Here is a 144,179-nt window from a genome sequence, read left to right on the forward strand (position 1 = left end):
GAGCAATGGCACATAACAGTTTGAAGGTCAGCTCCCTTCCTGTGCTTTTGCCATATGCTTTTGCACCGGTGTTGGCTATGCACAACCTACGTTATGTTCTTGCTCTCTCTACCCATCGATGCTCTGTCTGTATGCATGAGCTAGGTAAAGTACTTTTCTTCAACTTGCAGCCCCCAAAACTGTGGTTAAATGTTTCAACTTATTGACCCCAAGTATCTCTTTTAACTGGTTTTGACCTGTCATGTGGTAACCAGAGCAAGCATGCAAAATCTTATTATACATTTTTTTTATATTTTTTTATAAATTTTATTGCAATCCATACAAAGCAAACAAGTTTTTACAAAAAGAAAAACTGAGTTAAGAACAGATCAATCCCCACCCCTGAGAGAGAGAGCAAGTCAAACGGCGTAAAATTTAAGGCTTGTAAACATACCTAAATTAATAAATTCTCTGTGCTTTATGAACTTATTATAAAATATTACTGATTTGATCCTGCCATGTCTTATTATAAATTGCCAAGGTACAGTATCAGTAAGCTAATTAATATGAAAACTAAATGATGGTTTAATGGTTTTAAAGTTTCCCTCAAAGTCCAAAAGTCTATCTACATCACATGTGGAGAAACTGAAATTTCTACACACATTTGTTCATGTATGTGAAATGAAGCAGTGGAGTAGTGTGATGGATATCAGTAATTTGAATAGTTCAGAACTTGTAGATGATATTTTGCAAACGTTACGTGAGTAATTTTGTTGAGCTATGTTGGTCTGAATGTCATGGTCCTCATCTCACACAAGCAGACAAAGAACAAAACAAGAGCAAAAAACAAGCACAAACACACAATATGCCCTACTGAGCCTATGACAGAGTGACCAGAGTGTTTTAGCTCTTTTTCTTTCTCATTGAATTTGGCTTTAATTTTCTCCCTGAATACATTTTTCCTCCAAGTTAGGGCTTCCTCATGTTCGTGTCGAATTCCCTCTTTTATTTGCTTCCATTCCACCTCCCATTCTTTCCAAAAAGTCTCAGACGTGCCGCTATTTACCTCTTCAGACGATTGGTGCAGTTGTTGAAGGTCATTTTCCCATTCCTCATTTTTCTGCTTGTCTGCTAGTGTTTTTTGTTCTGTGTTGCTTATACTCATTTTCTCTTTTTGTTTGTGCTTTGTGTTTCTATTTCTGAGTGGTTCAGTTTTGCTTTCTTCATTTTCCAAAAATTGTTTCCTGTTTTTTCTTGACTCTGCACTGTGTTCAATTGGTTCATAAGTTTGTGTAAGTTCCTTGTCTGTTTCAATTAATTTTTTTCCCCATGTTTCCTCCAGCTCTACAATCATTCCTGTTTCTATTTGTTGAAACTCATCCTTCATTTTCTCTCTTTTTTCTTGATATTTCTTTTCATAATCATTTTTCATCTGTTCTTCTTTTCCAATAAATTCTTCTAGTAATGTTTGCTCCATTTTCTCTTCTTCTAACTCCTGCTTTCTCTTCCATTCTTCAGTTTTCAGCATTAGTTGTGAATTGTATTCAGTTTGCATTCGCCTTGCTATTTTATCTAATATTTGTGTTAAATCAAGATGAATCTCTTCTGCTCTTATTGATAGCACATCATCCCTGTAACAGTTTTCCCAATTCCCACCTATCATTTCCTCTATTTTTTTGATGAGTTCCACAACCCGACTGTCATTGTTGACGTCTTCAGTGTTAAGAAGGTGTTGTCTCTTCTCACATCTGTCCACAAGTTGTTGAATGTCTCTTGTTGTTTCTTCCAAATCCTCTTGAGACATCTTGCTCATAAGAGTGTGCTTTGTAAAGAGCACCAGAGAATGCTCAAACACTCTGTTTCCAAATATCTCCTCAATGAGTGTGATTGCTTTTTTATCTTGGTCTTCAAATTTGTTCTCTCTCAATACTATCAGAAAAGCATGGGGTCCAGGGAAGCACAGACTAATGCTTTTTTTCAGTTCCATGCAAAGGTCTACTTTGGATATGTTGGGGTCATCCAAGTCTGGTGTGTTAACTACAGTGATCCATTTATCTTCCACTATAGCAAATCTGCTGTATGACTTCTTTGTTTTTGCTGCTGAACTAATCTCCATGTTAGATTCTGTCTTGCCAAGTATTAAGTCTTCCACTTGACTCTTCTTGGCCATCGCCATCCCAAGCAAGACGATCCTTAAATAAATAGTCTGTGTATCATTGTTGGAGCCCATCTCAATGCCATCTTCATCAATATTCGTTTTTGTACCTGTTGAAGAACACAGTTTTTCTTATTGAGAAGCAAATCTATAATAAACAGTGATTTATACTGAATAGCTAACGCATATTAAGGACTCATAGATATTGATTTATTAATTATACATAGTTTAATAAATATAAAGGCTTTACAAACATTTAAGTCCTGTCATATTTTCCTGTGGCAAACTTTTCAGAAATAAAGATAATCCCTGCAGCCTAGTCTAATATTAACAGCATAATGTATTAAAAGTTTTAATTCACAATATGTAATATTCAAAACATTCATCAGTTCCTGTTCACTTTTACTGTTTAAAATGTTTCTGATGTTTGAAGTTCTCCAAGGTAATACTTTCAACTTTGCTTCTTGATTAACTCTTGCTACAGTATGTATCTACAATAATGGTACAAGATTCATTTTTAGGCATGTTAGTGGAATTGGCTTTAAATGATAATGCGCCAACTTACTGTTTCAGTCCATGGTACTCGCGCTTCATGTCTCCCCGAGGCAGTTTACTCCATCTCCTTATGCTCTCATTGTAAAAATATGGCAACAATTGCACTATGCACATTTACTTTCCCAGGAGTTATTCAAAACAAATATCTTTTATAAAAGTAAAAATTATACATTTTGTTTCCTTCCCAAGAAAAACGTAAATATAATAATTTTGTGATTAATATGCGCCCCTTTTCTTCAATGGGTATTTCTTGTTATGCAAAAAGAACAACTAGAATTGCATACATTTTATAACAGATGTCAGCTTTTCAAGCATCAGCAGCACATTCCATTATTAACTTCACAGGTTATTTTTAAACCAGTAAATGCGCACTGCACAATAACGTGCAGTGAATACACTTGACGTGATCATTCCTGGTTTTCATTCTCTTTCTCTGTATGTTTAGCATTCATTTGCTCAGAGGTTGATGTGCTTGCTGCTTCCTGAGCAGCTCTACTTTTCTCCACCCGCTTCTTCTCTTTTTTCGTCGGTATCTTTTTGTATTAAAATTCATTAAGTCAATGTTTGTGTTGCAATTACTTAAGCTGTCACTGAAGACTTTAATCTGCCTCAAGAATGATTTAAGATATGAAGAGGTAGGGGAAGTGATGGCGAAGGTGGTCGGTAATGAGAACGGCGCCCATACGCATGAGTTGATTCTGCAATAAAATAAAAATAAAAAGAGGAATAATCCTGGAGGTCAATCATCACCTCGAATGCAAATAGTAGACGTCACATAGTATATGTATACAGAATTTCAGGTCAATAGTTCAAACAGTTTGCGAGCTTCAAGTGATTTAAAATCCTGGATAGACAAACAGACAGCCACGGTAGCGTATTATATAAGACTAGTTGTGTAAGCCCGTGCTGTAAAAGCCCGGGGTCCTAGAAACTATTGAAATCGTCAGGAAAAAAAACAAAAATGTAGAGATGTCAGGTAATTGAAAGGAACTATTCTAGACATCTCTCTCCTAGGAGGATTCATTTTGTTGACATGCTCGCTTCGCTTGTGCATTAGCGGTGGGAGGCAAAGTAAAAGGGATACCATTTTGCCAATGTTAGAGGCTAAGCGACTTTGTCTTTCTTCTGAGGTTTTGTTTTGCTGAAGTGCTGGCCCTGCTTATGTTGTTAGCGGCTAAGCAAGTTTTCTGTTTCCTTGGAGGTGGAGTCGAGGTAAGAGCCCTTACCCCAACTCCACCCCTCACTTCTGGGCCAGACAGACACACACACTTCCATGCATAGATGTTTATATATAAGAAGATTTTGTTATTTGTTCTTGAGAATTCAGGCAAGGTGGCGGCAAAGTTGTTGGTGCTGCATTGCTTCAGGATACTGAAATTGAATTCCATTCTAGTGACTGAAGTCACATGTTGTTTTTCTGTGCACTTGTTTTTCCTCACTCACCGATTCATTGGCCTCCATCAGTTGATAGGGGCCTATGAGTAAGTTTGCCATGTGTTGGAATTGCATTCCAACAAGACATTCTTACAGCCTTTCAACAAATCTTTTAGATTAAGCTCAGGCCCCCTGAATGCTACTAGTAACTTTATTGACTTGGTTGTATTATGTAGATGGATGGAAGAAGTGTTGAAAATTTTTCTCAGTCTGTTTTCTAAGTATGTATGTGTGGAACAAATTAAAAAATTAAAAGATGTTGGCTAATGCTTAGACATTGGAAGTCTATCTGCTTTGCATTTGTGAATGAGTAAAATTTCTGCATGCATCAGCACTGAGCCAGCTGCCATTACATGAAATTGAAAAAAATACCAGTAAAGCATACATGTAATACTATGGCAAAACAAGATGTGCATTAAATTTAAAAATATTTTTAAAAAACTGACTGAACGTCCTTACATGACTGAATATTAGCAGTTTTGGGTTTCTTTCTAATGTTATGACATGCCAAGATTGTAAAACTTAGGATATTACTTTTTGTAAAATGTATTTCAATCAAAGCAGTAGAGAAACAATCTTCACTGTTTGGTTTGCAGACACATTGAAAGCCTGTGACAGGGTTGAGCAGTTTCTCCAAACAAAATGAATGCATATTTAGTAGTTTCCATATTTTTCAACCTGAGGTATTCCCAAGGCAAACCAAACAACTGAGTTGTGTCTCTGAGATGTGTATGTGTAGTTTTTCCACAGGGTCTGAAAAAAAACCAAACTATCCTATTGAGTAGATGCCAACATAGGAAACAGCAGTATCCAAAATTTTCTTTAGCCCTTTGTCTTTACAGTATCTTCAGCTCTTTGCTGATATTCCTTTTTGCCATTCAGCCATCACACACTTGATCTATTATAACTGACAACATACTGTATTCTTTGTCATGATTTAAACCAACATGTGCCATGTCACGACTCAACAGCTAACAGGTTACATTAACCAACTCAGTTAATGGAACATACCTTTTTACAAGAGTGCCTCCTGCTTTTTATTACTTTATCTTGGACAAGAGATGGTACCCTTATTAGATCAAACTTTAGTGAATTTACTGTATGCATTCAATTTATTACATCCTTTTGCATGACATTAATGGTGACATCACTTACAGAAATTCTCAGATGAATCTGAACATATGGGGTGTATTGATAAAGGGGATGAGACAGATTAGAGATGTCAGGTGAAGAATTTTGTTTCATGGTGCAGAAAGAATTGTCTGCATCTTAACATCAGCAAAATCGAAGAACTGATTACTGACTTTTGGTGCACCAAGGAGCCTGTTTTGCTCGGTGACAATTCCAGAAGTAGATGTGGAAGTGGTACACTGCTACAAGTATTTGGGAGTCTATATCATTGTACAACAGAGGAACTAAATTAGGAAGGGCAGAACAAACACTTTTTTTTTCTGGTGACTGTGTGAAGGTGACATCCTTCACATCTTCTAAAACTCTGTGATGGCCAGAGTGATCTTTTATGCTGTGGTGTGCTGGATTGGTAACATCACCTCAAGAGAGGCCCACTGAATGAACAAGCCAATTAAAACGGTAAGCTCAGTTATAGACACTCTGTGTACTCCCTGGATGTCATAGCTAAGGAAAGAATTAAAACAAAACTGAGTGCCATTATGAATAATGCGTCGCATCCTCTCTGTGACACACTAACACTGTGGACATTCAGAAGAAATATGTCAAGAAACACTACGGGCGCTCTTTTACAGAAATAGTAGTATGTCTATAATAATATTAATAATAATAATAATAATAATAATGCTTCACTTTGACTGTAACTGCCAAGTCAGGAGTTTTCTTTGTTTTTAGTTTCTTTCTTTCTTTTTTAGTTATTTCGGTGTATATCTATTTATTTTATGAGCTTATGAATCAATCAGTCTATCTGTTTTTGAATACACTAAATCCAAATTAGACTCATGGCTGCTCAATGTACTGTGTACTTTACATAAACTGTGCAAGGATATGAACCAAAACATTTAAATAAACACATTTTTAAAGGGTTTGAAATAAGTAGTTGTTCTATTCAGAACTTCATTTCTTTTGCGGAATTCACATATAATTTCATTCATTTTTGTAGTGTATTGTGTGATTTGTCTTGACATATTTTGTGTCATTCACTGTCAAGAAATAGTTTGTTCAAGTTGCACTGTAAAATATACAATAAATTGATATATGTAAAGATTTTCTGTCTTCTGAGTCTTACTTAGGTTACTACATACACACACATATATATATATATGATTGATACGGGAGGCACGGGTAAAATAAAACAAGCTGTTTATTTTTCTTCAGCTGGAGGGCACGTCTTCCCTGTAGTCCCTCCACCCACAACACAGTCCCAAGCACAGTACCACAATAACACCAAGCACTTTCTCTCTCTTCCACCATCACTCTTCCTCAGCAAGGTTTGTTCTCCTCTCACCTGACTCTGGCCACTGAGTGGTGGTCGCTGGTTTCTTTATACTGGGTACACCGGGTAAGGCAAAACCAGTGTCCAAAAGGGGCCAGCAGCTCCTGCTGCAGCACCCCCTGCTGGCGCCTGCGGAACCCCACAGAGCAGCACAGAATTCCAACCCCCATGAAGCCCTGGGTGATTCCAAGGCACCGCTGCAACCCAGGGAGGCTGCCATCTAGCATCCAGGGGGAGATACTGGGCTTCCCACTCTTGTCCCCCTGGCAGATGTGGTGAAGGGGCATCCCGGCCAGGCATGGACCCCGGCCATCCGTCACAATATATATAATTTTTTCAGTGATCCTTCCTGACTCACGTAACATAGGGCAGTATTGTCCATACAGATGTCTCCGTGAATACATTTAATACTGTTTTTTTTAACTCTTTGTTGTGGTAAGACATATTGGCAATCAACAATGGAAATGTTGCTGCCGGAATCAAACAAGGCATCAAGTTTGTAACCATTAATGACTACGGGCCCCGTATTCGATAACGTCAGGGGGTGTTCAGTTCAAATAGCTTTAGCCATAAGGCCACCTGCTCCCAGAGGGTCATAGCCTGCCCCTGGATTGATCTCTCCGAATCAAATTCCCATTTTTTTATTATTCTTGTCTGCTGGGCTGGGGATAGCCCATATTTTACTGGGACCTCAGTCCCAATGGGCGGCTCAGCTCTCTCCTCCGAGAGAGCATAATAAGCCCTTTTTGTTTCATCCCCAGAAACCAGCCTACATCTGTGTGTCCCTTTCACACTCTCCACTTGATAAGTCATAAGCCAGCATTTGTATTTTGGGAGCGGAGCCTGCACTGAGTCCTTCCTGACCCCCAAATTCACTCCCCCCCAGAAACTCAGCCCCGGTACTTTCCTACCTGGTTGGTTTCATGTTCGTAATCCGGTTTCTTCTGGGACTTCATCCTGCCGGCTACGCCACTGATAATTAAGCAACACAGACATCATAAACATTTGGGGCAGCCACCCATATATTGTTTTCCCAGTTGCAAAAGTCAAGTTTTTTGACATGTGCATAGAACAGAGTCCAAAACAGAACTGATTATAAAAGACAAAGATGGAAGCTTTAAAGTCCCGTAACAGAAGTGACGTCATCAAAGAGGCCGGAATCGGAAGTGATGTCTTCTGGGCCGGATGTGACGTCAGCAAAGGGGCCAACACCGGAAGTGATGTCTTCTGAGGCGCCGGAACCTTGTAGGATTTCTTGGGAAAGGTCTGTAGGAAACTGAGAAAGACAGTCAGCACAATCCACTTCTCCCTGGTTGGATGTTTTATTCCAATTACTCAGGCCCTTTAGCTGCCTCCTACTCGCACGTATGTGACAATATATTTATACAGTATATATATATATATATATATATATATATACAGTATATGGATAATATAAACACTGTACCACTCTATCTTAAAATAACATAATACTCACAAACCTGCTCAATCCAATACTAGTTTGAGGGGACCTGAGCCAGTATTCTCAGGGTCTACTGACACACACAAACACACAATGACCTTCATATTCAAACAGAGCACATCACTAGGATGTAAGAGAAAAACACAGACATGGAGAAAGTGTAAACTGAACACAGACAACAGTGCAAGGATTACAAACTGGGGTACTGTGTCCATGAAGCAGTTGTATTTTTAATTTTAGAGGATTTTTTTTGCTATCATGTAACAGTTAAATGAATTCTAAATAATTAAGTTTATGTCTTTTGCTTCTCTTTTCAGAAGACAAATTCAGATCTGATTTTTGAGTTTTGATATCTAATCCTTTTGGAAAGTTCAGATGAATTTCTTGTTTTCATACCAGAGCCCCTCAAATAATGAAAGGATTTATTATATTTTGTACTATTGGTGTTAGTATAAACAATAAAAAAACAGGCATATAAGCAATAAAAAAACAAACACTGAAGAATGTTTACTACATTTATTACTGAAAAAGAAAATAACAGTTGATTATTAATCATTTTTATACAGGTGAAATTAATTGTACACCATACTTTTATAATCACTTAGTTTGAAATACATGTACTGTATGGTCTGAAATAAAATAGTATATAAAATATATTATACTGTTAACTAAAACGATATTACAGTATATCCAACACCAGGTAAATGGAAAACTCGGGCGAGTTACTGTAGTAAAATATTAGCAGAATAATGGGCAAAATCAATAGTAAAAGAATTACAGTATATAAAATACATTATAAATTCAACATTACAAGAACAAAATGTAATATTAGAATTTGTGATCTGTATTGTTCAACTTGTCATCTTAACCATTGTTTTTATTGTTCCAGTGGTAAATGTATTCTCATATAATCTTTACACCCAAACTCATAGGGTGACCAGATGCTCTGTGGTACAATAGGTGATGAAATGGAGTGGGCTAGCCGGCATTGGGATTTGGTGCTTGTTTGGGTGTGGGTGGAGTTGACTCATAGCATGTAATGATGATAATAATAATAATAATAATAATAATAATAATTTTGTATTTTCAAATTCTCTGTGATTATTAGAATTCAAGCCTATATCTTTGAACTTTTTTAACACTTTTTTCACATTTAATTCCATAACAAGATAAGAAGGATCTACACAGCCACACAAATCATATAGGCTATGTTATTATAGTACTACATAAACTATGTGAGATCAGCAAAACAGCTATGAAATAAACAAATAAATACATAGGAGCCAAATTGAAAACTCAAAATGAAACCAGTCAGCAGTGTTCCAAATAGCGTTACTGACAATTATTCAAAATTTTTCAAAAGCTAAGTTTTAGCTATGCTTGTTGTTTTCTGCCTGAAGACTGTATTTTTCATTCGAGGCAATCTTTTGCAGGGTCCACAAAAACAGCAAATAAATCTTCTAAAGTGGTATGCAAAATGTACTTCACAAGATTTCTTAAAATAAGCTTAAATACAATTTGTTGAGCCAATTCAATATAACTTACTTGAAGAAAAAGAAGATTTAATGGCCTGATATAAAAAACCTCTCACTTGCTTAGATTTCATTTTTGCAGGGTGCAGGCACCACTATGGTAAAGTACTGTGTTTTGCTAGCATTCATGTTGACATAAACATGGACTTCCTAATCACATGACATCTGATTGGCCAGATTTTGTCTGTTTTGAACAAAACTGGTGAGATCAGTGGTTAAACGTTGTACACCAACAACCAACCAGCAACAACATACTCGTACATAGGACATTGTTTGCGTAAGCTACTGGAAAGAGAAATTAGTCCCAAATCTTGAAGAAATGTAGATTTTTTAAGAATAAATCAGAATATGAATATTAGGGCTTATAAACTAGATTGTCCAGGAAAATGCAGGATGTCTGTCACCTTAATTATTGTTTGCCCTTTATTTACAACTTAATTCTCTGCTAAACTCCTACCATGTCTTCCTCTTTTCTTCATTCATGGTTAACACGCTATTGAGTGTGAGTAGAGAAAATCAGTTCATAATGTGGAATATAAACTTGTGTAATTAACAGCCAAAGGATAAGGTGACAAGCTTGAAACAAACAAAAGCATGCAAATTGGCAGTGTGGTCAAACAACAATAAAAGGGCTGGTGACAGTGAAGCCAAAAATCATACTAAAGGTTCCTGACAGCAATCCACCAAAATCTAGAGAAAAGTATACAAATAATAAAAGGAAAGGATTCAAAATGTAAGATACTTTAAAGACGAATAAGCGTAAAGCAGTTAATGCAAGTTTACTAATTTTAAGAAGACTGTTTAAAATAGCAAAAGTAATGAATTCATAATAATTTTATGTGGTTGTTGGAACAACAGCAAATTAAAAGCATAGTGATAGTGTGATTGAGAGTAGGACAGGACAATTTTGATTATTTGGTTTATTTGGAATATCATTTTCCTAATAAAATGTATGACTCAAGTGCAACTTTTTTGTCATTAATATACTGCACATTTAGCTAAACCATGATTACTGATTTTCTGGCTCCCCTTCACAGAATGTAATTGAACTCTTTTGGGTAATAAGTTTTTTCTAAAATTCTTTTTCTGTTTTATCCAACCTAACTTCAAATGTCTTGTCTTGTTCTTGTTTATATTTTGCAATCTTCTGCTGTAGAAACTCCTAAATTTCATGCTCTAGGGTTTGCTCCAGTCCATCTTTTATGTTTAGTTGCAACTCATTTACTTTTCTAATTGTTTTGTTTAAAAGATTTTCTTGCAAATGTTTCACCTTCCTCTCCACCTCCTGCTTGAAGTTCTTTTCTAAGTCTTGCTTTATTGATAAGAGCTCCTCATCTTTTTTCTGTTTAATGGTTTCTTCCATTTGATGGAGCCTAGCATCTAGCGCTTGCCGCAGTTCCTGTTCTTTCTTACCCAACTCTCTTTCCATGTTAAGTTTCATATCTTTTTCTAGTTGCTCCAATTGAATTTCATGTGCTTGTTTTAATTCATGACACTTTTCATCAATAGAGTTTCCAAACTGCAACAGAACTTGCGCTTTTTTCTTCAACAATAATTTTAACCCTTTGATTCTGTTTTTCACATCCTCCATCATTGTGTCTTCCGTGTCATAGATTGTAGTTGCATCATCCATAAATGTATCTTGATTTTCTGTTTCATTGCTGTTTGTAGTATTGAATTTTGTAAAAGTTGTGTCACTGTAACTTTGGTGAAATGGATTGAACCTTTCAGACATAGGAAACTGATCAGGCTCTATACCACCGTCCTCTTCGTGAAGCATGTCTTTGGTTTTGTTCTGCTCACAGTTTTCATCATAGAAGGGTTTCAGTAAATATTGATTTGTAGTTCCTTTCTTAACTTCTTGTTCCTCTTTAAAATGGGACTTCATTTCAAATTCACATTCATTCAGATCCTCTTCTTTCTTAATATTTATTGTATTTTGTGACTTTCTTTTCTGAAATTCTGTTTTCTCCTCTTGTTCATTTGTATTCTGCTTTTCTTTGTATACTGAACAGGGCTCTAGTTTGTTTATTCCTGCAGCCAGGTCACTCCAGGTCCCTTGTATGCATTCATTTTCTTTAAGTTCACAGTTTGTTTCTTTTCTTATATTATCATGTTGAAACACTTGCTCTGTCATTGTCGTCTTCCCTTTTTTACTGTGCTTATCCAAGTGCTTTTCATCGATGGTCGCCTCCTTGCTGTTTTGGTCTTTCTTCCATGCCCATTGTACAGCCTGAGTTGTCTTGCGCAGCTCTTCAAGTTCTTCTTTCAGCTTAGCTAACTTTATTTCCTGCTGAGCTTTCATTTTCTTAAATCTTTTCCTCTGTTCCTGTTCAAGCTTCTTTTTCATCTGATTTTTATTCTTGTGTTGTTTTTTTGCCATTTCCTTTCTCAGCACCACTTCGGCCATCTTGATTTCATTATCATACTTCTCTTTCCACTCTTTATCCAACTGCAACTTTTCTTGCTTGTGCTTTTCTTTAATCTGCTCTACTTGTTTTCTCCATTTTTCATTATCTTTCTCTAGTTTCTCCATATTTTTTCTTTCATTATCTCTAAGTTCATGTTTCAGCTTTTCTTCTGTGCTGATTAATTTTTCTTTGAGTTGTCGCATTTCTTCAGCAGTCTGATTCTGCCTCTCTCCAAACTCCAGTTGTAGTTTTTGCGCTTTATCCTGCAGGTCCTGTTTTAACTCCTTCATTTTTATGTGGTACTCTTCTTTGAAATTTCTTTCCAGGTTCTCTTTCCAGAGTTGGTCCTGCTCAAACTTACCTCTGTATTTACTTTTCATTTTCTCAAGTTTTTCTTCAAAAGACTTTGCAAGCTCTGCTTCTTTTTTTTGCCATTCTTTTTTCTCCTCCTCCATGCTCTTAATTAGTTTTTTTTCTCTTTCCTGAAACTCATTTTCCACTTCATCTTGTTTTTTTTTGTTTTCCATCATATACTGAAATTCAAGCAGCTCTTTTTGTCTATTGAATTTTTCTTTATAATATGCTTCAATTTGTTTTTCTTTGCTTTCTTTCAGATACATTGTCTTCTTAAGATTTAGGGTATACTTTTGTGTCATCTGTCCCTGTTTTTCTTTATAGAGCTTGCTTATCTCTATTTCTTTCAGTTGAATTTTTTGTTCTAATGGCAGGTATGTCTCATTCCTGTAGTAGTTCTCCATATCTCCTCTTATCATTTCCTCTATTTTGCTCAAGAGTTCTCTCACTTGACCGCGCTCCTTGAGGTCATTCATTTTTAGAGTGTGGTATCTATTCCCACACATTTCCTTAAGCTTTGCAAGTTCCCTCCCAGACTCTTCTAATGAATCATCAAGATGTTTTCTTTGAGGATTTCGTGTAAAGAGGATCATACTGTGGTCACATACTTTATTACCAAAAATCTGCATAATTTTACCTATTGCATCTCTTTCTTTTTCTTTGTATTGGCCTTCCTGTAGCACAATCAAAAAAACATGAGGCCCTGGGAAACATAAGCTAATACATTTTATAAGTTCTGTATAAAATTCTCCGTAGGTCAAGTGAGGATCCAAGAAACCTGGTGTGTCAACTACAGTGATCTTTATCCCTGCTATTGTAGTTTGTCTATGCTCTGTCTTCTTCATTACATGTGATGTGCTGACTTCATGCATGAATTCCCTTTTACCAAGTATTACATTTCCAGCTGCACTCTTCCCAACCCATGGTGTTCCAAGCAGCACAATCCTGAAATGACTTTCATACATATTGTACATTTGTACAAGGTCATCTTTGTCTTCATCTTTATCTGTGGAAGAAGACAAGTTTATGTTTTCACTAAGAAAGAAATGATGTTCATTCTGCACAGTGGGATCTCCAAAGGTATTTTTGCATTGCAAAGTTTAATATAATAATAGTGGAAACATCTAGAAAGATCCTTTAATATGTTAATCATACACACAAATTTAACAGAGGTTGTTCCCATCTTACAACTGAGGTGAATCTGAAATGGTTTAAGTTGATTAACAATGAATGGATAGATGGATTTACATTATTATTAATAATCTGGACATTTATTCCCAGCATTGGTCATGTTTAAAGCATCAATGGAAATTCATTCATTCAGTTACTAAACCCATCTAAACCTTTGTTAAAACTGCAGTCTATCTTGGCAACGATAGCCACAGAGGAGAAATGAACCCTAGTTGGACACCAGACAAAACCAAGCACACACACACACATTGGGGAAGTTCAAAGTTTCCATTTCAAGCAGCACTGTACTCAGAAATAATATTTTTTAACATGTTACTTACTCCTTGATGTTTGTAGTGGTGGCTGGGAAAAAATGTTGGTAATGTGAAATGATTCATGGACATTTTATATTGTTTGCTCTTATCCAGCATTGGTCACTATAAATGCCTGTTCTATCAGTGACTTTATTATCTCTGTTTTCTATAGAAACATGAGAATAATTTTTTTCTTGTCTATCACCCCAGTACACAGGCTAACTAACATATAAAAAATATGATATTTGGGTGGAGTATTCCTTTAAATTAACAAACATGTATTTAAGGTTTTAGGGGAAAGAGAACACTCAAGAGAAAATAGTAATATGGAGACAGGGAGTTCACGTAAACTACACACAGACAGTAACCAGATTCAGTCTTGTGAAATCAGAAGGCAGCAGTACCGACAGGTAAGTCTCTATGCTGCTCATCAATGAAAACCACAATGAGGTAAAAATAGTAAACTGGTCCAATTTGTAACAGTGACAGAACCCCAGTGCTTAGTCAGTATGGAGAAACAGAACATAGCATAACACTCCATGGAAGAAACAGACTTTAGGTGTACCCACCTATCTTTGTAGAGTAACACTACCAATACTTTTACTTCTGTCACAAATACAACAAAGGCAATTCACTACCAGGTAAAATGACAGGTATATGGAAAAAAACATGCCCTTTACTTAGCAAAAGCATCCACACATTCTGACTGTTAGCTTGTTACTGTTAAGTACTGGCTTGAAGTTATGTATATTTTATATGTTATTGTTGTGTATGCTTATTTTGAATGATTATTTTTCATGTTTTTCTATTATTTGTGTTGATTTCATTACGTGATTTTGTAATTGTGTACTGTTGCTTTAAATGTAGTTGCGTTTCTTGTTCTTTGTGGGTGGAGCCCCAGGAGACGGAGCCATCCTGACACCACAAGTCCTGAATTCTACTATTTAAATTAGCTGAGAAGGCTCAGGGTTTTGAAAGCATTCTTTTACTGTGGGGTATGGTGAGTATTTTTCTGTCTGGATTTACTATTTTCTTATTCTTTTTCTTTTCTGACTTTGGATTATTCTTTTTGGCTTTCATTTTGGGACTTGTTTGCAGAGGATTGCATTTTTAGGAAACTCCTTTGTGCCTCTGCTAAGCTTTTTTCTCTATTTTATATTTTTGCAAATAAATCATTGATTTATAAATATTCCTGGCTGCCTTATGATACATGCTTATGGCCATCCTTCCGATTGTGGGGATGTTTGATAGATTTTTTGTGATATTTAGAATATTTTTGCCATCTCCCCATTTCTGGACCTGACCCAGCTGAAGCTAGCAAGTAGAATTTTGTTCCTAGCTTGGTTAAGGAGAGGGTCTGCTGGACACACCTGGCCTGCTTGTGTACCAGCTTTTGGAGGTGTCACACCATTTTGCCTTTTGTGACGCTCCATATCATAACAGACAGACCTTCACAGACCTGTGTAGAAATTGGCTTACCCCAGGCCCAAGATGATTATCTGGCTATAAAGTCCAAAAGACACCTTTAAAGGTCAGAAAATTGTGAAAGTGTCTTAAGAGGGTGAGGGTGACCATAAAGTTCTGGATAGCTAAAACAACTGAAAACAAAGTATCTTTATAAACTGAGAATCTATTGAATAATACAAAAAGGAATAAAAATAGCCTAAGAGGTAATTCAAGATGAAAAAGTCCCAAAACGCAATCCAAATAGCAGAATCCATTAATAATAATAATAATAATAATAAATTATTATTTTTTAAAATTTATATAGCACCTTTCCCATGCTCAACAAGCAATAATCCACAAATAACATAAATATCAAAATAAAACAATAATAACAGCAGCTTTAAAACAAGCATCAATAATCCACTGCTGGGACCTTCTTGCAAACCTCAATATAAAGGCAGAGTGAAGACCCAGCAGTACTGACATCAGGGTGGCCTAACTTTTAGATTCTAATCACAAAGCAAAAGGAATCCACTGTCATACACTTGTGAACTTTTAATCTTAGTAACTAAACAGAGCAACAACAATCACACAAAAGTTCAAGCTCACAGGTCATAGCAACACTCCAAACATTGGGCTAACTGCCGGTATAGTCACAGACATTAGCTTTGCTAAAAAGCACTCACTGCAACATTCCACCATGCAAAGCAATTGGTCAGTAAACTGAATTTTGAGCAGTTTAATACTTTCATAAAGCAGTAGGTGGTACTAGGTCCTCCCAATAAATAGCATGTAAGTACACATATATTGAAGGGGAATTTAATATATCACAATATGCTTCCTGATACACAAAGTGTACTAAGCCCTTAACAGCGTAGCATTCCACATTCTTAACAAGAAATCACATTAAGGTCAAAGTAAAATTCGGTATGTCTGCCCAGACAACTCCTTGCAAACTTTACTCCAGCCCTGGAAGCAATTGTGTTCTAACTCAGGTCCCCTGACACAAGCAATCTTATTAATCTTTTGACTGTAGAAACATTTTAGGTTACACAAGTGTGTCATTTAAACTACATTGCCAGTCCATGTACAACTACTCAGTTGTATCTGCATATATAGAAATGGAGGTCCTTTAATTATCAATCAAAATTATAATCACAAAAGTCAGTTTAGTCCATTGACTAAATTTTCCTTCATAGTGAATGATAAGTTCATTAAGCAGCTGGTAAGTCACTGCTCTCCTAGTTTGTTTGTCTTTCTTAATAACATTTGCCCAGTCTGTATACCAGTTGTTTTCTCTTTTTTCACAAGTTAGTGTGGTACTCACAAGTTCCACTTTAAAATATATCAAGCAATAATTGCATTCTCTGGTAGTGCCATAGGCTTCCTCACTTTATGTCTGCCTCTTTCCCCTAAAATTGCTTTTTTCTGTTTTGCGCAGCACTGGGCTATGAGTAACACCTGATCTTGCTCTCAGTTTATGATTCCACCAAGGTTTAGGAAAAATAATATTCATCACTACTGGAGCAAGACCGGTCTCTTTTCATGTACCATGCCCTAGCTGTCTTTCTCTCTACGAATAGAGGATCACATGTCTCTTGCTTGTTCTGAATCACTTGTCCTCTAGTGTACTGGGGAACACTGCACAGTTCCTTCTAGGTGTTATGTCAGAGTTAGGGATTCATCCCTGGCTAAAGTGAAGTGCCAGATGGGCCAACCCCCAGGCTCAACACAAAAAGGACAAGGAATATAACAAATATCAATTAAATTGAATACATAGTAAATACACAATTATAAATGCACATAATATAGGGTGGTCCAGATCTAATTATGCAACTTTTAATGGAAAATTGCTGTTCGACTGACAACCGTCTCTCGCGATTTTGGAATGCTGGGCAGGTGCTGTCATCTATTGGCAACAAAAAGAATTGTGAATTCTCTATGTAATAAACTTAATAAGTTATAGCGTAATGAAAATTGCATAATTAGATCTGGACCACCCTCTACTTATTGAAGAATACAAAACAGAAAGGAAAAGATGAAACATAATTTACAAATTAATCCACAAAGAACAATAAAATAAATAAGTTAAAAAAATACACTTGAGCCAGGGATGAAAGCCATAGCATAACAGTAGGTTATAATGCCGCCTGCCTTCTAGACAGTTGCTAATGCCTGTAGTTCAGCATAATGTCAAATAGCAGCTCACACCTTTCCATAATGTCTAGTTGCACTCCAAAAGTTACAATGTTTGGTTCCATTATGTTCAATTTTCTCACAGGCACTAACGGGCCATGCCCCAAACTAGCAGTGTGGCATTGGACATTCCAACATTCCATTTTTCGCTGGTCTGGTTCCTTCAAAGTTTCATTGGTTGCTCCATTTGCCTTCTGCCTCATCTGAGTTCTCTCTGAGTGGCCCAATCCATTTGTCCAATACTTGCAAGGCAATTTCTCTTTAAGCCCCCCCCTACCCTTCCCAGTGCTTTAATGTCACTATATCTATTAATGTGAGTAAAGTGTCCTGATTAAATAATAATAATAATCATAATAATAATAATACCACTTTAATGGTAATAATGAAAATAATACAAAAATACAAAAGTTATTATAAGGTGCTAGCATCAAAAGGAACAGTGGACAAGATAAAAACCAAGCAATAAGGAGTAGTACTACTACATAATTATATCTGCAACTAGATTAAGTCAAAAATCAGCATCCTAAACCCTTTGTCAGTTAATCGCTATCCTGCAGAACAGAAACTAAACAGTTCATAAATATTTCAAGAAAAGGTGTGTTTTAAAAAGATGCATATGTATGAGTTAATTGGGTGCAGTTTAAATAGACGAATGGAGATCACTCCACAACTGGAGAAAGAATGGAGAAGCATTGTCCAGTCTTGGCATATCTGGCAAGACGAGGAGCAGTCATCAGGCAGGCAGAGGCAGAACTGAGACTTCTTGATGGCACATATGGATAGATTAAAGGCAGAAGATTTTGAAGAACCAAACAATTTAGACAAGACTTTTGAACTGTATGGATCCTTGTGGAAACAGGAAGCCAGTGAAGAGACCAAAGGAAAAGTGTAGTACGAATGAAACAAACAGAGAACATTAGTCAAGTTGCAGATTTTGAAGGAGTTGAAGTCGTCGAATGGCATTTAAAGGAAGCCCTGCCAGAAGAGAACTACAATATTTTGGCTGAGAAAGAACCAGACCCTGAACAGTGTTGTGTGGTATAAATTAGTGAGGAAGGGTCTATTGCTCTGAATAGTATAAAGCAAGAAACAACAGTATTGGGTCACTAAATATATTTGAGTTGAAAAACAGGATGTCCAGAGTCATGTCAAGATTCCTGACTGTGACTGATAGTGAAAGGTTGACAAGAGCAATGCTTAGAAGTAAAAAGGGAGAATCAGACAAGGGAGAAGGGAGAAACATGTACAAATTATCTGACTTTGAAAGGTTAAGTTTAAGGTGATGATCATTCATCTATGAAGAAATGGGAGACACAGCTGCACATCCAGGCTGGAACCTTTGGGTTGTATGAGGAAAATGAGAAGAAGATTTGTGCATCATCAGCACAGTGGTGGTAGAAGAAGCCATGAGAAGAATTAACATTGCCCAGGGAATGAATGTAGAAAGAGAAGAGAAGTGGACCCAACAGTGATGCTAAAGGCACACTTGTGGAGTGTTTTCTGTGGAAAAGACAAGAAGTTAGACCAGGAGACAAAAAAGGATCAGTCAGATAGGTAGGACTTGAACCAGACCAACACAGAATCACTGACTCCACCTTATTAAGGGAAGACATATGCAAAGAGTGGTTAATAGCATCTAAAGCTGATGAAGGGTTAAAAAGGATTAAGTACAGAGGAAAAAGAAAAAGCTCAAGTGGATCTGAGAGCATTTTGGTACAGTGACCCTTGGAGTTTTTTTTATATATAAACTATGAGTCCTAGAGTCTTGGGGAGTTTCAAAAATATGACAGAATGGTAATTCTCAGTGGCATGTGAGATGACAGAGAGTTTCTTGAGTATACACAAGTAGGGTATATACCAGAGGTAAGCGGGGCATTAAAAAGAGAAGAAAGGGGTTCAAGGAAGAAAAAAATAGACTGAAGAAGATGTGAAGAAATGGGATCCAGTGTGGTTGCAAAGTACAAAGTGTGGTTACAAAGTAGGTCAGAAATGTCAGAATAATTTACAGGAGCGAATGAGGAAAAAGAAGAGAAACACAAAGGTGAGTCATCAGATATTTCGGATCCTTGAACTGTTTTTGAATGTTAGTGGCTTTGGAAGTGAAAAAGAAAGAAAAATCTTGAGGAAAGATGGATGATGGTTTTGGTGGACCTAAAAGAGATTTTAAGGTAGAGACAAGGTGGTGAGGATTCCTTTTAAGTTTTGAAAGATTTTCTTTAGCAGAGATGCAGAGAAAGAAGACAGGTAGGACCTGTACTTATCCAGAAGGGACAGTTATTTCTTCTTACAATGAATACTTCCATTAGACTGCAGCTCCCTGTGAGCAAAACATAGAGAGGAAGAGAGATGGAGAAGTAGAGGCAGGTTGACAAACAAGAGGACAGTTGGCATGAGAGAAGAGAGTACTTGTTGAAGAGTTCACTGAGAGCTAGAAAAAGTAATTAGTGGCACTAAGTGCAGACAAGATGGAAGCAGAAAAGGTGGTAGGACATAAAGAAGAAAGATTTCATTGCATTGTGATAGTATCATCCTGGCATCTCAAGTGCTCTTGTGGAGATGATGACGTGCAATGACATCAGTTCCATATGACCAAAAATGGCCACCCAAACCACAAACAAAATGGCCACAGTAAAAAAAATGATCTCACCAAAATGGTGTAAAAAAAGTTCAAATATAACAGTAAAGACTGAAAAAGCCAAACAAATACAAACCTCAAAATCAAGAGAGTCTAACATGTTGGTATTTTAAAAAAAGAATACAGCTCAATTAGAGAAATCTAGACAAAATATTTTAATATTTAAACCCTTAAGTCATAGTTCCTAAGTCCTAAGTCTCCCAACAAGCTAAATAGTGTTAAGAGTAGTCACCAAAAATGCTTTAATAGAAGCGTCTATTATCAGAATTATTAATATAAAAATGTCTTAAGACTGCACAATTAACTAAATGTAAATGTATGTAATAAACACTCAGAAGTCCTACAAAAATATTGATGGTTTTAAATGATTTAATTAAATATAAATTAATGCGAACTTAAAGGCATTTGTTTCTTCCTCATATCTCATTCCTAGCTGAACTTTACAAATTATAATTAGACAGAAACTCACCAAAATCTTGGCTCTCGTATGCAACAGCCATGCCTATAAATGACAAAACATAATTTGATGTTAAATTAATTTAACCTCACCTCTGCCTGGCATTTACATTACAATACACACAACTGGGCAACTACATTTTTCAGATGATAATTAGGGTTGGGCGATATTCAGTTTTCAAAATCGACAATTAATCTTTTTACAATTTTGTGAACACGATATTATCGTTTATAATTGGAAAAAGCATCACATTCAAATTAACTGCATTTTATTATTTTTCCACAGGGTGGCGTATATGCACTGGAGTTGGCTGTTTGCATTGTCAGTTGCTGCCACCTGTTAACAAATGCTCCAAAATCGGAAAAATCCAACAATTCATAAAATTAGACTTTTCCATGCTTAATAAATCAAAAAATATTATTTGTAATAAAGTGTGGTCATTCGTTTATAAACATGGAAATTTCATAGAAATCTCACCAGAAAAATGTTGATCAACACATGAAATTTTAATTAAAGTACAATAAGAACACACAAATAAATAGAAGACATTAAGCTACTACCTCAACACGAGTACTCAAATAAGAAACGTAAAAAAGCTTTGACAAGTCTAGCCTTCATACTGTAGCTTTTAAAGCTAGACTAGATAGCTGCATTAGGTAACAACTGTCAGACCAACATTCAGGACGATTCTTTCACCAGGCTATGCATTCTTAGCTAGAAAACAAGCATGTTGATTTCTCAAAAGGGAAAGCTCAGAAGTAACAATTTACCCAGCTGTACTGAAGACCCGTTTAGACGCTGTACGCTACTTGCACAAATGCAGAAGTACTGTTGTGCTAATTTGGCCATCAGGGGAAATCGTTTTTCATTGTTTCGCCACCATATAAGTGGGTCCTCTTCTCTGCAAATTATAGATTATTCTCTGCATAGTTTCTAGTTTCGGCGGCGATCCTTTCCTCCAATGTTAGTGACGACCATGATGAAACGGATTCCTTTACTTTTTCCAGCAGACTGCCAAGACCTTTATTTTTTTTTCGCTGGTTCACGTTTGTCTTCATATCCGACTCTGATCGACACTGTATGCGGTGAGGACAGAGCAGTCAACTCCTGCTGTATTTTATATCCCGAGTCTCTGTAAGTTTGTTGTTGTGGATGTCGCGGTAGCGCGGATCGAAAAACGTGGCAATTCAGCCGTCCCCTCTTTGGCAACAAGAATTTCATTTTTAAGAAGCTTTAGCGTGGGTACTAACGAAGACACTGTTACACAGTCCTCTCCTGATAATACACCTGTCAATTCTACAACAAGCTTTAAGGCAGCATCCATCAACAACAACAACATTTATTTATATAGCACATTTTCATACAAAAAAATGTAACTCAAAGTGCTTTACAAAATGAAGAATAGAAAAATAGAAGACACAATAACAAATAAAAATAAGTCAACATTAATTAACATAGAATAAGTAAGGTCCGATGGCCAGGGTGGACAGAAAAAAAACTCCAGAGGCTGGAGAAAAAAAATAAAATCTGTAAGGATACCAGACCAAGAGACCGCCCAGTCCCCTCTGGGCAAAAATCGACCCTACTACGGCTACATCTTGCCATGTGGGTGCAGGTGCCCGCCTGTCAGTAACTAAAACACGCCTGATGGCTGCAGCCTGCTCCAGCATCTTTTGTTTCGGGCCCCAGCGAGTCGCACAATCCTATGAAGAAGACACAAAGTCTCTACATTAATATTGTAATTTACTTTAAGAGTAGGTCAGGTTACGTAAAAATCATAGTTTTACTCTTTTAAAAATAAACACATTTAGCCATCAGATTGTGTAAATAAATATTTTATCCCATGTGTAAAAGCGAGTCTTATGTAAATATATTGTAGCGACCTCCGTGTCAGGTTCGAAAAGAAGGAAAAAAAACAGACGGACGAAGTAACACTCAGAAAACACTTTACTTGAACAGTAAAGAAGAAAAAGCCCACAGGGTTGTAACAGCAAAAAAACGTCTTTGACTTTGGACTATTTACAATCTCATATAGTACACTTATATGTGTGGTCCTGAGAGACGCCGTTAAAGAAAAGTAAAACAGAAAAAGTAAAACGCCAATTTCGTAACCCTACACCACAAGCCCCTTCTCCAACGAGCCTTCCAACCCTCCTTCCGTCCCATCTATTCCGGATGCCGCCCGCAGTCCATTTCCGCGTCAATCATATCCTCGCTGTCAGTCCTCCGACCTTCCTCAATCCGACACAACTGTCACTCCAAAAGTCCTTCATCCTGGCTGAGATGTTACACTACTGTATGTTTTACAAAAGTAGCAGTAGCTTTAGGATAAGTATCCTCAAAGCTACTTATAAATTAAGTAATATTGTAATGCCTTTTATCGGGCGAGAAATGCAGAACATCACAGACCCTTAACGTTGCAGATTTACGGATGAACTGTAACTTTTTAAAACAACGCTAAAACATTACAGAAGAGCTATTTATGAAGCTCCGATTGTTAAAGTTATGGGAGATGGCTTAACTTTCTTTCCTTGTCATACAACCTTGTCACTGTTACTCCACCAAAACTGAACAACAACTCGACAATTTCCAGCTTGACATTCTTTTCGCTTTATTAATCTTCACCATCCAAAGTGCTCAAAGCAGCTGCCATTTACATACTGTATTCGTGCCAAGTCCGACTCCGAAGGCACATCATTTGTGACAGATGGGTATCAGCAAGAGTGAAAGGGAAGGTCTGCAGGACGGTAGTGAGACCAGCTATGTTATACGGGTTGAAGTAGGTGGCACTGACCAGAAAGCAGGAGACAGAGCTGCAGGTGGCGGAGTAAAAGATGCTGAGATTTGCATTGGGTGTGACGAGGAAGGATAGGATTAGAAATGAGTACATTAGAGGGTCAGCTCAAGTCGGACTGTTGAGAGACAAAGTCAGAGAGGCGAGATTGCGTTGGTTTGAAAATGTGCAGAGGAGAGATGCTGGGTATATTGGGAGAAAGATGCTAAGGATAGAGCTGCCAGGGAAGAGGAAAAGTGGAAGGCCTAAGCGAAGGTTTATGGATGTGGTGAGAGAGGACATGCAGGTGATGGGTGTGACAGAACAAGATGCCGAGGACAGAAAGATATGGAAGATGATCCCCTAATGGGAGCAGCTGAAAGAAGAAGAAGAAGAGTCTTTGTGAAGTACTTACGGCTCGGGATGGATCTTATAGTGACAGTCAAACATGTTAAGTAAGCATTTCCTTGAAAGAGGCTTTCTCCACTCTGCATGAACAAACAATTTATTTTTAAATGTATCTCGTGATTGCGTTTGTGCATTCTTTCCACCTTAAACTCTCACTTTTGTATTTGGTGCTTTTTGCAAACGCTCCGGTAATAGTTGGTTGTACCTGGGTCCTAATTTTGGACTGCTCACATAAAACTTCTGAACCTGAAGGCGCTGAACTAGATGTCGGCTTACATTGCAAATTCAGGTGGGTGATGAACTCTGAGAGGAGAGCACAAATTCGTTGTGTTGCCAGCTTTTGTTGTTAACGTATTTTCAGGAAATGCGACAATTGACTTTTTTTTTACCTTTGCAGGTTCTCTTTTTTCATCAATCAACCATCTTTGAAAAGTTGGCTAGGGATTGGTAGCTCCCAGTTAGCGTGTTCACTTTGCCTAAATCTGGACATTATCTGCACTTTTTCCGAGCACGCGCAAGTAAGCATTTGCAGATCGTCTCAAAACAGGAAATATCGCAACAATAATATTGCCATATCACCCAAGCCTAATGATAATATTTAATTTCTTTCCTCCTGGGTCATGTAAATCCACAATTGGTTTGTCCAATCATTGTTATGAGTTCTAATATCACATTCTATTTTATACATAGACAAATGTTCACAAATTTTAATGCATGTTAATGTAGTATTTTTTTCTTGACTATATATAAATGTTCATCTCAGAGAATCATTCAGTTAGAACATTAGAAAGATTTAGATGAGAACAAGAAATTTAGCCCAACAAAGGTCACCCATTCCTATCAATTCATTTACAGTAATTCCTCCAAAATAGCATCAGGTCGAGCTTTGAATGTCACTAAGTCCTAAAGAGCAGCATTTAGACACTTCTGTGATTCTTTTACCGTCTGATTTTTTTTTTAACAGGCGGTGGGACATTGTAAAAATTGATGAACTGTCTGGATTAACATTTTCTATCTGTTTAGACTAACAGGAAAAGTAAATGTGAAGCAGGGATGAAGTGTTTTGTTTGAGTGGCAGAAAGAAGTAAATGTGATTGAAACAAAATTCTTTCCACCAGCCTCAAAACTATATAAAACATAAGTAAATTGTTTGCTTTCCTTTAAAGTCTTTCCTCCCCGTCTGCCTTTCTTTTCTCTGGGCCTTTGATTTTTTAATTGTGTGGTAACATTTGAGCTCATTCTGCCACAATGCACTGACTCAAACATGGCACTTGAAATCATGACAAAGCCATTCTTATTTTCATTTTTTCTGGCTTCTCATTGTGTTTTTCTTAATATTAAGTCTTCCGGTTTGGTTTTTGAATATTAGACAATTCAAATTTTCTGTCTTTTCTGTCTTTGATGATTATTTATTTATATCAAAATATTTTTTGCTCTGTTTTCTAAGTTTTCACAGGGGCCACCATTTTTAGTTTGTTTTGTTGTTGTGTTGCTTGGTAATGACCTAGTTACGCGCAGGACGTGACATCTTGGCTGCAACAGGATAAAAGTTCAGTGGTGACGTGTTATTATTGTGTGTACAGAATAAAAAGCAGCCAAAGTGCTCTGAGGCCCTAAGGCAGGCCTGAATCCCACTAGGAACGTTCAAGGGCAGCATGTGGCTTGCTTCTAGTATTGCTTCAGCCTTCTCTCTGTCTTCATGGAGTTTTATATACCTTCTTAAGTTCAAAATGCCCAGAAACAATCGGAATGCCATACAAGGGAGGAGACACCATCAATCTTGGTTGGACAAAAAGTGCACACAAGCAATCTTTATATAAGAAATATTTATTTTCAAACTTGAAAGAAAAAAACTGTGAAAAAATACCAAAAATAGCAAAAGGATTTGCCTTAAAGGGGGTCCTAATTACCAAATACACAGATCCAATAAGGAGAATCCATAAACCAGTGCAGAGAAGTACAAAAAAAAAGATAAACAAAACAAAAACAAGCATTTAATATTTGCAGCAAATAACCAGCACCTTCATTTGTGCATTTAATGAATCACGGAGGGACTGCAATTCCCATGAGCCTTTACTGAACCAAACACAGGGGACATTGCGTAACAAGCCTCCACGCATAGAAAACAAATAATAAATAAAAGTGATTCAAAGCTGATTAAAACACATAATTAAACAAATAATAAACATAAATAACATTAACATAAATGATAATAACCAAAAATGAACAAATAGGGTATAAAAGAGCAATTTAAGTGTAAGCCATGTTATGACCCTGGCCTAAATTTAAGAGAGACATCCCAGCCCATTACTAAAAGTTTGTAATACAGTGCATCCATAAAATATTCACAACACATCACTTCTTCCACATTTTGTTATGTTACAGCCTTATTCCAAAATGGATTAAATTCATTTTTTAATCAGAATTCCACACACAATACTCCATAATGACAACGTGAAAAAAGTTTACTTGAGGTTTTTGCAAATTTATTAAAAATAAAAAAACTGAGAAATCACATGTACATAAGTATTCACAGCCTTTGCTCAATAGTTTGTCGATGCACCTTTGCCAGCAATTACATGATGCCACAAGCTTGGCACACCTATCCTTGGCCAGCTTCGCCCATCCCTCTTTTCAGCACCTCTCAAGCTCTATCAGGTTGGATGGGAAGCGTCGGTGCACAGCCATTTTAAGATCTCTCCAGAGATGTTCAATCAGATTCAAGTCTGGGCTCTGGCTGGGCCACTCAAGGACATTCACAGAGTTGTCCTGAAGCCACTCCTTTGATATCTTGGCTGTGTGCCAAGGGTCGTTGTCCTGCTGAAAGATGAACCGTCACCCCAGTCTGAGGTCAAGAGCGCTCTGGAGCTGATTGTCATCCAGGATGTCTCTTTACATTGCTGCAGTCATCTTTCCCTTTATCCTGACTAGTCTCCCAGTTCCTGCTGCTGAAAAACATCCCCACAGCATGATGCTGCCACCACCATACTTCACTGTAGGGGTGGTTTTGGCCTGGTGATGAGCGATGCCTGGTTTCCTCCAAACGTGACGCCTGGAATTCACACCAAAGAGTTCAATCCTTTCTCTCCACAGAGGACCTCTGGAGCTCTGACAGCGTGACCATCGGGTTCTTGGTCACTTCCCTGACTAAGGCCCCTTTCCCCCGATCGCTCAGTTTAGTTGGCCAGCCAGCTCTAGGAAGAGTCCTGGTGGTTTCGAACTTCTTCCAGTTATGGATGATGGAGGCTACTGTGCTCATTGGGACCTTCAAAGCAGCAGACATTTTTCTGTAACTTTCCCCAGATTTGTGCCTCAAGACAATCCTGTCTCGGAGGTCTACAGACAATTCCTTTGACTTCATGCTTGGTTTGTGCTCTGACATGAACTATCAACTGTGGGACCTTATGTAGACAGGTGTGTGCCTTTCCAAATCATGTCCAATCAACTGAATTTACCACAGGTGGACTCCAGTTAAGCTGCAGAAACATCTCAAGGATGATCAGGGGAAACAGGATGCACCTGAGCTCAAGTTTGAGCTTCATGGCAAAGGCTGTGAATACTTATGTACATGTGCTTTCTCCATTTTTTTATTTTTAATAAATTTGCAAAAACCTCAAGTAAACTTTTTTTCATGTTGTCATTATGGGGTGTTGTGAGTAGAATTCTGAGGAAAAAAATGAATTTAATCCATTTTGGAATAAGGCTGTAACATAACAAAATGTGGAAAAAGTGAATACTTTCCGGATGCACTGTATGTAGTGTTTTTCCCCTACAGGGATGACTGAACTGCAGGAAGATATTGGCCCAGTGGGACAGATGAGTGAGAAGATCACCTACTGGTGGAGACGAGGACTGTGCTTGAAGACCACTGGCATGTGTCTTTTTGAAGCTATGCTTATTTTATGCTTTATTATTATTTTTGTTAAATTTGAATATTTTTTCCCTTGTCTTTATGTTATATCTGTTGTTTTTATAACTGAGATGATAATAGTGTTCTGTCTCTTCTAACGTACTGATGTTTCATGTTCTTTGTGGGAGGAACGTATGAAATGGCCAAAGTGGTTTGAGGTTTCGAGAAATGAGCCACAGAGGAGGCCTGAGTCCCACCAGCCTACTCAGAAAAGGTACTTTCAGCAACAGCCTGGTTCTTTATGGGGCTTTAACTTCTTAAGTTTAAAATGTCCAAAAAAAAATCAATATGGCCCGAAAAGGAGAGGGTATCTGTCCACCTCTGACTTGTTTGAAAAGAGCAAACAAAGAATCTGTATAAAAGTGCAATATATTTCCAAACATGAAAGAAAAATAGCAAAAATAAGCAAAAGGATTTGCCTAAAAGTCAAAAAGATTAGCCTAGAAGTAGCAAAATCCCAAATACACAAATCCAATAATGAGAAGACAAAAACCAGTTCAGAGAAGTAAAAAAAAAAAAAAGAGAAATAGAATGAAAACAAGAGGGTAATATGTATAGCTAATGACCAGCATAGAGACACTATAAAAATACCATGAACCTTTATTGAACCAACCACAAGGAACATGGCAGAACGACCATCCAGTCAAACAATAAACACAACTGTTTAAAATATGCACAATTATACAAATAATAACCAAAGGATCAAAAATAAACAAAAAAATTGACATATGAAAGGAATTTAAACGTAAGCCAAAACAGTGACCCTGGCTTAAACATAACACGTGTCATCTCTAACCAAGATTTTAGAAGATCTCTAAAGTTTAACCCTCATTTTAGAAACTCATTCTCGGTTTAGAGCATTAGGCATTGCCTTTGAGTACAATTTTTTGATTATGTTTTGAATTTGATGACTGATTCTCTCCCTGACTTTGTGGTTTAAATCTTCACAATGTTTTCTTGGCTAAGACCCTGCCTCCTGATCATTTTTTCTTTAATTGATAGCAGCCATTGCTTGCCGAATGACCAGGAGCAGATGAGACACAAAGGGAGAAGAATGAGGCAATGGTATGGAATAGGCAAAGATTGAAAAACTGAAAAAAACAAGAGGTATCAATCAGCAAAACCAAAAGTAGGGAGTACAGCAAAAGAAACAAAGCCAAATCTTACCAGTAAATCTTTTTGTAGGCACCTTTTTCTCTAAGACTAAATTAAAAAAGTTAGAGCAATGAAAACAAAAAAGTCCAAAACCAGGATGTTAGAAGCCATCTTTTATCAGTCTGATGATAAAACATGTCACAAGTCTGTCAACAGCCATTGCATCACCAGAAAATATGGCATCAGCCTTACAAGGACTGACACAAAATGACAGTGACCATGCAAAAACAAAATAGCATTGGCAGAATAATGATAAAAATTATCAACATATAGAAAGATATAAGCTAACGGCTGTGCTTTTGTACTAAACCGCCCCTCTTTTTAAGAAACTAAGGACACAGTCATGTTAAAGTGCTTGCTGGACCTAGAGCAGGTTTGCATATCCACGTTACTTACTAGTACATTGCAAACTGGCTTTTTGTTAGTATTGAACAGACTGAAATCAGATTTTGACTTGTGAACTTCTACATGTTTCACATTACTTACTTAACTTTTGTTCAGTGATGATACAGACAAAAATCGGCTGTATAAATGCATTCCAGTTTCACTTATTTCAAACTCTGTATCTCTTTAATTGATTCAAATAAAAATACAGGCAGGCAATCTCACATCTCCAGAGCCTTGGCTTTGAATTCTGGTTCAAGCACTATGTGAGTGAAGTTTGCGTGTCCACCCCATGTCTCCTTTATGTAAAAGTCACCTGTATTAGTTTAATTGTCAAGTCTTTGTTTGGCTGTGTATACATGAGAGTGCCCTGCAATGTACTGGCACCCCGCCCATGTTGGGTCCTACCTTGCACCAGATGCTCTCCCTCTTGTGGCACTGAATTGGATAAACAGGTTAAAGCATGCAAGGATGGATAGCTGACACTGTTCCTGAGATGCCCAGTGATGGACTCACCTGACGAGGTACAAAATAATTGTATGGCAAATACAATAAATTCTATTTAATTGTCTACTTGTCTTATTCTTACCCGATCTTGTCACTAAACAACTTAATTATTCTGCTATCAAGTTAGACACAGCAATTTAACAGCATACCATTTTATATTGAAAAGGAGAAGTAACTAACAAGTACAATTAGCCATTATTTTTCACAGAGATGAATGTACTATCTATATAATTTGACCTGCAGAATATGACCTGTAATACAAAATATGGCATATAATTCAAAACCAAAACAAACCTTAAGATATCCACCTTCTCCTTTACCTCTACAGTACAAAGTAAAGTAAGGCAGAAGACGTCCCGTACACTTAGATCAGGCCTGCAGCAGTACAGCTGGATGAGTGACAAATAAAAGCTAAACGTGACATTACAGGCGTCTCACTCCACCTCCCTGTACACATTTAGGACCTCCTCTTCTCCAATGATTTTTTTTTCCTCTTATCTGGTTTGTTCTAGCTTTGTCTTCGCTGTATGCAGGACATTTTCTTTAAACCTCCTATTAAGCTGACTCATGTCTGTGCAGGGATTTTTTCCAGGTGTTCACATTTTTTCCCACATCCCAAAGACTTGAAGAAAAGGTAATTAGTGTCTGTAAATGAGCCCGTTTAGATGTGTGTCCCATGGCGTATGTTGTCAGCTCCTGCTCCATGGGAATACATAAGGTGGATGTCAGTTCTTAAGTAAGGATACTCGGGTGCAGAAGTTAGAGGATATTTTTTCACTTAGATCATTAATGTTACAAGGATGAAGTTACCAAGTAGTATAATGTAGACCTTCAGGTCTGAACTTGACATTAAGTTTCCCTATGACCCTGAGTTAAAGAAAGCAGATTTAGAAGATGGACGGAAAATTAGTTCTGTGTTTACTTTCAATAATTCGTTCATTTTCTGTTTCTGGTTATCCATAAAAGTGTTACAGCACATGGGCAGCACTACCCAACCCAGGATGGGGCACACACACTTATATAGTGCCAATTACAAAATGACAATTATCCAATTCAGTTAAGAAACAGTGAATTTCACACTTGAAGATATCAGGAGAAATTAAAGTGCACTCAATATGGGTGTGGAAGGAACAAAGTTCACTTTTTGTTTGGCAGGGGAAATTAAGGCATTTTATTAACATTAAAAAGAAGAGTTCTTAGCAAAAAGAAAAGAATACAAAGTTGAGTCCTGATCTGGGTCATTTTAGTACTGCTATTCTATAGGCATAGTAAAAATAATGAAATCAATTGATTCATAGAATATGGCCAGTAATATTATATAAGACTTTTGAAGTAGGGCGGCATGGTGGCGCAGTGGTGGCGCTGCTGCCTTGCAGTAAGGAGCCCTGGGTTCACTTCCTGGGTCCTCCCTGCATGAAGTTTGCATGTTCTCTGTATGGGTTTCCTCCGGGTGCTCCAGTTTCCTCCCACAGTCCAAAGACATGCAGGTTAGGTGCATTGGTGATCCTGTATTATGCTTGTTATGGGTGTGTGTGCCCTGCGGTGGGTTGGCGCCCTGCCCAGGATTTGTTCCTGCCTTGCGCCCTGTGCTGGCTGGGGTTGGCTCCAGCAGACCCCCGTGACCCTGTGTTAGGATATCGCGGGTTGGTTAATGACTGACTGACTTTCTGAAGTATGCAATATAATTTAAAAAACAAACCTGAAGATATCTTTCTTCTCTTTCTCTCTGTGCACAGCGCTGTACATGGTAAATAAACAATGAAGTGTCCCGGACACTCCAATCAGGTCTGCAGCTGCATAACTGCTAAATGACAAATGAAAGGCACACCTGTCACTAAATAAGTTTGCTCCACTAAAGTGAATATTTGTAACCTCCACCCTTCACATGGCTGGCAACTCCTTTTCTGTAAATGTTGGCACTCTTAAGCTGTGTTTTCCTAACTTCTGGTTCCCTTGGGTTTTGTTTTTTAGTAAGAAGGTCATTTTACTTGTGCGTCCAATTAAACTGCCTCTCAAATTATAGGCTTAACATGCCTTCAGTCTTTGATTGGTGATGCAAAATGCTGGGTTAAATATATAAAAAATTCTGACAACAATTGTTTATATTTTTTTCACTTTCTGGAATGTGCATCTCCACTTGTCTGTGTGCTTGTTTTTCTAGGTATTCCGATTTTCCTACTTTATCTTTGATTTGCAGAATGGTTTAATTGTAACTCTAAATTGGCCCCATGTAGTTATGTGTATTGCAGTCGACTGGCGTTCTATCGAGTGTCGGTCCCTGCCTTACACCCAACACTTCTGGGATAACAGCAGCCGCATGAAATTCTTAAGTGAACTTTAATGGCTTCAGAAAATGGATTACTCCCTTCAATAGACAGTTGAAGGAAATACATAAGGTGAATGCTATCTATTAGCTGTGATTATAAATGATGTTTTTTCTCACATTAAAAGATGAAATGAGCATTTCTACTTAAAAATTTAACTCATGCCTATTATGTTTAGCAGATATTCTTTTTTTTTCAATTTGACATTTATCAATAGTATTTAATGCATTTTAACTGTGGGACTGTACATGAAAATCAGATTTTTCAAGCGGTGCACTTTCTATGCTCAGTTTGTTATTTTTTTCTTTTTTCATTTGAGCAGAACAATACAAAAACTTGCCTGTACCAGATTTCTCCACCAGAGGGCGCTTGCTCCCTGGGATTGTGTTCTTTATTGAATGCAGGAGATACTTGTAACTTATATAAAGTATATACAGAATCCCTTCAGTAACCACGGTGGAAATAATCTGACAATAGAAATATGGTATAAAACAATTCTGTCCATTCATTGCAGTCCCTATTAATTTAATTCAATGTCAGGCAGGGATGGAAACAGTCTTGGCAGCATTGGGTGCCAGATTGGGAAAAATCTTTGTTTTGTTTGCAGAGATTCAGTAAAATGTACAGTTTGACCAGAGATGCAACAAACTTTGCTATATAACCATATGCCATTCATTAACCAGTGCTTGTATTTTGTACTTAAAAGGACAGTCAATGTAAAAGATATTATAAAGGTATTTAAATGCCTTCCCACTATAAGCATGTTAGTGACTTTGCCGTCATTATTTCAGCATTTTTGGACGCCTCTTATTCTTGGCTGCAACACTTTTTTGTGTTCTAAGGTTAATTAAGTAAGCCACCCAACAGTAATTAGTTTTCTTCCTGCTTAATTAACAAGGTGTGTAAAGATACTGAAAAAAATTATTTTTTGAATGCCTGCATTACCGGCCTCAGGCCAGAGTGTATCCACAGTGATATGGTGATAAAGCATAAGTGAAGCAGGCAGCAGTCACGAGTCTATACTTCCCTGTTCTACTTTATTCTCATTTACCCCAAAAATATAAATGCTTCAATCTCTGCATAGATCAACATGATGATCAGTTAAACAATGGTGCATGCCAATTTCCCCTGCAGAACAACAGTATAAAAACATTTATTTTGGTTCAACAATAGTAGTGTTGTCTGCTATCAAGAAGTACTTGATTAGAAACCAGAACTTGTTAATTTTCAAAGGAAGCAGGCAGTTCTGTACTACCACATTGCGTGTGGATGAGATGCTAATTAAAACAGTCTGATTATTCAAAGCAGGTGACACTTTTGCAAATTAGGTAACTATTTATGTCCTGTAGATAGCCATCAACAATAACCTATAGAAGAATTTTCCAGAAATTTTGTCTTTACTTTAAAGCACTGGTTTATAGCCCATTACAAAAAGCAACACACAAAAACATCATTTTCATTAAAACACTGAACTCTAGCCCATTACACTCTTCCCTAGTTTTTTTTGACTCTTGACATCTTGCTCCAAAGCTATCGGCCTTTGATTCAGTGCCTAGTGTGTCTCAACCAATGGTCTTAGATAATAATCAAATCCTGGGTATGCTGGATACACTATTGTGTGGCTTGGTAACAGATACGTAGGATTCTGTATAGCTGCATTGACTCCAGGATTCCAAGGCTGGTATGATGGCTGCTCCAGTCTGTGTATATGAATACCTCTCTGGGTCTGACAATGCGAGCCGATCTTTTTAAAGTGTCCACTTCTCTGTCACTGTTGTTCTGTTGCTAGGTCTCCTTGACCATTTCTGAGTTCCAATGGGTCATCAATATTCCCCACCTGGGGTTCTGCAACACTGGTCTCCATTTCCAGTCCTTGTTCCTCTGATGTTCTTTGCAGAGGATTTCTGTCAGGTTCTCATGGTTCAGGGTAGAACTTTCTGGCCTTGGCTCTGAGCTTGGGGTGTGACTCCAAGTATCCGGAGTGTTCTGCTACCAGCTTCTGGCTGTGCCTTGTACACTGGTCTGTCTTTAATTCTCTCCACAATATGACATACCTCTTTTCCCAGTAGTCACGGAGTTTTCCTGAGCCTCCTCTCTCAGATAGGTTTCTGACTAAGACTCTTGTCACCTGGTTGAAGGATAGCACCCCTCATTGTAAGGTTTTATTACGTAAAACAATTAGTTGTATTCAAAATTGGTTGAACAATTCTGACATGTAAAAGTTTAACAGGCAACAAGAAAGGTAATGTAGTACATCTTCCACGGATAACATTAGACACCAAAGGAAATCTTGATATGTCATTTGTATTAAAATGTTTACAGTTTCCCGTTAGAACAGATTTTGCTATAACAATTAACAAATCACAGGAACAAACATTTAAAAAAGTCGGTTTATTTATTAGAGAGAAAAAAATGTATTCATTCATGGGCAGTTATACGTTGGGTTGTCATGATGTAAGTCCAAACACAGAATCAAAATTCAATGCAATATTGATGAAAAGTTAATTCAAAATATTGTTTTTATTGAAGTTTTACAGTAAAAGTGTAAGTTTAAAAAGTATTTGCGTGTTAATTTCAAAGTCAAATGGAATGAAAATGTATAGCGCAATGAATACTTCTAACGCAACATGAAACATAATTTTTAAATTTTTTAATATTTTTAATAGTTAATTACTCGCCGTAATGTAAAATAGTTAGTTCTATTATGCATATGTAACAATTCCCATGAAAATAACAATCTGTTTAAATTGTACATGCGCTTCTCCAAACACAAGCGGCAGATCTGTGAAGTGGCTAGTGCGTAGTGCGCGCCTGGGGGTTGGCAAGTGAAGCGAGCAGGGGGCATTACCCCTTAGTATAGAATAAATACAAAAACACATTGGTATGTTTAGTTTTTCATCACTTGGCAGACTCTCTTCGCCTACCTACCTGTAGTTCAGTAGAGACATTACCAACTCAGGAGTTTTACAAAGTTTGTATTACTTTGTTGTTAAATGATGTTTTTAAAGCAAAAGTGATTGTTCAGTAACAATATGCTGATCTTATATGATGACCTTGACAATCTTTCCTCAGTGTCATTTTATTTTCAAAAATCGGGAGTGGTCTCCCCTTAACTTTCTCGTATACTGAGATACGGGGATGGATATTTGAGGAGTAAACTGCAAGACGATGATTTTTATATTATGTACTAGCTGAAATACCCAGCATTGCCTGGGAGGAAAATAAAGTTTTTTTTAATTGTTTGAGAAAAACATAATAAAAAAAAACACAACTTTAAAAATAAAAATAAATGAATAAACAATAAACCTGGGTTCGCTTCCCAGGTTCTTCCTTTGTGGAGTTTACATGTTCTCCCCGTGTCTGTGTGGGTTTTCTGCAGTGGGTTGGTGCCCTGCCTGGGGTTTGTTTCCCGAGTTGCGCCCTGTGTTGGCTGGGATTGGCTCCAGCAGACCCCCGTGACCCTGTAGTTAGGATATAGCAGGTTGGATAATGGATGGATGGATAAAGACTCACTAATGTGCTTGTCATGCGGTGTTGTATGTATGTTATCATCCAGTTGACGCTCAGAACCGGCCAACTCTATTTAATTTGAAAAGCAACAGGGGCACGGTGGTGCTCAAACATAAAGAATGCTGGCAGTCACCTCCAGTTCGCCGTCGTGTTTTTTTTAATTGTTTGAGAAAAACATAATTAAAAAATACAACGTTAAAAATAAAAATAAATTAACAAACAATAAAGACTCACTAATGTCCTTGTTTTGCGGTCTTGTGTGTATGTTATCATCTAGTTGACGCTCAGAACCGGCCAATTTGATTTCATTTGAAAAGCGACAGGGACGCGGTGCTGCTCAAAAATAAAGAATGCTGGCAGTCGCCTGGTATATACTTACTGTATAAGCCTGTGCTGTTAAAATCATGGGATTCTAGAAAGTATTTAAATCGTTAGAACTACTCTGGGCATCTCTCTGCTAGAAGGATTCATGTTGCTGAAGTGCTTGCATCGTTTGTGCATTAGCAGCTAAGTGACTGTCTTCCTTAGGAGGTTTCCTTTTGTCGGTGTGCTGGCCTCGCTTCCGTATCCTCGTGACTGCAATGCTCACCCTGACTCCACGTCTCACTTTCTGGGCCGGACAGACACACGTACTTCCACGCGTAGAACTCTATTTAATTTCAAAGGCAACAGGGGTGCGGTGGCGCTCAAACATAAAGAATGCTGGCAGTTGACTGATGGTCGTTCTGAGTATCAACTGGATGATAACATGCTTATAAGACTGCAAGATCACCCCCCACCTTACCCAGAAGGGGGTGGGTTACGGCTGATTTCACCCTACAGCATTTTTAGTCGACTAATGAGGAACATGTGTACCAAGTTTCATGAAAATCGTTCCAGCTGTTCAGACGTGATGCTAGAACATACATACACACATTGACTTTTACATATATAGATGAGGGACATTCATAAAGTTTCTGCACTTTTATATTTTCGTTGGAAGCGATGAAGGCAGGAGGAGTAGTAATTGGGCATTAAAAAGTTGGTACGTTGCTGGGAAAATTAAATTGCAAACAAAGGAGACTATATAGAAGAGTGACTTAATTTGTTTTTGAAATTCTTAATAAATGAATTTATTATAAAAGTAAGCTTGAATAAATTGGACTCTGCAGCTGCCTGAATAAAAAAAAAAATAGAGTATTCAGGTGAAGTGTCACTTCTGGTTGAAGGATTTGGCCCAAAAGTTAATACAAATCTACAATTTTGGTGTAACAACTACATGCCAAATATCATCCATCCATCTCATTGCGTTTTTGAGTTATCATGTTTACACACACACACATAGACATAATTCCAAAAAACAGTATTTTTGGACTCAGGGAGGTCTAAAATGTCAAGATTCATCAAAAGCTCATCATTACTATTCTTTCTCCATACTTCCTTCATATACAAGAACGTAAAAACGATTTCTCCTGTGCGAAGTGTCAGGTGAATTACTGTCAACAAAAACCAGGCACGTGAGAAAGAAACTGAAATGTTACTCACTTGTGATTTTTCTGTCTATGCGGTAAAGGTTTTGTTAACCAGCACATTCTGATTTCAGGAATTTGAATTACATCTTGATATACAACAAGCACAAAGACAGGCGGCATGTTAATCACTTTTTTATTTCACACGCTTTACATGCCTGTATTCAAGGTTGATCTGTCACCGCAAATGCTATCTGAGCACCCGCCCTCCTTCACCAGCCGCCGCTCACTGGATGAATATATGCGGGTGGCTCGTGGTGCATGACTTTTTGTGTTAGAGTTAAAAGTTACTGGGAAATATTCATTCAAAAATGAAAACTAAGAATATTTTTAGTAAATTATTATTTTATTTCAGTTAGTCTTTCCAGTTACTTTAATAGTTTTATTTAGTTTTAGTTTTTCATTTCGGTTTTATTAATTATTTTATTTCAGTTTACGAAAATGTTTTTTTAATAATAGTTTCAGTTTTGATTTTAGTTTTCGCTAACTACAATAACCTTTCTAAGCAGCACACACAAATGTAATTTTCTTTAAAATACTGAATTTTAGCCCATTACACCTGGAACACCCTTTCTCTGATTTCATACAGTAATTTTGTGTTGTGTATTCATTAGTTTATAAAGCCAAAATGAAACATTTCAGTGGTCTCTCACATGGCTTGATGACACTTGCTTCCTGTTTGATAGACAAACTGGTATGGTACAGGCCTATAGTTGCTGCCTTGGCTCAAGTCATTTGTTGTGTGTTTTTGTTATTATTTAAATATAATGTTTCATGTTATGTATTAAGGATGGCATGTTAGCACAGTGGTAGTGACGCTGCTTTGCAGTGAGAAGACCAGGGTTTGCGTCCCAGGTCTTCCCTGAGTGGAGACTGCATGTTCTTCCTGTATATCTGTGGGTTTTCTCTGCTTTCCTCCCAAAGACCTGTAAGTTAGGTCAATTGCCCTGCAATTGCCACACATTCTCTGGAAATATGTTTGTTAGAGATTACAGCTTTTACTGTAGCCTGGGGACTTTAATTGTGTTTTAAGTCCACTCTTAGATAGGACTTCTATCACAGGGGGAGACGACATCTAACACTGCAAAGATAATTACAAAGTTTATAACTGATCACAACTTATCAGACCCCTGGAGGTTTTTAAAACCAAACTCAGGAACATATTCTTTCTACTCACCAGTACATCATTGCTACTCAAGAATTGATTATTTCTTTATAGATAGTAATTTCTTGCCTATGATTAAATATTGCAAAAACGATGCTATTGTTATTTCTGACCATGCACCTCTGATCTTGGAGCTAAAGTCACTATGCCCCACACACTCACCTTGCAGATGGCGTCTCAACCTGCTTCTATTAGCAGATGAGAATTGTACAGAATTTATATCCAAACAAATCAGTTTCTTCCTAGAGACAAATACATCCTCAGAGATTTCTGCAGGAGTACTCTGGGAAACTCTTAAGGCCTTCTTAAGAGGACAGATTATCTCATATCTTTCCCACAGAAATAAATTAGAAAGCAAGAAAGTAGCAGAGCTAAAAAGCGAAATTACTAGAATAGATGAAGAACATGCCAGGCTTCCAAGCGAGGCTCTACATAGGAAAAGGCAGGCTCTGCATTCAGAACTAAACCTCTTGATAACTAAAGAAACTGAACAATTAATTTATAAATCCAGACATCATTACTATGAACACAAAGAGAAAGCTAATAAGCTTTTAGTTCAACAAATTCACAAGCAAGTAGTCCGCAACGCAATCCCAGTAATCACCAACACAAACGGAGACAAAATCATCGAATACAAAAATATAATGCACACATTTAGAGACTACTATAAATCTTTAAATTCTAATGAGTTTAAAGAAGACAATGCACAATCTAATGCATTTCTGGATACATTACAGATACCATAAATAGACACTTTTAGTGCGGAGGAACTCAATACACCTCTGGCATTATCAGAATTACTAGATGCTATAAAGTAGCATTTAACATGATTGAATGGAAATACCTTTTTACTACATTGGAGAAATGTGGGTTTGGCCCGAACATTTGTTCATGGATTAAATTACTGTATACCAATCCAGAAGCTTCAATTTGTATCAACAACATTTGTTCAGACTACTTTAAACTAGAATGTGGCACTAGACAAGGATGCCCCCTGTCACCACTACTGTTTGCAATCGCCATTGAACCACTGTCAATACACTGTCGAAATGCTGATCAGATAAAGGGGATTATCAGAGAAGGACCGGAACAGAAAATCTCATTATATGCAGATGACATGGTACTGTATATTTCGGACCCAGAAAATTCTGTGCCTGCAGTCTTAACAGCACTCACAGAATTTCAAAAGATCTCTGGTCTTAGAATTAATCTGAATAAAAGTGTACTCTTTCCAGTGAATTGTCAAGCATATAATATTAGATTAGACACCCTACCTTTTATCATTGCAGAACATTTTTAAATACCTAGGGGTAAACATCACAAGTAAACATAAAGCTCTTTATCAACACAGTTTCGCTGTCTGCATGGAAAAAATTAAGCAAGACTTGCATAGATGGTCAACCCTTCATCTCACTCTAGCTGGTAGAATTAACACTGTTTAGATGAATATTCTTCCTAAGCTCCTTTTTTATTTCAAAACATCCCAATATACATCAATAAGTCATTTTTTAAGCAATTAGATTCAACAATAAACTCATTTATTTGGAACTCAAAACATCCACGTATCCAAAAAGCGACCCTACAAAGACAAAAGGCAGAAGGTGGCATGGCTCTACCTAACTTCCAGTTTTATTGCTGGGCAGCAAACATACAAGCTATAAAAACCTGGACACAAATAGTTGAACATACACAGGCCTGGTCCGCAACAGAAGTAAAATCCTCCAGTACTTCTTTATATTCCCTGCTCTTTTCCCCAATAAATGCAAGTTGTTGGCAATATACTAATAACCCAATTGTGTTTCACTCACTTAGAATCTGCAACCAATGTTGAAAGCATTTTAAGATGGAGAAACTTTTATCTGTGGCACCTCTGCAAGAGAACCATCTCTTTCAACCTTCACAAACATATGCAATTTTTAATATCTGGAAAAAAATTGGGATTAACTTGCTTAGAGATCTTTATATAGACAACGTCTTTGCATCCTATGAACAATTACATTTCAAATTTAATATTCCAGCTACACATTTCTTTCACTATCTTCAAATTAGGAACTTTGTTAACCAGAACCTTCCCGATTTTCCTCATCTTGCACCCTCATCCGTGTTGGAAAAAATATTGCTCAATTTCAGGGACTCAGGAACCATCTCTGCAATATATAAAATTATTTTACAGTCCCTCCCTTTCAAAGATCCAAGAGGACACTGGGAAAAAGATCTCTCAATTAATATATCAGAAAAGGAGTGGAAAATAGCAATGCAGAGAATTCACTCGAGCTCCATATGCGCAAAGCATACAATTATTTAACTCAAAATTATATATCGAGCACATCTGTCTCGTCTAAAACTCTCCAAAATGTTTCCAGGGCATGATCCAACCTGCGAACGTTGCAACCAAGTCCCAGCCTCAGTAGGTCACATGTTCTGGGCCTGCACCAAATTAACATCATTCTGGACCAAAATTTTTAATTACCTTTCAGACAGCCTTGGACTCACAATCCCTCCTAACCCATTAACAGCTGTGCTTGGTGTTCTTCCAGATGGGTTTAAAGTGGAGAAAGGACAAACAAACTGTGATTGCATTCACTACACTGTTGGTACGCAGACTTATTTTGCTAAACTGGAACAATCCTAACTCTCCTCTTTTAAGTCAGTGGGATACTAATGTTTTATACTATTTGAAATTGGAAAAAAATCAAATACTCAGTTAGAGGATCTGTACAGATTTTTCTCAAAACATGGCAGGATCTAATCAGTAATATTTTAGAATAAGCTCTTAAAGCACAGAGGAAGCAATTATTTCTGTATTTCTTTTTTTTCTCCATTCATTGGCTTATCAAACTCATCAATTTAGGTATGTTTATAAGCCTTAAGTTTTACTCCGTTGGCCTTGCTTTCTCTCTCAGGGGTGGGGGTCGACTTGTTCTTAATCCTACTTTTTGTAAAAATTGATTGATTTATATGGAATGATTGCAATAAAATTAATAAAACTTCAAAAAAAAAATAAAAGGCAAAGAGTAGACAACAAAGTATTTTTGCGCTCGCATCATTCAATGCACAAAACGTGGATTTACACAATAATGGACCATACGCTATGAGAATCTGTGGACCCACAACAGTTAAAACAACGACAAGTTTAATTTCAAAGAATACACACTTTAGTCAGGTTTATATTTATGATCATGGAGAAGTGATGCAAATTTTAACAGGCGACTAGAAAGGTAATGTATACATTCATTAGACTCCAAAGGAGATCGTCATATGCCATTCGTATTAAAATGTTTACAGTTTACCATGAGAATAGCTTTTGCTATGACAATCAATAAATCACAGGAAAAAATATTAGAAAAAGTCGGATTATTTATTAGAGAAACAGAAACAATATTCACACAATTGTCACAATGTGTCTCCAAAAAATATTGTTTTTAATGAAGCTTTAAAGTAAAAGTGCAAATAATGAAATTGAAACAATTCCAAAGAAAACAAAATTAAAAAATTGTATTTCCAATTAACCAAACACAGGGGTTGGTGAGCGAAGCGAGCAGGGGGCAGAGCCCCCTAGTCTATTATAAAATAAAATATCCTTCTCTAGTGGTATGGCAGCAATTCTAAGATGATGCAAGAAAAAATAACACTAAAGAAAGGATACACTTAGCTTCTTTTAATATCGGCTGGACACTTGCAATAATTGAATTTCAAATGGAGAGCTACTGGAAAAGCATGCAGGCTTGGGATTCCTGCAATCATCTCTGGACACTTCAAGAGTGTGGAAGGTATGGTTCCTCAGTACAGGCAGGAGCAGTGTCTTCCATACGTCTGTCAGCTAATGTTTAGTGTAATTGCCAGAGCTTTATAATGTTTCACAGCCTTTGTTTCCAAAATAAGATTGCGCACTTGGCAAACATGAATTCATTCTTTGCTAACACAGCGAAACTCTAAATAGCAGACAGTAGTTCCTGACCATATGTGGACCAAGTGCCTGACTGAGTTGCCACACTTGTCTCTTACCTTCTCAATGTCAGGCTGCTTACATGGCAGTAATGCTTTTTCCCCTGTCAGATAGTTAGCATGGCTTCAACTGTATTTATTTATGGCCTCAATTACTCATTTTAAATAATGTCTATAGCGGCATTTCTCAACCTTTAAGTATTTGCAGCCCAAGTTTATTGCACCCCCCTAACGTTTTTTTGAAAGGAGCCCACTAATACCAATTTGTTCTTTTTAAATTAATGATATATCATAGATGCATATTTTATTATACCTACTTAACTTTTATCGACATTTATTTAACTCTAGATTTATTTTTCTAGTATCAGAAAGTAGTTTAAGTTAATTTGTTTTGGTTTCAATAGATGTATTTTTCATATTTTCAATTCTTGTTTTTTTTTTCACATCTTCGAACCCCCCTATTTTGTTAATGTGCGTCCCCCCTAGGGGGACCCGCCACAGTTTGAGAACCACTGGTCTATAGAATAAATCTCACAGATCACAGTGTCACACTGTGGCTACATGGCCCTAGTGTGTATTTGGGTATGTGTGTGTGGGTAGGTGTGTGTGCAGTGGGCTGGCACCCTGCCCAGGGTTTGTTTCCTGCTTTGAGCCCTGTGTTGGCTGGGACTGGCTCCAGCAGACCCCCGTGACCCTGTAGTTAGGATATAGCGGGTTGGATAATGGATGGATGGATGGAGGGAAGGATGGTGTGTGTGTGTGATGGACTGGCGCCCTGTCCAGGGTTTGTTTCTCCCTTGCACCCTGTGCTAGCTAAGACAAGCTCCTGCATCCCCGCGACCTTGGTCTGGATTAAGTGAGTTAGAAAATGACATATGTTATTAATTCTGTTTTTATAATAATGGTTTTCTTCAAGATTTACTAATTATTTTGCTGAAATTCTCACTGTATTTTTGTTTGGATTCTTGTTTCTAAAGATTTTTGTATTTGGATTGGATGTTCTGACTTTTGGCCCCACTCTATTTGAAGCTCCTTTTTCCAAAGGGTCAGAGCGATTATTCTCTTTGATAAACCTTGAAATTATTACAGTAGGTGCTTTTCACATAATACATGAACACATTTTTTATAACTACAGCAAAATAAATCTTAATATTAAAAACTGTTGCATTATACACTTACATTTGTCATACCTTATCAAGAATTTGGATGAATAATGCTGTAAACTCAGAAGCAAGGAACGGAAAACTTAAACTTCTAGAATAATGTACAACAAAATACAAAGCAGCAATATGTATGAACAATGAAAAAGATTTGCCACAACCTTTTTCTGAAAGAAAATGTTCTTATTGAAGTGAACATCAGGATACTGCATAAACCGACTAATTCTTTTTTTAGATAAAAAAGAGTGAGGTTGTTTGGTTTATTAAGCCAGTGAAGCATAATTACATTACATTTAAAAATCCTACATGCTTTCATTTGTAAGTAAAAGGCATCAAGGTCTGTGCAAGAATTAACCAGGTCTGAGACCAAGCAGTTTTTAAGTTGAAATATAACATGCTCTACCTCTAAAAAATATCTAGACAAAGGATTTGTCACACACGTGCGCATGGGAGGCAGCTAAAGGGCTCAGGTAAGGACAGTTCTGAGACATACCAGGATGTGGCAGAGTGCACTGACTCTTTTTCTTCCATGCCTGCAGGCCATTCCCGGGGGATTCCGCCTGGCTCTCCTGACATCACTTCCGGGACCGAGCCTATCAAAGGAGACCTTGCCGGCTCCGGCCCCTGTGATGTCACGTCCGGGCTCGAACCAATGGCTGAAGACCTCAATGAGCCCGACCCCTATGATCTCACTTCCTGTCTTCCCCTTTAAAAACCTCCTCCTTTTCCCTATGCCCTCAGTTCTGTATTGGACTCGGTTTTGTGCACAGCAGTGCTATCATTTGAAAAGACAATCTGTAGCCAAGAAAACAAATTATACGGGGGGCTGCCCCAAACCTTGCTTTGTCTCATCGTGGCTTTTGTGACAGATGTTAAGTAAAGCGAGAACACATTTCTTTGTGTTCCAGAATTCTGTTCATTAATGTTGTCAGATTTCTACTGTTGTATTAAAGTGAGCAAACCAGTACATATGCTGCACCTTTACTTTTACCATCACAATGATGCTTGAAAGTGACCCTGAACTTGTTAATGATCATCATATCCCCTTTCATTACATTATTACAACTACACCTCAGACATGTACATGTTCAACCGATTAACTAGGAATGAAGTAAGAGCTGAGGAACTGTAAGCTGCGGGAACATGGCAACCATCTATTTTGATTATTAAATCCTAATTACAATTGTTGCGTGTGAAAGTAAAAAAGGAGTAAATCTTGAAAAACACGATTAGCATGTAATATATGCCATTACTTCCTTATAGATGGAGATTATAAACAAATTTATTTATTGTCTGTTTTTACTAGGATCCGGGAAACATATTCTATAAATAAAACAAAGCTCCTTTGTGTGGCACTAGCTGTGTTACCAGCGTCATTCAAGAAAGTTTATAAGATAATGTGTATTTATTTTATTGCTGTTGGTTAATCGGGTGCATCAGAAGTAATATGTAACTAAGTGTTTTTTATAGAATATTTGTAGCATTTTACCAAAGGGTATCATTCAAACCCTAATATTCTGGGTTCAAATCGCACTACTGACACTGTGTGAAGATTAGCAAGTCACTTCACCTGCTTGTGCCCCAACTGGAAAAATAAAAGAAATGTAACCAATTATATCACAAATGCTGTAAGTCGCCATACATAAAGGCATCAGTCAATATTAATATTATTAGGTCACTGGAGCTGCCTATTCTTGAACATGCTGTATACTATTGGCCAAGAGTAGAACATTTCTGCAATTGAACAATTCCTGCTTTTTTCTGCTTTTCTTAGTGACTTGGCTTTTCTTGATGATCATTGCAAAACACAATTTTGTGGGAAAGAATATTCTTTTGAATCTTTTGGGTAATCATTGGGAAACTTGTGAAATTTGAGTATACAGGTGGAATCCTGTTGTAATTAAATTCATGGGTCCATAAAAATATTTTGTTATAATGGAAATTTTGCTAAAATGAATATGGTGACTGGGGTCACTGGCGATTCACCTTCTATAACTGCAGTGTTGCAAGCATAGCTCCATAGCTGATCTTCTGCGTCTGGTAAACCGTAAACTAAGGGCAAGGTAATCGGTTGTCCTCTACATGATCAGGCTTAACATGTAACATGCTTGTTGCACAATGTTTATACCATTTAACACTGGGCTTTCACCTGCTCTTCATTTCACTCGTCTGGTCTGCCTCAGCCGTGATGCTGAGCTGCTGGTGTTCTTTTAATCTGAAGATTGTAGCAAAAGCAGTACAACTGCCTGTGTTGCTGCTCCTATTTTGTGTGAGTGCTGAATTAACAGCTCCTATTTTGAACAAGTCTTCAGATTTTACCTGCCTTCTCTATACAGTAATAAAGTATCTGTATTTTCCCTGGGAACCTGGACTTATCTTTCTGTCTCTCATACAACTATGTTACTCAAGCTTGACAGTACCTGTATAAAAAACACTTCTTTTTAAGATACAAAAAATATCTTATCTGAATATGATACATTAGATATAACTTTTTTACAGAAATACAGGTATGAATACACAATGAAAATTAGACATTAGATGAAACATTTTTTCAGTGTAAACTGATGCTGTTTCTCACTTTTTTGTTATTGCAAAGAAAACTTTGAGAAGTGCCATGAAGCTTGAGCAGTGCAGTATACTCACGTGACACAACTGTAGCACTGACTCAGAATCTGGCTATATGTATTATGCTGCACTTACACTCTCACTGAGCCACGCCAAGATTGTCAGACACTGGAAATTTCACAACAGACTGTAACTTTCTTTTGGTCTAACAAGAAAGAGACACCTGTTGTTGGGTTTCTGAGACTCATTAGGCGTGGCATTAAGTCTTTTTTGTATTGCATTATTATCTTTGATGGGCATTTTTGGTGGAAAAAAATGTTTATTATACTGAAATTTACATTTCATTAAAAAAATATTTAAACATGATGTTGTATGATCATTTGACCGGGACACCAAAAAGTATTTGTTATTCTGTAAATTTTATTACTTCGGTGTTCGCTATAATGGGATTTGACCTGTTTATTGTACTGACTGTGGTGGGCTGGCACCCTGCCCAGGGTTTGTTTCCTGCCTTGCGCCCTGTGTTGGCTGGTGATTGGCTCCAGCAGACCTGTAGTTAGGATATAGTGGGTTGGATAATGGATGGATTGATATTGTAATAAATCACCATAGTGGGGTAACTGACATGAACACAGTGTAAAGATTTATTGGAATTTGAGCCAATGGTCTCTGTATTACAAAAAAAAAAACACTGGAAAAACTGTAAGGAGCTGAGAATGATTTATATTAAGTTATTACCTTCAATTATTGAGAGGAAGGTTACAACTTAGAAGCTTTGATCTTTCAGGCTTGGAGCATGACTGAACTGGCTCTGCACCCTGCTCTGTGTTTTAAATTCTGGAGCATGCCACAGGATTCTCCACCACCAATTCTGGTGTCCTGGCCCCAGAACACCCCACGTTCAATCTGAGAATCTTGCTGCACTATGATCCTCTTCTTACAGTCCATTCTACACAGCTTCTTTGCTTTTCCCAGCAACAGCCCACACCATGCTGCTAATTTGAAGCTCCAGGGTTGAGGCTGCAAGCTGCAGAGAAATGCACTTAACTTTTCGTGCAGTCTCCTGGCGGTTTTCACCTCTCAAAATTTCTGGATGCTAATATTTGCATATGTCATGGCCCTATATGTTACACTGATGTATAAATGTAAAGAGTGAGGAGTGCAGAGCATTTCAACATTACAAAATTCAAGTTTCATTATTTAAGACCGACATTTCTCATTAGGAGTTTGTAGCACTGCAAGATGTGAGAGGGGATTGGTTTTCAGCACTCAGCACTGAGCACAGCCCAGAGGGGACTGGGCGGTCTCTTGGTCTGGAATCCCTACAGATTTGATTTTTTTCTCTAGCATTTGGAGTTTTTTTTTGTTTTTTCTATCCACCCTGGCCATCGGACCTTACTTATTCTATATGTTTATCTTTTATTGTGTCTTCTATTTTTCTATTCATTTTGTAAAGCACTTTGAGCTACATTTTTTTGTATGAATATGTGCTATATAAATAAATGTTGATTGATTGATTGAGCACTTTGACTGGGGGCTAGAGGTCGGCAGAGAGGAATGGAAAACCAAGAGGAGAGCCGTTATGCATCTAAGTGTGCTGGTGGTCAAAAGCAATAAACAACGCATGCTAATCTTTTAGTGCTGCATCCATCTTCATTAAGCCTTGTCGATGTTCCTTTTCCCCATTTTATGACGTGATCATGTCCTGCGAGATAACACTTTGTGCCAAGAGATTTAACCATGCCCAGGGCCGGAAATAAAAGACAAAGAGTAGATGACAAAGTAGAATGTCGTAAAGAATTAAAAAAATGTTGGTGCGATACACATGCAGAGCAGGTCAGAGATAATGGAAGGATGAAAATTCGAAAGTCTCAAAAAAATGATGGTAAAGATCGCATTAGTGCAAATGTAAATTATTACTCTGTGAAATAACGGAAAAGCGAAAAGAGATTGAATATGTTGTTCGGATTTAAACTTTAAGTCGGAGACTTGTAGATCATCTAATTCTTTTGCCATCAGGGAGAAGTAGTGTTTCTTCCCATGGAAGAGGCGTATCCGTGAGAATTAAAAGATTTGTTATTTAGTGCAAAATTTCAAGCCAGACGAGACAAGACTTTATGAAAAGAGACTTGGAAAAGTCCTGCCCACATCTAAAATATTTATAACCACACACATGGTTCAATCATTTCTCATTTGTGTGAATGCTATTGTCAGACACAGTTTGTGTAGAAAGAAATGATATTCACTCACGGGCAGTTATATGTTGCGTTGTCACAATGTAATTCCAAACACGGAATCAAAATTCAATGCGATATTGACGAAAAGGTAAAAGTGAAATGAGATTGATTATATGGACATAGGTGATATGACAGAAGTATGTAGATATTGTTTGGCTTTAAACTTTAAGCCTTGTAGATCATCTAATTTGTGTTGCCATCAGGGAAAAGTAGTGTTTCTTCCCAATGAAGAGGCGTATCCATGAGAATTAAAAGTTTTATTGTTTGGTGAAAGTGAAATCCACATACACGAGTGGCAGAGATGCGAAGTTGCCAGCATGTAGCACAGGCAGGGGGGCTAGCGAGCGAAGCGAGCAGGGGGCAAAGCATCCTAGTATATTGATATACTGTACTTTCTTAGCAGATGCCTACTGGTTCATATGTACCATCCTGACAACTTTCTTCCTATTAATCCATTGTTATATATTTTCTTATATGGATTTATTATATTCCTAAGTGTTGAACGTATATACTGAAGCCTTTGCCTGTTTTGTATATTCAAATCTGTCCAAGCCAATCACAATACTTTCTTACATGCCACTGATTTTCATCCAAGATCTAAAATTAGCAATTTTCCAGTATGTTCCAATGAATTTGCTTACACCGATTTGAATATACAAAACAGGCAAACGTTTTGGCCCTTTGGATTGCCACCCAAGATTACAAGAAATCCATAGTTAGAATGGCTTATGAAAGAGTTTTGTTCACTAATGGCAACTGCCTAAAATACAAACAACAAAAAACATCTTTGTAATTTCACATTTTATACAGTATTTATTCTGACAAGTTTTCTTGTGAATTCCAGATTTTAAAAAAAATTCCTGACTTTCTGGACTGTTTTCCAAATTATTTTTGCTTACATTTTGTTTTGAATTTAACATGACACCATTTTGTTTTTGTTATGGACAGCCATTTTGTGCATAGATGTGATTACAGGGTTGGTAGCCAATGACCCTCGGAGGTCGTGCCAAGTAATGTATTGAGGATGGTGACATATTACGTTCACTGTCCACGTTTGGTCATTTCTCAGTTGCAAGCTAGTGGGTTTCATATTAAAGATTCCAGGCAACTAATTTACAGCGTTGTGCTGTCTTCTATTTTGATTACAGTTTGGGCCTCAACAACAGGAAGGATAGATTTTCTTGTTTTGTCTACATTTGTTTTTAACTAATGTTCTATGTTCTGAATAATCAAAACACTACCTTGTGGCCTGTCATTTTTCACATCTTGGCACAATGAATCCATTGGTACATTTTACAGGTTAATCTGTTTTATCAAGATTTCCCCCTTTTCACTTTCACACACAACCACAATATTAAGGACATAGTAGTCAAAAATGAAGGTGACTGTTTAATTCTCAGCTATGAATCCTTAAACTGGTAATAGAGTAGGACACTTTCCATGACTGCGTTATGTGCTGAAAGGGGGTAAAATTATCACTAACAACTTCAGTGTCACTTTAAAGCATATCGTTTTGACTGTGGCAGTAAAGTTATAGTATTTGACTTGCTTTGCTCTAGTTTAATTTTGAAGGTTATGAACATGGAGGTTATATGAAAAAGAAAATTAATTAATCTTCGATTTCTTTTTTTTGGTTTCTATATGCAGTGAATCTTAGAAAAATCCAAGTTGTATCATGTTTTATTAAAAGTTAATTAAAGGGGGACTTCCGGGATGTGGTCTACTGAGTAGACGTGTATTCGGCTCGCGCTGCTACACTGTACTATATTTATCTTACAAATCTCACACTTTTTGCTCTGAAACCCAGATTTAGGAACTTTTACATGTATTACTTTGAATCCAGCTGTAGAATGCCTAAATCGAAGGATAAATCCGAACGAGACTAAGAAAACTCACCGCCGTCGGCTCCTGCAACTATGGCGCAGATTAGCCTTTTGCTAGAAGATCACAGAGCTGCGCTGTCTGCGGACTTTAAGCCTTCTTTTGAGAACTTATCGTCTAAACTGGACAGTGTTCAATCTGCAGTACACGACCATAGTCTGCGTATTAGTTCTCTCGAGCTTGCTCATACCGATTTTGTTCAACGTTTAGACCAGATCAAGGCGGAATGCTCTGCGCTCCAAAAAGATAACGAGTGGTTAAAATCCAAGATGGCAGATCTAGAAGGGCGTAGCAGACGCAGTAATATTCGGATTGTGAGTTTACCTGAAGCTATTGAGGGTCCACGCCCTACTACTTTTTCACTACTGCTTCAGGCCCATGTTTATGTGTTTTTGTTTGTTTTCCTTTGCTTCTTTTCATTTACTTGGTTTTATTTGGATTGCAGTGTGTCATTTCCTTCACAGTGTCGGTGCTTAATGTGTTGCAATGTTTGATCTATTCTTTCCTTCCAATTCGGTACTATAGCTGTACAGTAACGTCGCTTGGAAAAAACCAATATGGTTGACAGTAACATTATGGGGAGCCCGGTTAGGTTTCTGTCCTGGAATTTGAAGGGCATGAATGGTCCAGTCAAGAGATCCAGAGTTCTCACTCATTTAAAGCGTCTCAAAGCAGATGTTATTTTTCTTCAGGAGACTCATTTGCGTATTAAGGATCAGAAAAGACTTAAAGCGCCATGGATAGGTCACGTCTTTCATTCCAGCTTTGATTCCCAAGCAAGAGGTGTTTCAATCTTAATTAGTAATAAAATACAGTTCTCGCTCTCCGAGACGATAACAGACAAAAATGGAAGATTTTTAATTATTGTAGGGACTATCCTGCACAATCCTATTGTCTTGGTGAATGTTTATGCCCCAAACTTTGACAATGCCCAATTTGCTAATAACCTTTTGAGGATGATCCCCAATTTGAATACACACCTTCTGATCTTTGGGGGGGATTTAAACTGCGTTATTAATCCGGTACTAGATAGATCTGCCTCCAGCATAAAAGCCCCATCTGCCATGTCAAAGTCATTTTCAGACTTTATGACTCAAAATGGATACATTGATCCATGGAGATTTCATAATCCACAAGCCAGAGAATATTCTTTTTTTTCCCATGTTCATCACACATATTCTCGTATAGACTATTTTTTTATTAATGACTCTTTAATTTCAAAAATCCATAATTCTGAGTATCTCCCAATTGTTATCTCGGATCATGCGCCTTTGGCTATAGACATCGCTTTGTTCACCTACCATACAGCTCGACCCACTTGGAGGCTCAATTCCTTGCTTCTCTCAGACCCGGCCTTTTGTGAATATATTTCTGTTTCCATTGATGACTTTTTAATTACGAATAGGTCGGATACCATCTCAAATTCCTTATTATGGGAGACTCTTAAGGCTTACCTAAGAGGCCAGATTATCTCATATGCATCTCATCTGTCCAGATCTAAGAAATCCAGACTAAAAGACCTATCTACAGAAATTCTTAAACTTGATCACCAGTATGCCCTGAAGCCTTCTCCAGAAATATATAGCAGCGTCTTAATTTGCAACTTGAGTTTGACTTGATGTCAACGAGTGAGGTGGAGCAGCTGTTATTACAGTCTCATGGTAACTATTATGAATACGGGGAGAAAGCTTCTCGTTTGTTAGCTCATCAACTAAGGCATCATAATGCCGCCCGTCACATTATGCAAATAAAAAATACATCAGGTACTTTGACGTCTGACCCAATTGAAATTAACTCTGTCTCTAAGGCATTTTATACCAGTCTTTACACCTCAGAGTTTCCTCCCAACTCAGGAAATATGCAGCAGTTTCTTGACAGTTTAGTTATCCCCACAGCTGAGGCAGTTGAAGCAGTAGAAATTGATGCCCCCCTTAATTTAGATGAGGTCATATTTTCGATTAAATCCTTACAAAATCCCCTGGTCCTAACGGATTCTCTTCAGATTTTTATAAGAAATTTTATCCCAAATTAGCCCCATTACTCTTGTCTGTCTTTGAGGAATCATTAGAGCAAGGTTCTCTCCCCATGACGCTGAGACAGGCCTCTATCTCACTATTACTTAAGGAAGGGAGGGATCCGACTTTTTGTACTTCTTACAGACCCATAAGCCTTCTTAACGTGGATGTGAAAATTCTGGCCAAGCTGTTAGCTTCTTGCATAGAAGGAGTCCTCCCATCTATTATTTCAGATGAACAGACAGGTTTTATCAAAGGAAGACACTCCTTTTTTAATATTCGCACCCTCTTTAATATATTGTACTCCAAACATCATAGTATTCTCCCTGAAGTGGTCATTTCACTGGATGCTGAAAAGGCATTTGATAGAGTGGAGTGGGAGTACCTCATTGCAGTCCTGAAGAAATTTGGCTTTGGCGATAGATTTATTTCTTGGATTCGTCTCTTGTATATTTCCCCCCTAGCTTCTGTTTGTACCAATAACATAAAATCTGACTTTTTTCCTCTATCGCGTGGCACACGTCAAGGCTGTCCTCTCTCCCCCTTACTTTTTTTGCTTTAGCTATAGAGCCACTTTCGATAGCTCTCAGGACTTCCTCTTTGTTCCAAGGCGTGACTCGTGGAAATATAGAACACAGGGTGGCCTTGTATGCCGATGATTTACTTCTGTATCTCACAAACCCGACTAATTCCCTAGCACATGTTATGGAAATACTAAAAGATTTTGGTTTCTTCTCTGGATATAGACTTAACATTCAAAAGAGTGAATGCTTGCCTATAAACAAAGCTGCAGCTCAGACAGACTGACCTTCCCTTCCACCTGAGTTATACTGGTTTCAAGTATCTGGGAGTGAATGTGACTAGCTCACCTAAGGCTCTACGGGCTGCTGATTTCACTCCTCTACTGTCTCATGTAAGGTCAGCTTTTCAAAGATGGGCTAATTTGCCGGTATCTCTATTGGGCAGGGTTAATGTAGTTAAAAGGAATGTTTTACCCAAATTTTTATACCTTTTCCAGTGCATTCCTTTGTTCTTACCCAAATCTTTTTTTAAATCTATTGATCAAATGATCTCCTCATTCATATGGAGAGGTAAGTCTCCCAAAATTCGCAAGCCATTATTACAAAAGTGCCGACTCAGTGGAGGTCTGTCTTTACCCAATTTGATGTTTTATTATTGGGCAGCTAACATCCAAAAATACATTTATTGGCTAAAAGATCCTCAGGCATTTTGGTGTCAGCTAGAAGCTCAATCATGTTTTTCGACCTCTCTCCCCGCTTTATTATTTTCATCCCTCCCTGTATCCCTTACTCAATATACAGATAACCCTGTTGGACTTACAGTGGTGTGAAAAACTATTTGCCCCCTTCCTGATTTCTTTTTCTTTTGCATGTTTGTCACACAAAATGTTTCTGATCATCAAACACATTTAACCATTAGTCAAATATAACACAAGTAAACACAAAATGCAGTTTTTAAATGATGGTTTTTATTATTTAGGGAGAAAAAATCCAAACCTACATGGCCCTGTGTGAAAAAGTAATTGCCCCCTGAACCTAATAACTGGTTGGGCCACCCTTAGCAGCAATAACTGCAATCAAGCGTTTGCGATAACTTGCAATGAGTCTTTTACAGCGCTCTGGAGGAATTTTGGCCCACTCATCTTTGCAGAATTGTTGTAATTCAGCTTTATTTGAGAGTTTTCTAGCATGAACCGCCTTTTAAGGTCATGCCATAGCATCTCAATTGGATTCAGGTCAGGACTTTGACTAGGCCACTCCAAAGTCTTCATTTTGTTTTTCTTCAGCCATTCAGAGGTGGATTTGCTGGTGTGTTTCGGGTCATTGTCCTGTTGCAGCACCCAAGATCGCTTCAGCTTGAGTTGACGAACAGATGGCTGGACATTCTCCTTCAGGATTTTTTGGTAGACAGTAGAATTCATGGTTCCATCTATCACAGCAAGCCTTCCAGGTCCTGAAGCAGCAAAACAACCCCAGACCATCACACTACCACCACCATATTTTACTGTTGGTATGATGTTCTTTTTCTGAAATGCTGTGTTTCTTTTACGCCAGATGTAACGGGACATTTGCCTTCCAAAAAGTTCAACTTTTGTCTCATCAGTGCACATGGTATTTTGCCAAAAGTCTTGGCAATCATTGAGATGTTTCTTAGCAAAATTGAGACGAGCCCTAAAGTTCTTTTTGCTTAACAGTGGTTTGCGTCTTGGAAATCTGCCATGCAGGCCGTTTTTGCCCAGTCTCTTTCTTATGGTGGAGTCGTGAACACTGACCTTAATTGAGGCAAGTGAGGCCTGCAGTTCTTTAGACGTTGTCCTGGGGTCTTTGTGACCTCTCGGATGAGTCGTCTCTGCGCTCTTGGGGTAATTTTGGTCGGCCGGCCACTCCTGGGAAGGTTCACCACTGTTCCATGTTTTTGCCATTTGCGGATAATGGCTCTCACTGTGGTTCGCTGGAGTCCCAAAGCTTTAGACATGGCTTTATAACCTTTACCAGACTGATAGATCTCAATTACTTCTGTTCTCATTTGTTCCTGAATTTCTTTGGATCTTGGCATGATGTCTAGCTTTTGAGGTGCTTTTGGTCTACTTCTCTGTGTCAGGCAGCTCCTATTTAAGTGATTTCTTGATTGAAACAGGTGTGGCAGTAATCAGGCCTGGGGTGGCTACGGAAATTGAACTCAGGTGTGATACACCACAGTTAGGTTATTTTTTAACAAGGGGGCAATTACTTTTTCACACAGGGCCATGTAGGTTTGGATTTTTTTTCTCCCTAAATAATAAAAACCATCATTTAAAAACTGCATTTTGTGTTTACTTGTGTTATATTTGACTAATGGTTAAATGTTTGATGATCAGAAACATTTTGTGTGACAAACATGCAAAAGAAAAAGAAATCAGGAAGGGGGCAAATAGTTTTTCACACCACTGTAACTCTCTTAAGATATGGCATCAATTTCAACGCCACTTCAAATCTGTTTCTGCTTCAGCTTTGGCCCCACTATGTAATAATCACCTTTTTCCCCCTTCCCTTTTAGACTCTGCGTTTAATTTATGGGATAAAAAGGGCATTACATGTTTTTCCGATCTTTATAAGGATAATATCTTTCTTAACTTTACGGATATGTCGTCCCTATATGGTTTGCCCTCATTTCATTTATTTCGTTATTTTCAGGTTAGACACTGTGCTTCCACTATTTTTTCTGAGTTTCCCATTCGCCCACCTAAACAGTCTTGGGAAGACTTATTCGAACTTTCTTCACATAAGAAATCTCTTACCTCGCAAATATATAATACTGTTCTTTTAATGGACAGTTGCTCTGACAGTAAAACTATTTCAAATTGGGAAGAGGAGTTGGGTCTGGACTTCAGAGAAGGCTACTGGGATAGTGTAGTTAAGGGGATTCGTACTTCCTCATCTTGTGCAAGGCTTTCTCTTATTCAGTTTAAAGTAGTACATAGGCTACATTGGTCAAAGTCTAAACTTTGACCACATGTTTTTTCTTTGCCCCAAAATCCAGTTATACTGGACCTCCTATTTTGACATTATTTCTCATGTTTTTGGAATCCGACTGTATATTTGGGGTTCCTGGAGATCATGATACGTCTTTTAATAGTCTTTTAATAGTACACCATTGAATGCTTTCACTTCACTGTTAGCACGACGTAGAATATTATTGTCCTGGAAGGCTCCACATCCCCCGACCATGGCCCGCAGGCTGAAGGATCTTATGTTCTTTTTAAAACTTGAAAAAATCAAGTTTAGTCTGAGAGGGAGGGCTGATGGGTTTTTGAAGGTCTGGCAACCTTTTGTTTCTTATTTTAGATCCTTGGAAACAATTGCACCTGATTGAACTTTATTTATTTATTTCCTATTTTATTACTATTATTATTTTTTTTTTAATTGTTAGTTATTTATCTACTTATTTTTTGTAACATCCTGTGTATTAGCGTTTTTTTTTTTTTAATTACTTTCTTGTTGTTTAATTATTTAATTAATCATTATCTATTTTATCTATTTATCTTTTTTGTGGGCCTATGGGTGGGATATGGGGTTTAGGCATTATAGGTTTATTGTTCGTATCTGATAGTCAACACTAAAATGTTTATCAATACCTTTGGCATTTTTATGTATTTGAAGAGATGTGTATTTATGTTGCTGTTAAATGGAAAACTGATAAATAAAAGGGAAAAAAAAAGTTAATTAAAGGTTACAGAGTGCAGCCTCCTCCACAAATTATTAGCCAGTCTTTGTCAGGCTTTTTCCTTTTGTAGCAGAATATAGCAGACAGACATTTAAAGGACTGTTGCTTCTGATCCGATAGTAAGAGGGTCGCTGATGACATGCTTTCACATCTCCACTAAGTTCTAGGGTCTGGTCCAGTTAGGTGGCTTGGAGAAAGTGATGTTCATTAGCACATTAGGGTCCATGATGTGGAGGGAGCTGATCGTTAAGGTGGGAACTGAGACCCTGTTAAAGGGGTTTTACATTTCCCTATCATGCAAGATCATACAATATTAGGTTCAGTGATGGAGGATCTAGCTGCACAGGTTCAGTTTAAACATTAGGTCTGCATTATTGCTCATATGTAGAAGGGGAGCCAGATACTAGATCTACCGGGAAGCATAGTATTGTTTTAATAAAGGGTATTTGTCTAATAAAGGTTTGGTTTTATGTGTGTTTTAGAAGCCGTGGTGTACCTGCTAAACTTGGAGTAGATAGATAGATAGATAGATAGATAGATAGATAGATAGATAGATACTTTATACAAGTGATGCACTGTTTTATGGTAGTTTGGGTCAGAAGTTAGATAGGTGGTATTTTTTAATAAAGTTAATGTTAGAATGTTAACCAGACACAGTTCTGTTATATTTATAGCAGGAGTTGATTTCTGATTACCACTCAACATTGTCCCTATAAGACTAACTTTAAGGACATTAATATAAAAATAATTTATATGCTTTATACAGTAAATCACTTGTATGCATATATTGTGTGTTGTTTGGCTTTATTTTTTATTTTTGCCTCATTACCATACTAAATTTGTAGCACAATCAAAGTTGGTAATGCTGGTTTTGCACTAACACCAGGAATCAGAACAAACCTGTCAGCCAAGTGAACGTGTAAAGTACATCAAACGTACGCTGCAGATGTCTGGCCTCTTATCACATATTTCACATGGACATGTGACTGTCTAATATTTTTGCTACTTTTTTGTACTTAGGTATGGTTTGTTTTTTATTCTTTTCTCAGTTGTTTTATACTGTACAGGAAACCAATCATATATTTCCACAATGCCAAACACACACAATATTTAACATACAGCATACACTTTGTATTCAAACATCTGAAGATTTGTATATTGACAATTTATTTGCATTTTTAAATGTAGCCTTATGTCATTTTTGTTACAGAAAAATCAGAAACATTTCTAAAAGAGACCTGGGCAACTTTCATAACTTTCTCTCACCATCTCCTCAGAAGTTGTACTTTACAGAGGTAATAAAAATATAGTAATATTAAAATACTCTGCAAGTGTGGTCAAAAGAACTCATTTAGAGGTAATGTGTGACACGCTAGGACAGGAAAGTTCAATTAGATTTTCTGATAGTGAATATAAGATTTAGATAAAATACGCACATTCTGAAAAACCCGGTCTGACTCAAGTGAGAATTACACACTTTTCTAAAAGGTCAATATATCCTAAGTGTGAGAAGTAGGCCATACATTTTAGAAATGTCATCTACTTGTCATCTACTTAAATCCTGTTGTAGTTAAACATTTGCTTATTTATCACACAGTCTTGGTAGCACAGTAGTCCTAAATCCTTAAAACAGTTGTATGGATCAAAATGCAATGGGAAATAACCGTTTATTGAACTAGATAGATAGATAGATAGATACTTTATTAATCCCTATCTGTTGTGGTAACTTACAGCACACTGCCAGCACACCATCTTACCTGTTCAACTAAAGAATCCTAACTCACCCACCATAACACTATTTGAAAAGGATGTACTAGTTTATTTAAGATTATAAAACGTACATTCACTTTACAAGGAATAATTTAAGCATGTTTAACAATATGACAAACAGTAATTAATGTTGTCCTGAATTAATTGAATATGCCAGAACATTGGCACCTTTGATATTTCAGTGATTACTGGAACTTCATATTATCTTTGTTTTCTTTCTCCACTGTCTAGCTTGGTAGAAGAAGGGGGTACCTGATCTGAATAACACATAGTATGTGGTATGTCTTATTTTATATGTAATGTATGCAGTGTAATGAAATACTGTATTTAAGCCATTGAAGTATTTTTAAAAAAGAAAGCAACCAAGCAGAAACATTTCATGAAAATTCTCTGAAACCACCGGCGTAGCAGTGGATTGTGCAGATTGTGCAAAGCCCAAGTGCCTACAGGCTTAAAAATGCACAGCTAGGCTTAGCCTGTTTCCCCCCCGGTTCCCTGTACAAGTGAAGCACACCACAAATGGAAATGCATTAGCAAAATAGATTGAATTGAATATGAGGTATCACATACAGTTTCTGGAACAGGTTTCATTCTTTGCAATGATTTTATTTTCTCAATCTAATCAATGTCACATCTAGGTGTCATTCACTGTTGGCCTGTAGTGACTGTACATTCATCCCTCCATTTTCCAGTCAAATTCTGGAGTTTTAGGGTGGCTGGTAGACGATGCTTCAACAGCAGTGGGCACAAGTGAGAGTGAGACCTGGACAGGGCGGCAGTATGTGACAAGGCACCTTCACACATACACCATTCAACCTAATATGCATGTGTTTGTGATGTGGGAGGGAAACAAATAAACCATTCAGGCACAGACAAACCAGACTGGGATTCAAACACAGGGCTTTGGAGCAGCCAGGCAGCAGTGCTAACAACGGTGCCACCATGCTGCCCTCATTTAGATTTATGCGAAACTGAATTAGACAATCAGGTTAAGAATGTATACATTTACTGTATACTTTATTTTTTGCCTTAAATGTCATTGTCAATTTATTTTTATAGCACCTTTAAATAATCAAAGAGCAGTACAGCATAATAAAGCATAACAATCTGAAAATACATAATAAAACCGAATAAAAGTAAAATAATCAAAGTGCATGCAAACAACACACTTATATTAATATAAAGAGAAAGGGGTCAAGAGCCCATAAAGACAAGAATAGAAGAAGCCACCCTAAATAACATCGATCTCAAATAGGACTTTACAGTAATCCCTCCTCGATCGCGGGGGTTGCGTTCCAGAACCCCCCGTGATAGATGAAAATCCGCGAAGTAGAAACCATATGTTTGTATAGTTATTTTTATATATTTTAAGCCCTTATAAACTCTCCCACACTGTTAACATTATTAGATCCCTCTAGACATGAAATAACACCCTTTAGTCAAAAGTTTAAACTGTGCTGCATGACAAGACAGAGATGACAGTTCTTTCTCACAATTAAAAGAATGCAAATATATCTTTTCTTCAAAGGAGTGTCTGCATCAGGAGCAGAGAATTTAAGAGAGAGAGCGAGCGCTCGCAAAGAAAAGCAAACAATCAAAAAATCAATACGTGTGCTTTTAAGTTTGCACGAAGCACCGCAATAAAGCGGCATTTTTCAGAGGAGCGTCCGTATCTTCTAAGCAAACAGCCTCTGTGCAAACAGCCCCTCTGCTCACATCTCCTCCATCAGGCGCAGAGAACGTCAGAGAGAGAGAGAGCGAGATTAAAGCAAACAATCAAAAAATCAATACGTGTGCTTTTAAATATGCCGAGCACCGCAATAAAGCGGCATTTTTTAGAGGAGCGTCAGTATCTTTTAAGCAAACAGCCTCTGTGCAAACAGCACCTCTGCTCACACCCCCTCTGTCAGGCGCAGAGAATGTCAGAGAGAGTGAGATAGAGGCAGAGACGAGCAAACAATCAAGCACCGCGCGGGAAGCACATCGTATATCATTGAGGAGTTTTAGTTAATATGTAATACATGCTCTGATTGGGTAGCTTCTAAGCCATCCGCCAATAGCGTCCCTTGTATGAAATCAACTGGGCAAACAAACTGAGGAAGCATGTACCATAAATTAAAAGACACATTGTCTACAGAAATCCGCGAACCAGCGAAAAATCCGTGATATGTATTTAGATATGCTTACATTTAAAATCCGCGATGGAGTGAAGCCACGAAAGTCGAAGCGCGATATAGCGAGGGATTACTGTATTCCTTCAGTTATCACAGTCGCAAGTTACATCGTCTATTAGCATAAATAATTCTCAATAAAATGATTACTTATATAATTTTCTAAGAAATCAAAGTTTTTAATTTCTTGGTCCGCTATTTAAGACCGACATTTCTCATTAGGAGTTTGCAACACTGCAAGGTGTGAGGGGGGATTGGTTTTCAGCACTGTGACTGGGGGCTAGAGGTCGGCAGAGAGGAATGGAAAACCAAGAGGAGAGCCGTTATGCATCTAAGTGTGCTGGTGGTCAAAAGCAATAAACAACGCATGCTAATCTTTTAGTGCTGCATCCATCTTCATTAAGCCTTGTCGATGTTCCTTTTCCCCATTTTATGACGTAGTCTTTTTTTCAGACTAAGAAACTCCTCCTTCTTCAGTTGTCCGTCCACCCTGTTGGCTAGTGCTGCTATTCACATGGCCCATCGATCTCTTCTGCCGCATGATTCGTTTGCATGAATCCCGTGCTTCGTGCAGGGCAGAGCATATATGAAGCATAATATTAATAAATATCGAAACATAAAGACTTCATCAACAAATAAAAAGAAAATATGTCTCGGGTGTTTAATCTTTTCTATAATTTAACCAAATTTCAATTAAATCCGTTAAAGCATTATTGAGATTTTGAAGTTTTTCTTTTGCAGGGTTTTTTGCTTTTACCCCTATATATTGATATATTGAAATGTACTTTCTTAACAGATGCCTACTGGGTCACATGTACCATCCTAACGACTTATAAGATTAATGATTATATATATTTTCTTATATGGATTTATTGTATTCTTGAGTGTTGAAGATACGTGCCGAAGCCTTTGCCTGTTTTCCATATTCAAACTAGTCCAAGCCAATCACAATATTTTCTTACCTGCCACTGATTTTCATCCAAGATCTCAAATGAGCAATCTTCCAGTATCTCTGTTTCAATGAATTTGCTTACACCGATTTGAATGTACAAAACAGGCAAAAGTTTTGGCACTTTGGTGTGCCACCCAAGCAAGGTTATTATAGTTAACGAAAACTAAAATCAAAACTGAAACTATTATTTAAAAAACATTTTCGTAAACTGAAATAAAATAATTAAGAAAACCGAAATGAAAAACTAAAACTAAACGAAACTGTAGCTGGAAAGACTAACTGAAATAAAATAATAATTGACTAAAAAAAATTTAGTTTTCGTTTTTCAATGAATATTCTTGCTGTTACTTTTTACCCCTTATAACATTTAACTGTAAAACTGAAAGTCATCCACCACGAGCCGCCCGCACATAAAGGAGGGCGGCTGTTCACACAGCATTTGCGGTGACAGAGCGAGCTGAATACGCGCATAAAGCGCGTGGAATAGAAAGCGATTTACCCTCGCCTTTCTTTGCACTTGTATATCAAGATGCAGTTCAAACTCCTGAAACTGGAACGTGCTGGTCAACAAAAACTTTAGCGTATAGACAGAAAAATCACTAGTGAGTAACGTTTCAGTATATTTCTCAGGTGCCTGCTTTGTGTTGACAGTAATTCACCTGCAGCTTTGCACACAAAGTATACGAAGTATTGAGAAAGTATAGGAATCATTTAAAAATGCGACCTCGAGATTTTGATGAATCTTGACGTTTTAGACCTCCCCAAGTCAGAAAATACCATTTTTTGGAACTATGCATGTGTGTGTGTAGACAGGATAACTCAAAAACGCAACTAGATAGATGGATGAAATTTGCCATGTGTTTGTTACACCAGAATTGTAGATCTGTATTAACTTTGGGACCAAATCCATTAACTGGAAGTGGTACTTTACCTGAACACATTCTCAATTATTTTTTTTATTCATGCAGCTGCAGAGTCCGATTTATTCAACTTTACTTTTATAATAATTGTTCAATATATTATTAATTTGATTTGATTTGTTTTTGATGATTCTTTAATGTACATAATATAATCATTGTTTTGCGGTTTGCTCCTCAAATATCCATCCCCATATCTGAGTACACGAAAAAGTATAGGGGAGACCACTCCCGATTTTTGAAAATAAAACGGCACTCTGATCCAGACACTGACAAGGTCATTCCACCAGCTCAGCATATTGTTACTGACCAATCACTTTGGCTTTAAAAACGTCATTTAACAACGAATCTATACAAGCCTTGTAAAACTCCCCAGTTGGCAATGTCTCTACTGAACTACAAGTAGGTAGGCAAAGAGAGTCTGCCAAGTGATGAAAAGCTAAACATACTAAGATGTTTTTGTATTTATGCTATCCATCCATTCATTTATTATCCAACCTGCTATATCCCAACTACAGTGTCACTGGGGTCTGCTGGAGTCAATCCCAGCCAACACAGCAAGGCAGGAAACAAACCCTGGGCTGGGCGCCAGCCCACTGCAGGGCACACACACACACACACACAATTTAGAATCACCAATGCACCTAACCTGCATATCTTTGGCATGTGGGAAGAAACCGGAGTAAAGTGTGTTAGATCAGAGGTAGGCAAAAGCGATCCTGGAGAGCCACAGTGGCTGCAGGTTTTTGTTCCAACCCAGTTTCTTAATGAGAAGTCAATTGTTGCTATTTAAGCACTTATTGCTCAAGTAACATTTTTCTGCTTCATTTTAGTGGTTTTGCATGTTAAGGTTCGGGTTCCCCACCCTTAATTGCTTATTTTAGTCTTAAACAGCTGCATTCAGCAGTTTTAATGACTTCTTATTAGCAATGAGATGCAAATGACAATGGAGCCAGCAGTTCTCCATCTAACTTATTTCCATATACACCTGTGTGAATTCATCATGCACTATTTGGTTTAATCAAACACTTAAGAGTAAAATGTGACAGATTAATCTTTTTTTTTAGGCTTCAAATCATAAATGATCAATTGCCATTTGCATCTTATTGCTAATAAGAAGCCATTAAAACAGTGAATGCAGCTGTTTAAGACTGAAATAAGCAATTAAGGGTGGGGAACCTTAACAAGAGAGACCACTAAAATGAAGCAGAAAATGTCACTTGAGCAGCAAGTGCTTCATCAGCAATAATTGACTTCTCATTAAAAAACTGGGTTGGAACAAAAACCTGCAGCCACTGTAGCTCTCCAGGATCAACTTTGCCTACCTCTGTGTTAGATAGATAGATAGATAGATAGATAGATACTTTATTAATCCCAAGGGGAAATTCACATACTCCAGCAGCAGCATACTAATAAAATATTAAATTAAAGAGTGATAACAATGCAGGTATACAGACAGACAATAACTTTGTATAATGTTAACGTTTACCCCCCGCGTGGAGAAATGATCTCCTCAGTCTGTCACTAAAGATGCTCCTCTGTCTGGAGATGATCCTGTTCGGTTGATGCAGTGGATTCTCCATGATTGACAGGAGCCTGCCCAGTGCCCATCACTTTGCCACAGATGTCAAACTCTCCAGCTCCGTGCCTACAATAGAGCCTGCCACAACTGTCTGATAGAACATCTGCAGCATATTACTGCAGATGTTGAAGGACGCCAGCCTTCTAAGGAAGTATAGTCAGCTCTGTCCTTTCTTACACAGAGCATCAGTATTGGCAGTCCAGTCCAATTTATCATCCAGCTGCACTTGTTGTGTATTGTAGTAAGCGTCCACTAACATTAATCTCATATTATATCCAAACCTGTTAATGTTAATGTTAAGTGTACAGTTCTGTATCATTGTGACACAAAAACTAAACTCCACGGTAGCTTTTTAACCATACTACAATTACTAAAACTAAAACTGAAACTACTGTAATATATATAAAAATAAAATAGAAATGTCTTTGTAAAATGTATTTACTCTGACAGGTTTTCTTGTGAATTCCATTTTTTTTTTTTTAATTTCCTGACTTTCTGGACTGTTTTCCAAATTATTTTTGCTTACATTTTGTTTTCAATTTAACGTGACACCATTTTGTTTTTGTTACAGACAGCCATTTTGTGCATAGATACGACTGCAGGGTTGGTAGCCAATGACCCTCGAATGTCGTGCCAAGTATTATGTTGAGGGTGGTGACATATTACATTTTACTGTCCAAGTTTGGCCATTTCTCAGTTGTAAGCTAGTGGGTTTCAGATTAAAGATTCCAGACAACTAATTTACAGATTTGTACTGTCTTCTATTTTGATTACAATTTGGGCTTTTGATGACAGGAACGATAGATTTTTCTGGTTTTGTCTACATTTGTTTTTAACTAATGTTCTATCTACTGAATAGTCAACCTGTCATTTTCCACCTCTTGGCACAATGAATCTCGCATATCTACAAGGTGCCATTGGTACATTTTACAGCTTAATCTGTTTTTTTTTCACTTTCACACACAACCACAATATTAAGGACTCAGTAGTCAAAAACAAAGGTGGCTGTTTCATTCTCAGCTATGAATCCTATAATAGTTAATAGATTAGGACACTTTCCTTGACTGGATTATGTGCTTAAAAAGGGTAAAATCATCACTAAGAACTTCATTTTCACTTTAAATTATCGTATTGACTGTGGCAGTAAAGGTATAGTATTTGTATTGCTTCACCTTTGTTTTACTAAATGTGAAATCTTTCATATCAGCAATACATTGAATTCTGGAGCACTAAAATAATATTTGTACACACTCCAATCAGCATCCTGTATCCAGACACTTTGTAAGAAAAATGCAGTATCCAAACTTAAATATCCAGTTGTAGAACTAGTTAGCCTTTGTAGTGCAGGCAAAGCCTTTGATGCCCTTCTCTAAGTGATGGAAGAGTCTTGGATTTGTAGGTTAAACTGCTTGGTCTTAACAAAACAAATGACCTCACTTTCATTTTTCAAAATGAAAAGGGTCCTGGGCCGACACTAGTTTAATTTTGAAACTCTTTTACTGTACATCAGTGAATGTCCCACACCTTTATCTCTTGTCCTTTTATGTTTACTCACACCAGCCTGTCGCAGTTGCAGTCTACAGCTCAGCTTGTGGTCTCCATCAGGGTTCACTGCTCCAATGGCTAATTACTTATACCCTTTTCTCCCAACTATAGGCATCAAGTTAGAGCACCACAAGCACTAGCAGGAGGGCGGCGGGTTTATACTTGTGTTCATGCCTTACAGATTACCATTCTCTCACTTTAACTTCCTAATGTACCTAAAGTAGAAGTAAAGCAAAGCAGTGTGACACATCACACCATTACAGCTTGGATCCATAGCAGCTCTTCTTACTAGGAATCAAGGCACCACATATGTCAAGATGGTCAGGCAACTCTTCATCTTCGTGTTCCTTGAACCAGTGGAACATTATAGTTTAGGGTCCGATTTCCCTCTTATGTACAAGCATTATACCTTCAAACTAGTCCAGCCTGTGCGTGACTTATGATTTTAAAATTTTAACCAACCACTGACTCTGAGGCAAAGGAAAATGTTTGTCTTTTTCTTTTTTCATCCTTGCAAGCCCACATCCTCTGGTTAATGTGCCTATTATGGATGCCACTAGTCCCTCTTTTAACCTATTTTGAGGTGAACACAGCAAAGAAAGTAAGTTTGTATCTAATATAATAGAAAGAGATCTCATGTACATAGAAATTACAAATAAAACAAGTTTTCCAATACATACAAAGAAAGTGGTAACATATTGGCGCTGGCAATTTTCCTCATCTGTTAGATTCAAGTGAATTCATAATTTCCTCCACTGCTGATATTAAATCATCCGCTCTGTTCTACTCTGAGTCATCATTGATATGTTCTAAAATGTTTCGTTCTGGATCATCAAAAATGTAAGCAAAGACTTGGAGGTTATATGAAAAAGAAAATTAATTAATCTTTCATTTCTTTTTTTTTTTGGTTTCTAAATGTAGTGAATCTTAGAAAAATCCAAGTTGTATCATGTTTTATTAAAAATTAATTCAAGGTTACAGTGGGCAGGCTCCTCCACAAATTATTAGCCAGTCTTTGTCAGGCTTTTTCCTTTTGTAGCAGAATATAGCAGACAGACATTTAAGGGACTGTTGCTTCTGATCAGATAGTAAGAGGGTCACTGATGACATGCTTTCACATCTCCACTAAGTTCTAGGGCCTGGTCCAGTTAGGTGGCTTGGAGAAAGTGATGTTCATTAGCACATTAGGGTCCATGCTCTGGAGGGAGCTGATCGTTAAGGTGGGAACTGAGACCCTGTTAAAAGGGTTTTACATTTCCCTATAATGCAAGATTATGCAATATTAGGCCCAGTGATGGAGGATCTAGCTGCACAGGTTCAGTTTACACATTAGGTCTGCATTATTGCTCATATGTAGAAGGGGAGCCAGATACTAGATCTACCGGCAAGCATAGTGTTGTTTTATTAAGGGGTATTTGTCTAATAAAGTGTCACACATGTGTGCATGGGAAACAGCTAAAGGACCTAGATATTAGTAATTCTACAGTAGATCAGGGGGCAGCGGAGTGTGCTGACTGTCTCTCTCAGTCTCTTGCAGAGCATTGTTGGGAAATCCCGCTCAGTTCTGGTGCCAATGATGACGTCACTTCCAGTCATGAAGATGTCACTTCTGGTTCTTGCACCAATGATGTCATTTTCCATACTCTATGCTAAAAACACCATTTTGTGTCATTGCCAATCAGTTATGTTTTGGACCCTGTTTTATGAACATCTCTTTCTCTCTAAGGCAACATTTGCAGCCAGGAAAACAATATATGGGCGGCTGTCCCAAACCTTTATGATGTCTGTGAATCATTTGTGTAACAAAAGGTTTGGTTTTATGTGTGTTTTAGAAGCCGTGGTGTACCTGCTAAACTCAGACTACAAGTGATGCACTGTTTTATAGTAGTTTGGGTCAGAAGTTAGATAGGTGGTATTTTTCAAAAATGTTAATGTTAGAATGTTAATCAGACACATAGTTCTGTTACATTTATAGCAGGAATTGATTTCTGATTACCACTCAACATTGTCCCTATAAGACTAACTTTAAGGACATTAATATAAAAATAATTTATATGCTTTATACAGTAAGTCACTTGTATGCATATATTGTGTGCTGTTTGGCTTTATTTTTTTATTTTTGCCTCATTACCATACTAAATTTGTAGCACAATCAAAGTTGGTAATGCCGATTTTGCTCTAACACCAGGAATCAGAACAAACCTGTCAGCCAAGTGAACGTGTAAAGTACATTAAACGTACGCTGCAGATGTCTGGCCTCTTATCACATATTTCATATGGACAGAGATCCTCTGTTGTCTAATATTTTTGCTGCTTTTTTTGTACTTAAGTATGATTTATTTTTTATTCTTTTCTCAGTGCTTATGTATACTGCACAGGAAACCATTCATATATTTCCACAATGCCAAGCACACACAATATTTAAAGTACAGCATACACTTTGTATTCAAACATCTGAAGGTTTTTGTATTGGCATTTTATTTCCATTTTTAAACGTAGCCTTGTGTCATTTTTGTTACAGAAAAATCAGAAACATTTCTAAAAGAAAGCTGGGCAACTTTCGTCACTTTCTCTCACCGTCTCCTCAGAAGTTGTACTTTCCAGTGCGAATTAAGATATAGTAATATTAAAATACTCTACTGTTCAAAAAGCTAAATATATCCTAAGTGTGAGAAGTAGGCCATACATTTTAGAAATGTTCTCTGCTTAAATCCTATTCTAGAAAACCATTTGCTTATTTATCACACAGTCTTGGCAGCACAGTAGTCCTGAATCCTTCAAACAGTTGTATGGATCAAAATGCAATGGGAAATAACCTTTTATTGAACTATCTGTTGTGGTAACTTACAGCACACTGCCAGCACACCATCTTACCTGTTCAACTAAAGAATCCTAACTCACCCACCATAACACTATTTGAAAAGGATGTACTAGTTTATTTAAGATTATAAAACGTAAATTCACTTTACAATGAATAATGTAAGCATGTTTAACAATATGACAAACATTATTTAATGTCCTAAATGAATTAAATATGCTAGAACATTGGTCACCTTTGATATTTCAGTATCTGAGTGATTACTCGAACTTCATATTATTTTTGTTTTCTTTCTCCACTGTCTAGCTTGGTTGAAGAAGGGGGTACCTGATCTGAATAACACATAGTATGTGGTATGTCTTATTTTATGTGTAATGTATGCAGTGTAATGAAAAAATTAAGCCAATGAAGTATTTATAAAAAAGAAAGCAACCAAGCCGAAACATTTCATGACAATTCTCTGGAACCTTAAAAAAGACAATAAAAATGCACAGCTAGGCTTAGCCTGTTTTCCCCCCGGTTCCCTGTATAAGTGAAGCACATCACAAATGGAAATGCATTAACAACACAGATTGAATTGAATATGAGGTATCACATACAGTTTCTTGAACAGGTTTCATTCTTTGCAATGATTTTATTTTCTCAATCTAATCAATGTCACATCTAGGTGTCATTCGCTGTTGGCCTGTAGTGACTGTACATTCATCCCTCCATTTTCCAGTCAAGTTCTGGAGTTTTGGGGTGGCTGGTAGACGATGGTTCAACAGCAGTGGGCACAAGTGAGAATGAGACCTGGACAGGGCGGCAGTATGTGACAAGGCACCTTCACACATACACCATTCAACCTAATATGCTTGTGTTTGTGATGTGGGAGGGAAACAAATAAACCATTCAGGCACAGACAAACCAGACTGGGATTCAAACACAGGGTTTTGGAGCAGCCAGGCAGCAGTGCTAACAACGGTGCCACCATGCTGCCCTCATTTAGATTTATGCGAAACTGAATTAGACAATCAGGTTAAGAATGTATACATTTGTACTTTATTTTTTTCCTTAAATGTCATTGTCAATATCAATTCATTTTTATAGCACCTTTCAATAACCAAAGAGCAGTACAGCATAATAAAGCATAACAATCTGAAAATACATAATAAAACAGAATAAAAGTAAAAAAATCAAAATGTAATAATCTGAAAATACATAATAAAACCGAATAAAAGTAAAAAAATCAAAATGCATGCAAACAACACACTTATATTAATATAAAGAGAAAGGGGTCAAGAGCCCATAAAGACAAGAATAGAAGAAGCCACCCTAAATAACAACTATCTCAAATAGGACTTTATTCTTTCAGTTATCACAATTGCAAGTTACATCGTCTATTTGCATACTGTAAATAATTCTCAATAAAAGGATTAATTATGTAATTTTCTTAGAGCTCAGTGTTTTTTAATCTGTTATTAACTGCTGTTTTAAAAGTACTTATATAAATGCTGTGTTTAACATTACATTTATTTTACTACAATTCTACAATTACCACAGATAGGATTTCACTATTTTTTTTATTTTATCCCTCTTAGAACTGCGAACTTGGAACACAGGACAGCCTTTGGTCACCCAGAGATACAAGCCCCCAAACTAGTATTAGTGGAGGGTCCAGAATAAGACCAATCCAAAACTGATTGTCATTTTCTTTCTATTCTTCCTTTGGCTGCTCCCATTTAGGACGTTCATCATAGTGGATCATCTGTCTTCATCTATTCCTGTCTGTTCCATCATTTTCTGCCTCACCGACTGTCTTCATATCATCCCTTTACACATTCATAAACCTAATGTTTGGCCTTTCTCTTTTCGTTTTGCATGGCCGTTCCATCCTCAACGTTCTTTTTGTGATGTACCCCTCATCTCTCCTCTGCACATGCTCAAACCATCTCAATCTAGTCTCTCTCACTTGGTCACCAACCTGTCGTAGCTGTGTTTTCCCTCTAGTATACTCATGCCTAATACTTTCTACCCTTGTTACTCCAAATGAAAACCATAGCATCAGCAACTCTTCCACTTCCAGCTCTACCTGCTGTCTTTTCATTAAAGCATATAACATAGTTGGTGTCACTACCGCTTTATAGACCTTCCCTTTCACTCTTGCTGTTACTCTTCTATCACAAATCACTCCTGCCACTTTTCTCTATCCAGTCCACTCTGCCTGCACTCTCTTCTTCAGCTCTCTGATGCACTCTCCGTTGCTTTGGACAGTTGGACCCAAGTATTTAAATTCGTCTACCTTCACCATCTCTGCTCCCTGCAGTTGCACCCTTACTCCACCTTGATTGTCATGATGGTTCAGATAAAAAATGAAATGAATGGAGTAGAATAGGAAAACCAGGAGCCAGATCTGTTGGTTTTTGTCAATAAGTATCTAACAACCATATGTGGGACAGTGCCAGATAAAGGGGACCTTGACTGTGGAATCTAGCTATATGATATTTTATTAGTAGTGAACTAGATAAATATGTTCAGTGTAGAGGGGTGCATGGGTATTAGCCTGCTTTGAATAGAGGTTGTCAGGTTAGTACAAGAAATTACATTTTCAGTGAAGGAAAAGAAAGTTGATTTACAGTTTCACAGCATGTAATAATCAAAATTATTATCTTTTTCAGCTTCTCTTATAAAATAAACATTTTAATTGCTGAAAAGAAATCTAAATTTCACAGAAGCATGCAAAAAATAAAATAAAAAAAAACAAAAAAAACAAAGACACAATGTACAGGATCTCTGTCTTTACTTTACACCAAGCACCATCCCATTTTCAGCTTTGTATGTATTTCCTTTTTCGTGCAATCCACTTCACCTCCATTTTGACTTGCAAAGTGTTTTGTTAATTTTCTTCTTTAGACCCCAGACTTAGTATGTTCCTTCTGGTTATGGCCATGTCATCCTTGTCTTTGTTGTCATTTTCGTGGCTGGTGACGCTGATTTTTTTCTGTTGTGAGTGAAGACGTGTTCTATTTTTTCATTTTCTATCATTGGTATTTCAGTGAACTGTTTGTTTTCTATGTCATTTTATTTTTTCATCACCACATCATCAGTCATGCGTATGAAGATCATCCTCTTTCACTTTGATACCTACATGTATCATCATCTTTAACCTGTGAGTTTTGTCGGCCTGATCTTGGGTGATGGCCACAATAGGATAGCAGTTGTGCATTTTCCTAAAAGTAATCGATACAAGTTATGTTCTCTTTGCTGGCTTCCACCATTAGTGACCTGTCCTCCCCTCCACCCTTCCTTTTTGTGTCTTCATTGCAGTTCACTGGAACACTTTCAGGTTTACTTAATTTATTTTCATGATTTGCTTTATGACAATTTCCTTCAGTTAAGGGCATGTCACATTACACAACTTCTACAGTGATTTTCAGTTGTAAACGTAACTTTCATAATCATTGAAGAGCAGGGCTGTCATGCTGCGCTTTTGTGAGCATTATAGTGTGAGATATCCGGCAAATTTTTTTGCTATACCATGTAAATGGACGTTGCATTGGCTGTTGACTGTGTCTTTGTTTCTTTCATTCTGAAGTTCTTCCCTGTGGATAATCTTGTTTCTAAAATGCCTTTGCCTTTGGTCTTGTCTTCTGCAGCTATGTAGTCATTCATGACAGTGATCGCCAGCACTTGTGAGCCAATTTCTGTTTTACTTAACTGATTTTCATATTTTGTTTTTTCTTTGTACTTCAGTGTTATATTTATTTTTTTAGGTTTGGTTTCTTTACTTCCATCTGTTTATTCAACCTTGTATTTAAATTTTGCTCTATGTTCCTTATTTATTTTTAGTCATCTTTGTCACTGGTCACTCTTTCCTCAGACTTTTTTTGGGATAACATTAGAGTGACAGGTGTGTATCTGCCCTCTACCTAGTAAAAGCTGATGTAGGCCACAGTCATCTTCTTTTTGTGACTTACCCTTCTCTTGTCTATCACTCTGCAGATGACAATCATTACTTTTCAACTGTTGATGTTCACCAAATGCCGGCTTTGGTTCTCTTTTTATTCACTTGTTCCCTGCACTCTTCTTTGCGCTGTTGATTACATTCCTTATCTATGTTTCCCCATTTATTTTTTTTTGTATTCGTATTGACCTATTTATCTATCCATCCATTTTATATTTATTGTGATCTCACTTTGACTCTTTGATAGTTTCTCAGATGTTTTACATGAACATTTTCTTCTTTACACTTTAGTCTTTGTAAGTTCTTCTAGATGTCTTTGTCTGTCTGATCAGCCTACTGTATTATGACAGAGATCTCCTTACTTTTTCAGCAAAGTTCCTTCTGTTCTTCAGATTTATTACTCATTGTTAGACATTCTTAGTATTTATGGCCTTTCCTTCTGTTGTATTCTTCAACTCATCTGTTTCAATTTTAACACTGGGCTGTTCTTGGATGATGGTCATGTCATACAGACTTAGCTCATGTTTCCCTAGAGATATCTGACTCAAGTCACCTTCTTTATTCTGCTTTACCTCCACAATTGCCATATTTATATCTTGCCTGGCATTCTCTGATCATCATCTTTTACTTTCTAGCCTTTGTTCTTATTTTGACTTTCCTGTCATGTCTTCCAGTTCATTCACTTCTTGCGTGGATATTTTTTGTATTACTGACTACTTTTTTTCAGAATTGCATGTGCCTCCTTTTAGTATCTTTATGCTGACATTATTTTGGCTACTTTCTCCTTAACATGTAGTTGCAAACATTCTTCTTCATCCAGTTGTGTTTGTACATCATTTCTGCATGCTCTTATGTCCTCTTTGCATATCAGGATGTTCTCGTCTTTTCCAATAAAAATCTTTTTGTGACTCAAGTTCTGTTTTACTTAATTCATCTTCATGTTCTTGATTTTGCTTTTGTGCTTCAGTGAGTTGCTCAAGTTCTAACTGGTCTTTTCATTTCACTTTACTGTTCCTTTCTCACCTTTTTTGACGCCTCCATCTTAGTATGGTTTAGCTAATCAGTTTACCACGTATTGCTAAGCTTTTCCTTTAAAAATGACATTTAGGCTTGATCTCTTATTCCCAGATTACTTTTTTGCCTTATTTTTGATATCATAATACAATACAAAGATATGTGACAGTTGATCTGGCTTTGATTATTTTCCTGTGTGTTGTCATTAACTGCCAAGTCTTCAAAATGCTCCTCTTTTTAATTGTGGTGGTTTTTTTATATGCTTATTTTTCTCAGTTGTTTCTTTGGGTTACTACAATTTAATCAAGACAGATATCTATACCCTATACATTTGCATGTCTTTGTTAATCTACAATGCTGTAAGAATTTTATATTTTATTCTCAAATTCCTATTTTAGTTTTTATTCACTCGGAAAGAATTTGGCTCTAATTTTTTCCTTTAAAACCATTTCCATCATATTTAGTTCATCCTCATGTTGTTGTTGAATCTCTCTTTTTAGTTCATGCCATTCATCCTGACATTCCATCCATAAAGCATCAAATGCGCTGCTGCTTGCACCTTCAGGGGACTGCGGCAGGTCGTCTCCTTCTTCCCTTCTTGTCAGATTTTGTTTTCTGTGTCTCTGACTGGGGGATTTACTTCTGCTTTCTTCATCAGTCATCCCTACTCTCCACTCTTCATACTGTCTTCTTGAGATTGCTGCTAAACTGTCTTTTATTTTGTCATGAATTCCTGTTAATTCCTTGTCAATTTCTTCCATTGATTTCACCCACATTTCCTCTAGCTGTACAATCCTGGTTTTTTTTTGTTGAAGTTCCTCCTTCACTTTCTGTTTCTCTTCCCGGGATCTCTGTTCATACTCCTGCCTTAACCTTTGTTCTCTTCTCTTATTTTCTTCTTTTAACATCATCTCCATTTCCATTTCTTTCCGCCTGTGCATTTCATTCCATTCTTCAATTTTTGAACACACTTCTGAATTAAATTCATCTTGCATTTTCCTCATTAATTCATTAAATATATCATTTAACTCACGTTGAAATGTTTCTCCTAATGATAACATATTACTCCTGTAGTTGTTTCCTGGATTTGCACCTGAATTGATATAAAAATAAGCCATTTTAATATTCAAAACTCACAATACTGAACTATCCTTTAAACAGTACATAAAATAAGAAAATAGACTGAAAAAAAGACCTTGGAGTGTGAACTGCGTGAACTAACACTGATTATCCTGCCAGCAATAAGAACACTTGAGTAAATGGCCACCAATTAGAAAACCTGCACCTTTTGACCGTTTTTGAACTGAACAGTGTCTCCTTGGGCCTTTTAACTCTGGACTCATTTTATCTCGTGTTAAGCACACTCCGTGTACATTTTCAAACAACTGCTATAGATTGATTCTAAAGTCTGTATCTTTACTGATTTGAACCTTGTATCTTTTTGATCATTATTTAAGAATCTCAAACACAATGTTAATTTATTAGACCCTGAAGCAATTAGGATCAGAATGGACAAACACCCTGAGAAAGGCAAAGCCTAATTGATTTTTCTTGTAATTATTGTTAATTCGAGGTGAAGTTAGGCCCTTAAATTTGGGTGCGTGCTGGGCAGATCAGGAAGGAAGGACAACAGGCAGAGTAGAGCAGGAGAGAGAAAATCAAGGCATACCGTGACAGAAAGAGCCCAAAGAAATTGACACGGACCTCTCTTAACCGATCATCAATCTGAAGCAGACTTTAAAAGACTCATCTTTCATTGCTACCATCATTTTACTGTGTTTTCATTAATGTTGCTTTATAATAATATTGATTTTATATTGTTTCATTGCCATATTCCCACAGGGATTAGCAGTGGAAGAGAAGGCATTTTCCAACAGTAGCAGCACAGTGAGCGGGCACCTCCTTTGGTGACTGGCACAGGTGTAGCCTAACCATTTGGTTTGCTAATGCTAAGCTAAGAAGTCTCTTTGCTTAAAGCAACTGTTGACATGCATATAAGGCTGTACACATGTGATGCTATAAAGCGGCTATATTAAGGAAAAAGTCAAAGATAATACACCACTTGTCATGCCTTCTGTTTTATACCAGAGTTCTACACCCAGACTCCTGTTGACATCTTGAATATTGAGCACATAGTGTCTGTTCCTATATTTGTTCACAAGCACTTGGAGGTCTCTTTGTTTCTATCATACACTCTTTAGTCATCTTACTGGTGGGAGTGTCTTCTTCTTCTTCTTTCGGCTGCTCCTATCAGGGGTTGCCACAGTGCATCTTTTTCCATATCTTCCTGTGATCTGCATCTTGTTCTGTTACACCCATCACCTGCATGTCCTCTCTCACCACATCTATAAACCTTCTCTTAGTCCTTCCTCTTTTTCTCTTGCCTGGCAGCTCTATCTTTAACATCCTTCTCCCAATATACCCAGCATCTCTCCTCTGCACATGTCCAAACCAACACAATCTCGCCTCTCTGACTTTGTCTCCCAACTGTCTAACCTGAGCTCACCCTCTAATGTCCTCATTTCTAATTCTGTCCATCCTTGTCACACCCAATGCAAATCTTAGCATCTTTAACTCTGCCACCTCCAGCTCTGTCTCCTGCTTTCTGTTCATTGCCACCATCTCCAACCCATATAACATAGCTGGTCTCAGTACCGTCCTGTAGATTAAGTTCTTCATTAGATATGTTGAAGTTAAGCACATCTGTTGTCCCACCCACTCTAGCGTATCTTCTCTCTGACCTCCTCATTCTTTCTGCTGTGTTTCTCTCTGTCATAAACTCTGATTTATTGAGTACTAAATTGCCAGCTAAAGTCTTGTCAGCCTGCTCCACCCCAAGCAAAACAATCCTAAGAGAAATAGGCCATGTTACATTACTGTAAGTCCACTCAGCATCATCTTCACCAATATTTGTTTCCATAAGTGTTGAAAAATATTTATTTTTCTCATTAGATAGATAGATAGATACTTTATTAATCCCAAGGGGAAATTCACATAATCCAGCAGCAGTATACTGATACAAAAAAACAATATTAAATTAAAGAGTAATAAAAGATGCATGTAAAAACAGACAATAACTTTGAATAATGTCAGTATTTAACCCCCAGGGTGGAACTGAAGAGTTGCATAGTGTGGGGGAGGAACGATCTCCTCAGTCTGTCACTGAAGCTACTCTTCTGCCTGGAGATGATACTGTTCAGTGGATGCAGTGAATTCTCCATGATTGACAGGAGTTTGCTTAGTGCCCGTCGCTCTGCCACAGATGTTAAACTGTCCAGCTTCATTCCTACAATAGAGCCTGCCTTCCTAACAAGTTTGTCCAGGTGTGAGGCATTCTTCATCTTAATGCTGCCTCCTCAGCACACCACCGCGTAGAAGAGGGCACTCTCCACAACCGTCTGGTAGAACATCTGCAGCATCTTATTGCAGATGTTGAAGGACGCCAACCTTCTAAGGAAGTATAGTCGGCTCTGACCTTTCTTACACAGACCATCAGTATTGGCAGTCCAGTCCAATTTATCATCCAGCTGCACTCCCAGGTATTTATAGGTCTGCACCCTCTGCACACAGTCTCCTGTGATGATCAGTGGGGTCCATGAGGGGCCTGGGCCTCCTAAAATCCACCACCAGCTCCTTGGTCTTGCTGGTGTTCAGGTGTAAGTGGTTTGAGTCACACCATTTAACAAAGTCTTTGATTGGCTTCCTGTACTCCTCCTCCTGCCCACTCCTGATGCAGCCCACAATAGCATTGTCACCAGCGAACTTTTGCACATGGCAGGACTCCGAGTTGTATTGGAAGTTTAATGTACAGTATATAGGCTGAACCGGACCAGAGAAAGTACAGTCCCCTGCGGTGCTCCTGTGTTGCTGACCGCAGTGTCAGACCTGCAGTTCCTGAGACGCACATACTGAGGTCTGTCTGTAAGATAGTCCACGATCCATGCCACCAAGTGTGAATCTACTCCAATCTCAGTCAGCTTGTCCCTAAGGAGCAGAGGTTGGATGGTGTTGAAGGCGCTAGAGAAGTCCAGAAACATAATTCTAACAGCACCACTGCCTCTGTCCAAGTGGGAGAGGGATCAGTATAGCATAAAGATGATGGCATCCTCCGCTCCCACCTTCTCGTGGTATGCGAACTGCAGAGGGTCGAGGGCGTGGCGGACCTGTTGGGCTCAGGTGGTAAAGCAGCAGCCGCTCCATGCTCCATTAAGAAGCAAATTCATTATAAGCAGCAATTGACACAGAAAATCTGATAAATAGCAATGTATCAGAGTTATTAGTATATCTGTTATTTCCATCCATCCATTATCCAACCCGCTATATCCAACTGCAGGGTCACGGGGGTGTGCCAGAGCCAATCCCAGCCAACACACACTAGGGACAATGCACTTAACCTGCATGTCTTTGGATTGTAGGAGGAAACACACGCAGACACGGGGAGAACATACAAACTCCACACAGGGAGGACCCGGGAAGCGAACCCGGGTCTCCTAACTGTGAGGCAGTGGCACTACCTCTGTGCCACCATCTGTGATTTACAATAAACATAAAAAATTCACATTCATTTCAATTTAATATACAACCTATTTTAAATTGTATCTTTTAATTCATTGAAATGCATTTTACATATTTATTATAATTAAGCTGACTATACACGTTAGTGACAATACCAAGCAAACTGAGACCTGCTGTGTGTTTATGGCAAAGGCTACATTTACTAAAAATACAGATTGTACATGCAACCTCCTACAACTTAAGAACTTCATATATTTACGATTTCACTGTTACTGTGTTATATTGCAATTCCTATTCACTTTTATTTTCAAATATAATCGTGACTTTAAAGATCTCCAAAATGACACTTTCAACAATGCTAATTGATAAGTCTGGTTGTACTAAAGCAAAGTTCATTTTGCACCTTGATAAGGGTGTTAGCGTTAAACTACAACCATCAGGTTACTGCTCTAGTCCCGCTGCTCTCTATCTGCTTTTGGTCTCATTGGTCTCAAAAATATGGAAACAGCTGCACTGTGAGAATTACTCCGAATAAATATGAAACTCCAGTTTTGTAAACACTTTTAAGACTGATAAGACTATTCAAAATGAGACTTACATTTAGGCCATTATAATATAATTTAGACACATTGTACACAGCTACTCACCCCTTTACCTTTGCTTCATTGAATGTTTCTTTTTATGTAGAAATTCAGAACAAAGACTTGAAACTTAGGAAATAATTGGCAGCATACTCAATTATTAATTTGACATTTGATTCATTTTTTAATTTTGGTTTTAAGTATTGAAACTGCAGGCAGCATTAATGCTTCCATGCTGCAGTAGGCTGGAATTGTAGCCCATCCCAGTCCAAGTATTTTTCAAATGTATGCATCACCCTTGGCATTGCATATTTTTTTAGAATACTCCTATCTCCTCCTTCACTTACCTGTTTTATGACATGTATTAGCTAGCCTGGCATGACTTGGTGTTGGCCTGTGCTTAAGTGTGCCCTATGATTAATTGCCATCCCAACAATACTGGACTGCTGCCTTGCAACTAAAGCCTTCAGGTTAGGCGTGGGTTTCCTATAAGTCTACAAGTAGATTGTGCAATGTCTGTAGATGCATGGAGTACTTAAAATGTAAGCCAGTCTTTATTCTTAGTACTAAACAAATAATCTGCGTATGAGATGTTAGCTTTGCTTTTGTAAATGATATTAATCTGCTCTTAAATGTACTCTTCAGCACATTGTTAGTTTTGGTGCTTTCACTACCATTTCTAGGAAACTGAAATCAATGCATACATACATATCATGAAAAATGTTGTGTATCATTTTTTAAATATATTTTGCCCAGTCTAGTTAATTAAATATATAATATTAAATAATAGCTGGTTTGAATGATTGAATTAAAAGTGCTTCGATAATGAAAATTAAAGTTTTGTATTTCTCTCTGTATTTCCTCCCAATTGTGGCAGACGACCAGGGACCTTGCCCCACCGGGATGCCTGGAGCAGGAAAGGATCGGGAGAGGGGCAATATCTCCCTTGGGCACAAGAGGGCAGCCCCCTGAATTCCATCAAGGACCACAGATACGGAGCTGGGAAGCTCAACCCTGTGGGGGTCCATGGTCACCCCCAGAGGGCGCCTGGATGGTTCCCGAGCCCAGGAAGACAGCACTTCCGCCACACCAGGAAGTGCTGCCACTCCAGGAACTGTGTACGCATGGAGAGCTTCCAGGTGCAAGGGCAGCACTTCCACCACACCAGGAAGTGCTGCCGGAAAACCATCTCAGAGCACCTGGAGCACATTCGGGGTGTTATAAAAAGGGCCGCCTCACTCCATTCGAGGAGCCAGAGTTGGGAGGAAGACGGAGCTTATGAGAGATGAGTGAAGACAAAAGGAGGAAAAGGACTGAATAGTCGTGTGTGAGTTGGTGGAACCAGTTGCACATACAGTATTGTAAATAAACGCGTGTGCTGTGGACATTGGTGTTGTATCGGTTTGTGGCTGGACTATCTTTTACATAATATATACTTTAATGAAACCAGCACAGATCTTTACATTTTGGTTTTAGGACATACGTATCATAAAATCTTGTGAGTTTCCCTAAAGAAAAGTATCACACATCTGCATCTGAAACATCCCCAGGATACATTGAATATGTTTTGTTTCTGAAGTGTGTGTATGTTTCTTTTAACCGTGTTTGAAGAAATGTATCTGACTTTGTGGCTGCTAGTGATGTGTGAAACATGGATGTTCCGATTTTCCTACAGTTTCACAAAACTGACACTAATATTTGTTTTGCTGATGACTTCACAAATGTGAAACACAACAACAACAACATTTATTTACTGTCTATAGCACATTTTCATACTACTTGTTACTAAGGTAACAAGGAGAAAACAACAAGAAAAGAAAAACAATTAAGATTAGGCAATAATATTAAAGAATTAATAACAACAAAGCAAGGTAAGGTCAGATGACCGGGGTGGACAGAAAAAACAAACAAACTAACAAAAAAAAACTCCAGTTAGCAGGGGTTCCAATGCCAAAAGACCACCCAGCCCCCACTAATAAGAGTTTTGGGGATTTTGGGGCGGAAAACAACTCTTATACACAGCTGTGTAATGCAGATAATTAGCAGCATATTAGTACAATCAATTCTATTTATGCTTCTCGTTCATATCACTGTGGAGGAGTACAGGGTGTGTTTTTAGGAGTGTTCTCATATAGTGCGTGAAGTGACTATTGTGATAATCATATCTGTCTCTCTTTCTGTATGTCTGCCTATACACATGAAACAACTCAGCCCCCAGTGGACCAATTTTGTTGAAATGTGGCACACTTATTCTTCAAGGAAATTTGTTACGACAGTTCAACGTTTATTGAGGTATCTCAAATAGATTGCACTGTACAAAGTTTTAAAATTTCAAAATCCCCCTTTAAAAAGTATTGGAGAATTAGCAAGCTCATCTATCTTAAAACAGAGAAACAGTCACTGCAACTTCAACTGCAAATACTTGTGTTTTTTTGTATATGTTTCTGTTTTACTTGCCTGACAGACACTCAGATCCTCTGTACAAGTCAAACAGCCACACGTACAGAAACATAAAAATAAATAAAAGTCACCTATCTGGAAATCAATGGAAGAGGAAAGAAATTATGTAAGTACCGCTCAATAAGCATAGATTGAACTAACAGTAGTTACAGTATAAACTGGCTGCATTATCTTATTTTATAGCACAGACGTTATCATCCTGCTGCTAAAAGGTGTTTGCACTAATTAATCACACATGAAGGTACAGCTCCCCAAAGTATTGTATTTCTGAGGGGGTAATGATAGATTGGCTATCTAGCTCTGTAAAGAAGATTACTTGTCTAGGCTGGGGGGCTGTCGAGGAACAGGTTAAAGTCCATTGTGGCAATCCTTGTGTGATTCTGGGCTATAAAAGAAATAAACTGTTGTTGTAGTAAAGACAGCATGGAGTCAGAAAGGGAACTGTGGTTTATATATGGACAGGAGAACAGAGCTGAGGGTCAGAAAGCAAGAACCGCACTGTTTAACAGTTTCTGAGGTGCTCAAAGGGAAGGCTGAGTGCCGCAAATAGCGTGGATGGAGCAGAACTACAGCTTGTGTCATGCTGCCACATTTGCTCCTGCTTCACCCTAAAAAACACCTCACTTGCCCTCTGCCCCTCTAAATATGCAAACTCCCCAAAAGGACACACCTTTTTCTCTTCAGCCATTCACTATAAGGTGATACGTATCCCTTAATATAAATCCTAGATTGACTGCTGTCTCCTAGTAATTAAGCAGGGTGCTATCTGCCCTCATTCCTTGTTCCTGAATTCATTTTTGAGTGGACAAACAGCTTCCCCTGCTAGTGACTAGAGGTTCTGTGCTGTCACCAATCTGCCAGGAGATCTTGTGGGCACTTGCCAGCAGTCCATGATCGAGGTCTCTCTCTATGTCTTTAAATGAAGAGTCAGGCATCACTCACACCGGCTTGGTCACATGACCGCTGCTGTACTGGGAGAAGGATGCGTATTCTGCTGGGCCGCAGTTCCGAGTGTCTCCTACTCTGAAGCTCTTTCCTGTTGCCTGTGGGGCACAGCATCACATAGCAGCTCCTGCCTTTTCACAGGGTTGTGTTTAGTTCTTCTGTCTCGGCGATTGAGTGCCTGTCTCTCTTCTGGTGCTCTCTAATGATTTCACTAGGATTTAGTAATATCATTATTATACATTGTAGAAGAACGAAATGGCACAGTTACCAAACAGTGTAACATATAAGAAAGTTTTCTTCATGACCCTTTTTTAATGATAAAGGCATATAATTCCTCCTTTTCCACCTCTTCATTGGCTCCTATGTAGATTTAGGGTTGTGTCATCTTAACATATAATCCTATCAACAGGTGTTGTATCCTTTACCTAACAAACATATCAATAGCAATGAGCTGGAGCCGACATTGCAAGTATTGCGTGTTGATCGTGTTCAGTATTTAATATATAACAGCTATTTCTGAAAATGTTTTTAGTATTTTCTCACCCATTTAAAGTTTTTCATTATGATGATTCTGAATACAATACTGGCTTGTCATTTGGATATGAGTTTGGCATTTTTATATTTTTATTTTGTTTACTGATGGTCACAGCCATTTGCTTACATGTTTTCATAGTAACGATCCAGATGTGCCTGGTGTGTGATGTCATCAGAGCTCTATTGTCACTTTGGTCTCATCTTTATCTTAACATTGTCGACAACTCCTTTCACTTTAGCAATTCTTCAATAGTATTTTGGTCTCACTGTTAATGAACTTGTTATGCACTGTTGATGCACATATGTTGGACTCTTGATTGTTTCTTGACTAAATCTCTTTTCTCTTTTTTTTAACATAAATATGAATACTTTAAAAATTGTGTGCCTTTGCTACTGGGCCCCCAAATTTTTGAATAATCTACCTTCTAGTTTAAGTGATGCCTTATTAATTCAACATTTAAATCTAGGCTGAAGACCCCATTATTTTAGAATAGCATACCCTTGTTAGAATTACCAGTTCTACTCTTGATATGTATCTGTTCATTATTTATCCAAAGTAAAATTGTAGCAATCATCATTACCTGCTCTTAGCACCCTTCCAACTTCTCCTTCTTGGTATAGTGCTGTGGCACTTAGTGACACTGTTATCAAGAGCAAACTTCTACTACTGACCTGGGAGCCAAATGTCAGTGTAGGATTTTTTAGTAACAATGGTTACAAGCATTGCATTAGACATGATCCTGTCACGATACATTGTAGGTTGCCCAGGAGGATATAAATAGAATAATACCATAGGTAAGCCAAACTTTGACTTTGCATCTTTGTAAAGCACCATGAAATCATCAGGGGTCTCATGTATAAACGATGCATATGTACAAAAATGCTGCTTAAGCCCATTTCCATGCTCAAATCGCGATGTATAAAACCTAACCTTGGCGTAAAGCTACGCACATTTTCACGCTAGCTCAAACCCTGGTGTACGCAAGTTCTCTGCTCAGTTTTGCAAACTGGCGGCACCCAGCGTCAAAGCAGTGCTACTGTTTCTGTGTGCTTTATCTTTCTTGTTTAGATCCACATCCCAGACCCCCGTGCCCCTGTGTTCGGATTCAGCGGGTTGGAAAATGGATGGATGGATGTTTATTAGTTTAAGGCATCTGATTGAAATTAACCTGTAACAATATAATGGTCCACAGAATGGTCAAACTATTCCAAATACCATAACTGTTTTAGCGTCGTTACTCTCACTGCACCTTCTTCTTCTTCTTTCAGCTCCTTCCATTAGGAGTTGCCACAGCGGATCATCTTTTTCCATATTACTCTCACTGCACCACTCGGAGTATTTATATCACTGTATCTGAGTGTGAATCACAGATCTACAGCAGCTGATTGGAAAGAGAATTATTGGTATACACCATCAAGCACACGCTGCCTCAGCCATGCTACCTATTTGAATTGCTCCCATATGGCAAACGCTTCAGAGACTTTCCTGTACGGACCTCGCGGTTCAGAAACAGTTTCATCCCAAGAACTATAAATGCACTCAATCATTGCTCCTTGTAGAACTGTTTGTACTTATAAGTACAATTACCTCACTGTAAACTTGCACTACAGTTATAATATTGCACAACCTGAGCCACTTTAAAAAGCGCATATTTACATATGATGACGATATCATTTTTAAGATAAATGCAGCAAAATATGTTTATTACATTATACAGATAAAATGTTAACATCATTTAAATAATCTATATTGTTACTATTTAAACATGTGAGGAAACAGTGCCAGCGCTAGCGAGCCACTGGCGCTCCGTTCACGGATTGTTCCTGCCTCGCGCTGTATTCTTGCTGAGGCAGGCGCGACACTGGAAGGATAGATGGATAGAATAATTAAACACGTACTATGAAGAAATTTCAATGTTCTTTAAAAGTTTTGAAGAATCGCCGTTCTAAGCTTACAGACGGCTTAAAGTCTATTACAGAGCTGATTGTATGGCGATTGGGTATTTGGAGAAAGAAAAGGAAGAACAGGAATTGGAGGTTAGAGCATTTGAAAGAGACAGGACTGCTACAATAAAGTATTTCATCGAAAGTAGCACACGGTGCAGCAAACATCTTGCGGGAGGCAAGAAAAATCTCTGGACAGGGCGCCAACTCGTCACTATCACTGCTCCAGCATATTCCCATGTTTAATGACATGCTTTAACTCCTATCATCATGAAAATGATATCACATATACATCTCAGTATTTTAATTATTCAGAGAGCTGCAATATCATGAATGTAATGGATTCTGTGTCCTGTCAGAGGAAGAGAAAGCCCGTTTAAGAATCACGTGGTGATCACACACATAGAGCACATAGAAGAAGACATACAAAACAAAGCATTTAACGTGCTACTTTAGCTACAATAGTATTTGAGAGACTAGTAAATTAAACAATTTAAAGATGAAGTTTATGATGTTCTACTTTAATGACAAAATAAACTATGTGATTAAAGTGGAAATTTCAAGATTAAAGTTGATATTTCGAGCTTTTTTCTCACTGTGTCCCTATTTTTTTTTTCTTTTCTCTGTACGCTAATAAGCTATCATGACACTCAGATGGTGGGCTACGACTCGCCTTTTCGCACTTTGATATCTGACAACTTCTTTTTTATTTTGGGCACTGTGTGACTTTGTGAGTTTGAGCTTTCAAGTTTCTCAGACACTCTATATCACTCAATCAACTTCCTTTTGTTGTTTCTACCACTGTTTAAACCAACAAATAGTACGTTTTTCCTTGCCTCCACTTGGTATTCGCTGAAATTCTATTTTCCCCAGTGCTTTTGCCATTTCCTTTTCACAAAATGCTGAGCTTAAGGGTTATTTATATTGATTCTGGAAGGAGACGGGGTGGGACAGCAGGTGCGTGCACACGCATTACTTATCATGCTAACCAGGATTTATGGAGCGGAACAACGTGGAAGTTGGTGAACACACAGATTTATGCATCTGGATTTTTTTGTGTGTACGCACATTTCTGCTTTTGCCCTTGTGCCATGTTTTAGTGTGAATTCTATGCATGGCATTATGCATGAGGCCCCAGATCTTTGTTTTTTTCAGGGATTATCTAGAATTGGTCATATCACCTGTTAATTACTTTTTCTGTTTTAGAAACATCTGACACCCATTTACAATAACTATGCTTTCTAATTTTCCATTTTTGGAACAGTTAACAGAAAGATCTTCACATTTACTAGTTTATTAGTGTATATATAAATAGAAAAATGAGCATAAATGTGTGTAAGTGTTGCTTTTTATTTATTGTAGTGCAGAGGTACTTGTGATGTGAATTAGAGACTTAAACATGATGCAAAAGTGGGGCTAGGCTTCCGAAAGGCTTTACGGGCCAATACAGGCCGCCTTTTCCTGCCTGGAAAAGACTTCATCTCAGTGGGGCTTAATCCCAGTTCTATTGACCTGCCTCAGACATTACAGCCCCAAAAGAGATTATAGTCTCATAAACAATCTAAGCATCCCAAAAATATATCAAAAAGTCCAGGTAAAATGGTAACCAGAAACATCAGCTTGTGTACAGAACAGCACAGAATAATCTTTATGTATCAAGTATTTATCAATAGAATAAAAAATATATAAGCATAATGCCTCAAAGATGGAAAATAGGAAAAAGGTAAAACCTAAAAAGATAATTCCGAGCAAACAAAGTTCCAATGCACAGTGATGAATAAAAATCCTTCTGGCAAAAAGCAAGAGATCAAAAAATAACCAGAAACCCAACACAGAAACAGAAATACCCACAATCTCCAACCAAAAATGAATGCTCAACTACTGAATCCTGCCTCTTGCTCTGAAGATGAAATATTAAAAGTCAAAATAACAGAATACAATAAAACTGTCCGACTTGAGAGAAGCTGTTATTTCTCCAAGATTAATAATAACAATGCTAGTAATCCCAGAGTCTTATTTTCTGCAATTGATCGCCTACTAAACCCAGGTAGCTCAAAGGAATGTCTCCAAAGTTCTTCCAGTAAAACCTGTGAGGCTATCGCTGTATTTTTCAATCAAAAAATTAATGATATTAGAAATAACATAGTATATCTCCCAAACACTAAGGATCCTCCTAAACCCCAGCATTCTGTTATAAACAAATTAAACTCTTTCACTAGGATAGATTTACCTGATTTACAAAAAATAATGTCTCAATTAAAATCCTCCACCTGCGTCCTTGATCCAATACCAACAAGGTTTTTCAAAGAAGTATCAGGCGTGCTAATTGATAATGTTCTTGACATATTTAATTCGTCATTAGATACGGGGGTCTTCCCAGACTGTCTTAAGACTGCTGTAGTTAAACCCCTTCTTAAGAAACATAATCTTGACCCCTCGGATCTTGAAAATTTTAGACCCATCTCTAACCTGCCATTCTTAAGTAAAGTTCTGGAGAAGGCAGTCATTATGCAGTTAAATGACCACCTCAATAAACATGCTATTCTTGATAAATTTCAGTCGGGTTTTTGAACAAATCACAGCACAGAAACTGCACTCGTTAAAGTAGTAAATGACTTGCGGGTAAATGCAGACAGAGGCCATTTATCTGTTCTCATCCTCTTAGATCTGAGTGCTGCATTTGACACCATTGATCACAACATTCTTAGAAATCGCCTTAGTCAATGGGTGGGCCTCTCTGACAGTGTCTTAAATTGGTTTGAATCCTACCTGGCAGGGAGAAAATTTTTTGTTAGTTGTGATAATTACAACTCGAAGACACATGATATCCGATATGGTGTTCCACAAGGCTCTATCCTGGGTCCGCTGTTATTCTCAATCTACATGCTTCCGTTAGGTCAGATTATCTCAGGGCACAACGTGAGTTACCACAGCTATGCTGATGACACTCAGCTGTATTTATCAATAGCACCTGATGACCCCGATTCTCTTGATTCACTAACACAATGTCTGACTTGTATCTCAGAATGGATGAATAGTAACTTTCTCAAGTTAAATAAAGAGAAAACTGAAATTTTAGTAATTAGCAATAATGGATACAATGAGGCTATTAGAAATAAACTGGATACATTAGGATTAAAAATCAAGATGGAGGTAAAAAGCTTAGGGGTAATTGTTGACTGTAATCTGAATTTTAAATCGCATATTAATCAGATCATTAGGACAGCATTTTTTCACTTAAGAAACATGAGTAAAGTTAGACCTCTTATATCACTGAAAGATGCTGAGAAATTAATTCACGCGTTTGTTTTCAGTCGACTAGATTACTGTAACGCGCTCCTCTCAGGACTACCCAAAAAAGACATAAATCGTTTGCAACGAGTGCAGAATGCAGCTGCTAGAATCCTAACTAGGAAAAGAAAATCCGAACACATTTCTCCAGTTTTGATGTCACTACACTGGTTACCTGTGTCATTCAGAATTGACTTTAAAATTCTGCTTATGGTTTATAAAGCCTTAAATAATCTCGCCCCATCTTATATATCGGAATGTCTGACACCTTGTATTCCAAATCGTAACCTCAGATCTTCAAATGAGTGTCTCCTTAGAATTCCAAGAACAAAGCTTAAAAGAAGTGGTGAGGCGGCCTTCTGCTGTTATGCACCTAAAATCTGGAGTAGCCTGCCAATAGGAATTCGCCAGGCTGATACAATAGAGCACTTTAAAACACTGCTGAAAACATATTACTTTAACATGGCCTTTCTATAACTTCAATTTAACTTAATCCTGATACTCTGTATGTTCAATTCATCATAATAACTATTCATGGTGGCCCTAAAATCCGTACTGACCCCTACTCTCTCTTCTATTTCTTTTTCCGGTTTCTTTGTGGTGGTGGCCTGTGCCACCTCCACCTACTCAAAGCTTCATGATGCTCCAACAATGATGGATGGATTAAAAGGCAGAACTCTACGTGACCATCATCATCAAGTCCTTCCGTGAGAACCCTAAATCCAAAGAGACTGTTTCATTTATGTTAGGTAGAATGCCCAGAGGGGACTGGGCGGTCTCATGGTCTAGAATACCTACAGATTTTATTTTTTCTCCAGCCGTCTGGAGTTTTTTTTGTTTTTTGTGTCCCCCCTGGCCATTGAACCTTACTCTTATTCGATGTGAGTTAATGTTGATTTATTTTGTTATCTTATTGTGTCTTTTATTTTTCTATTCTTTATTATGTAAAGCACTTTGAGCTACTGTTTGTATGAAAATGTGCTATATAAATAAATGTTGTTGTTGTTGTTGCCTCAGCAGCAGTGACATCATTGTGGCCCCACCTCTTAAGGCTCCACCCACAAAGAACAAGACATGGAGGCATTTTAAGAGGCAGTACATACTGTAACTACAGGCCTACTAGGAAATACATAAAAATAAATCAAACACATATTGAAAAACAAACAGGAGAATACAGCTGAATAAGAGAAATTAAACAAAAGTACGTGTAGTTACTGTTGAAAACAGTATCTCGTTGTAGGCTAATAAACAGTTTAAGAGCTAGTGCCAAGAAATGCTTCAGTGTAAACATCTAGATTTAGAAATATTAATACAACACAGTTAATATGTATAAATTCTTTTATATTTTGTCTTTTATCTTTATTCTTGTGCAAAAAAGCTCTATTTATGTATGCATAAACATGTAAAGCTGTAAGATTGCATGATTAAGTAGCTATCTGTCCGAAGACCAAATAATTTCCTACAGAAGTGAATGATAGTGTGAAAAAATAAACAAAATTCAAATATAATGGAACTTGAAAGTGTCTGACTCTTCTCTTTAATTAATGAACTTACTAAATAGTGTATACAGCAAGACACAAACTCACCGAAACTATGATAATTGTTTGCAGCAGCCATGCCTATAAACAACAAAAAAGGATTTGAGGTTAAATAAAATTCACCTCTGCCTGGCATTTTCATGAGAATACCACACCTTGTACTGGTGGTTCAGATGTGCAAATCCAGTTCTCAGATGATAATATCTGATTGTTTAGTTACTGGATAGTACATACTGTACAATAAATGCAACCATTGTTATGACTTCTGAAAATATTTATAATTGTCAGTATTTGTGTACAGAAAATGAAAAACTTGTTTCACAACAAATATTGAGTGATTTACATATCAGATGATTTATTTTATTTTTAGTTGTGCGTCTCAGTGAACCTTTCAGTTAAATATGATGCTACATTAAACAATGAAGCACATGACACAGGGAATGAACACAGTGATCATAAAGAACATGGGAAACAAGTAGAAAGTGGAATGGAAGCACAAATATAACATAAATCAAATAAATAAATAAAATTAAATTACATAAGGCCAAAACACTGAATCATAAAAAATAGGATTTTAGCCTCGTCCTGCACTTTTTGATGCTTTTCTTTTTCTTGCTAGTGGCCTGACTTTATTGTACTTTATGTTCTCTAATTATTCCGACTCCCTCACCTTTGTCTTTGTCAATTATGACTCCCAAGTGTGACATGAATTAATTCAACCTCAAAGTCCAGTGTAAGAGCCCTGCAGGTCAGTATGGCATCAATTTGCGTTTGCCTTCTTCAGATTCTTTCTGGGCTTTGTTTTTTGTTCTGTTCTGCAGTTGTTTCACCATTTTGGCTTTTTGAATTTTCTGCCTCTTAAATTTGTTTTGGTATATAGAATTGCTGAGTTTTGGATGGAGGATATTTGTCTAGAAATTAAATCAGTTTGCCATTTTTGTTAGTACATTAAAGGATTTTTGTTTTGAACTTCTCTTTAAATGTTTGTGTTCTTGTTGTTTAGCTGTGGGCGGCTTTTTATTTTTTTTCTAGTTAACTATTCTGAAAAGTATTTGATTTAAGTGTTTCTTTTTAATATGCTATTGTTCATTGCATTACAGGTTTGAAATGAGTATTTTCTTTATTTCTGTCTTTGTTAAGTACAGTATTGAAATGAGTAGCATGTTCAGCAAAGGTTTTTGGCAGTTTTAGACTTCTTCTTTAGAAATGAATTATAACTTTTTTATTTTTCATATTCCTTTTTCTGGTGACTAATGTTCTGTTCTCTTGATGCCCGTAATGTCGTGATGTTATAGGACGGCTGTAGGAAGACGTAGTGGACATGACTGTACAAGTCACATCCTGGCATCTGTTTTCTGCCTTTATACAATCAGCCATAAAAGCACATTAATAGTGTAGTCACATCTTCTGATCTCCTTCAGAAAGCAGGACTTCGTCATTTAGATTCTCCATTTTGTCACTGGAGTTTTGTGTTGTTGCTACTGGTTGTCTAACTTTTTCTACTTCTTAGTATATTATTTTTAGGTCCTTATTTACGGTTGCTTTTTTCAGTATTATAATGTGCCCATTAGGGTGTTTTAATTTGACAGGTGCTTACTTCTGGTGACATACAGTAAGTTCAGGGAATGAAGGAAACCCTTCAGACTATTTGTTGTATTGTCTATTATGAAAATATTTACTTCCTATATTGCCACATATTCTTACACTCCTGGATCTTTCAGGCATTGCTCTTTCAGTGCCCCTGAGTAAATGGTTGTGTTCAGGCACTGTAGCTGCTGAACGTCTTCTTGCCTCCAGGTGGAAGTCCCCTAACCTAATCTCACTGAAGAACTAGCTGTTATCTTTTCACAATCTGATCCTTCTGGAGTTGTCTGCATCACAGATTACAGGGCATTCTGCGAGTATTCATAACTGGGAATCAGCCGCCTCCACAGTTAAATCTTTAATTTAATTATCTACCCTCATTCCTCATTCCTGAATTCATTTTTGAGTGGACAAACAGCTTTCCCTGCTACTGACTAGAGGTTCTGTGCTGTCACCAATCTGCCAGGAGATCTTGTGGGCACTTGCCAGCAGTCCATGATCGAGGTCTCTCTCTATGTCTTTAAATGAAGAGTCAGGCATCACTCACACCGGCTTGGTCACATGACCGCTGCTGTACTGGGAGAAGGATGCGTATTCTGCTGGGCCGCAGTTCCGAGTGTCTCCTACTCTGATGCTCTTTCCTGTTGCCTGTGGGGCACAGCATCACATAGCAGCTCCTGCCTTTTCACAGGGTTGTGTTTAGTTCTTCTGTCTCGGCGATTGAGTGCCTGTCTCTCTTCTGGTGCTCTCTAATGAGGTTCTATTGATGCTCTATTCCATCATTGCTATCACAACCTCTCCACAAAATATTATCACCCTCTAGCAAACATTTTCTATCCTTGTTTGGTTAAGTAGTGATATTTTCAAATTATTGAAGGACAGACTCACTCTCACAATCACGCATCACTCTAGTTGTGATCGTAGATTATTCTTTCTTTATTTTTGAAAGTTGATTTACACTGGTATTATGGTTTTTGAGGTCACTGACATCAGTTCTGATGTTTGTTTTCATTTTCTTACTGTCAAAATATTTTTGTGTCATTATTGATGTCATTTTGAATTTAAACATGCCACCATTTTGTGCTGTGGTAGCATATTCATTGTCACAGAAACAACCCAGAATGTGCATAGTGACATTACCAGGTGCAACTGTATGTAGGTAAGCCAGCAAAGCTTCCCAGTATCTGATACTGGTTTACACTTTACTGTACAGAGTTTGCATTTAAAGAATTTCAAGCTTCTTAAAGGTTTTCTAAGTTAAATGAAAATAGGTAAAGTATCATTCTTAAGTAATTATCTCTTTTCTTAATAAATTACCCTTAATCTTGAGAAGAATACATAACTCTAAAAAGACTTTATGTGTACAGTAGAAGTTCCTCTCAAAACAAAAATATATAGAATAATAAACAGTTTCACTAGGATTTAGTAATATTATTATTATACGTTGCAGAAGAACAAAATGATGACACATTTACCGACCTAAGAGCATTGTAACGTATAAGTAAGTTTTCTTCTTCATGACCCTTTTTTAATGATAAAGGCATATAATTCCTCCTTTTCCACCTCTTCATTGGCTCCTATGTAGATTTAGGGTCGTGTCATCTTAACATATAATCCTATCAACAGATGTTGTATCCTTTACCTAACAAACATATCAATAGCAATGAGCTGGAGCCGACATTGCAAGTATTGCGTGTTGATCGTGTTCAGTATTTAATATATAACAGCTATTTCTGAAAATGTTTTTAGTATTTTCTCACCCATTTAAAGTTTTTCATTATGATGATACTGAATATAATGCTGGCTTGTCATTTGGATATGAGTTTGGCATTTTTATATTTTTATTTTGTTTACTGATGGTCACAGCCATTTGCTTATATGTTTCCATAGTAACGATCCAGATGTGCCTGGTGTGTGATGTCATCAGAGCTCTATTGTCACTTTGGTCTCATCTTTATCTTAACATTGTCGACAACTCCTTTCACTTTAGCAATTCTTTAATAGTATTTTGGTCTCCCTGTTAATGAACTTGTTATGCACTGTTGATGCACATATGTTGGACTCTTGATAGTTTCTTGACTAAATCTCTTTTCTCTTAATCCTTATTGTCTTTCTTTGCTATCTTTTCATTCTTAGCACAACACATAAAATACAAGTTTTTTTACATAAATATGATTACTTTAAAAATTGTGTGCCTTTGTTACTGGGCCCCCAAATTTTTGAATAATCTGCCTTCTAGTTTAAGTGATGCCTTATTAATTCAACATTTAAATCTAGGCTGAAGACCCCATTACTTTAGAATAGCATACCCTTGTTAGAATTACCAGTTCTACTCTTGATATGTATCTGTTCATTATTTATCCAAAGTAAAATTGTAGCAATCATCATTACCTGCTCTTACCACCCTTCCATCTGCTCCTTCTTGGTATAGTGCTGTGGCACTTAGTGACACTGTTATCAAAAAGCAAACTTCTACTACTGACCTGGGAGCAAAATGTCAGTGTAGGAATTTTTAGTAACAATGGTTACAAGCACTGCATTAGACATGATCCTGTCACGATACATTGTAGGTTGCCCAGGAGGATATAAACAGAATAATACCATAGGTAAGCCAAACTTTGACTTTGCATCTTTGTAAAGCACCATGAAATCATCAGATTGTTGTTTTATCAGGCATTTTCCAGAATTAGTCATATCTTTTGTTAATTACTTTTTCTGTTTTAGAAAAGTCTGACACCTATTTACCAATAACTATGGTTTCTAATTTTGCTTTTTTGGAAAAGTAAACAGAAAGATCTTCACATTAACTAGTTTATTAGTGTATATTTAAATAGAAAAATGAGAACAAATGTGTGTAAGTGTTGCTTTTTATTTACTGTAGTGCAGAGGTACTTGTGATGTGAATTAGAGACTTAAACATGATGCAAAAGGGGTGCTAGGCTTCAGGCTAATACAGGTCACCTTTGCCTGCCTGGAAAAACTTCATCTCAGTGGGGCTTAATCCCAGCTCTATTGACCTGCCTCAGACATTACAGCCCCAAAAGAGATTATAGTCTCATAAACAAACTAAGCATCCCAAAAATATATTAAAGAGTCCAGGTAGAATGGTAACCAGAAACCTCGGCTTATGTACAGAACAGCACAGAAGAATCTTTATGTATCGAGTATTTATCAATAGAATAAAAAATATATAAGCATAATGCCTCAAAGAGTGAAAATAGGAAAAAGATAATTCCGAGCAAACAAAGTTCCAATGCACAGTGATGAATAAAAACCCTTCTGGCAAAAAGCAAGAGATCAAAAAATAACCAGAAACCCAACACAGAAACAGAAATACCCACAATCTCCAACCAAAAATGAATGCTCGACTACTGAATCCTGCCTCTTGCTCTGAAGATAAAGTCAAGAGAAGGAGGCCTCAGCAGCAGTGACATCATTGTGGCCCCGCCTCTTAAGGCTCCACCCACAAAGAACAAGACATGGAGGCATTTTAAGAGGCAGTACATACTGTAACTACAGGCCTACTAGGAAATACATAAAAATAAAGCAAACATATATTTAAAAACAAACAAACAGGAGAATATGGCTGAATAAGAGAAATTAAACAAAAGTAAGTGTTGTTACTGTTTTAAAACAGTATTTCGTTGTAGGCTAATAAACAGTTTAAGACCTAGTGCCAAGAAATGCTTCAGTGTAAACATCTAGATTTATAAATATTAATACAACACAGTTAATATGTATAAATTCTTTTATATTTTTGGCTTTTATCTTTTTTCTTGAGCAAACAAGCTTTATTTATCTATGCATAAACATTGTGGCGAGTGGCTGGGGGTGGCTTTGGGGACCACGGGAATGGAGCTTGGAAGCTCAACCCTTTCGGGGCTCGTGGTCACCGCCAGGGGCGCCCCAATGCCTGAGGAGCCCTGGTCCTCTGCACTTTCGCCACACCCGGAAGTGCTGGGGTGAAGAAGACCAGGGATACCCTGAGTGCTTCCGGGTGTACAGTCGGTACTTCCGCCACACTGGGGAGTGCCAGCGGAAGATTATCGGGTGACACCTGGAGCTCGTCCGGGTGATTATTAAAGGGGCCGCCTCCCTCTGTTCAGTGGCTTGAGTTGGGAGGGGAGAAGGTCAGAGCTCAGGAGGAGAGGAAAGGAGGTGACCTGAAGAGATAAAGGCATTTTGTTGAGGCCTGGACTTTGGGGGAGTTTTGGGGTTGTGTGTGGCAGTTTGTATATAGTAGGATGTACAGTAATCCCTCCTCGATCGCGGGGGTTGCGTTCCAGAACCCCCCGCGATAGACGAAAATCCGCGAAGTAGAAACCATATGTTTGTGTAGTTATTTTTATATATTTTAAGCCCTTATAAACTCTCCCACACTGTTAACATTATTAGAGCCCTCTAGACATGAAATAACACCCTTTAGTCAAAAGTTTAAACTGTGCTCCATGACAAGACAGAGATGACAGTTCTTTCTCACAATTAAAAGAATGCAAATAGATCTTCTTCTCTTCAGGAGCAGAGAATTTCAGAGGGAGAGAGAGAGCTCACTCGCAAAGAAAAGCAAACAATCAAAAAAATCAATACTTGTGCTTTTAAGTTTGCCGCAGCATTTTTAGAGGAGCGTCAGTATCTTCTAAGCAAACAGCCGCTGTGCAAACATCCCCTCTGCTCACATCTCCTCCGTCAGGCGCAGAGAACGTCAGAGAGAGAGCGAGATTAAAGCAACAATCAAAAAATCAATATGTGTGCTTTTGTGCTTTTAAATATGCCGAGCACCGCAATAAAGCGGCATTTTTTTAGAGGAGCGTCAGTATCTTTTAAGCAAACAGCACCTCTGCTCACAGCCCCTCCGTCAGGCGCAGAGAATGTCAGAGAGGGAGAGAGAGGGGCAGAGACAAGCAAACAATCAAGCTCCGCGCGGGATGCATATCTTATAGCATTGAGGAGTTTTAGTTAATATGTAATACATGCTCTGATTGGGTAGCTTCTAAGCCATCCGCCAATAGCGTCCCTTGTATGAAATCAACAGGGTTAACAAACTGAGGAAGCGTGTAGCATAAATTAAAAGACCCATTGTCTGCAGAAATCCGCGAACCAGCGAAAAATCTGTGATATATATTTAGATGTGCTTACATTTAAAATCCGCGATAGAGTGAAACCGCGAAAGTCAAAGCGCGATATAGCGAGGGATTACTGTATAATAAATGTGTGTTGGGTGAACTAACGATGTCTGCCTGTCTGTGTCTGGGCCAGCTACCACAACATGTAAAGCTGTAAGATTGCATGATTAAGTAGCTATCTGTCCAAAGACCAAATAATTTCCTACAGAAATGAATGATAGTGTGAAAAAATTAACAAAATTCAAATTTAAATGAAACTTGAAGGTGTCTTACTCTTCTCTTTAATTAATGAACTTACTAAATAGTGTATACAGTAAGACACAAACTCACCGAAACTATGATAATTGCTTGCAGAAGCTGCACCTATAAACAACAAAAAAGGATTTGAGGTTAAATAAAATTCACCTCTGCCTGGCATTTTCATGAGAATACCACACCTTGTACTGGTGGTTCAGATGTGCAAATCCAGTTCTCAGATGATAATATCTGATTGTTTAGTTACTGGATAGTACATACTGTACAATATATGCAAACATTGTTATGACTTCTGAAAATATTTATAATTGTCAGTATTTGTGTACAGAAAATGAAAAACTTGTTTCACAACAAATATTGAGTGATTTACATATCAGATAATTTATTTTATTTTTAGTTGTTTGTCTAAGTGAACCTTTCAGTTAAATATGATGCCACATTAAACAATGAAGCACATGACACAGGGAATGAACACAGTGATCATAAAGAACATGGGAAACAAGTAGAAAGTGGAATGGAAGCACAAATATAACATAAATCAAATAAATAAATTAAATTAAATTACATAAGGCCAAAACACTGAATCATAAAAAATAGGATTTTAGCCTCGTCCTGCACTTTTTGATGCTTTTCTTTTTCTTGCTAGTGGCCTGACTTTATTGTACTTTATGTTCTCTAATTATTCCGACTCCCTCACCTTTGTCTTTGTCAATTACGACTCCCAAGTGTGACATGAATTAATTCAACCTCAAAGTCCAGTGTAAGAGCCCTGCAGGTCAGTATGGCATCAATTTGCGTTTGCCTTCTTCAGATTCTTTCTGGGCTTTGTTTTTTGTTCTGTTCTGCAGTTGTTTCACCATTTTGGCTTTTTGAATTTTCTGCCTCTTAAATTTGTTTTGGTATATAGAATTGCTGAGTTTTGGATGGAGGATATTTGTCTAGAAATTAAATCAGTTTGCCATTTTTGTTTTGAACTTCTCTTTAAATGTTTGTGTTCTTGTTGTTTAGCTGTGGGCGGCTTTTTATTTTTTTTCTAGTTAACTATTCTGAAAAGTATTTGATTTAAGTGTTTCTTTTTAATAAGCTATTGTTCATTGCATTACAGGTTTGAAATGAGTATTTTCTTTATTTCTGTCTTTGTTAAGTACAGTATTGAAATGAGTAGCATGTTCAGCAAAGGTTTTTGGCAGTTTTAGACTTCTTCTTTAGAAATGAATTATAACTTTTTTATTTTTCATATTCCTTTTTCTGGTGACTAATGTTCTGTTCTCTTGATGCCCGTAATGTCGTGATGTTATAGGACGGCTGTAGGAAGACGTAGTGGACATGACTGTACAAGTCACATCCTGGCATCTGTTTTCTGCCTTTATACAATCAGCCATAAAAGCACATTAATAGTGTAGTCACATCTTCTGATCTCCTTCAGAAAGCAGGACTTCGTCATTTAGATTCTCCATTTTGTCACTGGAGTTTTGTGTTGTTGCTACTGGTTGTCCCCTCAGTTACAGTTGTGCTTGAAAGTTTGTGAACCCTTTAGAATTTTATATATTTCTGCATAAATATGACCTAAAACATCATCAGATTTTCACTAAAGTCCTACAAGTAGATAAAGAGAAACCAGTTAAACAAATGAGGCAAAAATATTATACTTGGTCATTTATTTATTGAGGAAAATGATCGAATATTACAAGCACAACTGTAAGACCCCTTTGTAGTAGTCTTTTTAAATTAATTTTTGGACTAACGTCATGGTGCAGTCTCCTGAGTTGGTATGTTTTTCTAGTTCAAACCTTTTTTGCATGCCCCTAAACTTTGTTTTTGGGTCCATCTTCAGGTCACCCTCTGGTTAAAATAGTGGCTATTTTAATGGTAGCCAAACAGAAACTTAGTCCATGATAAAGAGTGATGGAGAAAATGTTTGAAAAATTACAATTAATATGGATTTAATAAAAGCATGTGCACATCCAATTAAAGGAGAATAATTTAGCACTATAGACTGTTTTTGATAAAATCATAGAACTAGCCTGACAGAATAAGAATTTATGGAGCAAATATGAATAATTACTTTCTAAAAATAGATGTCGAACAAGAAATAATTTAGTCCAGGGTCACAAAGGAAGGATACTGAGGGGCTGTTTTTATTGTGTTGACCCCAATCATAGGCACAGTGCATGTCTTAAATTACAAGCCAGACTATTGGTTCAGTGTGCCACTGGCTTGATGATTCCTATACAAGTTAGTAACCATTGTTTGATTCAGGAGCAGCGGAAATGTTTATGGTTTCCTGCAAATATCATTGTCTCTCTACACATCAGCCACCAGTAATGTTGTGGGAGTCTGCTAACATATTACCTCAGTATGAAGAATTTACAGAAGTTTCTAGTAAACAGAGCTTATGACTGCACTATAGATTTGTTACCCAGGGCGCCATTATCCAAGGGGAACTATATACCTTATATCAACCCAATGTCTGTTAAAAGAAGGAATGTACTTCTGAAAACTTGAAAAAGGTTTCATTTGACTATTTAATAGTCCCATGACAGCTGGGTCATTTTTCAAAAGAAAGATTTATGTCTTTGCTCATGTATAGACTGCAGGAAATTAAGTAAAATCACAATAAAAAATCAAGTCACAGATTCAATTATCTTTACTGAGCTCACTTGCACAGTGTCTATAACTATATTTGCATAAAGAAAGGAGATGAATGGGAAACTGCATTCAACACAACAACAGGGCACTATGAGTAGAGGGTAATGACCAGGGGTTGGCTAAGTCCCCTGCAGTTTTTCAATTGTTAATGATATCATCAGGGATCCTGGGAATTGTTGTTATTATTTATATTGATGACATTCTGATATTTTCCAAACATTTGAACTATCATGTTAAACATGCGAGAGAGTTATTAGCAAGACTCATAGAAATGTGAATTACACAAGCCTTAAGTTGTTTTTTTAGAATATTAAAGGGCTTCGCCCCCTGCTTGCTTTGCTCGCAAACCCCCCTGGCCTGCGCTATGCACCAGCCATCTCTGCCGCTCACGTATGTGGATTTCACTTTCACCAAACAACAACTCTTTTCTCGCTGATACGTCTCTTCATTGAGAAGAAACACTACTTTTCCCTGATGGCAACATGAATTAGATGATCTACAAATCTCCGACTTAAAGTTTAAATCGGATCAATATATTTGATCTCTTTTCGTAGTTCTGTTATTTCACCGAGTAATAATTTCCATTTGTTTGTGCTATTGCAATCTTTACTATCTAAACCTGCTCTGCGCGTGTATCGCACCAACGTTTTTGAATTCTTTATGACATTCTACTTTGTCATCTACTCTTTGTCTTTTACTTCCTGTGCCGGGCGTAGTCAAATGTCTTGGTACAAAGTCTTGTCTCATGGGACATGAAAATAGCTCTCTAAAAAAGTCACGTCTCATCCCAGGATTTTTTTTATTATAATAGAAAAATAAGATCACAAGTTCTGTAATTAGCATGGATAAAACAAAGATGAAGTCACTTTCACCTGGAAAATACCAGAAAATGTAAAATAAGTCCAACATTGTATGGGGTGTGCAAATTATTACCATTGATTCATTAAAGATTTTAATAATATAATTTCCCCTGTTATACCTTTAACCAAAAAATCCCTCAGAATTTTTTTGGTCAGTAGAAGCTCAATATTCACGCTGAAACCCTGAAACATCTTTAGACCACTGCTCCTTCGTTAAGACATCATTATATTGATCTTAGATTTGAAGTTGAAGTTGAAACATCTAGCATTGTGGTAGGAACCATACTGTCACAACACTTTGTGGATTCAGACAAGATGCATTCCAGTGCCTTATCTTCAAAAACCTAAAACCTGCTCAGCAGAATTATGATGTGGGGAACAGAGAATTACTTGCAATCAAATTAGCACTGAAGAAGTAGCACCACACATTAGAGGGAGAAATTCCTAGCGGCAATGCTAATTAAGGAGTCTGAGGAGCTAGTTGAAAGGGTCATACAAGCACAATCATCGGCAGCTGGTTCAAGTGCCATCCTTTATGTTCCAACTGAAATGAGAAGTGATGTGTTGTATTGGGTCACTCGAGTATAACTCAGTATTGTTAAAAGACGCTCTTGGTGGGAAAAGATGTGTCAGAAGGTCACTAATTATGTTAAAACATATGAAACATGTAATAAAGCCAAATCCCCTCAGGGATTTCCAGCAAACTTACTCCATCCCAGTCCTTCAATCTAATCAACCATGGAAAGCCATGTCAGTGGATTTTGTAACTGATCTCCCACCTTCACAGAAGTGCAATACAATTTTAGTGATTATAGAAGACTTTTCAAAAAGTGCTCATTTTGTTGCACTGAATAAATCTTTGAATGCTAGAGAATTATATTTTTATTGTATTTTTTTTTTTGCTAAAGTTTTCAAACTCCATGGGCTTCTCAAAGCTAACATTTCTGACCAGAGGCAATCACTTTCTACAACACATTTCACAGATTCTCTGTAAAACTGGGATGTAAGCTTAACTTATTCTCAGGGTACCATCCTGAGATTAATAGCTAGGCTGACCAAGTCAATGAAGACTATAAAAATGTGTGTTAATTTGCATGGAATGGCCCGTACAATACTGCTACTGTTATGTTTCCTTTTGAATGCCAATACAGTTTTAAACCTTCTGTACAGGATATTCCATCGAGGTTATCTGCTGTGGCTTGTCTGACAGAGTATGTTACCAAGTTGTGGAAAACTTTGGAATGGGTTAGAGAAAACCTACAGAGGGCAGAGCTTTCTGACAGACAATTTGCAGACCAAAAATGTAATAAAACTCCAGAACATGGGGTAGGACAGAAGGTGTGGCAGGCTACAAGTGACATTCATTTGAGCGTTCCATCCTGTAAATTGGGTTCCAAGTACATTGAACCAAACTTTATCCTGAATTATGTTAGACTTGTTGAATATAAACTGGCATTGCCAGTATACTTCAAGATCCATCCCAAGTTTCATGTACGTAGGTTAAAACTAGTGTATTATAGTCAATATAGCAGAGAAATCCAACCTCCCCCACCAATTCAAATGGATGGTGACCAACAGCATGAAACTTACTCCATCCTGGGAAACTGGATATTTGTGTATTTTATAATCGTCCACAACTCATTTATTCTCACTTCTCAGAGTGATATAGTGAAATGTAAATTTCTTTTAGTTTAAACCTTTTTTGCAATAGCCATTTTTACTTCAATTTTGGGATGAAGTCACAGTTTAGTCCTTTATGTCTGCTCATCCGTCTAGTTTTTTTTTTTTTGATCACCCTCTATTCTAATTGTGGCAGTTTTAAAGGTAGCAGTTTAATTACAACTTCTGTTTTTCTGATCCTACTCTTTCTGAAATTGTGAGCAATTCATCTCTAGCATGACACAGTCTCTGTGTTGCTAATCACTTCCAGTAAAGGGTCAGGAGCATCCCAGCTTTTGTTCCAGGGACATTGAGCTAGAATACTTGGTGTCCTTGCAGCGCACAGAGCCAGTAATTGCCCTTGAAGAAAAAGTTCTCCAAGGCTCATCCATAACTGCTTACTCTGGTAGAAGGATGAAGCAGTTCCATTCATTCTCTTTTATGAGGTGTTGCATCTCCCTGACTTCGCTCTGATTTTTTAGACTGTGTGTGAGGAATACTTTTGTAACTTCTCTGTTCTCTGCAGTTTCCACCCGTCAGGCATCTCGCTCTCTCTTTCTCAGCGGTGTCTGTGCCTATGCCTGTTTCAGTACATACAATGTACACACACTGTCATAGATGTCTGGGGACCTTGCCCCACCGGGACACCTGGAGACAGGAAGGATCAGGAGAGGGACTATATCTTCCCTGGAACGCAAGAGGGCAACCTTCCTAGATTGTATGGGGGCCACAGAGCATGGAAGCTCAAGCTTATGGTAGGATGTGGCCACCTCCAGGGGGCGCCCGGATAGCTCCAGAACTGTGGTCCACAGCACTTCCCTCACAACCAGAGGTGCTGCCAGAAGAGGAGCTTGAGGTCTATGCAGCACTTCTGCCACATCCAGAAGTACTGCTGGTTTTTATTTGGGGAACACCTGGAGTACTTCCAGGTTCGCTATAAAAACGGCCACCTCACTCCATTCCAGGAGCCGGAGTCGGGAGGAGGTAGACGAAGTTTATATGTGAGAAGTGGAGGCGGCAGAAGGCAGAAGAGAGAGAGAGAAAAAGAACCATATTGTGGCTAGTTTGTGCACTGTGGGTTGTGCCAACAATAAAACATGTGTGTTTTGGAACATTTGGAGTCCAGGTTCAAGATTCACAACACATAAAGGTGTGTCACTCTCTAGCGCTCCCACTGTTTCCACATTACCAGCCCTGTAGTGCCCTTACCCCTGGCAGCCTCTTACAAGCTGGGCACCATTTCACAATGGAATCAAAAATTGATTCAAAGTTACAGCCTTTCTGTACAAATAATCACTACTGTATGTCAGCAGTAAGAAGACTACTGTATGTCAAAAGGAAAATGAAAAATAAGCCTCAGTTGCACAGTGTAGATGTAGAAAAGTCTGCTATGCACATGTGCTGGTAAGAAGTGATTTGCTATCTGATACGTTTGCTTCTTTCTAATATCTGGCTTTTCATATGTTTACTATTGTAATATTTGAACATTTAGAAGTTGTGCTAGTATATTGGACTGTCCCCTTTGTTGAGAGTCTAAGGAGGCAGTCATGTTGAATTCCTGTGTGACCACTGTGATTATTTCCTTACCTGACTGGGAGCAGTCTGAAGTCATTCATTTATATATTAATTGTCTGCTGCAAGGCTTGTTGTTAGTGCTGACCCTAATGTTGAATACTGAGTCTTTACTTGTTTCATAGTGTCAATGTTCAGTGATGCTACAGAGCAATACAGTTTGTTCAAATTCAGCTGTATAAGTGCAGCATGATGATTTCACTTATTTTAAAATCTTTGCCTTTCATTGTCTCGAATGAAAATTCAAAAAGTCAATGGGACAGAGTAGCACTGCTGCCTGACGTTTCTAGAGAAATGAGGTTGAATTCCAGTCCCAGCACTGTTTGAGTGGAGTGTACCTCTTCTGTGTTAGGTTAGTTGGCAGCTCTGAATTTGGCTTTGTGTGCAAGACAGTACCTTGTAGTGCCCTGGCGCCCAGTCCAGGTTGGCTCCTGCCCTGCATCAGGATGGGCTCCAGCTCTTTTGACCCTGAACTGGATGGATGGACTTATATTACTGTGGTATCAAATAATTACATGGCAATTGTATGATAAATACTCTTCAATTTTAGATTTTTCTGACTCCATGAATACAACTTATTCTTGTCCTGTATTATCACTGATCATTAGAACCATTCTGTTGCTAAGCAGAATAGATCTTGAAGTGAAATAACAGCCTTCAATCGAAAAAAATAAACAAATAACAAGTACAATTAAGCATTTTAAGGATAAAACCATTGCTCTTCACAAAGTTGCATGTGCTGTAAGAAAAAAACACCATAATAAAATGAATTGATCCACAGAATATGCCCAATAATTCTACACAAGGTTTGGATGTATGCCATCTAACTGAAAGCTAAAACAAACCTGAAGTTAACGATTTTCTTCTTTCTTCACAGAACAGAAGCCTCTTGGTCGCTGATCAGGTCTGCAGCAGCAAAGCTTCGTAAACCAGAATGAAAGGTGAACCTGTCACTGAGTAAGTTTAACAACCCGTGTAATAATTACATCATACGCACTGCTAGGTAACTCCCTCCAGGTGACGGAGGATGTTTTTTTATATTCTCACTTACATAAATCGCACTTCAGCTTTACTGTCTTTCCTTTTTATTAAACTGCTTCTCAAATTATAGATTCCTCATGACTGTAAGTAACCTTTTTTAATATTTTATTCACTGTGCAGATTTTGCATCACCACTTGTCTGTGTCTTTGTTTTTCCAAGCACTTCAGTTTTCTTCCCATATGCCAAAGCTCTGAAAAAGTTTAATTAGTGACTCTAAACTAGCTGCGTGTAGATGTGTGTCTTGCAGTGGACTGGCTTCCCATCCAGCGCTGGTTCCTGCTTTATGCCCTGTACAGCCAGGATAATGACGGCCCCATGCATCGCTAAACTGAATTTTAAAAGTTTCTGAATGGATGGTTAAAGGGAAGACATAAGGTGAACGTTATCAATTACTCTCAAGTCATTTCTTCAGCAAGGACAATGGGGCACACAAAAATATTGTTTTGTGCAAAGAACGTTTGATGCAAGGATCAAACTATCAAATGGTGTAGTGTAGCCATTTAAATTCTAGTTTGATAACATTTTAGAACCATACGCTCTGACTCCCCATTATCTTGAAATGATTAACTCTATGGATTAATTCTATGTTTATCTTCTCTTCCTGCTTGTCTAATTTAGAGCAAAAGAAGGGATTGTGGAGCTTATCATATCATCACTGAGTGAAAAGCAGAAACCAGCCCTATATGGGACACAATTAAACTGGGAAGTGAGTTTGGGAAGTGGATACTTGCATTGGCACTGTTAGGGTCCATAGATGGTAGGGCTATCTTGGCTGTGAAGCAGGACACAGACGCTGTGGAGCAGGCACCAGCTTAGGCACAATGCTCCCCCTGGGAAAGTGGCACAGGGCAACAGAACACTCCCTTCTGACAACATGATGAAAGACAAACATAGTACTCCCTCCTGGGAAGGGGGCAAAACATTTAGACAGTAGCAGAGTGGCAGCAACCTCCTGTCCAAACTAAAAAGCGGCCCATCTGGGGATGTAACAGCCTCACATGAATGGCAGCTTGGTGGACTCTGGCAAACAGGTGAAGGCAGGATCAGCAGGCTCAGCAACAAAATCAAATACTGAAGGTGCATGATCCTTCAGTACAGCAAGCTGGATGAGAGGGGGTGGTAAATTGCAGAGACATAAACTGGAGTTGGTGAATCAAATACATCAGCAGAAAATAAAATGGAGCATCTGGTTCAAACATAAGGTTAGCTGCACAAGCTGGAGTAGGTGGCTTAGCGGAGTTAGCAGTGGACAAGACAACAGGTGGTTCAGCATTGTAGACAGCATACCTTCGTATACAGCAGATGACTCAAATAAGACAGCAAAAAGTACTGAAGTAGATGGCTCAAAAGGTTCAGCAGTGAAAGCTGGATACTTGGGTGAAGATAGGACTTGGAGACTTGGATTTAAAGGACATTCCAACAGAACTAGTTTTCTGGTGAGCGTTAATGGCCCTAGAAGTGTATTGCTCCATGATTTATTGGGTCTTTACCTGAGCCAGCAGAACATTATCATCTAAGTCATAAAAAGTATCACTCTCCTCTAGGACTACCACCTTCGATCCATTACTCCTTGTAAGTGGTTGTAGGTACAGATGCAAACTATGGGGTAAAATGCCTTTATGCAGTGCAGTACTATATTTCAGAAAACGTTCAACAACCTTTTCTAATGGCTTCAGTACATAAGCTGGCTTGGCTAAGACAGAGCTATGTTTTACTTGACGTTTTTTTCTTTTTTTACGGTACTTCGTTCTGTTGTGTGTGCAGTACACAAAATAGCCAAAGTGATGTGAGGCCTCAAAAAATGAGCCACAGAGCAGGCCTGAATCTCATAAGCCTACCCAGAAAGGTACTTTCAAGAGCAGCCTGGGACTTATTCCTCAACCTGGCCTCAGCCTACTCCAGTGGCCTCATGTATAAATGATGTGTACACACACAAAAATGTTGTGCACACTCATTTCCACGCTCACTTTGAAAGGTATAAAATCTAAACTTGCCATAAAGGCACACACATTTTTATGAAAGTCTCAGAACTTGCGTACACACTTTTCTGCTCAGTTTTGCAAACTGGCGGCACCCAGCAGTGCCACTGTCTCTGTGTCGTTTCCCTTCTTTTTCATATTTGCATCCATGATGCAGACTTTATCAAATACACCAAAATTAATTGCATATCGTTTACAAATTGAATTCACCTAATTGTAATCATTCTATAACAATATAATGGTGCATGAAGTGGACAAACTATTCCAACTAACATAGCTGCTAGAAGACATCGCAAATGGAAGAATTAGAAGAGAGCACATATTTATAGATGATTACAACTGGCTTCTAAGTCGATTTCGATCTCCAGCAACTATCCTCTTGGACTAGCACCCGCATTCTAAAGGCAGAGTTTGTGGAATTGTGTTCTACGTCCTCCTTTACAAGTTCTGTCCACTCTCGGGTTTTTAATCACAGCAGCTTTTCAACGTGAACTTGCTGACCGATCAGGTATTTCACAATCATCACTGAGTCGCATCATATATAAGAGTTCCTTACACTGTGGTTGAACTGGGAAAACTCAAAGCGCAATTTGTAGCAATGTCCAGTTTTCCAATTGTAATCGGTGCGGTCAACTACACACAAATTGCTATTGGAACGACGCCAGACAAGCTTCATCACCCAAGGATGAATCACCAAAAGAACGAGTGGGCATTGCTATAGCAAGAGAAACTATAAAATGGCAACTCTGCAAGTTACCACAAAGAGCCATGTAAAGAGCAGAGAATCTATCCATTGTGGTGCTCTGTGCCGATGCTACACTATGAAGGCACCTTTAGAGAATGAATTTGCGTATGTAAACAGAAAGCATTTCCTCTCCATTAATGTGCTGCTTTATGGTTCCACTGAAAGTGTGTCACAATGTGCAAGCATGTATCGTGCTGAATAACGTTGCACACAATCGTGGCTTGCCCGTACCTGAAGAGATGAGATATGATGAACCTGACCCTGACCCACCAAATGCTCAGCTAAATCAGACAGCGTTACAACTTCGTTTGACGGTAATTAGCCGAATGTAAAAATATTTAATCAGGTGCAGCATTTATTTTTTAACCAATTCATTTAATTTGTGGTCAATATCAGATAGTTCAGTCCTTATATTTCTTAGTTCATTGGCCACATCTCTCACAGCATACACTATTGCATTTTGTGTGTGCAGCCAGCGTCTGAAGACGTACTCAGCACAGCAGCACCATCACTGCATGGATTCACTTTCTCGGTACGGGGCTCAGTCTGAAACAGAATAAACAGATGGTGGGCTGCAACTCGCCTTTCACGTCGGCTTTGATATTTGACCACTTTTTTTTATATTGGGCACTTGAACATTTGAGTGCCTTCACAACGCTGTATCACTCTATCAATTTCTTTTTGTTGCTTATACATATAGTACGTTTTTCCTTGGCTCCACTTCGCATTTGCTAAAATTCTTCTTTGTTCCACATGGTTCTGCCATTGTCTTTTAAGAAATCACCCAACAGAAGGGGCTATTTATATCAGTTTACGTATTCAAATATGTAAAATTCTGGGAGGAGTCGTGGTGGGGTTGTAGGCGCTTGCACGTGTGTTAGATTTCATGTTCATCTGGACTTATAAACGGGAAGTGTGTGGAACTTGGCAGTGCAAAGAAGTCATAAAAACCTGAGAAACAGAATAGGAGCACAATATTTACAACTAATAACCACCAGCTTTGCCAGAGCGCATTTAATGAATCGCAGAGGGACTGCAATTTCCTTGAGCATTTATACAGTAGGGCTGTGAGCTCAGCCTCTTGGTGAACCATCCACAAATACACAAGGGACGTGGCAGAACAACATTCACACATATAAAATAAACCATAAACAAAACATCAATGACCTGTGTATTTTATTAATTTATTTTTTACTATGTTGTCTTTTGTATGTCTTTGCAATGGGATGGATACCAGTGGGGAAAAATTTTAATTTTGTTATCCTCTTTCTCTCTTTCTGTCACTAATTAAAAATAAAATATTGAATAAAAAACAAATCTAATTCAAATACATTTTTATAAAAAAATAATAAACATAAATAATATTAATATAAATAATAATAACCAAAGGACCATAAATGAACAAAAGGAACATACAAAGGGATTTTAATGTAAGCGATTGTCCTAGATCAATTACCATTATAGCAGAGGGTCTTGTCTTGGGCACAGTGTAGCTGCATGTGCGCTTCTTCGTGTTCTCTATTGATGAGCTTTTGTTATGATATACTTCTGCCATAAAAGTTTCCTTTCTTTATAATGCTTTATTTATGTTCTGTTGAGAATCCTACAAGTCAATGTCCAGCCAGAAGAGAAGAAGTTGGATAACTTCAGAGCAAGGATATAATATAAAAGGCTAACGCCATCAGATTTTGTTGAATTTCTCTCTGTTTCCTATATGGACTGAACAGAGGAGTCCAGCAAATCAAAAGGTTGAGATGTGCAATGTGTCTCATGGTTAACAAAAACTAGTGCCACAGCAGAAATGTAGCTGTTTTATCATGCTACTGCTTGCCCAGTATGAAGCTCCTGCCAATTAAATGCTGGCCATTTTCTCTTGCCCTGGAGTTTTGATTAGTCATTATCATGGCAGTGTATATTTCACCTCAAGCGGCCACTGACAGTAATGAGGTGGAACTGTATGAGACACTCAGCGCTCACTTTGTTGGAACCAGATGTAAGGAGAGCTTTCAGGAAAGTGAACACCAGGAAGGCAGCAAGTCCACATGACACTCCAGGATGTGTTTTAAAGATCTGTGCAGATCAGCTTGCACCAGTGTTCAGTAATATTTAATCTCTCACTCTCTTTAGCCCAGTCAGTCCATATCCTGAACCAGGACAGTGCCTAGAGCTACATGATGTCCTATTGTTAATTCTCTAATATTAAGTCATTTATGTCTTATATATTTTTATGTCTATAATATTTTCATTTCACATATTCATATTTATTGACATTTATAGAGTTATGAATTTACTATTTATTGTCTGTTTATATTCTTGTAATGCACAGTTTTGGAGTTCAGCAACTAATCATTTCACTACATAGTACTCTGTGTTTAATTGTATGGAACAAATAAAAAAATTGATTTGAATTGATTTGATTTGAGAAAGCAGAGGACTAAGAAAGAATGAAAGGAATAAACATTTGAAAACTGCAGCTTCATTTAAAAGCTCATATGGTACAGCATATAGAACTTACTGTATGCAATTAGCTGCTACAGCAACATGGACATTAAAGAATGAGATGAAATGAAACCTACATGACTGGTCCATGTTTTTTTCTACATAATGGGCATTGGCTGCTTTCGCCCATTGTCACACACATACGCATGGGAGGCAGATAAAGGGCTCAAAGGAAGGTAATTCCACGCCAGACCAGGGGGTGGCGAGGTGCACTAATCTTTTCTCTCTTTCCACTGCAGACCCGTTATGAGAAATTCTGCCTGGCCTCCATGATGTCCCTTCCGGTCACAAGGTGGATGACGTTACTTCCGGTCCAGACGACGGCATTGTCGGTCATGAGCCTGATGATGTCACTTCCAGTTCCAGTCATAATTACCTCACTTCCTCTGCTTCATTTTAAAAACCCGTCATCTCAGCCTCACCAGTTCTGTTTTTGACTCCAAACTGTATATACTTGTACTCAAAATCAATGATTTTGTAGCCAGGATCAATTATACTGGAGGCTGCCCCCAAACCTTTTTTGGCTCTCTTGTCTCATCTTTTGACACCATTTATTCATTTTTACGTGCTGTACTTTTACTTTTCATAGCCAGGGGACTCGGAGGAGGACCCACCCATCACTGAAGCAGATGTCACTGAGGTAGTTTAAAGAACTCCTGGGTGGTAAGACTCCAGAGGGGTGGATGATATTTGGCCTGAATTCTTCAAGGCTCTGGATGTTGCTGGGTTGTCTTGGCTGAAACTCTTATTCAACATTGCGTGGAGGTCAGGAACAGTGCCTTTGAATTATCAAACTGGGGAGGTGGTCCCTATCTTTAAGAAGGGGGAGGAAGAGTGTGTTTCAGCTTTAGAGGAATCACACTCCTCAGACTCCCTGAGAAGGCCTATGCCAGGGTTCTGTAATGGAGGATCCGATTACTTTTTTTTGTTGGCTGTGATGCACAACATAGAAGCTCTTGCTATTTTGGAGTATGGTGTCTAGTTCCTCTGTCTTAGCAAGTGAGTGCCCGTCTTCCTTTTGATGTGCTCTAATGTCGTTTTATCCATGTCATTCGTCATTGCTATGAGAATCTCTCCATAAAACATACAGAAATTATTACCTTCAGCAAAGTATTTCTATTACTGTTTCATTAAGTAGTTTTATTTTCAAATATTGAAAGGACCAACTCACTGTCACAATTACACATCAATCTGATGTGTTTGGATAACCTTATTTTCTGGTGCATACAAATTAAATTGTCTATACCATAGTTTTTTGCACGTTTTAATAAGCACGTAAAAGTTGTCAGATTGCATGATTAAGTAGCTATATATGTGTTCCAAAACTGCAGAATTTACTAAAAAAGTAAATGATATTTTAAAATAATTTGGCTGAATTCAAATGTAAAAGAAGCGTGAAGGTGTCTGCCTCTTCTTCTTTCTTTGTTTTTTTATCAGCTGAACTTAACAAATAATGTACACAATAAGACACAGACTCACCCATATCTTGATGAAAGCTTTCAGAATCCATGCCTATAAATAAGAAAAAAGGATCTGATTTTAAATAAATGTAACTTCACTTCTGCCTGGCATTTTCATTAGAATACAACACCTTGTACTGGTGTTTCCCTTCACACAATTAGGCAACTCATGTTGTCATGTGATAATATTTCATTTTTTAGTTCCTGGAAAGTACATACTGTATGTTAAATGCAAGCATTATTATGAATTCTGAGCCCACAGTCAGTATATTTTATAAGTATCAATCAAGATATGCCTACTTGTTTCAGGACAAATATTGAGTTATTTACAAATTAGATAACTTATTATTTGATTTTCTGTTGTTTATCTCAGTGAATCCTTTAGTTAAATATAATGTCACGTTAAACAATTAGACACATGAGGAAGCAATGAACACAGCGATCATAAATAAGTTGGGAAACATATATGAAATGGAGGCACACACAACATAAGCAGAAATACACAATAGTGCTGTGGTAATGCCATCATCATTATGAAAATTAGAAAAAAGTCAAATAAATATATAAAATTGAATTACATTAGACCAAAACACAAAATCATGAAAGATTTATTGCATATTTCAGTTAGTACCTTAGCTTTGCCCTTTAATTTTTAATGTTCCTGCTTGTGGTTTGTCTTCATTTTACTTTATGTTCTTTATTTATTCTGGCTCCGACTCAAATCACCTACAACTAAACACCAGAAAAACCAAGGAGCTGGTGGTGGATTTTAGGAGGCCCAGGCCCCTCATGGACCCCGTGATCATCAGAGGTGACTGTGTGCAGAGGGTACAGACCTATAAATATCTGGGAGTGCAGCTGGATGATAAATTGGACTGGTCTGCCAATACTGATGCTCTGTGCAAGAGAGGACAGAGCCGACTATACTACTTTAGAAGGCTGGCGTCCTTCAACATCTGCAATAAGATGCTGTAGATGTTCTATCAGACGGTTGTGGCAAGCGCCCTCTTCTACGTGGTGGTGTGCTGGGGAGGAAGCATAAAGAAGAAGGACACCTCACACCTGGACAAGCTGAAGAGGAAGGCAGGCTCTATTGTAGGAACGGAGCTGGACAGTTTGACATCCATAGCAGAACGACGGGCGCTGAGCAGGCTCCTGTCAATCATGGAGAATTCACTGCATCCACTGAACAGTGTCATCTCCAGACAGAGGAGCAGCTTGCTGTCACCGCCCTGCTCCACTGGCAGACTGAGAAGATCGTTCCTCCCCCACACTATGTGACTCTTCAGTTCCACCCTGGGGGGTAAACGTTAACATTATACAAGATTATAGAGTGTTATACCTGCTCTTTAATTAATATTGTTTCTTTGTATCAGTATACTGCTGCTGGAGTATGTGAATTTCCCTTTTGGGATTAATAAAGTATCTATCTATCTATCTATCTATCTATCTATCTATCTATCTATCTATCTATCTATCTATCTATCTATCTATCTATCTATCTATCTATCTATCCCTTATCTTTGCCTTTGTCAATTATGACTCTCAAGTGTGTCTTTAAACTCCTGTATGAGAGCGCTGCAGGTTGGTATGGCATCAATTTGCAAAAATGTGTTCTTCATTTCCTTTTCGTGTTTTTTTTTTTGTTTTGGTTTTCAGTCTTTTCACTGTTTTGGTAACAGTTAAACAAATGAGACAAAAATATTATTCTTGGTCATTTATTTATTGAGGAAAATGATCGAATATTACATATTTGTGAGTGGCAAAAGTTTGTGAACCTCTCGGATTAGCAGTTAGTTTGAAGGTGAAATTCGAGTCAGGTGTTTTCAATGAATAGGATGACAATCAGGTGTGAGTGGGCACCCTGTGTTATTTAAAGAACAGGGATCTATCAAAGTCTGCTCTTCACAACACATGTTTGTGGAAGTGTATCATGGCACGAACAAAGGAGATTTCTGAGGACCTCAGAAAAAGAGTTGTTGATGCTCATCAGGCTGAAAAAGGTTACAAAACCATCTGTTAAGAGTTTGGACTCCACCAATCCACAGTCAGACAGATTGTGTACAAATGGAGGAAATTCAAGACCATTGTTACCCTCCCCAGGACTGGTCAACCTACAAAGATCACTCCAAGAGCAAGGCGTGTAATAGTCGGCGAGGTCACAAAGGACCCCAGGGTAACTTCTAAGCAACTGAAGGCCTCTCTCACGTTAGCTAATGTTCATGTTCATGAGTCTACCATCAGGAGAACACTGAACAACAATGGTGTGCATGGCAGGGTTGCAAGGAGAAAGCCACTGCTCTCTAAAATAACATTGCTGCTCGTCTGCAGTTTGCTAAATATCACGTGGACAAACCAGAAGGCGATTGGAAGAATGTTTTGTGGATGGATGAGACCAAAATAGAACTTTTTGGTTTAAATGAAAAGTGTTATGTTTGGAGAAAGGAAAAGACTGCATTCCAGCATAGGAACCTTATCCCATCTGTGAAACATGGTGGTGGTAGTATCATGGCTTGGGCCTGTTTTGCTGCATCTGTGCCAGGACGGCTTGCCTTCATTGATGGAACAATGAATTCTGAATTACATCAGATAATTCTAACGGAAAATGTCAGGACATCTGTCCATGAACTGAATCTCAAGAGAAGGTGTATCATGCAGCAAGACAACGACCCTAAGCACACAAGTCGTTCTACCAAAGAATGGTTAAAGAAGAATAAAGTTAATGTTTTGGAATGGCCAAGTCATAGTCCTGACCTTAATTCAATTGAAATGTTGTTGAAGCACCAGAAGCGAGCAGTTAATGTGAGGAAACCCACCAACATCCCAGAGTTGAAGCTGTTCTGTACGGAGGAATGGGCTAAAATTCCTCCAAGCCGGTGTGCAGGAATGATCAAAAGTTACTGGAAACGTTTAGCTGCAGTTATTACTGTAAAGGGGGGCCATACCAGATACTGAAAGCAAAGGTTCACATACTTTTGCCACTCAAATATGTAATATTAGATCATTTTCCTTAATAAATAAATGACCAAGTTTAATATTTGTTGTCTCATTTGTTTAACTGGTTTCTCTTTATCTACTTTTAGGACTTGAGTGAAAATCTGATGATGTTTTGGGTCATATTTATGCAGAAATATAGAAAATTCTAAAGGGTTCACAAACTTTCAAGCACAATTGTACTTGCATTTAAGTTCTCCAGCGGATAAGTCGGGACTTGATTTTATCGTATAATTTCTGGCATTTTATAATATTGGTCATACTGTATAAGTCAAATAGGGAAAACGCACGCTATTGGTCCAGGAGATTATGATATGCTAACGCCCACCTGAGAGAGTAACCACGGAGCGCACGGCCTTTTTTTCTATGTATCGTGCCTATGTGACCACACAGTAATACCCGAACTATTCTGAAGCGACATTTGAACTGATTTTTGTTTTTGTATCTCACACCCTCCTTGTTCATTTTAAGAGCATCCCTTATCTACCGTGGAGTATTCGATCAGAAGAAAATATGAAGCTGGATTTAAATTAAAAGTCGTTGAAGTGGCACAAGAAATTGGTAACTGTGCTGCTGCAACAAAATTCAATGTGCCTGAGAAACTGATGTAAGATTGGAGGAAGCAAGAAGATGTAAAAAAAAAAAAAATTCAGTGTCGCATTTTTGAACAGGCATATAAGTCGGGGTCTGATTTTATGATTGATTTTTCAGGTTTCAAGACCCAACTTATACGCGATTATATACGGTACATTGTTGAAATGAGTAGTGTGTTGGGGCAAAGTTTTTGGCAGCTTTGGCCTCTTTGTTTTGGAATAAATTATAACTTTTTTTTAATTTTCGTATTGATTTTTGTTTTGAATGTTGTTTTGTTCTCTTTTGGAATCCGAGACACCCATAATGTCGTAATGTTGCTGGAAATCTATAGCAAGATGTGGTGGACATGACCACTCAAGTCATGTCATGGCAGTTGTTTTCCACCCGTTTAAAATCAGGCCCAAAAGCACACTGATATGTCAGAACTTCTGATTTCATCCAGAAAGCAGAACTTCATCATTTTAATGTTCCATTTAGTCACTGAAATGTGTGTTTTTATTACTGCTAATTTGATCTTTTCCTGCTTCTTATTATATTATTTTTAGGACCTTATTTTTGTTTATTTTTTGCTTCAATAAAATTAAACCTGGATGGAGCAGAACACTTTAAAATTAAATTGCAACAAAACTGAACTCCTGCAAATTGGCACTAAAGTGCAACTTAACAAAAATGAGCTCCTTCTCAGTCACTCTTGACACTGATCTTGTCAGACCTTCTTCTAAGGCAAGAAATCATAGTATCATCTTTCATTCCTCCCTTTCTTATTACACCCACATAAACCACATTAAGAAACGTTCTTACTTTCACCTCCATAACATATCCAATGTTTATTCTTTCCTCTCCTTTTCTAATTCTGAGAAACTTGTCCATGCTTTCATCACATCCCCCATTGATTATTGTAATTCCTTCCTGGCAGTTGCCCCTTCAAATCATCTATCACAGCTCCAGTTGACTCAAAACTCTGCTGCAAGTGTCCTTACATGAACCAGCAACAGTCAGCACATAACAGCCGCCCTGCTTTACCTTCACTGGCTCCCTGTGTCTTACAGAAGTGAATATAAAATTCTATTATTAACCTAAATGACCTCACACCGGACTACATCAGTGACCTTCTCCATCGGTGTGCTCCTGTTTGCCCAGTGAGGTCCTCTGATTCTGTCAGTCATGTTGGTCCCCACACTAATCTACACTCCATGGGTGACAGGGCCTTCAGCTGTATAGCGCCCAGCCTTTGAAATGACCTACCGAAATTAATAAGATCAGCTGACTCCATTCACTCTTTTCAAAAACAACTTCAAACTCATCTGTTCAGGAAGGCGTTTAACTTCACCTGACATCCTGCCACTTCTTTCAGTTCACTTCTCTGTTCAGATGCTCCAGTTAATTTGTGTGTGTGTGTTATTTCACAAATGATGTTATTTGTTCAGGCTTTACTTTTATTAAAGAATTTAGTATTTTACTCTGGTTTATTGTCTTTTATTCTATTTAATGCTTTGTATATCCTGTATTTGTCTGTTTTAGTGTTCTGTGTAGAATATTTGTGTCCAATATTACAGATACCCTGATACAGATCATGGGAAAGGTGCTATATAAATAAAATGTATCATTATTAATAATATTGCAATTTAATATTTCAACACTTAGGAGCTTGGCTGGTATATTGGACTGTCCTCTTTGCTAAGAGGCTAAGGAGGCAGTCATGTTGAATTCCTGTGTGACCACTGTGATTATTTCCTTACCGGACTGGGAGCAGTTTGGGCTCATTAATTTATGTGTTAATTCACTGCTGCATGGCTTGTTGTTAGCACTGAACCTAATGTTGACTACTAAGCCTTTATGTGTTTCATAATTTCATGGCTCAGTATTGCTACAGAGCAAAACACTTTGATAAAATGTATTTGTACAAATGCAGCGTTCTGATTTCACTTATTTTAAAATCTTTATGTCTGTCTGTCTTGGATTTTAATCAAAGGGGCAGACTAGCCTCACATTTGCAGAGTTCTGGGGTTGAATTCCTGTTCACACACTGTGTGAGTGGAGTATCTCAAAGACATCCACGTTAGACTAATTGAAATTCTGAACTTGGCTTTGTGTTGCAGCGAGGACTGGATGGATAAGTAAAACTGGATGGGTAGATCCCACTGATCCTAAGATGCGCTGTGATGGCTTCACTTCATGTGGTATTGAATATTTATATGGCAGTACTATGATAAATACTCTGCAGTTTGACATTTTTCTGACTCCCATTTATTCTTGTCCTGCATTGTCACAGAGCACAAGAATCATTCTGCTGCCAGGCAGAATAGATCTTGTATGGTAATATTACAACCTTTCATAATGGCAAAGGAAAATTAATAAAAGTGCAATGGAACCTTTTAAGAATAATGGCATTGTTCTTCACAATGTTGTATGCGCAGCAAGGAAAAATAGTAGTGAAATAAATTAACCCATCAAACATGCCCAGTAATTCTAAATAAAAGATTAGAAACTAAAACAAACCTGAAGGTATTGATTTTCTTCTTTCTCCACAGAACAGTAAGAATGAAGCGTCCTGGACACTCTGATCAGCTCTGCAGCAGCACGGCTTGCTAAGTGACAAATGAAAGGTGTCCCTGTCACTAAACATTGTGAGATCACCTATTTGCGTTGTAATCCCCACCCTACACATGGTTGGGTGACTCCTCTTCTCTAGCTGTCAAGTGTTTTTTTTTTTTTTATCTACTCACTTATAAAAAATCAGCCCGCCTAAGTTTTGTTTTGCTAAGTTCTGCTTCCCATCATTTGTTTTTGTCTTTTTGTCTGCACTTTTTTTTAAGCTTCCTCTCAAATGATAGTTTCTACATGTCTCCAGTCTTAATTTGATCTTTTGTTGATGTATAAAGCCCAGTTAAATATGAAAAAGACTGATAGCAACCTTTATCTTACATTTTATTCAGCATGTAGAGTTTGCTTCTCTTCTTGTCTGTCCAGTTTTTTTCTCCAGGTGACTCAGTTTTCCACACAAATACTAAAGTTAATTTGTTATTCTAAATTGGCCTCATGTGGACGTGTGTCATGCAATGGACTGGCATCCTGTCCAGCGTTGGTTCCTGCCTTGCACACAATATTTTCCTTAACTGAACTTTAATGGGTTCAGAAAATGGATGGTTGGTGGGAATACATATAGATAGATAGATAGATAGATAGATAGATAGATAGATAGATAGATAGATAGATAGATAGATAGATAGATAGATAGATAGATACTTTATTAATCCTAAGGGGAAAGTCATAATATGGCGAATGTTAGCTATTACCCTGAAGGCAGTTCTTCAGCAAGTTCACTGGACCATAAATGTTAGAATACTATTGTTTCAAGGATCAAGCTATCAACCTTAAATCCCAAAGTGATAATATTATTGCTCTCCCTCCCCCAGGTTTGGTTTACTGGAAATACAATTTAAAGAGATTATTATTTTCATGGGCATTGTTACATATGCATTATATTCACTTTTACTTTAAAACTTTAGTAAAAACAATATTTGGAATTAACATTTCTTCAAGATTGCATTGAATTTTGATTCCATTTTTGGACTTGCATCATGACAACGAAGCGTTTAACTGCCTAGGAGTGAATATTATTTCTTTCTCTCTAATGAATAAAACAACTTTTTCGAATGTTTGTCCATGCTCTTTCTTCTTTGCTTTGTCATTGATGTGTCATCTAGAACGTATAAAATTATTGTCCTGATAAAATTTATAAGAGCTGAGAGTGCAGCAAGTGTGTCTGCCAAAAGCAATCACACGACTGCGGTAAGATGACCATGGTCTTGTTTGAAAATAGTTGTAACTAGGGCATGACTTGAAAGAGTTTCATGTTAAAAGTCTCCATCTCACGGAACTTCATACTGTGCCAACGTTTTAGGAATCTTTTCATTCTCGCTGGCAACACAAATTAGACGATATTCAAGTATCCAAACAACATATTCAAGCTTTTTTAGCTGTTCCGTTATTTCACTGAGTAATAATTTCCATTTATTTGCTCTAATGCGATCTTTCCTATCCTTTTTTTGAGACTTTTGATATTTTTGTACATACATTATCTCTAACCTGCTCTGCATGTGTACCGCACCAACATTTTTGAATTCTTTACGACGTTCTACTTTGTCATCTACTCTTTGTCCTTTACTTCCGTCCCCGGGCGTGTTTAAATCTCTGTCTCACAGGACATATAACGCTGCTCGTGTTGTAAAGTGGGGTAAACGCATGCTAAGGAGATGCGGTCGGATCAGCTGCTGGCGAGCTGCATGTTCTGCTCGTCGCGCTGTGCATTAATCATTTAAAAGCCTGTACAGCAGCTTTCCTTTTGTCTCACTGCCTTGTCTTGTCAGTGTCTTCCGAGAAGATCATGTCTTGTCTCCCTCGTCTCCCTCCCAAGATTTTTTTTTACAATAGAGAGATGGGCTCTGACTCCCCATGAGCTTGAGTTGGGATGAGTAGACTGAGATAAGGTTTTTTTTTTTTAATTGATTTTCTATTCCTACTTATCCAATTCCAAGTCATGGCAAAAGGAGGAGTGGGGCCTGTCCTAGCATCACTGAGTACAAGGCAGAAACCAGCCCAGTATGGGACACACCTCACGCAAAGCCAATTTAAAGTTGCCCAGTTCAGTTAAATGGTGTACTACATGCTTAAAGATGCAAGTGGAAATTAAAATGCATTAAAGATGGATATGGATGGAACAAGATTTACTTTTTTGCTTGGCATTGAAATAAGACATCTTTATTAAATGTAAATAAAGACTTGCTAGCAAGAAGAAAAGAGTAGAAGATCTGGTTCTGATCTGGGTTATGTTTTATAGCCATAGCATTCACTCACTGGGCAGATTATCAGTTAGACCCGTACACCTTCTTATCCATCTGATCAGCCAATCACGTGGCAGCAGCACAATGCATAAAATCATACAGATACAGGACAGGGCTTTCAGTTCACATTCACACCAAACGCCAGAATGGGGAAAAGTATGACCACAGTGATTTCAGCTGTGGGATTTTCACACACAGCAGTCTCTAGATCAGGGGTTCCCCAACTCCAGTCCTGGAGGGTCCTAGTGGCTGAATCTTTTTATTCTAACCCTTTTCTTTATTAGTGACCTGTTTTGCTCCTAATTAATTTCTTTTGAATTAATTTTATTTGACTTGCTCTTGAGCACTCAGACCCTTAATTGTTTCTTTTTGTTTAATTAGCAGCCAAACAATAATGAGTAACAAAATGAGCCAAAACTTGATCGGCAAACTGTAACGATCATACAATACCTGAAAATAAAGAAAAGTGAAGGTCTCACGAGTGCTGATCTGCTCAGGTCCACAAAACATTTTACCAGAGCTCTTAGAAAAGAGAAAATCAGCAATTTCAGAAAATGTCTGCTATTGCACAATGAGAGCAGCAACAAGCCATGGAATTAAAGAACGGGTTTAATTAACAACAAGAATCAGAGCCTGGTTAAGCAACTGGTTGGAGTGAAATTGGTTGGAGTTGGAGGCCCAGACTTAGTTGGTCTTCCTTTGGCTCACTCACTTCACATTTCATTTCTGTTTGGGTGCCATGTAAGGAAAGAGATTAAGAAATTCAGGGGAACAAATCTTAAAAAACAAGACAATTAAAATTAATTCAAAAGAGGTTATTTAGCAGCAAAAACAGTGCACTATTTAAGAATATGGTTAGCATGTAAACCTGCCACCAAAGGGGCCCTCCTTGGGCTCAAATCAACAAAAGAGAGTTAAGCATTTAAATTTATAGCAAAAGCAGAAATAGTTCTAAATGTAATCTTATCTGCGGTGGGTTGGCACCCTGCCCAGGATTGGTTCCTGCCTTGTGCCCTGTGTTGGCTGGGATTGGCTCCAGCAGACCCCCGTGACCCTGTGTTTGGATTCAGCGGGTTAGAAAATGGATGGATGGATGGATGTAATCTTATAAATGTAAAAATCATGCTTTGCTGCTTTCTTATTTTAGAATAAAAGAAGAAAAAAATACCAGCTAATTAATTGAGATAGTGTTATTATGTGTTGTCACTGTTTATGAATGTAGCTGGAACAAAAAACTGAAACCACAATGGGCCCCCAAGACCGACACTGAGAACCTCTGGGCTACATTAACTCAGATAACCACTCTGTACGACTTTGGTGAGCAGGAAAGTACCTAAGAATGCACAACACATGAAACCTTGAGGCAGATGGGTTACAACAGCAAAAGATCTCATCAGGTTCCACTTGTATCATCCAAGAACAGAAAGCTGAGGCTGCAGAACTCACAGGCTCAACAAAACTGAACAGTTGAAGATTGGAAAACCAGAGCCTGGTCTCCTGAGGCACACAGAATGTAGGGTCAGAATTTGGCACCAACAGCATGAATCCATGCACCCAACCTACCTTGTGTTAACAGTCCAGGCCGGTGGTGATGGTGTAGGGAATGTTTTCTTGGCACACTTTGGCCCCATTAATACCACTAACCCATTGCTTGAATGCCACAGCCAATTTCAGTTTTGTTGCTGACCTGTCATAGTCACAATTTACCCCTCTTCTAATGGCTAAGTCAGTACAATAATGTACCATGTCACAAAGCAAAAGTGTTCTCAAACTGGAAAAATGTTGTAATGCATCCAGGGCAATATGAACCAGAATCTCAAAGAAACATTTCCAACAACTTGTGGAATCCATACCACGAGGAACTGGGGCTGGTTTGAGAGATAAAGGACAGGAGACCCTTCCTAGTTTTAATATAGTGGTCCTAATATTTGTTCAGTGAGTGTATATTGACTATGCAAATTGAATTTGCAGTCCAATCTTATAACTTTACAGATCAGGTAGCTGCTTTCATGTCCAGTTAGTAGGGGTCTATAGCAGACACAGCCAGGGTAACTAAACCTCTCGATCCTTATGTAGCCACTGCTATTCATTCGATGCAATTCTGGGTTAAAACTTTCACTGCTGAGCTGAATTGATCACTAAAATAATAAACCATTGGATGGACAAAACTGATGTAAATGAAGCACTGTCTTATTTGAGTCATTAAGATATTGAGCTGCTTTAGGTGAACAAGACACTATGAAAGAATAAGGAACCAGAGGATGAGATGTAATTGAGTAACCTAGTCAGGTTCATTAATGAAATGTCAAAACTGAAAAACAAAACTCGTTGACGAAAAACTCAAAGCAAAAAGTTGTTCACTAGAAACACACACACTCACAGTTACAGAAATTGTCAAGTAGATAGAATGGAAGAGTGGAAGACAAGAAAACATTGCAAGTTTTGAGAACGGGCCTTAGTTTCAAGTAAAAGAAAAACAAGGAGGATGGGACTCCAAACTCGGACTTCAGAGACTGTAATGTCCAGAGCCTGGCATCATTGAAAATGTCTCCAGGAGCGGAAATACCTGTGGAGGGCCATAAAGGGAAATGAAATAGGATGACAACTTATCCATAATGCAGGATAGCTGGAGATGTGAGTTTGTGAGTGCCATCTGCAGCACTAATCCAAAAGCTTTTCAACCCTGCACCACACAACACAACATATAGGAAACTAAAGGTCCTTACTTGTTGTCAAGAGATTTTAGTTTTATTGCTGTAAAGGGGAGAAGAAAAATGGGTCTGGGAGCAGCTATACTGGATTCATTGGCAAACTAGAAAAAGGGATTAACAGGAGAGATCAGCCAGCTCCATAACAGACGCAGAACAAAAGCCCGATTGTTACAGTTCAAAATTTGGTAGAGACACCACCCCGTGATTTTTCACAAATTTAAATTCTAAACACACTTTTGTATATTTGTAAAGACTGCTATAGACTGATTTCAAATTCTGTATCCTTACTGATTTGAACCTTGTATCTTTTAGATTATTCTTTTAGAATCCTAAACAGAATGTTAATTTATTACACATGTGGTAATTAGGATCCGAATGGACAAATCAGAGAAAAAGGCAAACGCTGATTGATTATTCTTGTGTTGCAGTGCTATGTGAATTAAGAAATTCAACTCCCAGAGGTCCCTCTGGTGGCCCTGCATAGACACCTGCAGAGGGCGCAGGGGTTGCTGGGGACAAGATGGGTCAGTGGGAGCTTTATAAGGAAGCTATCTAGACAGTAAAGTCAGTCTGTTGTTTGTGTCTGAGTTCACCTGTCTGTCTTGTCAACAATACCGTTACTTGTGGATTATTGTCTTTTTCCTGGATCATAGCTCCTGTATGGATGTATGGATGTCTTGTGCCTGCTTGTCCTGTGAGTAGTGAGTTGGATTTATTACTCCCAAATCTCACCACCCCTCGCCACATCATTACTTACAGCAAGATGTTTACAAAATTGTCATTTTTCTCCTTCATTCCACATCATCTGTTGCCGCTGCATCTGGACTGTGTTACGGACTTCATCGTTAGTGTTTACTGTTAGGTGTTTATTGTGCTTGTTGTTCTCGTCGTATTGAATTCATTTGGGGATACCTGATGTTTTTGAGCAGTTATATTGTACCATTCATTTGTTTGTTTAATATATTTGTTTTGATTATTGGTTAAGTCCTTTTGTTTCCATGTCTCTACAAGTGACTGTTTACAAGTTGGGCCAAGACTCGGTGTGTTCCTGGGGTCCCACTGAAAAAATAAATAAATCACCGTCTCTTCAGTGGTATTAATCTTAGCGGCACTGTGCCCACTACACTTAATCATTGTTAATTCAGCATGAAGTGAGGCATTTAAGCTTGGGTTGTGTGCTGGGCAGATCAGAGCAGGAGGGAAAAAAGCAAGAAGAGCCGAACAGGAGAAGAGCACAAAGAAATTGATACAGGCCTCTGTGGACTGATCACCAGTTGAAGCAGCTCTGCACTCAGACTTGAAAAGACTCATTTCAATATTATTTTATCTTATTTTCAATAAGACTTCTTCTCAAATTATTTCCTACTTTTGCTTCCATCAGTTTTATTGTGTTTTTATTACTTTTACCTTATAATAATATTGATTTTATAAAGTTTCATTGGGTCAAGGTACAGTATATTGTTACGATCACCCGGTGTGGGTGGTTGTCATATTCCCACAGGGCTTAGCAGCTGAGAAGAGACGTCTTCAATAGAAGGCAATGCGGTGAGCGGACCCCTGCTTTGGCGATTGGCACAGGTGTAGCTCTGGTCTGCTTGTGCTGAACTAGTAAGTCTTTTTACTTGAAGCAGTTGTCCACATGCAGGTAAGGCTGTACATGGAGGGCACTATAAAGCAGCTATATTTATGCAAAATCACCCAGTAATGCAGATGCTGTTTCCTAAGTATGTGCCGATTGTGTCACTGAGCTCAGTCCTATGTAGTCCTTGCACTCTCAGGCCTTGCTAAAGTTTTCAACTCAGGCTGAAGTGGCAGTGCCAGTCAGTCATGTGGTTACCGCACTCCTACTAGAGACTTGTTCAGCAGGTTAATAGTGACCTTGACAACAGGCGACATTCAAAGTGCGGTTTATAAACAAAAGGTCTTTTACAAATTCTCTTTCACATTTTCCATTTCATTTTCATTTATTGCTGTATAAGCTGCAAAGACGATTTGTAATGAATATTTACACAGAAATAAAATGTCCTGCTGTGACACAAAGTGCTAATTTACTTTACTGTTTATAGGTTACACTATGATAAAAGTGAAGGATATTTTCCTTAAATCTCCAATAGCTTTGCAGTATATTGTGTTGAGTAGAAATGCTTTTTTTCAACTTGACTTTCAATGATTTGTCTCGTACAAATGCACTGAACTGCTTTCTACGTTGTATGTAGGACATAATATCTCTTATGTAGATGAAACTATCCCAATAGTATAATTTTTCATATGTACAAGATAGTTTTTCACACATACAAGTTATTATGTCATATGTACAAGACGAAATTCCTTAAGAAAACAAGCAAATTACGGTTCAGATTTAGTTAAGGTTAGTATACATACAGTTTTGTAAGGCTCAGGGTGCTTCATTTCATTGTCACATCCATCCAAGTCAACCCATTAGGGAAAGCTCAGATTTGTATGCGTGTTCATACTTGGTCTGTTATTGTGACATTCATGCAAGTCACGGTGTTGGTCGCTGTTTTAATGGAGCACCTCAAAGTGTCAATATAATACAATTCAATGAGAGGAACAGCAGTATTGGTCAGCCCTGTGTAGGAAATATGCCCATTTTAAGCCACATTTCCCCATGGTGACCAGTAAAGTCCTATCTATCTATCTATCTATCTATCTATCTATCTATCTATCTATCTATCTATCTATCTATCTATCTATCTATCTATCTCTCTATCTATCAGTCATGGCTGGACACACTCACACATATCCACAAGGAATCAGTTTAAAGTTGCCAGTCAACCTAAGGGCATGTTTTAAAAGAAGTAGGAACTGAAGAAAGCCCACAGGGAGAACATGTAAATTGTACACACAGAGAGCAGGTTTGATTCAAGATTAGAAACCTGGAATCTGGAGAAATGAGACACGCTTACCATACCTAAAAGGTGTACAGGCTGGGCTGGTGCCTCTGTATGGAAAGCAATGGCCTTGCATTCCCCCCAAGGTTGGGTTACTGGGAACGACTTGCACTCCAAAGCACACTCACACCATATTGGCATAACTGGCTTTGGAAGATTGACAAATGTTGTACATCGTTATGTTAACGGCATATTCAATATGTTTATGTATGGAGAGTGTCCTTTTTAGTGCATATTGCAAGCATCAGCTGAATGCTGAAAAGCATTCCATCTCTTATTTATAACAGTCCTGCATTTTGATAAATTGCATAGTTCTCAACGCTTTAATCTTTCACCTACCTTTCCATTTCCTGGACCCCCATAAATCAGTTGTATGGCTGCAGAGAGCAGAAATGCATTCTGGAAGTATCATGCAAAAGTTAAGATAGGAACCTATCTTGTATGTATAAGTTTTCATCTCATACGTACAACAAATTATCTTCAACGAGATATTATGTATTATGTATGAGACTGTGTTGTGTCCCGGCGTGAAGAACATCATTTTTTTCTTATTTGTTAATTTTGTAATATCATGTGTGTGTTTCTTTAATTTATTTTACTCTGGCAGCGGCTTGGACAGTAATTTGGGCCTGGTGTGGCCCCGTTCCCAACGTGATCGATTCACTGGATGATCACTGACAAGCTAGTTGGGGCGGGACTGAGGCAAGATTTAAGGTGGCCGCTGCTGTTTGTGAGGAGGGGCTCACTTGGGGAAAACGTGTGGCGAAATGCTATGAAGGGACTAAACGTCTAGACTTTTTGTAAAGTGGTTTTGCTGCTGGCTGCAAGGGTGACGCCGATTGGACCTGAAGAGAGTGAACTACGGCACGGTGGTCCCAGTCCGGAGGGGAAAACGGCGTCGGTGACAGGGGCAGTGGCTATGGGTTATTTGTCCCTTTCTCTATTTGTGTGTTCAGGTACCTGACTGAGGCGAGTGGATGAGAACACGGAGGCCGATCGGGTGATGCCGAGAGAGATCGGGAGTGGAACCAGGCTGAGGGGATGAATGACGAGCGGACCGGAACGGAGAGAGAGGCGACTCAGACCCCTGTGATCCCCAGTCCGCATAAATGGAAGTGGCTAATAGCTAGTTGAGAGTGTATGTATTTGGCTGTTTGCTGTAGGATCTGTGACGCAATGGGGAGAGATGGTGACGGCGGTGTGAAGCAGCAACAGCGATCGGCTGGGTGGAAGGAAGGACGCCATTGTTGGATTGCTGCAACCGGACGCTGATGTGGATTGACGGGAATGTATTCAGCATTGGAGAATCGGGACTTGTGAGACCAGGGAATTGAGCACTTGAGCACAGGGACATTGGGCGCTGCCAGAGGTTTTGGTGTTTTGTGTATTTATTTTGGTTTAAGTGAGCGCCTTGCAGTGAGAGCACAGAGGCCCAAGAACTGTTTAAGTTTGTTTATTTATTGATTATTTATGTCTTATTTTTGAGCACTGGGTTATTGTTTGCAGTGTTTAGTTATTTGTCTTTTCGTCCTTTTTATGTCGTTTTCCCCCACCCCTTAAAAGTAATTATAGTGTGCTGTGCTTTTCCAGAGTGATATAATTTGGGTGTGGTGTAAAAAGGGAACAGAGTGCTGTGTTTTGCCATTTTTAACTGCTGAGTCCATCACGGTTGTGTTGGGTGTTTTTCTTAAGACAGAAAGAAACTCTGTGCATTCAATAAATGTGTATTTAAGCTTACCACTGCGTGTGTGTGATCCCTCTCTATTTGTTGCCCTCCAGGAGGTCCCAAAGTACGGTGGCCCTGAAGGGCAAAACACAAGGGGTCTCTACCCCGGGCCACCACAACTGGAATTCCCCATTTTTTTTCACTTTAGTGTTCTGGGCGTCCATTGTCTCAGCTGTGGAAGTGCATGTAAAAATGGGGTTAGTCAGAAGCACACAAAACATTCACAGTGTTCTGATGAACAGCATGAGACTGCGTCTGTGCCAATTAAACATTAGAAGATTGACCAATGAGAGATGGACATTTGCTTCATCGAGTGCATTTGATTGGCTAATAAAGTAAACACAGTTTGTAAACCTCAGTAAAGAATTGTGGGTTACTGGCTATGAAACTGTCAGTTAGGCAATGACCCGACTGACTGCTGGAGGTCTTCACCTTGACTGTTAGGAATGGAGCGAGGAGTGCATAGTGGGCTGTCGAAAAAACTTTGACAAGCACAACAAAGTTTAGACAGGCAGGGTCTTGATATGCATCTGCTGCAGGCAAACAACATAGATAACACAGCATGGAAGAGCATACGCTTGAAAGACATACATTTGGGATCATTTAATTTATAACTAGCAAAATACCTGCGCTTCGCAGCAGAGAAGTAGTGTGTTAAAGAAGTAATGAAAAAGAAAAGGAAACATTTTGAAAATAACGTAACATGATTGTCAATGTAATTGTTTTGTCACTGTTGTGAGTGATGAGTGTTGCTGTCATATATATACAGTAATCCCTCCTCGATCGCGGGGGTTGCGTTCCAGAACCCCCCCGATAGGTGAAAATCCGCGAAGTAGAAACCATATGTTTGTATGGTTATTTTTATATATTTTAAGCCCTTATAAACTCTCCCACACTGTTAACATTATTAAAGCCCCCTAGACATGAAATAACACCCATTAGTCAAAAGTTTAATCTGTGCTCCATGACAAGACAGAGATGACATTTCTTTCTCACAATTAAAAGAATGCAAACATATCTTCTCTTCAAAGAAGTAAACGTCAGGAGCAGAGAAAGTCAGAGAGAGAGTGCGAGAGTAAAACACACAATGAAAAAATCAATACGTGCTTTTCTGTTTTTAAGTATGCCGAAGCACCGCGATAAAGTGGCATTTTTTAAAGGAGCGTCCGTATCCTCCAGGCAAACAGCCTCTGTGCAAAGAGCCCCTCTGCTCAAACCCCCTCTGTCAGGCAGAGAGAGTGAGAGAGACAGAGAAAAGCAAACAATCAAGCTCCGCGCGGGAAACACATCGTATATCATTGAGGAGTTTTAGTTAATATGTAATACGTACTCTGATTGGGTAGCTTCTAAGCCATCCGCCAATAGCGTCCTTTGTATGAAATCAACTGGGCAAACCAACTGAGGAAGCATGTAGCATAAATTAAAAGACCGATTGTCCGCAGAATTTCTGCGGATGGCTTAGAAGCTACCCAATCAGAGCATGTATTACATATTAACTAAAACTCCTCAATGATATAAGATATGCTTTTCGCGCGGTGCTTGATTGTTTGCTTGTCTCTGCCTCTATCTCACTCTCTCTGACATTTTCTGCGCCTGACAGAAGGGGTGTGAGCAGAGGTGCTGTTTGCACAGAGGCTGTTTGCTTAAAAGATACTGACGCTCCTCTAAAAAATGCCGCTTTATTGCGTGCTCGGCATATTTAAAAGCCACGTATTGATATTTTGATTGTTGCTTTAATCTCGCTCCCTCTCGTGGCCCCATGGCTCTCTCTGTCCATAATGCCCTGCTGGTCTTCGACCTCTCTGTGCCTGACGGAGGAGATGTGAGCAGACTGCGTTGCCCCTGGGCTGTTTGCACAGAGGCTGTTTGCTTAGAAGATACTGCCCTTTTCCCACCTTGTCGCTCCTCTAAAAATGCCTGCACGCCCTTTGCAAACTTAAAAGAACACGTATTGATTTTTTGATTGTTTGCTTTTCTTTGCAAGCGATCTCTCTCTCTCCCTCTGAAATTCTCTGCTCCTGAAGAGAAGAAGATCTATTTGCATTCTTTTAATTGTGAGAAAGAACTGTCATCTCTGTCTTGTCATGGAGGACAGTTTAAACTTTTGACTAAAGGGTGTTATTTCATGTCTAGAGGGCTCTAATAATGTTAACACTGGCGGCCAGAGTGCTACGCCAACTGGAGAGCACCCTTTATACTAGGGCTTAAAATATAATGTGCACAAAAACTCCCAAAATTCCTAAACAATGAACAAACATATGGTTTCTCACCTGGGAGCCCCACAGTCCTTTTATATTCCCTGGAGGTGTTCCTTCCCAACAGTCCACAAGTCCTTATTCCTTCGGGTCAGGGTAAATAATGTTTCTCACCCGAAGGGTTCTTCCGGGTCATAGGGCATGAAGAATTCTTGGTCCTCCCTGCAGCTCCCCCGTGGCCCCATGGCATCCAGCAGGGCGATGGTCCATAATGCCCTGCTGGTCTTCTGGGGATGCTGCAAGGAGGGCTACCTGGCGGCTTGGGGGTATTGGCGGGGGTACATGGCCGGCCATATCTTACAACACACACACATACTGTATATACATACATATACAACAGGTCCCAGACGTGCTCAATTCCTTTGACGATAAACACGAATCCGTCCATCACCCCTGGCGAGACAAAACCGTGACTCATCAGTGAAGAGCACTTTTTGCCACTCCTGTCTGGTCCAGCAAAGGTGGGTTTGTGCCCATAGGCGGCGTTGTTGCTGGTGATGTCTGGTAAGGACCTGCCTTACAACAGGCCTACAAGCCCTCAGTCCAGCCTGTTGCGGACAGTCTGAGCACTGATGGAGGGATTGTGTGTTCCTGGTGTGACTCGGGCAGTTGTTGTGGTCATCCTGTACCTGTCACGCAGGTGTGATATTCGGATGTACCGATCCTGTGCAGGTGTTGTTACACGTGGTCTTCCACTGCGAGGATGATCAGCTGTCCTTCCTGTCTCCCTGTAGCGCTGTCTTAGGCGTCTCACAGTGCAGACATGGCAATTTATTGCCCTAGCCACATCAGCAGTCCTCATGCCTCCCTCTAACATGCCTAATGCACGTTCACGCAGATGAGCAGGGACCCTGGGCATCTTTCTTTGGGTGTTTTTCACAGTCGGTAGACAAGTCTCTTTAGTGTCCTGCGTTTTTAGAACTGTGACCTTAAATGCCTACTTTCTGTAAGCTGTTAAGGTCTTAACGACCATTCCACAGGTGCATGTTAATTAATTAATTATGGTTAATTGAACATGCATGGAAAACATTGTTTAAACCCTTGACAATGAAGATCTGTAAAGTTATTTGGATTTTTAAAACATTATTGTTGAAATACACAGTCCTGAAAAAGGGACGTTTCTTTTTTTGCTGAGTATATATATATATATAAACACATATATACACATACATCCACATATATATACATATACATATCTACATGTACACACACACACATACATACAGTACATATATATATACATATATATATATGTACTGTATGTATGTGTGTGTGTGTGTGTACATGTAGATATGTATATGTATATATATGTGGATGTATGCTATACATATACTAGCAAAATACCCGCGCTTCGCAGCGGAGAAGTAGTGTGTTAAATAAGTAATAAAAAAATTAAAGGAAACATTTTGAAAACAACGTAACATGATTGTCAATGTAATTGTTTTTTCACTGTTATGAGTGTTGCTGTCATATATATATATTGTGGAAGCTGGCCCAGACACACACAGACGGACATCGTATATTCACCCAACACACGTTTATTTTACAATTATTTACAATAATAATGTCAGTGCACTTCCCAGTGCCTTTTGCACCATTCCCCCAAAGTCCAGGCCTCACAGTACTTTGTGCCTTTCTCCTGGCCGCCTCCAGTCCTCTCTCCAGCTCCATCCTCTTCCACCCGACTTCCGCCATCGACTAAAGGAACCGGATGGGCTCCAGCTGGGTGTCCCGGCCGGATGCCACAATATACACACATACATATATACACACACATTATATCTATATATATCTATATCTATCTACCTGTATATCTATATATATAGATATCTATCTATCTATCTATCTATCTATATATATATATATATATATATACATACACACACACATTATATCTATATCTATATATATCTATACTAATAAAAGGCAAAGCCCTCACTCACTCACTGACTCACTCACTGACTCATCACTAATTCTCCAACTTCCCGTGTGGGTGGAAGGCTGAAATTTGGCAGGTTCATTCCTTACAGCTTCCTTTCAAAAGTTGGGCAGGTTTTATATCGAAATTCTACGCGTAATGGTCATAACTGGAAGCAGTTTTTCTCCATTTACTGTAATGGAGATGAGCTTCAACGCCGTGGGGCGGAGTTTCGTGTGACATCATCACGCCTCCCACGTAATCACGCAGTACATAGAAAACCAGGAAGACCTCAAAAAAGCGCTTAAGAAAACATGCATTATATAATTGAGAAGGCAGCGAAACAATAAGAAGCGAGCGAGTGGCATATACAACCATATTCATGAGTTCTGCTACTTGAAACAAAGCACCATGTAAACCTACACTTTAAATTAAGTTCATAGACAGGCTGCGCTGGCGTTTGTAATTTAGTGCCTGCCCATATAAGGCCGTCCGTCAGCGGCAATCCAATAGCAAACTGCCACGGGTAAATATTCACGGGTGAAGGACTGTGCTTATGGAGAGGAAGATGAGATGGTCAGGGTGGTGTTTGACACAAACTCAGCGAAACTGCGAGAGAAAGTTTTAAGTGCCAGGACTAAGGTAACATTAAATACAGCCATGGACATAGCACGAGATGGCACCAGCACAGCTGGGAACCTTCGATGCATGTACACCGAGTGGCTCACGTGAACTGACGCAGTGCACAGATAAAAGCAACAGTTCCAAAGAGCGCTGAACAAAAACCGAATTACACAATTGAAAAGGCAGCAAAAATATGAAGCGCGTTGATACATACAAGCATATTCATAAATCCAACTACTGCGGAAACAAAGCACACGTTGGAAAAAGTCAATGTCCCGCTAAAGGAAGACAGTGTAAAAAAAACCCGTGCATGCAGTGTGTCAGGTCTCAGATAAAGAAGAAGACGAGCTGTTTATTGATGCAGTAAGAAACGAATCGATGAATGAAACCTGTCATCTTTACAACGATTGACAAACACGGAATGTAACTTGAACACAACACATCCTACAAATACGAACCTGATTGAAAGAAATAATGATAATCAAATCCTTGATGACAGCAACACTCAGTAACACTCACAAAACAAATACTGTATATTGACAGTCATGTTACGTTATTTTTAAAATGTTCCCTTTTCTTTTCTACCTTTTTAACACACTACTTCTCGCATGCGATACGCGGGTATATATATATGTATATATATATATATATAACCCGATCTACATACTCGAATAATGGATACTTTATTCGCCATCAATGATTGTTTTGGTAAAGCCATACTCAGTGTATTCATTAGATGAACGGTAAAAAAGTAAGAGCGAGGGGAGGATGACTCATTGAGGCATGCAGGCTGTAGTGCGTCAACTCTATCTGAATTGCGCGATCACATTTGAAAAAATATATCTTTTCAAGTTCTATTTAGTCCATATGTGTCAAACTCAAGGGCCACGGGCCACATCCGGCCCGGCGTGTAATTATATCCGCCCGAGATCATTTTATATACTGTATTATTGCTATTAAAGCCCGGGTATATGAAGCGCTGGTAACACAATAAACTACAGATCCCATAATGCAGCGCTTCAGCTGCCTTGCCGAACACTAACCGCGTTAATCAAGTCTACCTTATGATGCTGCAAGTTATTGCGAAGCTAGAGTTTGCACGGCGCTTTGGTGACTTTGAAGAACAAAAAAAGTCCGTCTACATGCGGCTCGAACCTTGTGCATGTTTGGTAGCACATATCTGTGTGAGAAGCTCTCCTCAGTGATAAAGACTAACAAAACAGCACACAGGAGTCGCCTCACTGATGAGCACCTGCAATCCATCCTGAGAATCTCCACAACACAGAACCTCACACCAAACAGAAACAAACTTGTGGCCAAAAAGATGCCAGGCGCCCAGCTCTAAAATGACATATGAGCAAAGACAACTGAATGATTTGATTTGTTATTGCACGTAAGAGCGGAGTCAACGTTTTAACAAACAGCGTATTGCACTGATACTGAAATAGCTGTGTGTGTATATATGTAGATATGTATGTATATGTATATATATGTTTATATATGTGTGTGTGTATGTATGTATATATATATATATGGATTTGTGTGTATATATATATGTGTATGTATGTATATGTGTGTATATATGTGTGTGTGTGTATGTAGATATATATGTATGTATATATGTGTATATGTATAGATATGTATATATATGTATATGTTTATGTGTGTGTGTGTAAATATATATATATATATATATATATATATATATATATGACAACAACACTCATCACTCACAACAGTGACAAAACAATTACATTGACAATCATGTTACGTTATTTTCAAAATGTTTCCTTTTCTTTTTCATTGCTTCTTTAACACACTACTTCTCCGCTGCGAAGCGCGGGTATTTTGCTAGTACAGTATATATATATATAGCAAAATACCCGCGCTTCGCAGTGGCGAAGTACTGCCTTAAAAGTTTTATTAAGAAAATTAAACCTTTTTAAACTGAGAGAAAATATACCAATAATTATTTGTTAAGGACCTCTTTGTATACCACATTGTCAGTTCGGCCCTCCGGTTGTAATATGACCAAGCTGTGCGCTGAGCTTACTCTTAAGCATGCAACGTACAGTTGGCCATATGAACAGTAATCTTGTTTCAAATCTCACAGCTTGGATTGCTGCTGTCATAATCGGTTTGAGTTTCATGGTTTGTTTCAATTATGACATTATTTGTAGGACTTGTGTTGAAGTGACATTCGGCATCTGTCAAGCGTTGTAAGTATACAACCAGTTTCATCGATAACTTCACATCCAGCTTTTGAGAGTTTAAACATTCATAAACATCAAAGTGTCCACTACTGAAATCGTCACCTGTGAATCTAAGATGTTTAAGAGGCATTGGCGGTTGTCCAAAAGGTGTAAAATATTTGGCCATTTTAGTACACTTGAAAGCGACAACCGAACAATTCAGCGGCAGCCATCAACTCACATGCAGAACCATAGGTGAATGGCTTAAGCATTTCACTCTTATAGTGCTCCTGTGTAGTATACTTATCTCCTGTAAGTCATCAGTCCACACCTTGAACCTGGCCCAGTCATTCAATACATAAGACACAATGTTTTATCAGTGAGCCTGATATGGCCGTGCAATATGTAACAAAGAGAATGGAAAATATAGGTGCCATCTCCGGGCATGGAAACCACTCAGTAAGTGACAGTTCTTTGATCGATGGTGATCACCTCAATAGACATGTTAATGCGGGTACGGTTAGAATGATAAAGGAAATGGGTACCTGAACAATGTAACGTAAGTCTAAAATACCTACACAATAACTATAATCGTAATAAATGAACAATAAAACAGAGGAGAGGCCGTGGATTAAATAAAAAGGCTGTACTTATCAGCAGGGAGACGTGAATCCGGTGGCAAAGCAAGGAAGGGAATGTAGAGACTGGAGCGACGGACGGCCTTATATAGGCAGGCAGCCAACAACGTGGGAGGCGTTGGGATAGGGGACCCAACGCCGCCACACGGTGACTGAGCTGCAGGCTATGGACGTATATATGTACTAAGTAGGATTCAGTTAGCGTTGGGAACCCGCGTACTAAATTTCTTGAAGATGGGCCCATAAGTAACAAAGACTGTTAAAAAGTTCAATATGGAGGCCGACAGTGGCATCATACCACCGAAATAAGCACCAAATTTCAGCCTTCTACCTACATGGGAATTTGGAGAATTAGTGACGTTGGAAAGTTCAATATGGCAGCTGACAGTGGCATCATACCACCGAAATAAGTATGTACATTGGTTTCGGTTAGCACAGGGAAGCCACCTACCAAATTTCGTGAAGATGGGGCCATAAATGAGAAAGTTCAACATTGCAAACGTTGTCAACTGACTGTTACGCGTAGAATTTTGAAATGAAACCTGCTTAACTTTTGTAAGTAAGCCGTAAGGAATGAGCCTTCCAAATTTCAGCCTTGTACCTACACGGGAAGTTGGAGAATTAGTGATGAGTCAGTGAGTGAGTGAGTGAGTGAGTGAGTGAGGGCTTTGCCTTTTATTAGTATAGATTATGACTTATTTTGTAAGATTAATGCTATAATTTTTTTCTTTTTGAATTTTTATTAATTTTATTGCAATCATTCCATACAAATCAATTAATTTTAACAAAAAGTAGGACTGAGAACAAGTCGACCCCCACCCCTGAGAGAGAGAGCAAGGCCAACGGAATAAAACTTAAGGCTTATAAACATACCTAAATTGATGAGTTTGATAGGCCAATAGAGATGAATGGAGAAGAAAAAGAAATACATAAATAATTGCTTCCTCTGTGTTTTAAGTGCTTATTTTAAAATATTACTGATTAGATCCTGCCATGTTTTGAAAAAAATCTGTACAGATCCTCTAACTGAGTATTAGATTTTTTTCCAATTTCAAATATAATAAAACATTGGTTTCCCACTGACTTAAAAGAGGAGAGTTAGGATTCATCCAGTTTAACAGAATAAGTCTGTGTGCCAAAAGTGTAGTGAATGCAATCACAGTTTGTTTGTCCTTCTCCACTTTAAACCCATCTGGAAGAACACCAAGCACAGCTGTTAATGGGTTAGGAGGGATTGTGACACCAAGGCTGTCTGAAAGGTAATTAAAAATTTTGGTCCAGAATGATGTTGGTTTGGTGCAGGCCCAAAACATGTGACCCAATGAGGCTGGGACTTGATTGCAGCGTTCACAGGTTGGACCATACCCTGGAAACATTTTGGAGAATTTTAAGCGAGACAGATGTGCTCGATATATAATTTTGAGTTGTACGTATAATTGTATGCTTTGCGCATATGGAGCTCGAGTGAATTCTCTGCATTGCTATATTTTACTCCTTTTCTGATATATTAATTGTGAGATCTTTTTCCCAGTGTCCTCTTGGATCTTTGAAAGGGAGGGACTGTAAAATAATTTTATATATTGCAGAGATGGTGTCTGATACCTTGAAATTGAGCAATATTTTTTCCAGCATGGACGAGGGTGCAAGATGAGGAAAATCGGCAGGTTCTGTTTAACAAAGTTCCTAATTTGAAGATAGTGAAAGAAATGTGTAGCTGGAATGTTAAATTTGGAATGTAATTGTTCATAGGATGCAAAGATTTTGTCTATATAAAGATCTCTAAGCAAGTTAATCCCAAATTTTTTCCAGATATTAAAAAACTGCATATGTTTGCAAAGGTTGAAAGAGGTGGTTCTCTTGCAGAGGTGCCACAGATAGAAGCTTCTCCATCTTAAAATATTTTCTACATTGGTTCCATATTCTGAGTGAGTGATGCACAATTGGGTTATTAGTGTATTGCCGATAACTTGCATTTATTGGGGAACAGAGCAGGGAATATAAAGAAGTACTGCAGGATTTTAGTTCTATTGCGGACCAGGCCTGTGTATGTTCATCTATTTGTGTCCAGGTTTTTATAGCTTGTATGTTTGCTGCCCAGTAATAAAACTGGAAGTTAGGTAGAGCCATGCCACCTTCTGCCTTTTGTCTTTGTAGTGTCACTCTTTGGATACGTGGATGTTTTGAGTTCCAAATAAATGAGGTTATTGTTGAATCTAATTGCTTAAAAAATGGTTTATTGATGCATATTGGAATGTTTTGAAATAAAAAAAGGAGCTTAGGAAGGATATTCATCTAAACAGTGTTAATTCTACCAGCTAGAGTGAGATGAAGGGTTGACCATCTATGCAAGTCTTGCTTAATTTTTTCCATGCAGACAGCGAAACTGTGTTGATAAAGAGCTTTATGTTTACTTGTGATGTTTACCCCTAGGTATTTAAACTGTTCTGCAATGATAAAAGGTAGGTGTCTAATCTAATATTATATGCTTGAGAATTCACTGGAAAGAGTACACTTTTATTCAGATTAATTCTGAGACCAGAGATCTTTTGAAATTCTGTGAGTGCTATTAAGACTGCAGGCACAGAATTTTGTGGGTCTGATATATACAGTACCATGTCATCTGCATAGAGAGAAATTTTCTGTTCCAGTCCTTCTCTGATAATCCCCTTTATCTGATCAGCATTTCGACAGTGTATTGCCAGTGGTTCAATAACGATTGCAAACAGCAACGGTGACAAGGGGCATCCTTGTCTGGTATCATGTTCTAGTTTAAAGTAGTCTGAACAAATGTTGTTGATACCAATTGAAGCTTCTGGATTGGTATACAGTAGTTTCATCCATGCACAAATGTTCGGGCCAAACCCAAATTTCTCCAATGTAGTAAAAAGGTATTTCCATTCAATCATGTCGAATGCTTTTTCTGCATCCAATGATAATAATATTTCTGGGGTGTTTGACTTAGTTGGTCAGTATATTACACTAGCAGAATACCCGCGCTTCGCAGTGGAGAAGTAGTGTGTTAAAGAAGTTATGAAAAAGAAAAGCAAACATTTTAAAAATAACGTAAGATGATTGTTAATGTAATTGTTTTGTCATTGATATGAGTGTTGTTGTCATATCTATCTATTTATATATATCTATTTATTTATATATATACACAGTTATCTATACTAATAAAAGGCAAAGCCCTCACTCACTCACTCACTCACTCACTCACTGACTCATCACTAATTCTCCAACTTCCCGTGTAGGTAGAAGGCTGAAATTTGGCAGGCTCATTCCTTACAGCTTACTTACAAAAGTTGGGCAGGTTTCATTTTGAAATTCTTTGCGTAATGGTCATAACTGGAAGCTATTTTTCTCCATATAATGTAATGGAGTTGAGCTGGAGATGGCCGTGGGGGGGCGGAGTTTCGTGTGACATCATCACGCCTCCTACGTAAGTACGTAGAGAACAAGGAAGAACTCCAAACAGCGATGAGCACAAAACGCCATTTCACAATTGAGAAGGCAGAAAAACATTACGAAGCAAATGATGCATACAAGCATATTCATAAGTACAGCTACTGCGGAAACGAAGCACGGCGTGAACCGTAAGTTTATATTAAACTAGCAGAATACCCGCGCTTCGCAGCGGAGAAGCAGTGTGTTAAAGAAGGTACGAAAAAGAAAAGGAAAAATTTTAAAAATAACGTAACATGATTGTTAATGTAATTGTTTTGTCATTGATATGAGTGTTGTTCTCATATCTATCTATCTATATATATATATATATATATGTATCTATATATATATATGTTGTTCTCATATCTATCTATATATATATATCTCTATCTATCTATATATATATATACCCGCGCTTGGCAGCGGAGAAGTAGTGTGTTAAAGAAGAAAAGAGAAAGAAAAGGAAACATTTTGAAAATAACGTAACATGATTGTCAATGTAATTGTTTTGTCACTGTTATGAGTGTCGCTGTGATATATATATATATATATATATATAGCAAAATACCCGCTTCGCAGCGATGTCATGTGTTAAAGAAGTTATGAAAAAGAAAAGGAAACATTTTAAAAATAATGTAACATGATTGTCAAAGTAATTGTTTTGTGTATTTGGCGGCAGCGTCACAAAGTTGTTTTCGCAGCTGCATCAGAAAATGTACCACAACGTCTGACACGCCTCCTTTTTACTGTTTTCTCACACCTTGGATTGCTGCTGTCATATATATACACACACACACACATATATATATATATACACATACATACATACATACATACATACATACATATATATATATAGACATATATATATATAGACATATATATATATATAGACATATATATATATATAGATATATATATATTTAGATATATATATATACATACCTATCTACATCATATATTCACACACATACATACATACACACACACAAATTATATATATGTGTGTATGTATGTGTGTGTGTGTGTGTGTGTGTGTGTGTGTGTGTGTGTGTGTGTGTGTGTGTGTGTGTGTATAGGTTTGGTCACTGAGTGCAAGGGAAAAATAATAAATTATAGTCTATAAGTTATTAAACAGTAAAACATTAACGTTTTAAGAAGTACAGGTACATTGAAATTACATTTTCTATGTGAACGTTCAAATTTGTGCCTCGCCTCGATTGTGAATCGCCTTAATATTATTTTGCCGTGGTGTAGAAAAGGGGTCCCGTGTTTGCACTTGTCTGGGCTATAGCGCAGGGGGAGGATGAAAAATTAAAAGTGCTCACTTTGACTTAAGGCAGAAGCAGTCAGCGCCTCAAAGGCCGGCACAGCTATGCACGCGCTGGCTGCTCGACTGTTGCTGGGCAGGAGACCCCAGTTTGCAGACACGCTCATGATATCAAAAGTCTCAGCGCTCTTTGGAGGTCATTCATATATATATATATATATATATATAGCAAAATACCCGCTACCAGCGGAGAAGTAGTGTGTTAAAGAAGTAATGAAAAAGAAAAGGAAACATTTTAATAATAACGTAACATGATTGACATTGTCATGAGTGTTGCTGTCATATATATTCCTGTCTAAATAAGTCACCCTCGCTTTGCTCTTACTTTTTTACCGCTCATTTAATCACGGCTAGTGGCGGAAAAATTATAAAATGGAAGGAGGATGGCTTTACCAAAACAATTATTGATGGCGAATCGATTATTCATAAAGCTTGAATTGGTGATCTGTTTTTCTGTGTTAACCTCATATTTTTTCATACTTCTTCTCAAACTAAGGTGGTGCGAGGGTAAAATGAATCGGGATGCGCTGATCAATGTAATCCGTGTACCAGGAAATCATGCATTGACAAAAGCTCCCTTTGCTTGTAATGCAAAGTGTGATTAAATGCATTATTTTTAACGCGTTATGGAGCACATGCATCGAAGCTTCTCGGCTGTGCTTGTGCTAAGAAAAGGAAAGATTTTAAAAATAACATAACACGATTGTCAATGTGACCTTTTGTAAGTAGTGCCTGGAGGATTCAGTGTGTAGAAACTCTAGAGACAGCGTGTGTATTAACTTGTGGATTTTTCTGTGAGTATTTGGTGGCAGTCTGAGGAAGTTGCTTCGGAAGACAGCGTTAGCTGGAGCTCAGCTCAGAGCAAAATGAGGTGGGAGGGAGATGATGAGTGACTCCCCACCCGCCTTAACTGTCAATCCCCACAAACACAGTCTCTTGGAATTTGCATAAGCACACCCCTTCACCTACAATTTTAACTTAGTTACAAAGTGATCAAAACTCTCGTTTATATCCTGCGCCCTCTCATTAAACTTGTATCCGCATTACCTGTGTGTATGTGAAACGCCAGCGGTAGCCTGTCTATGAACTTAATTTAAAGTTTACGTTTACACCTTGCTTTCTTTCTGAGCTGGCAACACTCATGAATATGGTAGTATATGCCACTCGCTCACTTCTTATTGTTTTTTGCTGCCTTCTCAATTATATAATGCATGTTTTCTTAAGCGCTTTTTGGAGGTCTTCCTGGTTTTCTACGCACTGAGTTGACAGTCAGTTCACGTGATTACGTGGGAGGCGTGATGATGTCACACGAAACTCCGCCCCCCACGTCATTGCAGCTCAACTCCATTACAGTTAATGGAGAAAAATACCTTCCAGTTATGACCATTAGGCATAGAATTTCGAAATGAAACCTGGCCAACTTTTGTAAGTAAGCTGTAAGGAATGAGCCTGCCAAATTTCAGCCTTCTACCTACACGGGAAGTTGGAGAATTAGTGATGAGTCAGTGAGTGAGTGAGTGAGTGAGTGAGTGAGTGAGTGAGTGAGTGAGTGAGTGAGTGAGGGCTTTGCCTTTTATTAGTATAGATTCAGGCCTTTAACGTTCCAGCTCACAAAGTTAACTGTCCCATCATGGAGACATTCATTCTGAATTTTTGATGTCATTTTATAGTCTTAACTGGAAGTGAGACAGCTTTAACCTTAATTTCCTATTTCCGCAAGAGTTATTGCCATGCATCCTATTGTCACGTTGGTAGTTATAATTATATAGATTAAAAGGATAGATTAGATATAGATATAGCCTGCTCTCTTTCTCTCCCCCCCTTAACCCCCCACCCTTGTATTTTGCCTCCCCACATGAGGCTGGACCCCACTTCACACAGTCCCAGTCCTCTGACATACCCAGAGACAGAGCACGTCCAAAGCAAAACAAGCCCCCACGCAGTGGTGTTTTAGGATTAAAAAACAGAGATAGTTATTGCCAATATAGCCTAAATACTATATGCCTAAAATATAATAATTAATAAACTATGAACTTAAAATATATATAATCTTCAGCAATCTTAATGTATTAAGATAATAAACCCGGATAATAAACCCGGGGAATTAGAAAGTAGTCCAGAATAAGGATAGTAAGTCTTAACGCAATAATAACAATAATAACAATAACAATAAACCAAGGGTATGATGTTAAACAGTCTCATTTAGGGTAGAGAAAAAATAGATAAATAAGATTAAAAAAAAAATGAAGCACAAACGTCTAGAACTGTAATTAAAACAAAGTAATAATGAGGATATATAATGATAAAAACCCGTATCTTGACAAATAGATCAGACAGTAGGTTATTTATCCTTGCCATGTCATGATAGGCTACGACTCACTATTGTGTTTCAGAATAGTGCCAGGATCATCTTTCTTAATTCCTTTTTTGCTTCTTCCTGGCTGGCGAAGACATAGAACTGACCGTGCAATTCCACTTTCAGTTTTGCAGAATACAAGAGGCTGTATTTGATATTAGCTTGCTGTAACCGCTTTTTAATGTTGTAGAAGGCTGCACGTTTAGTAGCTATTGCTGGAGAGAAATCAGGGAAGATGTGAATATGGTTATTTTCATATATAATCTCTTGCTTGTGTCTGAGGAGTGCCATCACCTCTAGCTTAAATAATAATCTCTTGAAGCGAATAATAAAAGATCTATGTCTAACGGTATTTGATCCACGTATGAGATAAGCCACTGCAATCTCAGAATCTGCTTTAAAGTCCTCTCCAATTACAGTATTTCAGAAAGTAGTTCAGCTGCGAATTTCACTGGGTTTGGACTTTCTCGATTCTCAAGTAAACCTTCAATTCTATTATTATTCCTTCTGCTTCCATCTTCCAAAGCAGCAAGTCTGTCTCCGAGTTTTTTGCATTCAGAGTTGGCAGCTGTTGCTTTTTCTTCAGTACTGGCAGCTAGATTTTCGTCTGTTTTAATCTGAGTCATGAATGTCTCCTTGACATCCTCCAGTTGATCAGCAAGTGTGCTCAGTTTAGACGAGGTTTCCTGAATGTGCTCTTCAATTTTTCCCAGCATATCTTTAAAGACTGCCTCAAAGCGAATACATAGGCATTTCTCCAAGTCTTTATTTTCTTGCTACTGCGTCTGTCGCAGCTTCTCATTTAGTTTCTCATTTGCCTTTTCCTTTGCCTTCTCATTTGCCTTCTCGCTTTTCTTTATATCTTTTTTTATCTCTTGCTTGAGCTCAGCAATCATCACCTGTCACCTGACAGATCATTTCTACTTTCGTGCACCATAGGTGAGGCGGTGGGCTCTATTGCAGCCAGTGTTCCCAGCTTGCGTGGAGTAGTTGAAAGCGCGGACTGCAAGGCCTTCTCAAGTTTCAGATGATCTTCTCCAATCGGCGAGCTATCGTGTCCTGCGTCACTAGCACTCGTACATTCACTCCCCATTTCGCTCTCAGCCGGAGACGATGTGGTGAACCGTGGTCACGAGGAGTCTGGGCTTTCGCCCATCTGACCCAGGTCAGTCTCTGCAAGGCCGTACCTTGAGCTTGAACTTGGATTTGCCGATCTGAGCTTGGATGTAGCTTTAGTTTTCGTTTCTTTCGTTTCTTTCTGAACCCCTTTCTTGTTGGCCATGTTTATATATGCTTGCATACACTGTAGTAGTTCCCTAAGGTTGGATAAATACTGGATATCTCAGGATAATAAGAAGATAATATGAAAAATAACACCACTGCTAGACATCCATCTCTTGCAACGGGTGAGACCAAAATCAATGCTATAATTTAAACCAGATGAAGACAATTCTTCATAATTCAATTCAGGGTCATATGCGGATGGAAACTGTCCTGGCAGTAATTGTTGCAAAGCAGGTCAATTTTTTTTTTACAGAAATTCGATGAAATATGCAAGTTGACTGGAGACATAAAACATAACTGCTTCCTCATCAGGGCCCTCACGCATAACGCCGTGCGCAGAATTCACACTATAATATGACGTAAGCACAAAAGCCGAAATGTGCTTACGCACAGAAAAATCCAGATGCAGGAATCTGTGCGTACTCCAACTTCCGCATTCTTCCGCTCCATAAATCCCGGTAAGCGTGCTATCCCGCCCCAGTTCCTCCCAGAATTACACCTCTTTGAATATGCAAGTCAATATAAATAGCCCTTAAGCTCAGCGTTCTGTGAAAAGACAATGGGAAAAGCATGGGGGAAAATACAAGAATTTCAGCGAATACAAGTGGAGGCAAAGGAAAAACATACTATTTGTTGATTTAAACAGTGGTATAATCGACAAAAGGAAGTTGATCGAGTGACATAGCGTGTCAGGGAAACTTGAAAGCTGAAGTTCACAAAGTCACACAGTGCCAAAAAAAAAAAGAAGTCACGTATCAAAGTCGCCGTGAAAAGGCGAGTTGTAGCCCCACCGTCTGAGCTTATTAGGGTACAGACAAAAAAAAATAGGCACACAGTGGGAAAAAAGCATGAAATGTCAACTTTAATATTGAAATTTCCACTTTAATCACGTGTAGTTTATTTTGTCATTAAAGTAGAACATCATAAACTTCATCTTAAATTCATTTAATTTACTAGTTTCTCAAATCCCATCGTAACTAAAGTAGCGTTAAATGCTTTGTTTTGTATTTGATCTTCAATGTGCTCTGTGTGTGTGAATCACTACGTGCTTCCGTTCTTTCTCTTTCTCCAACAGAGCACAGAATCCATTACATTTGTGATATTACAGCTCTCTGAATAATTAAAATACTGAGATGTATACGTGATATCATTTTCATGATAATTGGAATGAAAGCATGTTATTAAACGATGGCGCAGTGATTGTTCATGTCTCACACAAGATGCTGCTGCGCCATGCGTGACCTTCGATGAAATAATTTATTGTAGCAGTACTGTCTCTTTCAAATATACTAACCTGCAATTCCTGTCCTTACTTTTCTTTCCCCAAATACCCAATCGCCACACAATCAGCTCTGTAATAGACGTTAAGTCATCTGTAAGCTTACAACGACGATTCTTCAAAACTTTTAAGGAACAGTGAAATATCTTCATAGTATGTGTTTAATTATTCTATCCTTCTATCCTTCTACTGTCGCGCCAGCCTCAGCAAATATACAACATGAGGCAGGAACAATACATGAAATTGCTAGCGCTGCAACACCGTGTACTCACATGTTTAATTATTAACAATATAGATTATTTAAATGAAGTTAAAGTTTTATCTGTATAATATAATCAACATATTTTTCTGCATTTCATCTTAAAAATGATATTGTCATCATATGTAAATACGCGCTTTATAAAGTGGCTCAGGTTGTGTGATATTATAACTGAAGTGCAAGTTTACAGTGAAGTGATTGTACTAATAAGTACAAACAGTTCTACAAGGAGCAATTGATTGAGTGCATTTATAGTTCTTGGGATGAAACTGTTTCTGAACTGAGAAGTCCGTACAGGAAAGGCTTTGAAACGTTTTGCTGTGGCTTTGACAGCGTGTGCTTGATACTGTATACCGATAATTCTCTTTCCCATCAGCTGCTGCTGTGATTCCCCACTCAGATACAGTGATATAACTACTCCGAGTGGTGCAGTGAGAGTAATATGGAAAAAGATGATCCACTGTGGCAATCCTTAAAGGGAGCAGCTGAAAGAAGAAAAAGAAGAAGAAGAAGATGGTGTAGTGAAAGTAACAACACCACCTGTAACTGCTCCACCACCACCTACTCAAAGCACCATGATGCTCCAACAATGATGGATGGATTAAAAGCCAGAAGTCTACGTGACCATCATCATCAA

At 38.1% G+C, this 144,179-nt stretch overlaps 1 protein-coding gene across 1 annotated transcript; it reads right to left on the reverse strand.

The window, feature by feature from the left end:
• Positions 1–8,987: 8,987 nt before the first annotated feature.
• LOC120537482 (golgin subfamily A member 6-like protein 6) lies at positions 8,988–116,411 on the reverse strand. The gene is made up of 6 exons (XM_039766449.1): positions 116,270–116,411; positions 110,202–110,234; positions 95,793–95,825; positions 88,804–88,836; positions 20,577–20,609; positions 8,988–13,352 (listed from the first exon to the last, which is right to left on the reverse strand). Exons 1-6 carry the CDS (start codon positions 116,394–116,396, stop codon positions 10,744–10,746), a joined length of 2,868 nt encoding a protein of 955 aa, XP_039622383.1. The 5' UTR covers positions 116,397–116,411; the 3' UTR covers positions 8,988–10,743.
• Between the last annotated feature and the right edge of the window lie 27,768 nt (positions 116,412–144,179).

This window comes from Polypterus senegalus, chromosome 10 (assembly GCF_016835505.1).
Source record: "Polypterus senegalus isolate Bchr_013 chromosome 10, ASM1683550v1, whole genome shotgun sequence".
In the NCBI taxonomy this organism is placed as follows: Eukaryota; Metazoa; Chordata; class Cladistia; order Polypteriformes; family Polypteridae; genus Polypterus; species Polypterus senegalus.

Coding starts and splice junctions, on each gene's coding strand:
- LOC120537482 (XM_039766449.1), bottom strand. CDS start 116,396: ATGTTTAGTGACAGGGACACCTTTCATTTGTCACTTAGCAAGCCGTGC. Junction 110,235..116,269: donor AAGAAAATCAATACCTTCAG/GTTTGTTTTAGT, acceptor TCTTATTTATAG/GCATGGATTCTGAAAGCTTT. Junction 20,610..88,803: donor AAACAATTATCATAGTTTCG/GTGAGTTTGTGT, acceptor TGTCATTTATAG/GCATGGCTGTTGCATACGAG.